Genomic DNA, 144,179 nt, shown 5'->3' with positions numbered 1-144,179 from the left:
AATATTTTGTACACAATGAGTGGGTGAATGACTTATATCCGTGGCAGTGGTGCATATCCATGGCAGTGGTGCCTGTGGGTAGGCAGAACAACTGGGAAATTCAGTTCTTATAAATCTATTAAAATAGCTAAGAGGCGTAATGTACTGTAAAGCTGCCACATTAACATCCACTGGGCTATCTTTTCATTGTTTTGATATGCAGCAATGGTTTTATGGCTGTCTCAGAAGGTGTTATAAAGCTTTGTTTCAACATGGATAATATTCCAAATCCACATTTTGCTTCATTTTTATGTGGTTTCAGAAAACTAAAATTAACCACAGTGCATTTATATTTACCCTGCTTGTCACAATTACAAGGCAGGTGCAGAAATAATGAGAGTTGGTTTCATTTAATAGCAAAGATTCAACAGTGTTTGTCCTATCCGACTGTCTAATTTTTTTTCCTTGTTGATGAATTGTGAACCAGAGCTGGAGATGCACAGTCACTAGCTTTAGTTGCTCAGCCTTTTTTTGCCTCTCTTTCACCATGCCTCCGTGGGGTCACTCAGGAGAGCTGTTACAAGTCAGCTAACTAAAAGTGTGTCAGTCCCCAAAGCAAATGTGAGAGAAGTGGCCTGGTACTTGTAAGGTGACAAGCGCCAACGCTGCTGTACTCCTGACAGCATCCCAAGAGATGTTTTAATAGTCAGCAACATCTGTGCTCTGACTCTTCCCTTTAGTTTGCCTTCGTTCATCTGCAAACTCAGGGGAACAAAGTCTCAAAACAAACTCACGAACTGCTGCTTCCACACCCAAGCTGTCTTCCCCTTCCTTCTTCTTCATCCCTTTTAGTGGAAAGGGACTAGTTTGTTGACTTCATGACACACGTTTGTTATTCTCTTCCTCGTGCTTTCTACCCTATCTTCAGTCTACCTTCCTGATGAGAAGGCAAGGAAGAGGAAAAACCCTGAAGGGAACCGAAGCCATGATAAACTTAGGTCCAATGTCAAGTCCTGTGGCTTTTCCCCTGCTGATGGCCATAGTAGGACAGCTAATGGGACCTTTCTTGTGTTACTCCCCTATCTCTTTTTACAGCAACAAACATTTATTTGAAACGGTTTCCAGGGAAGAGCTCAGGCCCCAGTGGAAAAACCCTGTGGTGTGGCAGGCTCTTACTTGGACATGCTGCTGATCTGCACAGTTCCTGGACTAGAGGGAAAAGCAGTCTAAAAGGGGGCCATGAGCAGAACAGCACCCAGGCTAATACTGACTTACTCTACCGTGTTTGCTGTCTGAAAGGTGGAATGCCTTTGAGAGATAAACTTCCACCATAGTGCTCCCCTGAGAAGGCATCTTGACTTTCTTTGACTATCTCTGCTTTATGTTGGTACAATATATGTAGTATAACACATAGCTGATAATTATGCTCTTACATCGTACCAGCAGACTGTAACTCTGGCTGAGAAATATATGATGTTGCAAAACTGCATTGATGTGGAGAAGAGGAATGAGTTCTGAACAGAGATTTTAAGTGATGAGCATTAGTAATCAGTCTCTTTTTTTTTCTTTTTTTTTTTTTTTTTTTAACGGTATAGGTTGTCCCACTTAATAACTGTGTTTCAGTTTTAGTGGAAATAACAAATGACACAAAATGAAATACCCTGATTATCTTGAGTGCTAATACAAAAATGAGCATTTTGCCAGAACTCTGGAACTGGGACCACAAATAACTATTTGTAGATGAACTGAGTTGGAGCCTGCATGCTGGGTTCTGCCCATTACGAAGCTTTGTGCTGTGAGGATGGGGGGAGAAGGGCTGACCCGTTCCTCTCTTCTGGCTGCCTGTTCCACAGACTCGGGATAACATCAGTAGGAGAGGCAAAGGGGACCCCCCCAGAAGTGAGCTAAGGTCAGTGCTTTGCTCTGTTAGACAGCCTGCATTCTTTTAATGTGCCCTTCCAAGGATGTTTTTAAAACAAACAAACAAAAACACATTTGCCTCAGGCAGGCCTATTTCTATTTCATTTTAGTGTGAAGCAGTGGTTTAATTGTTGATAATGCAACTGAATGGAGACTACCTGCTTCCTGTTGGGGTAATAAAGTATTCTTCCTATAGTGTTGTAAAAGTTACACAGACCTTCAGCTCACTTGGTTTGCTTGAATTTCTCAGTTACTGTGGATCATGTACTAATGAAGTTATTTTTTATTCGCTTGTTAGTAGTAGCATCTGTGAAGGAAAGTTCAGAATGTAAAAATGTTTTAAATGCTAGAAGGTAAAGAATCTGTTGGTGAATGTAGACTTGAATGGAGCCGTAATTACAAAGAATTTTGAAGTATTTTTAAAAACAAACAAACAAACAAAAACAACACAAAACTGGATGTGATTAACTTGAAACTGTTTTGAAACCAACAAACACCAGTTAAGGATCTGATTCAGTAAGCGGTGGTTAATGCCATGGATGCTGGCATTAAACTCAGGATATCTTTGGAGGACTGGGCACCAAATGTGATTCTTTGGTTTCATCTTGAGCTGTGGGTGAGTAGGTGTATGCTGTATGACAGTGAGGTTGCTGTAGTAATTATTCATTAGCTTTAAATAACAGGGTAATTATGAAGGTAAAATTCATATACCCTGACACACCCTTTTTTTTCTAGCTTTTCAATTTCTGAAGAATGCCTACAGCCCTCTGCTTTGTGTTGTAAAACAGGGCACTGCCCCTAGTTGTGTGTGGTTGTTTCTTTGCTTTTTGCATGCTCTTTGCAAGAACGTGAACTGGGGTGAAAAGGTAACATGAATCAGGGAGGCAGGCACCTGAAGAGAATCAAAACTCAGTTTCTCCTGTGCCTCCAAGGATAATGAAGGTCACCCTGGTGCCCATAAATGCAGGTATACTGCATGTAGGTTGGTTCTCTCTGAAAATTCTTGAATTCTGTTTTCTTGTTTTCTGTTTGTTTCTCTTCTGGGACGAAAAGCAGCTAGCAGAGCAGAAGGGAAGAAGCAATGTTTGTTAGGACAGAAGCCCAGTCTGGTGATTTACACCCTGGATATTTAAGTCTTTTGGGTGCCATGACATGAGTGGTGAGCTTGCATTACATAGGCAGAATCAGCAGAGTTGGAATGATTCTGGATAAAAGTCCAGATACTGGAATCATTTTTTCTTGGGTGGATTGAACCTTATTCACTATATTCAGAATCTCAGAGTTAGTCCACAAAAATGACTCCTTTGACCTGTAATCAGGGACAGCTGCACATGATACAGTGTGGATGTGCTCCAAATGCTTTGTGTCAGCTGCTCTGATTTCCTGCAGACATGAAGGGCTGCCACACTGCTGGTACCATGAGCCTGCTATGCAATGTGTGCTGTAGAACACTGTGACCTGTATGTAGCATACATACAGGTCCTCCTGTGCATAACCAGAGGCTAACTCAGCTTCGTTCTGTCCTCCTTCCTGTGCTGCGAAACCCGTACCTCTGTGTTAGGCAGCATGGCCTTCACGCAGTGAATGGAGGGGATGATTTGCAAGGGCAATGTGCTCAGCAGGGCTCTCCCAGCCAGCTTGTCAAGGACAGTTTCTTTCATTGGCAGTTCCTTGAACTGAAGTTTGGTTTTGCATGGAGCCACTTGTGCTCATTGGAAGAGACACCTTGCTGTCCTTCACCCACTGAGTGCTACAAACACTTGCTAAAGATTAATTCCCTGTTTCTTGCACCATGAACATTGTATTGTGACTGCACAGTGGAACATAATAGAGCTCAGGTCTAGAAAGGTGACACGCAGGAGTTCTGTGTGTTCTGAACTCAAGAGTTGAAGTAGTTCTAGCACAGTAATGAGCTGGTGCAATTTCTGTAGCAGATGAAAGGCTGAGAAGACTGGAGAGATGGCCAGACTTGTGGTAAGGGAAGAAATAAATTGTCAGAAATGGAAGTAGCTCTAAGGTTTTTGGAAGAAAACTCTCCTTCTCTTGAAGGGGTCTGTGGGTGCAGATCTGTGAGACTGAGAGTGGAAAACCGTTTGAAAATGAAATGGTTATTAGAGAGCTAATTCTTGAAGACTAGCAGTGGCTCTTCAGTGGTGAGCTATTTTGTAGGTGTAGTGTCTGGGTGCTCTATTCCTGCACTAGAGGCCTCTTGTATTGGTTTGAGACATCCTGTAATGTTGTAAAACCTGATTTTAAGAAAAAGCTGAAAGAGTTATATGTAAACTGTTGGATAACATTACAGGCAACTATTGGTCTTCATACAAAAACAAACAAAACCCCTAAACAAACAAAACCCAAAACAACAACAAGAAGTCCCTTTGCATGGTCACTGAATTAAGAAATGAACAGTAAGAATCTAGGCATGTAGGAGAAAAGCAAGCTCCTGTCCAGGCAACCTGGACAGGGTGATAACGCCTCAAATCCTCAGCAACTTGTTAGTGGGGCCCTACCTTTGCCTGTTTCTGTGCCTCCTCTTGCTCTTTGTCCTCAAAGCAAGCACTCTTATTTTTATACACCCCAGCAGCTTTGAAAGAAAATGCTTCATCAGGCTTTTCCAATAGCTCTTTCTCTGTTGATCTTCAGATAAATCCTGACAGCCCACCTGCTCCACTGTGCACTCCAGCAGAAATGGAGATGACAGACACAACTGTAACACAGTCTGCCATGCAGCATGACACGTAGCTGGGTGGAAGACTGGACAACTCAGTGCTTGACATCACAAGAATATTTGAGACCTTATAGAAATAAGGTTGGAATCTCCATAAGTAATACACCAAATAAACAATCCTTTACACACAGAAAAATGAAAGATGGTACAGAAGTCATTTGTAACAGATAATCTGTGGTGGTGCAGTTTTTTGCATTAAACCAAATGTAGTAGGTAAGCTACACACAAAAGTTATGGGGAAAAATAAAAGGTTGAAAACACATACATCCTTTTATTGCAAAATACTATAAGCTGCATACATGTGTGAGGTATATAAATATACATTGTTCACTTCTGTGTATTCCTGTAACCTCACAGCTGTATCATTTCATAAATAGAATCTGTAAGTGCCTATTCTGTTGAGCCTTTGGTTATTTTTATTTCATAATACTAACATGTTGTTTTTCAGTAGTATTAATCTAAGAACATCTGAGAGCTGAGCAACTCTTTAAAAGAAGTGTTTACCTGTATTAGTGGATTACTTAGCCAATGCCTCTGGTCTCATCACAAATTTTGGATCCTACTATTACAGAAACACTAACCCATTTTGAGAAGCACGTAAACACTTCAGTTACCAAACACAGTGTTTGCATCCTAGAGACTGGGCCTCTACCTTTGCAAAGAAAATCTTCAAAATTTGAATGCCTAGCTTTGGATGCTGATGACTTGACCATGTCGGACAATCATAAATGCAGTTGTCTTCAGAGGAACCATTGGTGCTCAGCGCTTCTGAAAAGCTGAGCGAGGAGGTCAGGTGTCTCAGGCAGGATTCTGTGAACTAACACTCCTGTGAATCTCAGCCTTGACTCACAATGATCAAATTTAGCCCTGATTCCTACAGATTGCTGATGTATCAGGCAGGAACAGGACCCTTTCTTGTTGCCTTTCCGTGCTCTGTGTTAACCACAGAGTCATTCTTCTCGTGTCGCTCTAATGAAATGGTTGACATGTCAATCCTCTACTTTAAAGGTGAATGGCTGCATTGAAAGTAATATTGGAGGCCCTTGTGGCAAAGCAGAAACCCTATAACACTTTTTTCTTTCTGATTCCTCTAGTTCTGACAAGTGGCATGGGGGTTGGAGGTGGAAAAAAAAAGCTTTTTGTATCCTGATTTCTGTCAGTGACATTGGTCAGTGAACCCAGGATTTTTTAATTGGAGTTAATCCAGTCTTTTTATTCTTTTTCAATTTTCCCCTTTGCAGAGCAGCAGTGGAGAAGAGTGAATTTTTAATTGAAGTGTTTGGGACTGATTTCTTCATTCTTTAAAAAGTATCATTTTGTGGAAATCTGAAGTATTTTGTAGATGGAAGTGAATAAAAACTGCATTATAGACTCTCAGAAAACCAGGATTGTAAAAGCATTAAATGAATGTCTGCTTATTAAGTAGGATTATCTGTCATAGTTGTATTCAGGTGTAGCAAGCACAAGCAGAAATCAAGGAATTTTCTCACCTTTAGAGCATGGTATCCTGTCCTTTTCCTTACGGTGTCCTGTACTGACATAACATCATGGTTTCAGTTAAAAGCTCTGTCTTAAGAACAAACAAAACAGCACAACCCTTCCCCCTACAGTGCAGAGAATGGACAGAATTGCAAAATATTTTAAACAGGAAAAGCTGCTGGGAGAGTTAAAAAAAAAAGGAAAAAAAAAGAGGAAGTTGGTATTGCTAAATTAGGAAGTGGAAGTTAATATGAAAGACGTTTTCCTCAGGAAAAGATTGGTAAATGTGAGGCAAGGTGATCTGCTATTGCAATATAGCAGCCTTCAGCTCTTTCTCAGCCCAAGTTCTTCCAGTATCACATTTTGTCTGTGTTCATCATGTATCTGGTACCCAAACGATGATAGTATAGAATGAGGCTCTACCTGGTGGTTTGGGCAGTGAACAAAGATTCTGTAATAGGAATGTATTTGGCATTAGTGATGGCTAATGTTTATCACCTCTTTTTAGCTGTGTTTTTTGGTGTCAAACTTCCCTCCCTCCCCCTGCCATCAATGTGGACCAGGAGCAATATACACAAATCTGTATCACATTTTGTGGTCAGGATGAGTTCTATGCAGATAATTAACTATAAGTACATCAATGTTCATTCCAAAAGTTCTTCTGGAGTGCTTTAGGGGGAAAACAGCAACAGTATAAAACCGTATGATTTCCCATTCTGATTCTTTATCATATTACAATGTGACTTCAAGTTATTAAAGCATGTTTCCCCAAATCAAGACTTCTGTACTTATCAAAAAGCGTAAGGGCTACAGCGTATTGTTACAGTCCTTTTTTTTTTTTTTTTTTGTATTAGTTTACTTGTTCATTCTGGTATGTATGCTAAGGTTTTTCTGTTGATGATTCCAGTTAACCAGTTTAATTAATTACAGTTTGTTCAAAACCCACATGAAATAGCTGGTCTCCAACCCCAAAAAATCTTAGGTAGAAAAAGAAAAACAAACATCTTTATGCTTGTGGGTTATATGGGTGAGATCCAGGAATTCAGATAGCAAATGTTAAAAAAGAAAAAGACATTCTCTATGGAAAAGGAGGCTCAGCAAGGAATTATTTAATGTTTCCATTCTTTCTTCTCAGAGGCATGCAACAAAAGGAGAAGCTCAATGGTCACAAGCTGTAACAAGAGATATTTCAACTAGGTGGGAGGAAAAACTGTCACTGTGTGGGTAGTCCAGCACTGGAACAGGTTGCCCAAGGAGGTTGTGAGTCTCCAATCTTGGAGACATTCAAAAGCTGAGCCCTGAGCAAAGTGCTTTAGTTGGCCCTGTGCTGAGCTTGGCAGCTGGACTGGAGGTCTCCAAACATCTCTTCCAACCTCAGCTACCCTGTGATCTGTGTGGTTCTGTATAGTTTAGTGTTATAAATGCTTTATAGGCCAGGTTTTTCAATATTGTAGCACAAATGTAACTCATGAGGTTAATCATTTCTCTATGAGAAATGGGTGAATTCAGCATACATTTAAATAGACTTAACCGTATGTTTATTATGCATTTCAATTATTTTAAGCAAAATAACTTGTCCTGTCTGTCTTTTACCTCATCCTTTGATCTTGTCCTTTAATGGAAGGTCACAATTAGATTTATAGTTTTCTGGCCTGTTTCCCTTCATACAGGAAGGACCAACAGTATAACAAACTGCATTTAAACACTGTCAGTTTTGCAGTCATTTGGCCAGTGGGACTTATGTGTGCTACAGGACTATGAAATTTGAATTTCCCTTGTGAATAATAACAGTTATATCCCCACTCTCCAAACGTCCACATGTATGTGCCAAATTCTTTGTGAAAATTAATTATGTTTTGAATGACATTGAAACCAGGGTATCTGTATTCATAGTGGTTGGTTCTTGTAGATGATGTCTTTTGCCTGATGACCTGCAAATAATTGCTGTGATCATTATGTTTGCTAATTATTTTCAAATAATAAATCTGAGGCACTTTTAACAAGTTTCACTGGTTGGAAAAGGCTTTGTCTTATGCTATAATTATTTAATAAGCTAAGAAAAAGGCTGGAAAAAAATGTTGTTCTTTTGCAGATGTTACACCTCTTTTAATGTGAAATGTTATTCTAATGCTTTAGAAAGTGTTTATCTTTGGTCTGAGCAATTATCTGATTGGCACCTTTTTACTTTCTCATCCCCCACTATCTTTTCCCTTGTCTGGCTTCTTCAGTTTCCCTCCTTTCCTGAGCACTGAATAATTAAAAATGTCTCATTAAAATACAGTTAGTTAAATATGTATGTTTTAACAATTATTTCTAATGGAAAACTCCACTTGTGATGGCTGTGCTATTATACGTATTTTGAAATCATTCTAGATTTGGAAAATTCATCTTGTGTGGACAGAAAAAACCTTTCCCTTCCAGAGGTAATTTCTGTCCTGACGGTGCTTGATTCAACATGCTTAGACTCTATATGAGATGAAAAAGTGGGGAATGGAGACGCATATGTAGAGCCTGAAGAAAATAGTCAGTTATTAAAACAATTTAGCTTGCCATTAAATCTCACAATTTTTGAATATAAATAGCTTTCTCTTCCCTTTGTCTCATCTGTCTTTCTATTATAGCAGAAAAACTCGTGCTGAGCAAAATAGGCAGGGTAGCCCAGCAGTGAAAACGGAACTAGAATCCAGGATCTTGATTTTTTGTCTGACTCCATGAATGACAAGCTGTATCATAGCTGTATCATCCTGTGCAACTTACCTAACCCCTGAGTCTCACTTACCACTCTGTAAATGGCATATAACAACATAGGATGCTGAGAGGTTTAATTAGAATTAATTTTAGTCTTTCAAGTACTGTGTGTTTCTCAGATGAAACGTGCTGTGCAAGTGTGAAGGATAATTATTATGTTGCGTCTGTGTTTTTCTGATACATTATTACTACTCTTTTATTAACCATGTTTTGAAAAAAACCCCACGGTACTTACTGGTTTGCAGTTTTGTTTGTATGGTTTAAAGTTAGTCCCTATGAGCGCAGTAAGTAATTAAACTAATGTTGGCATTGAGATGTGGGTTTTTTCATTTAAGAATGTTAATGGCTATTAGTAGATTGGCACAAAATGTCTGTCTTGATACTTTGAGCACCTTGAATTATGCGCTTAAGTGTCAGATGGGCCTTATTGCTTTTAAATATAGTTAAGTAGCCAAGCAATAAAAACCTACAAAGTCTCTGTTGATAGTTTCCTTGTAGCTGGTCAGACTTGACCCAGGTGGCATTGCAGAGCAAACACCCAGAGAATTGCCCTAGTAATCGGTGCCTGGTGCCTCCTTAACCGTTTGCCAGTCTTGTCAGGAGCTGAGCATACCTTATGCAACAAGCCACCGCCTGTTTCTCCTTTTTTTTTTTTGTTCAACTGAAACCCTGAAGTCCGGGAAAGCCGAGATACCAGGGGATGTGACACGTAGCACATGGAAGCACACTGTCTTGTTGGATAGGAGATAACTGTGTTGTTTCCAGATGGAATCACTGCTACACGAGAAATAAAAATAACTGATTGTAGCAGAAACTGTGTGTCCCAAGGACATAATATTTCAGAAAGTGTTGAGTTATAAACTGTGCTTGTACTTTAACATGGATTTGAGCATGTGATTGGGCTTTTCTTGTAGCTGAGTGTTCGTGAGCCTTAAATAGAAAGGCAGTATTAACAAATAAGATCAGATCACTTCAGGATAATGAACTTCTTTCAATAAGGTTATTGTTTTATAGGCAGGTCACACTCTTTTTGTCCTTACTTGCCACATACTATGAAGTGTTACTCTGACACACAGGACTCCTGTGTTAATTGCCATGAGATGAACATGTCCAGAGAGACCATCTCCTCCAGACAAGGCCACAGATGCGATGAAGCAGATTTACCTTGCTGGACATGCTGCCTGGAAAACTGCTTGAGCTGCTTTGGTGCCCTTGCTTTCCAAAGTAATTAGTGTATAAAAATGAAAAGGAGATGAATACATTTATACCATTCTCACAGGTTATGAGAGCAACATGCAGATGACTTTGGCTGTCCCGCAATGCTACCCAGACAAAACGTAGACCCAGCTCATCTACAAAAGCTGCATTTTTGTCTGACTCTAGTACAACCACTCTTAAGCAATGTCCTTAGCAGTGGCAGTCTTAGGAGTATACCTGTGTCTCCTCTGTCTTCATCCTAAGTATTAAGTACCATTTCATGATCTGGACAGACACAGGATAGGGGTGGCCTGAAACTGTAAGTATATGTCTGGCCAGTGTAAGCTCTGCCAGCTTAATGCAACACTCTTCTTCTCACGCATAGAGCAGATATTAACTTCAGGATTCCAAACTTTCAAAAAAAGAGCTTCTTAAATGCTAATGCAGCCCTGACTGAGGTTCATTAGCATGGGAACTCCAGGCTGATAGCAAAGTGCCACGTGCTAGTTGGCTTTTCTTTTGCAGGTAGGAGTCTTTGGCTCACCTGGCAACTTGTAGAATGAAGCTGGCAAATAAAGACACGTGAATTTTTTGAGGCTCATTAAGTCAAAAATGTTCTTTTATGTACTTTACTGTTATCAAAAAGAATGGTATGGTACTGGAATGTTCTTAGAGCAGGGATAGGCACATACATTTCATGACCCCGTTTGTTTCTCCCTTGCCATCTGTGTCAGCCAGTGATGCCTGCATTAACACACAGGATCTGAGATGTGAAATAATTGTGAAATGTGAAATGTCACAAACTAAACACCAATTGTGCTGTAATGATGACCACTCAGATGCCCGGGGTCTGATGATTCTGGCACCATACTGGGCAGACAGCAGTTCACTGTCCAGCACATCTCTGTTATCCTTTGAGAAATAACTGATCATGGCTACAAATCTAGCTGAGCCAACGACAAAGAGACTACCAGGTCTACGAAGAGACTGACAGACAGCAAGGGAATGCAGATGGATGCTACACATTTGCAAGTGTTTATTTTTTAAAGTCTGTGACTGGGAAATATATAGAATGAAAAGGTCAGGGAAAGACGGTACGCCTTGCTGGCTTTGCCTTTCAGATTTTAGGATCAAAAAGAAAGAAGGAGGAATATGTCACATTGCAGGTAATTAAGGATTCATCAGGAAATAAGGAACACTTGGTTCTTTCATAGCTTTGAGGACAAAAGGTGAAGGGTATCTGGTATATTTTCCATATGTGGCATGCTAATTGGAGGGATAGACATGAGGTATTTGGAAATCTGAATCTAAGCTCTTATAAATGGAAATTGGTTTTGCTTAATGAGTTTGCTGGTAGGCTCAGTGATTTACATTTGGAAACATAAAAGATTTTTGATGATATATTTGGAAATTAGGGCTAGCCTACTTGCCAAGTGAGCTCTACAGATTTAATAATCTATCAGTGAAGAATTATTTTTTCCTTCCCTATAAATGTTTGGGATTTGAATGATGATTCCTAAGCACTGCAGTATTTTCTTGTTACTAATGCCCAGGAGTTGTTGTAGTTTAGGCTGTTGGCATTTTATTCCGAATCTTTCCAGAGTTTTGAAAACTTCACTTTGGAAATAACATACAGAAATATTTTTTTTTCTCAGACCTTACAAAAGTATGGGGCTTATTCCAGTCAGGTATAGCTTTGTTTTTGAGCATGAAAAAGAATCACCATCGTTTGTTTTTTATAGACATTCCCTGGCCCAGAGAAAATGAATCACTGCATTCAGCTGAGCTGAGCCAAAACAAACACCTTCTGGATAGTTATGTCCTCCAAACTTTCAAGTTTGTTTGTGATGGAGTGGACACGATTTATCTATTAAGGGCTGTAACGTGAGAAACATCAAGAGGAGGAGTTATGCAATATTACCACTAGATGGCAATTAAGACACATCAGATGAAACTGGTTGGTGAAGCTAGCCAAAAGCTTTCAAACTCATGTAGCTTACTTCAAAGTGTTAAAAGCTGGGCTTTTGAGTAAGACCTTGGGATATCTGTATTTTCCTTGGAGTGGAGTGTGCAATAATTTCCATATGACAAAGGAAAGATTGTTAAAGCTGAACCGAATTTTGGATTGCACATTTGGATTCATACATGTCTTGGCAGTTTTGGAAAGGATGTATTTGGTTTCTGTGCTGTAGAACCCCCACCTCCTTGGGGAGGGGGAGTAGTAGAGTCAGCAGCAAGTAGGAGAGGTCTTGGCAGGGTGGCCTTTTCAAACTTCGCTGCCAGGAAGCTAGGAGAACCCTAATTAGGCAGGCAAGTAGAGTCTGATCCAAAGCCTGCTGAAGTTAATGGGAGTATCTTGGTTTTGTGCATTTTTTTTTCCCTATTTCAGGTAAACCTACCAAATGAGACTGTCCTCTTTAGCATTCTGCTTTATATGCGTTACATCATCTACTGCAATTGCTCGCATATTAGCTATAAATGCATGCCTTTATTATTTGTAATGAAGATATGACATTTGCATGCTCTGTATGAATAACTTAAAAGAATACATGTGATGTAACTGGATTGTTTTTCTATTTTTTCCTAATTAGGGTTTGAAACAGTATAATTTTCTCATGTGTGTGTTGGAGAGTATAATTTCTTTGAATGAAGGGGAGGGGCACCTTTTATCCTTTTGCCTCAATATATTTCAGTTAAAGTTCTAATTAAATGCAGAATGTCACATGTTGGGCTGCCCTAGCATACACCCAGGGACCTTAATCACAGCTGGTCCTGGACTTACAAAATGTCATAGCTAGCAGAATTCAGGCAAAAGCTGCAATGGAGTTAATCCTACTTCTCTATTTAAAGTTACTCCAGTACTGGCAATACTCATCTTAGAGATAACTAATTTAAAATACTGGAAATGATTCTGTACTCCATAATCAAGAAAAATTCCCCACAGATTCAGTGGGAATTCTGCCTGGGTAAACCCGCAGGTATTGTGTGCTTTGTGAGATTGCATGCAAAGGAAGATCGTCGCTACAAACTAACTTTATGGCCTGATTAAAAAAAAAAAAATCTAAATAAAGATTAATGGAAACAGCTTCTCTGATTACACCATTACTTTATGCTTATTTGAGCAACTTTAAATAGATAAGGAAATATGAGTTTCAATCTGTGCCTGGTGCCCCAGAGTAATTGAAACTCCCCTCTGTTGCAGAAGTGCTGGCTAGAACCACTGTAAAGCAGTAAAATGTCTGTCAGATATTCTTGCAGAATTCTGTTTTTGTCTGTCAAAGTTTATTCTCCCAATTCACACAATATTAATGCATTTTTTATACTTATTTTAAAAGATATACTTAATCCTTTCATTACAGAAGCACAACATATGAAAAATGGCTGATTGGCACTTTCAGGGTTTTCATACTGGTAAGTCAGATTTGGATTCAGATAGCTTTATGTTGTTTTGTACAGAGTTGAGACATTTGAGATTGCACAAGGACTTTGGTTTCCTAATGGCAGACCATGACTGCTACATGTTGCACAGAGAAGGTGTCTGTATTTTTCAGTTTAGCTGAGTTAATGTAGCATCCCTGAAAGGCTCAGTTCACTTCTGCAAGATTTTGAGCTGCCAGTCTCAAGGAGTAATGAAGTTCCCTGTTTGTGTGAATGGGTGACGTAGCTGCCTTTTGCAATAACGACAGATGAGTTTGATCCTGTCACCTTGCAGTCAACTCTTGATTTGTTCTGGGTAGAATACTTTCATATTCTAGGCTTGGGCTCCCCCCTTACCCTTTCAGTGCTCTCATCCTCTGATTGAATTTTCTTTTATCTTACTTTTTTCAGCATAGTAGACAGTTTGCATTGAGCAGTTTGCAAGGGAACAGAGCTGGATTAATCTGGGAGGGAAACTCAAGGCAGTGGTCATGGGGTACTCAGTGAGATGAGGGAAACTCCTTCTGTGTGTAGTTTGACCAGATTTTCAGACTTGGAGGACAGATTCAGGTAAGAACTTAGTTCTTGGGCAGTGTTGGCTTAACATCCTAATGGAGTACTGGGGAGGCTGCGCAGTGGTACCAAGGTGACTGCCAAATGAGCTGGTTTGAATACGAGAAATGGTGTAATTGGGTTACAGTATTGTTCCTATGGGACAGCCTGCCATCCTTCTGATGAGGGTAAACCAGCATAGGCAGAGCATGAAGTTAATGTATTTGTATCGATAATCTCTGGTACCTGAGCTCACTCAGGTCTCATTCCAGTCTGTAAAAGTGGTTGCATACCATGTCCTGTAGGGCTCTCTTCCAGCACCTGGCCTGTGGAGAGAGTGGAGCCCTACATTGGCTCGGCGTGGGGGCACTGGCTCTCCCATGGGAATACATAGCCATGCAGGCGGATCTGTGGGCCCACAAAGCAGGAGCTGTGGATTCATAGCTCAAACCACCTTCCTGAGGATGTGCAGTGGCTCCTGTTCTATGAAAGAATTACGTAGAAATCACTCTTTTTTAAAAGGTGATTTTACCCACTTTTGTGTATAACTTTCCAGCAGTTTAATGAGGAAGCCGATGTTCAGAGCCTCCTCAGGTAGAAGAGGCTCCAGCTTGTATCTTCTTCCTCCCAGGAGAGCTTGCTTTCACCCCTCTTGTGGTACCTGCTGCCTGTGAGAGGGAAGACGAGACTGTGTGAGACAGGACGAGTGCAAGGGAGGGAATGAATCCATCAGTGACTAAGGACTCAGGGTCTAGTCCCAGTTTCAGACAGTTCCGAGGTGAACTCTCTGAGCACCTGGTGAGGGAGATAAGTTCATGTTGGCTTCTCCTTTTTATCTTCTGGTCCACTGAGTCCTGAATTACTTTCAGCACATGAGCATGTCTTCAACACAGTGTGCATTGCTCTCTGTGTTTTTGAAAGAGCGAGGCCTTCTGATTGCTGTCAGGCATAGCTGAGACTGTCTGGCAAGTCAAGAGGCCTTGGTGGGCGATTGCTGCTGAATTGCTTCATCCTGATCCAGGTTAGCTGTTGTGTAGGTGCTGAGCAGAACTCAGGGAATAAGAATATGAGGCAAACATCAAGGGTTCCTTGGAAGTTAGGGCATATCCAGATTAGGTGTCAGGTTTTTACATCAGTTTGTTGCTAAGCCACCTACCTTCCTCCTACATTATGGTTCAAAATGCCTGCATCTTTCAGTAGAGTTAATCCTTGGACACCTATGCATTTTGTAAATAAACATGGCCTGTTATTCAGAATGCTTGTATCTACTGCTTTGATTTAGTTCAATTGTATTAGAATATGTACAGGACACAAAATACTTATACTTTCAAATGGGTTATTGTTAAGCCTTGAGTGGCAGGATATTGGTAGGGTTGTCCCACGTCAAAAAGCGAGTGTGGAAAAAATGCAAGAAGATGACAGTGCAGTCACTGAATGTTGGCTGTTAGATGCCTGAGAGAAGCAGATATTCAATTACTGTACATGACAGCATGTAAATGTTGTTCTACTGGTGCTTAAGGATAAATTTTAACATATTTCTTGTAGTGTCTGAACTGATTTGAGCCTCTACAGAACTGAAATGTGCAAAGTAAGTTAGTGTGAGACTGCTTTACCCTGAATGAGGTGCTATGACAGATCTCAAAAATCAAACACGGGAGGTTTCATTTTGTTGGCAAGAGGAGATCTGACTAGAGCAAAGGCCTTGCAGAATAGTGTGATAACCACTGGAGAATCCTTGGTCAGAGAGGACCAATGTGCTGATTCATGCTTTGGCACTCAGAACGATTGTGCTGTTTGTTGGGAATCACTTCATTGTATCAGTGGAACTGAGGTGGAAAAAGCCTAGGAATTCATTCTGGCTCTTCATTAGACTTCATGACTCCTGGCTGTATTTTACATTGCAGTATCTTTCTGCTGCCAGAGAAGGTTTGAAAGAACCATGTGGCAATGTTCCCTGCCAGGAGTGAGCCTGCTATTAGATTGCTGGTGGGCTTCTATCCCATCTCCTCAAATACTCAGATGACCTTCAGTTCCCCTTTCTTTAGTAATTCCAGGCAAGTTAATGGTTGCTACTGGAGGTTAATTAAAAGGTGGAAAGATGCCCAGAGAATGGGAGGAATGTAGTCCCGGTGAATAAGTCATGGAACAGGAAATGCGAGAGGACCCGGGTTCCAGCACCACCTCTTCTGCAGAGCTGGTGTGTCTTTGCTGTGTCTTTTTGCTTGTCTGTGTACTAAAGCTAAACAATTTGCCTCTGCTTTAGAGTATCTGAGGTTTGTGGGTGAAAATGTCTATGTAACTGCTAAGCAAATCTTATAAATTGCTTTTTATATTGTGGGACCATCTCATTTCAGATATAAGCTCTGTAAATCCATAAAGAAATCTTCAGCGTTCAGGAGAAATTATTTGGAACTATTTGGGAATGAGTAGCAGGATTTCAGATGCAGTGAAACTATAACAATATTACAGTGCTGTAGCATTTCAGTTCCTCAATCACTATGTGAAAAGAGGACTTAATTTTGAAAATTGCCAGGGGTTGCCAGACAGCAGAAACAAATGAAAACATTATTACAATTAGTGGAGGTAACTTTATTAAAAGTAATGGGCAATATGATTGTACAGCTAGTATTTATGTATTTATCCCAAGTTGTCTGTCTTTTTTTTTTTTCTTTTTTTTTTTTTTTTCTGAGGGGTGGTAAGGGAAGGTATAATGGCTCAGCAGCTAGTTAAAAAGGTGCTTTTCTGAGAATTTTGTCTTGTAGTGGAAGCAAAATCCATGTGTAACACCCAGTGTGCCAGAGGATGAGTTCCAACCCAGCCTGCTGTATTGCTGTGTTCCAGCAGCAGTTTTAATAGACATCTGCTAAAGGTCTGCTAGGAAAGGGTTCCAACTTTGCTCAAGTATATATATAGCATGAAGTTACATTTTAGTAAGCTCGTCTTCTGTTTATTTAACCACAAAGATAGTGGTTTTTTTTTGTTTTGTTTTGTTTTTTTTACTTGACAGTCAGCTGTTAGCCATTTTTGCTGACATGGGCAATTCAGTTGGAGATGTATTTTTTTTTTCATTGTTTACTTTCAGTTATCTCTGAAATCTTTTATGCTCCAGTTGCCGTAAGGAAAGCTGCAAAACAGCAAGTAAATAAATCTCAAATGGTATGAATTCTGTGACATGTTCTCCAAATCCCAGATGGGAATGTGTCAGGAGGAAGGGGTCAGTCATGAGTATATGAGCAATCAAACAAAAAAAAATAATGTGTCTCTCCAGTTGACCTTGTTGTGTTCCAGTTAAAGGTTTTTTGCTTGGTATACTGCAGCAGATAAAGGGCTAGGTATGACAAGGAGAGCAGGAACTTTGTTTTTGTGGAAGCTAAGAGGATGGTGGTTCTGCAGGGCGCAACTCATGGGAAAGTTGAAACAAACAAGAAACTCCTAAGCAGGCTGGGATCTTGAAACATGCTCATTCTGCTGTACAACAGAAGAGCTATCACTGATGATGGCAATACATGATATTCTAGGACAAGTTTAAGCCTCACTGTTTAATGTTCCCATTCATGGAGCCCCACTGTTGCTGTGGGGGTGAATTAGTGATGTTGCTAAGGCAGCAGAGCTTCTCAGGCTCCTTGCTGCCAGCATTCAAAGCTGCCGTGTCAAGGCACTCCTGTGACTGCTGGTGTCAAAAAGCAGGTTCTTGAGCTCTGGTTCTAGCATGTCCCATACTGTCTAAGCAGTGCTTTTTCTTTTGCAAAGAAGGTTTCCCATCACTTCTGACAGTGCATAAACCTTTCGAGAGTGAAACTGAGGGCCAAAGTAAGACGACATTGTCTGAGAATCACACCACTGCATCTCTGTTGATCCTAACCCATACTGCTGATTTTTCCTTTGCCCCAGCATAAAGAATCTACACTGTTAGTCTGGTTTGTCCTGAACTAGGTTTCCTAGGGCAGCTGCAGTTTAGTATTACTTCTTGGCATCTTACACCTCCAACCTGAAAAGAGTATGCGTCAGTGGTTTTTTATTATTTTATTATTTTTTATTTTTAGCTTTTGAGACTTGTCTAGATTGAAAGGTGATAATAACTTAAGTGTTGCTAAGGCAATTTCCCTTGTTTTAAATACTCACTTTAATCTTTCACAGTAAATCCCTGGAAGTTCAGTTTGAGATTAGAGTGAAGAAACACATTAAAAATTCAGTAGTTAAATAGAACGTGCAATAAACTGGTGCAGATATACCTCTGAATTTAATAGGCAAACATTAGGTGACAGCATGCAAATTGGGCAGTGCATATACCTTTGCGTACCTGTCTATGCAAGTACCCCTATGGTACCTGTCCATGCAAGTAGCCTTATCAATATGCAGTATTTGCATATGCATATTTCTTTTTTGCACAGAAAACATTCTTCACTGTCTGGAATTTTTGCCCAAATTGTACTTTCACTTGTAATGCTTTCATTAGACATTGTAGAAGAATGAAAGGTAAAGAATTGCTCCAGGAATTCACATTCTGAAAATGCATTATTAAGATACAGACAAAACTTGAATGTCTGTGGATGTGTCACGGGAGAAAAGAAAATCTCAACTGTGAGAGTCCCTAGGCAAGAAGCATGGGTATTCAGGAGGGTAATGCTGGTCTGCTGTGGAAGATACACATCTAGCCAGCTGGAGAATGAAACTGTAGCCAGTGCCAGTAGTGTGAGGACAGGGGACAGATCTCAGCTAGCAGAGCTGTACTGTTCCAACATGTTCAGCTTGTCTGCACCTCCTCCAGTAACACAGCACTTGCTTTCTCTGGCTTCCTTCTCAGCTTGTACGATACCCTCCAGGCCAGTCCCTGACAAACATAAAGCTGGACTGAGCTGGACTGTCAGCTGCAGAAAGTGTCAACAAGAAGGTTCTGATTCTGTGGAGCAGATGACAGCAATTATAATGTTGCAGAAGGTGCCCCAAATGTGTTTCATGACTTCTTTGCTCATGAGATTTATCTGCCCTTATTTACAAATCACTAGCAATAAAATCCCAAAAGACAGGATGACAAAAATCAGATGGCTGGTGTTTTTGCAGAAGTGATGTATAGGCTGACCTACTTGTGTATCATGTATTGCTTACGCCAGCATGATGACTGATTTCAGTGGTACAGGCAAGAAGGGTTAATGTCACCCTTTGGCAATGGTATTGTTCTTAAATCCCACATAAGGCCCATTTAGAGAGTTTCAGTGAGACTTCAGCACTGCATAAGACCTGCCAAGAGTTTTTGTGCTGGAGGAGTACGGGTTGGCAGGATCAGCCCTAACACGTTAAGTGCTGTTTATGATATTATTATTGCTTTGTGAATTCATTTCCCACAGAGACAGACTGGAGATGCAATGTTCAGATTCAAACTTCCTCTGTGCTCTGGGGTGTCAGCTCCATGGTTTAGTTTTGGGCCCATTTCAAACGTCTAGTTATTAACAGCTATACTCAGTATTGTGTTTATAGACTATACTGTAAACTGTATGAAGAATGCAAACAATTGATTTTCGTGAAAAGCCTAGGAAGATGTTATTTTCAAGAATAAAGGGAACATAATCACCCTTCATAGGTAAGATATGTTATTTACACTATGGGGATTCATGTCAGTACATTTTAAGTAAGTTGCTTGGCTGAACTTGTTATCTAGCTGCCAAGAACGGAAGTGAGAGAGAAGAGCCAGTGAGAATTATTGGACTCTACACTCCAAACTTACATCATGTAAACATTTATAACATGACTTTTATTTTCAGCATTGACCATTCTGGTGGGGGCCTCTTTGTTGCTTTATTGCTGGCAGACTGCTTTTGATGGCACTTTTTGGCTTATCTGTGAGGAAGCAGCAGTCCAACAGACCTGGAACTACATGATATTTGCAACATGTACAATTAAGATTTCTAGTCATCCCTTTCTCTTTCCAGGTTCCCAGCAACAGCCAGCTGCTTGGGTTTAAGCACTTCCTTATGCCCCTACTGTTAACGTTGACTTGCAGTGACCGATGGTCCCACCCTGCTTTCTCAGCATATAGTGGTGAAATCAGTAATCATAGATGAGAGAAAGAGGCTGACTTTTCCATTTCTCCTTAGTCTCACAGTTAAAAAAAAAAAAGGACATCGATTCCAAGTATGTAACTTTCCATCTCAGAATACCTACAGATAACAATTCGCAGTATACCTGGCAACATTTATGTTAGATCAAGAAGCAGTCTTTCAGCAAAGTCCATCCTTCCTACTGGCATCAGTAGTGCTTTGGTCTTTCATGATATCAAGATATGTTCCTCCAAAATCACATCAGTTCACATTAAGGATGAAATGCGTAATTCAGAAAATTTGTTTCTTTTAGATGTATGCTGTCTGTGAAACTACACAGAGCAAAGCAGAGCAGTGGGGAAGAGAGGAATAACTGAGGTTTCTTCCTTTGTGCAGTTTTCAGATTTCTGATGATGCTACAAGTATCTGACCCAGTTCAATTACGTGGGTGAACTCCATAAGTTTTTCTTACCGTTTGTTGCAGTTCATCAGCTTTGTAGCATTTAGGCTGTAGACACAGCTCAGTTTGTACACAAGTTTTGTTTGTTGTTGTTGTTTTCAGAGCCCCTTAATGCTCCTCACTGACCCTTTTATAAGCTATAACTTTTGCTCACACTCCATAAGTCAGGCAGTCTTTAGTAAAAGAGCCTATCAAGAAAAAAAATCTGGGATCCTTTCCAGGGAAAGGCATGTATAATAGAGAATTCTGGCAGTTTTTCATCTGGCACTAATTTATTATTTCAAGCTGGCTTGCTCTTTAGACTATAATAAACAGTATTTTACATCTAACAAATCACTTTTAATATCCCTGACCTTGACAATGTGTATCTACTATGGGTTTAAAAGAAAAACTCTAACCAGAAAAACAGTGGGTCACAAACTGATGTAATCATAGTTTTTTAAGTTTCAGCATTCCTAGTGAAATGAAAGGTGCATGGAAGAATAGGTGGTTTTAACAGAGATATCTACTATCTCGAGCTATGCTGTACATGCTAGGTTTTGAAGAGCACAGTCTTTATGTTTAGTCTAAAAGAATTTAAATGATATAATAATGGAAGATGATGATAGATTCAATGAAGTGACAGCAGTGTTTTGTTGAACTCAGGAGGCTGCTGTTCCTGCACCCTTAAGAATTCAAACAAATATTGTATCAACACATTTAAGCTGTGTTTAAATGAGAGTTACATTCATTTTTATGTTACTTTTTATCTCAGGTTAAAAAAGATTGTTCCTATTAAAAAGCACTTGTAAGCCCCCAAAAGACAACAATGTCAGAAGGTTGTCCCTGGCACTGTGCTCTTCACGTCCCTGAATGGGAGAAAGGATGAGAAGCTGAAATATGTCTTGGTTTCATAGCAGCAGAAGACTACTTGCTTCATGATTCAAGCAACAGGCTGACTCTTTCCAGTTCTTTACTGCCATTTCTAAGCATACACATAGAACATTTCAGACTTGCTGAAATGTGATACTGGTCAGTAGGCAGAAGTTTTTCGTCTTTTTACAGCTACATTATCTGTATTTTAAAACTATAAACAAATTAGGGGAAAGGTAACATGGGTAGTCGTTTTGCATAATTTAGAAGCAGTTGCTCTACATGTGTGCACACACCTACACAGAGCCATGTAACAGACACAGTAAAGTGTGTCCATTTCCAATATGTTTTGCATTATCTTAGGAGAGTTACTGATAAAAGAAAGCTCTAAGTACTAGTTTGTTATGACCATCCAAGTAGTAAAGAAATAGCTGCTTATTTATGAAGAAATGGCTTCTTATTTGAGTAATACTATTAGTAGATGTGCTCCCAGGACTGCTAACCCACTGTTTCTCTTAATAGCCTGCACCTGACTTCAAAGCTTGCTGAAATTAAGCTTATTAGTTCTACTCATGTTGTCATTATGCAGACACCTGTTCAGTGTAGTCCTTGTAGTCTTTTTTTTTTCTTTTTTTTTTTTTTTTTTTCCCCCTCCTCTCGGTTCTCCTTCTCCAACCCTTATTTAAGGTGAGGCTTGGCTCCCCTGTACTTTCTTTTTGTTTCAGAAGTTAGAAATTTTGTTTCAAGCCTGCGGTGCTGGTATTTTTCAAGGGCATGAAGATGGGAAGTGTTTCCTAAAATAAATGATAAATGCTTGTTGCAGAATATTACAAAGCTTTTGTGATTTTAATGCTTTAGTGATTAGATTAGCTTGGTATTGCCTTTCTTTAGCATTTCCTTCCAACATCGTAAGTGTGTATGTGTGTGTACACATTTGTAAAATGTACATTTTCAAGGACGTTTTTGATATAAAACTTGAATAACATAAGAAGATATTCTTCATTTATTATTATGGAGATTATACAGGGCTTTTTAACAGTGTAAATATAAGGTTGTCTGGATGTACTGTTCTGATTTTATTTAAGAAGACAGGAAAAGAGAAGTTGTGAGGGTTTGTAATAGCTTTCCAACTCTTAACATCTTGTACTTATCCTGTGTAACAGAGGGGAACTATAGCTGACCTTTCCAAGCTCTGATCATTGGGGCACCCAAAAGTTTTGTTTCAGAAACTCTGCAGTCAGGGATGTGAGCACAACGTGAACACACTCAAAGAATTTAAAGCACAATCCATTATGTTTTTTTTTTTTAATGGGAATGTTGGATAAGTCCTGCATCTCATTCATGCACGTGTTTGCTTTGAAACCAAGAGATTGATTGTATGACCAGACACTGGTTGAATGTATATAAAATATCATGTAAATTTACAGTGCTAAATAGAGGAATTTGAATAATTGTAAAACATGTAGACATCCAGTCATGTTGGGTAGCCCTGGTCTGGTTACCACAGCAAAGAAATTAGCTTTCTGTCTTGGCTGTTGAACTAAAGTTAGTGAAACATTTGTTGTATGTGAATGCAAAACACCACCAAAAAAAATAGCTTTTGAAGGAAACGGTTTAGCTAAAAATGCGCCAGATGCTCAGACTAAAATACCAGTTATCCAATTTTCTTGTGAAAAGTTAATCTCCTCTTACATTTCAACCATGCTGTGTTATGTGAGGTTATACTGGAGTATAATGTGAAGGGATGGATCATGCCATATTGTCAGCAATACAATGGAATAGCTTATATTTGAATGGAGAAACACATTTTCAGATTTGTTGCCAGGAAGATCTGCACATTTTATGTTTCAATGGTAAGTCAACAAGCCATGCTGTTGAAGAACAAATTAACATTGACTGAGGCCAATGCTATAATATCTTCCCTTAAAGTACAGCCTACATATTAATTAACATTTGTAAAGCACTTTGAGGTGCTGGATGAAAGGCAGTGTAGAGTACAAAGTTGTTGCTATGATTAATTAGTTATCACATTGAACATGTGGAGCTCTGTATGAGAGTGTTGCAGACCATTATTTATTAATTGTTGCTTTTGCCTGTGGCCTTCTGTGTTCTGTCCCTTACCTACTGTGTTACTGCCCTTATTAATTATGTTCTTTGGGCTGGAAGGGAATGCTTTGACCTGTGTGGCAAAGGCCATAAATTTTCATCAAGTGATACCTGCAGGAACCATTATCTTCTAGTAAGGTACCAAGACATCTGACCTTGATGTAAAGGCTTCAATCCCACAATCCTAATAACTTGCACTATTAAAAATACATGACATGTATTTTGCCTGTCTAAAACTTCTGCTTCCTTTGTGTCCTGTTATGCTTTTGTCTGTAAATCAAAGGCTATCATTTTTTTCCCCTAACATGGGACACTGAGCAGGCCAACTGTCTATCTTTACAGTGGACACACCGAAGCGGTGCGCTGGTAGTACTGACATCCTGCGCCTCTTGGGTCCTGGCAGCAGCCTGGCTACAGCAGCGGTGGAGCCCAGGTGAGCTACTGCTGCTTGAGGTTGGGGGGAAAATTATCCTGGTGAATCTGTGTGCTAATTCAGCTAGACTATTTCCCCTGCTCAAACCACATTCTTGAAAACTATCACTTTATTTTGCTATCCACTGTGACTGCAAATTTCTGTGTAGACATTCCCCACGGACAGATCCCTTCCTAATCTTTTCTTCTGTAAATAGATTGAGCTCCTGAAGAGTCTGATTAAAAGGTGGATTTTCCGGAGCTCAAATTATTTTTCTTGTTTTCTTCGGAACTCTGTCAAATCCCCTTTGAAGATTGGGTATAAAACTCATGGCACTACGTTTTGCCACAGTGCTAATGTCATCTTTCTGCCGTACTGACGTTCTTCTGTTTATATGTGCAAGGAGTACTCATGCTTTTTTTTTACTGTTGCATTACAACAGCATTCCAAGTTCACTTCATGTGAAAAATGGAGCCATGGATTTTCTTGTCTAGTAGACTCTGTATCATATTTACAGTGATTAGAACAATGTTATAATAATTAGCGCTACATAAAGGGAGAAGCTGAAAAACACACTGGGCTTTGAGAGCTGAGGCCTCAAATTCGTGGTTGTGATAATTCCTTTAGAGAAAATGCAGTGGTTGTCAGTGCTGTGGTATGTCTGTATATCCTGCTGAGTATGTGCCAGTGCTGAAATGGGAAAAGCCCCAGATATAGGCTGGAGCAGTAGTCGTGGACTAAACTACTGTGGAGAAGAGGGTAAGAGAGTCCACAGAAGTGATGAACCAGCGTGAAACAGTAAAGTGAGAAATATTTTTTTTTTTTGTAACTGTATTATCTAGTTTAAATATAAGAAGCAGATTTTTCACTTTTCCAAGTGACTCTGCATGTGAATGCAACTGGACACCAAGGCGGTAATAATCTACTTGGTGCACATGAGATTGGATCTCACTATTAGGAAGAGGGAGCATATTCATTGAAATACGGCCCATTCCCATGACCCTTGATCTTTGTGCTAGAAAACTTCTCAGTAGCTCAGTTCAGCATGGGTTTTTGGCTTTTCAGGATACTAGATTATGGATAGGAAAGCCCAGTCTGTGCTCCCATTAGGCCTATAGCTTTTCTGAAATGAGCTTTGGCAGAAACCAAATCCAGAGCGTGGCTTGCTCTTTTCAGGGCTATGAAGCAAATCCTGCTACTGGTTTTGTACAGGGTCACTGGAAGCTGAGTTTGGGCACTTGCTTCCCTTTCTCTCTTATTTCTGTGGTTTCAAGGAAAAAGTAGAAAACCTGTACCCACCGCTCAGGATGATAAATATATAAATAAATAGATAGGGTGCAAAGGTCATTTTGTCACTATTCCTCCTCCAAGATATAATCAACTCTTCCTAGAGCTTTCAGCCAGAGACTTCTGCAGCTGATCTCTAAAGACATTCAGTGCCCAGAAGTCGCTCTGTTCCCCAGCCATTGTCAGTGGTGGAGAGCTCTTCCTAACAGGGAGTTGCAACATCCCTTGATAACTGTTCATGTCCTAGAAGAAACCTTTTACAGAGCTGAAAACTCTTTACCTAGTATTTGTTTTTCTGTTGTTTGCACAGCTTTAGTTTTTTGGTTTGTTTTGTTTCCTTCTCTTCCGTCCACCACTGGGCAGCAGTGCCACTTGCCAATTGTCAAAGGCGAATTGCAGCTGACAGTCAGAGGAGTCCAGGTGCCTGCGCTGGCACTTTATCCGTGCCAGCCATTAAGTATGGGGGCTGTGGCACACCTTACCTTGTCTGGCATCTCTCAAACCTCTGCCACACTGAGGGTGGGTTTCCATTGCCTAGTCCTTCCTTAACCAGTCCTATCCACTCTTTGGCCCACAAAAGAGACCTTGAGAGAGCTTGATTTAACTGAGAAATGTAGTTAGTATCAGACAGACCTCTTCCTTTGGTGTGTCCCTTGTTTTGTGTCATATGTGTGTACCCAAGAATGGCAAGCTTTTAAGACCACTGAGACCCTTGTACACAGACCCCACAATGTATGCTTCTCTTTATAAATGTACTGAAAGTCATTTTTTTTTCTGCTCTGATTTGAAGGTTTTTCCGAAGTCTGATTGCTCTGATAATTAGAAATGTTCTTTTGATTATCAGCTGACATTATTCCAGGCCAGCTTATATTAATTTGTCAATGAGCAAACACTGTTTATGAGTTTAAATGGGTTTTCCTTCTTTAGTGCTTATTCCTGCAGCTGTACTCATAAACAATGATCTCGTCTCTTCTTGGCATTTGCTAACCAAGCCAGCTCTTTGAGCTCTCTGGATTTCCTTTTCATGAAGCTTTCTCTTTGCCACTCTTATCCTATGACCTTCTTTGCACAGACATACCAATTTCAAAGGATGTATCGAAAAGGAAGGACTGGAAATTTCTTTTTTTTTTTTTTCTTGTCCTTTTTTACATGGCACTGCTGTTTCCCTAACTGCTGGAAAAGGCTTTTTCAGTCCGTTGTGGAACTGCAGTTGACTTTGGTTTCGGTGTTGTGTCATTGCTTCATAACCATTCCATGGGCCAGGTCCTAATCTGTGTTATTTCAAAGTGACAAAACTCCTAATTTATTGCAGTGTTTTTGTCATTAACCCAGCACTATATGGCTGGGCCGTTTATGACTTTCAGATGCAAATTTTTTAGCATAACTATTCTGTGATTGTTGAGGAAGTAAAACAGAAAAATAGAATATACCAATGCTCAAAGAAGACTTATTTGAGACATGAATACTACGTCACTGATTCTGCTATGTGTTCCTAGAAATGACCAGAATACATTCTGATGATGTTTCACATGTACCAAGCAATTAACACACTATATTCAGTATTTTAAAAATATTCTTTACAAATTTTTTTGTGTTTGGAAATTACCGTGGACTTTTGATTATGGTGCTCTTTGTAGGTGAAAAGTACTTACCTTACCTGTACATTTCAGACATGCAGTGCCTGTGCCCTGTGTGTGTATAAATCAACAGAAGGAGCGAGTCGGTACAGAATACAGACTTATAAACAGAGTATCATTAGACCGAATACGAGATATGAGATGGAGGGGAGTAGTACAAAGATTTTACTGGCACTTACTTGAGACTGTTAGTATTACTCCCTTGACTTCACCATTTATGAGACTGTGTTGCTCTCCCAAGCTCATGCTGATAAAGCAGTCACCATCCCATAGTATCTGGTAATTACTGTGTCTACACCAGGTATTATAAATACAGACAGAGAAAGGAAGACAAAAAACAATGCTGTGCTAAAAGATTAAACAATGGCAGAATTAATTAGTTGCAATTGATGAATTTGATCATGCCTACAAACACCTTTAATTCCTTAAAAGCTGTTAGACAGATGTAAAAGCTCAACCTGTGGCAATGGAGAAAATTCTTGGATTGCCTCACCCTTGCATCTATCTTCAAAAGCTATTTCTAATCGTGCACAGGCTGTTAATGTGGAGATAGTAGCAGTTATGAAACCTGGGCTAGATTCCAGATATGTTGTATCAAAGTGTAGAATGAAAAGGAAATCAATAGTCACTCCTCGAGGAAAGTTATGCCAGAATTGTCCAGTATGGTCTAGATTAATCAAAGCCATAACAGCTTTTTTTCATTAGTAGAACATTAACAAGTAAACAACATTCCTGTTTTGTTATTTAGCTATACTAACCTTTTTCAACAGCTAGGCCCAGTGATAAGTCTGGATTTTCTCTGTTTATAGAAAACTGGTACGTCAGCAGATAATAGTACAACTCAATATTTATGGAGTGCTGGCTTTCTGGAAATGGGGAAACTGGAAGTTATTACTAGAGTAGTTCATTAAAATGTAAACAGGAGTGAGGAGACAGCACTGACAATGTTTGTTTATTTATTTTTGCTATTGTCTGATTATACAGCAATGTCATGGCTATGGTGTGAAAGTGGGAGTTGATCTGGGCAGAAGTTTTTCTGCTGACCCCCTGAAAGGAGGTAAATAGCAGTGTGTAACACTGCTTCAGTGACACCTTGGTGTATGGATGTGGTGTGACACATCCCAGCGTCTGTGTGAGCAGGACCTGTTTTCTGACTCTGATAGTCTGTATTTAAACCAGAACTGTTCTATTCTTGGGGTATCTGCAACGATCTTTTAAAGAACCTGTGACAATGGAGAGGCCACACAATGTTGCTGTGATTTAATTGACCAACATGCATTGCTTTATGAATACCAAGTAGAGAGGCGTATTTTAGCTATTACGTAAGCCTAGCAATAAATTTATTAGAAGATGACAAACTACTTGGCCTATAAGAGTGAAAAAAAAAAAGGAACAATACTTGTTCTACAGAGTTTATTATCTGTATGAGTGAGAGAGATCTCATGCATAATTAGATAGTGAGCCATATATATTTTAACTATTGTTTTTAAAATTAACTTCCTCCTTGAGTTGTGTTGCTCAAGCTTCTGTGAGGAAGGATTTGAACGAGCAGAAGATGGCTGAACAGCACAGATAAGCAAGAAGAGGGAAAATAAAAGTGTTCATAGCATAAATGGGCAGCATGGAAGTGACAAGGTAAAGACTGGGAAATGTGATTGATTTGGTCGATTCAGCAGTTTGTGGGTTCTTCAGCAGCACTGAAGCATGAACTGTCATGTCTAGCATTTTGTACTGAAATGCTTGTAAGATATCTCAAGATTGCTTTCTTCCAAATAAGACAAATGCAAAAGTTTCAGCTCCCTGTATATCAAAGCAGAGTTCCTTTCTGCATTTATAAGAATTTCAGAAGTCCTGTGGTACTTTCCATTTGTGGCAGGGTTTGTCTTGGTGTGAGGGGCCAAGGACTTTTATCCCCACTTACTGAATGCTCCCCGGGACAGGGGAGTGTTGCTCCAGGATTCCAGAGCTTGCAGCATTTCTTTGGTATTCTTTGTACACAGCTTTCAGAGTGTTTTTGGATGAAAAGTACTATGCAAATACAAAAGATTAATAATTAAGATTGTGCTGATTTGCAGTAATTGTGTGTAATGTAGTGCACCACAGGAATTCCTCTTTTGGGCTGACTGGTCTGTTGCTTGCCTTTTTTTTTTTTTTTTTTTTTTAAGATAGGTTAATTATAAGGTTCATAACCATAACTATGCAATTATCACAGGATAGGCAATCCTATTGATATGCATAAAAATGATTTCATGAATCACAATGACTTTTGGCTCATTTAACCATTCATGAAAACTCAACAGCAATCTCGTGTTTTGTAAGGTTGCCCTTTCCATGGGTCACCACAGAAGTAACAGGGATATGGTGTACTGCAGCAGAGGGCTCAAACCACTCCACAGCTGTGTGGTTGTTCCTGATCGTGCTCCTGAAGTGCTGTTAGACCACTCTGTGCTATATTTCAAGAGAGGACATTAAAACACAGTAAGGATAAACAATTGGAAAAATCCCATTTTTCTACTGGTGGCATAAAAGAAGCCAAGAGATGGTTTAAAGCAACATGTGAGCTGTATTTTATGCTTTCTGTAGTCTCTAGCATGGGTAACTTGAAGTCCTGAAGATTTGTGTTTACTGTACACGCAGGAGCTCCTCACTATTAAAGATACAAAGATCCACACTCTCACACAGCCAGTCCCCTTGAACTACCTAGGCTGCTCATGTGCATCAGGCTGAATGGGGTTGGGGCTCAGCACGTTCCTCTGTCCCTCAGTTGAAGTGCTCTTAATTACTAGGTAGAGAACTACACTTTGACACCAAGAGCCGTGACTGGCTCTGTGTAACCTTTGAGTACTGTTCAGATAAGCTAAAGTGCATCAAAAAAATCAAAAAACCTTCTCCTGTAAGCCAGTGTGGCTCAGGATTGAACTATGGTTAGGAATATTAGCTGTGCTATTTTTAATCCACATTAGGAACTGAAAAAGTGGGCCACAAATGCAGGCAAGATCATGAAGTTAGCCAACTGCACTCTTTTCTGAGTGATACTTCACAGCAGTCTCTGAACAGCTTCACTATTACATTTACTTATATTGAATGATTTTGAACATGTCTGTGGATGAAGAATGAGGTGAATGAATGAAATCATTGCTTGCTGTAGCCTAACTAGATTTTTCTTTCTTTCTTTCCTTCTTTCTTTCTTTCTTTCTTTCTTTCTTTTTAGGACAACAACATTTTTATACACAGTTGTGAGGGAATAAGAGAGCGGTGCTGAAGAACCTGCTTAACCTAAGGGTGTGCTCACAGCTTGAGCGGGGCTTGTGCAGGTATCTTCAGATCTGGTTCAGGATCAAAGCAAACCTTGGTAACCCCAGCACATTCAGACTGAAATGAGGGAGGGACAAGAGAATATTGCCAAGAGAGAAAATCTGAATTCTGGCAAATCTTAAATGTAGGTGGAAGATGGTAGATAAGAAGGCGTGGTAGAAATCAAGCGAGTCCTCCTACTCCCGTAATACAGTGGAAGAAATCATGTGTCATGTACTCTGGATGCCTGTGGTGCCAGAAAGAATAGGGTGGGGTTAGCTCTTCCTCTTTGTATCTGATTTTTCCCTTTTCAGTTTTCTTGCCTTTGATTTTGGCTTCTCTTTGCATCTTCCCCACTGTTGATGCCTGAATTCTCCTGAAACTTCCTGTGCCTGACAGCCAAAAGACCACTGTTTCTGTTCCTGTCTCTTTTTCAGATCTGCACAAGAAATCAATTTTTGAGTTGATCTCCAAGATAAAAAAAAAAAAAAAAAAATTAATCTGCAAATCACTATGTTACAGTTTCTCTTCACCAAATTTAAAAACAAATTGCTGCTGCTTGTCAGGTGAAATTCTCCTTTTGTTCCAAACATTTCAAACAGTTTTTTGGTAAGTTTGTTTTTATCCAGTTGCCCAGCAGTTAAAGCAATTGCTCTGGGTTACAGATGTTTTGTTCCTATTCTGCCTGCCATGATTGGAGGCAGCATCTTCTAAGAGAGCACACAGCTGCGCTCACTGGCATGCAGTCTGGGCTCCCTTGGTTGCTCTCAGTCTATCCTTCTGTTGTTTCACTTCGCAGAAAATCTTAAATACCCACTCTTCAGCAACTTCAACCTTTCCGTCCCATCTTGTCAACAATCAGGTAATGGAGTAATTTTCTCCTTGCTCCCTCATCCTTCACACATGCTGAGTAAAAGTCTTTCATACAGAGTGAAATAGTGTTAACATGAGGGACTGCTCCTTCCCTCCCTCTCTGCACAGTGCAGCCTTCTAAATGCCCAAGGGCAAGGCACTTCCAGAAATGGTTCAGATGCCATCAGCCAGAAAATGCAACTGATCCCACACAACCTGAATGAGCGTGCTGACAGCTGAGCTTCTGGCTATGGGGGGTTGACACTACCACTTCCTCAGGCAGTTTTCTGAGTCTGCTCCCCCTCTGCCCCTGATAATTCTCTCCAGACGAAACTAGTTGACCACTTAACAGTTTCAGGATGACTAAAGCAGCATTTGCCAGTAAATTCACCCTCCTCCACTCTACTGCTGACCATGCTCCTTCATTGGAATTCTTGGTTCTTTAACATGTCTCTCAATTTTTTTCTTCCTCCTTTTTATATTTCCTTTTCCTGGTTACCTTCTTCCCCATTTATGAGCTCTTCTGAGTTGTCCATCCACCTTGTTCAATGTGACTCTGCTCTTTTCTTTGAAGTTCCCACTTTCAAGGCTGAAGTCACTAGGACACAAATTCTTCAGGGTTGGGCCAAAATACCTGACGTCTCCAAATAAACTCCTTTAGTGATAGGAAGCATTCTAAGTAGGCTAGTTAGCCCAAAATAGTTCTAAAAGGTATGATTCCTCTTTTCTCTGCTCATCCTCTGCACACTCAGAGAAACGTGCAGATCACAGCAGTCACTCTGCATTTCAGTGTTCTCAGGTGCTGCCTCGTGAACAACGAGTTACTTAACACCAGTTGCCAAAACAAAGCTGGCATAAAACCCCTGTGAGACTTTCCAATTGTTCTCTGAGTTGTCTTTAAAATGTTCTTTTAAAATTGGGTCTAGATTTGGGCTTTGGAGATCAGGGAAAAAACATCTCTGTTTTAAGCTCACAGCTACTATGTGTTTTTGGAAAACAAAACAAAACCAGAGAATCTCTTTGAAAGTGTTTTCCTTTAATCTGTGCCAGCAGTAAGGGTTCAATACTAAGTTGTACCAGGCAAAGCACAACAAGCATCAGGCAACTGATGTGTAAACTGATCTTGCAGTGATACCCTCCCACCTGCAGCGCGTGTTGGAGATGTTAAAGGTGAACAAGCAGAGCTCCAGTCTGCTAGAATTATTCTATCCATTTCATTACTTAACTCCTGTAGGTTGGGATTATTTTTCTTTTGTATTTGAACAGAGCCTGAAACAATAGGGTCTGTTTCATAATATGTGCTATCAGAATACAAACATGAATGAATGGAATTAAGAACTTGATTGACTTTCTTAGCTTTCTAGGTACCCCCACAACCAATCTATTTTAAAGGGGATTACCAGGCTTGAGATGAGAATTTTACTGAATAATACAGCTTTCCATTTTCTGCTTGGTGTTATCTTCATAAGTTTCCAATCTTTTTCTCGTACAGATTTGAAAGCTTAAATTTTACTGGCTGTCAGAATGCTGTTAGATTTGATGCATTTTACGTGGCCTCACTCCTATATGGCGATGAGAGGAGTGGAATCTTAAAACCCATATATAAACAAACAGTTTCTGGGGAAGACGGATTTGGGATGCGCTTTTGTTCTGGCAAAAGCATGACAATCCTTTTTGTATTTTTCAGGTATATGATGCACAAATCATAGTTTTGACTTTAACAGGTTTTAAAAAAAGTCAGATTTTAAATACCAGAACAAAACCAAAGAAGGAATTTTAGACTTCATTTGCTGTTTCCCTTATTTGTTGCACAACTGAAATAACGACATGAAATTATTTAGCAGCCTGTGATTACTACAAACAATGGAAGGAGATTGTTTATCCGCTTGCTTCTACAATGAAATGTGAATGCTATGCAGCTGACTACTCTGATGTTAATAGCCATGAAATCAATTCTCCCTTGGTCTGTTCAAGTGTTTTACTGACTAAGTGAAATTTTTCTAGTTTAAAATTCCAGCTTTTTTTTTTCCAGTTTAAAAATTGTAAATCTCTCTGAGATTTATGACCAGTTAATAGTTTTTAATTCAATATGAACAAAAATACAGAAGGAATTTGTGTGATTTTTAGTCACTACTACAATCCCTGAAGATTCTGCCTCACACCCTTTCCTTACATCTAAGATGCTAAGTCTCCAAAAGCCCTGGACTCCTTCTCTTGGTCACTCTCTGTTGGTGCAAGTGCAGGAACCTCCTGTCAGGAGTAAGGTTTTGGTGTAGGGGCTTTGGTAGTATTGTGCTGCAAGGGCCAAATGCTCATGGGAAATCAGCGGGCAAAGAAAGTCTCCCTGTTCACACCCTCAGCATATCTCACTTCCTTCTTGAAGTGGAACAGGAGCAGAGCAGTAACCACACTTGTGTTGATGTCCCTCATGAACAGGGCCATGACAGGAGCCATTCTGAGTGGGACCAAAGCTTCCTCTTCACTGTGCTTGTCTCTGTCAATGGCCAGAGGCAGATGCTGAGGGGAGAGAGAAAATGCAGACAAACACGTGTATTACCCATGGATCCCATCCCACCTCCAGCTGTTTGCAGCTCAGCAGCTTCCACCATTTCCCCCTTGAGAACACTCCCACAGAATTAAGGCCACAAAATGTAGGCTCTGTCCCTTTCCGTCAAATCTGAGGCACCTGCAAGTTCTGATATGTATAAACTGAAAGCCATAGTTGAGCAATTTTCACATATTAGTGACCCAGAATAAGGAAAGTGTAATTTTAATGAGCTTAATCTGGTTAGCATTCATGGACTCACTCCTGGGATGTTTCTAGTATCCTGGTGTAAACTGATGACTATTAAGAGGAGAGCATGAGGCATGGACAGAGCCATCAGGCATGGAAAAGACAAAGATAGCAGCTAGGTGCTCATTTCTGTGTTAAAACTTTCTCACCCTCTCAATTCTATCACTGAAGGAAAGTGAAAATGTAACAATTCCCTGCAAGCAAATGAAGGCAAACAAATTTCGGGCAGGTTGTGTCTGTAAACCAGTGCTGGCAGCAGATGATATTAGTCTTCTTCCTCTAACCTTTTTTCCTGCTTCTCTATGTTAGTTCCACCTGTCAGTGAAAGAAAATTGAGGGTTTGGGCATTTCAATAGATGCAGGATCGGCCTTGCTGCAGCTGGAAGACAGTCAGCCAATGTTGTGCGTGATACTTTAGAGCAGGAGTTGCAGTCTAGGCAAAGGGTGCATCAGGGTGAAGGGAGCTCTTTGTAAGAGCATCTTTGTTGCACCCAGATTTGAGCTCCTGTAGTTTTCAGTGTGTATAAATATGAGCCACAGTGAATCCCAGAACCTGCACAGAGACTTGTAGCTTTCAGAAACAATCTTCCATTCACTACAATGGGATTTACAAGGGAAGTAGCAGAGGGTGGGTTAGTCTCGTACTAAGTATGTGCTGCCAAGGGAAGAATGGAGGACATCATCTCTCTTTTTAAGCAAGGAGATTGTTTCCTGGCTACCTACGTTTAATGAAAGTTCAGCGTTGCTTGAAATGGGAGAAAAAACACACAAACCAAACCAAAACCAATGAAACAAAAAGCAACACCACCAAATCAAACTCCAGAAACCTTGGTGCCATGGAGATGGTGTCATGTCTTCTGGTATGTATCTAATCCTACTCCTAGGTCCTTTGGTTTTTGTTTCAGATTGTTAATGAAATCAAAGCATATCCTGGGCCTATCCAGGGAGTGGTTTAGTTTGTGTAGCTGAAGAACAATCACAAGACAATTTTCTAAAAACAATAGGAGATGAAAGAGGAAGTTTAAACCACTTCCCAGTTGAGAAAACACAATTCTGCTGATTCACATCTGTGCAGAATGATAGTTTTCTTTCTTTTGCACAGTCGTTCTCAGATTGCCAAGATTATATTAATATGAGTGCAATAGGACACTCCCAGTTGTAAAGCCCAGTAATCAAACAGAAATTCTTTTAACTGTAATTATCTCTTCAAATTTCATCTTAGATTTCAGTTTTTAGCTTCCCTTCCTGTCGTACTCTTTGTACAAATAGACTTGTGTTATTCAAGGATGCTTGTGCAGAAAAAGACATTTACTGATGCACCACAGATTCTGAAAGGGTATATCAACAATAACACTGATACCATTTGTAGGTCAGAAAATCACTCTGTGCAGGATGTGAATGTTTAACTGAAATAACCTATTAGTTAAGTAAATTGAACACCACCACTGTGAGCAGAGGGATGGCATGGCCTTTATAAGTTAGCTCTTGAGTCCTTCAGAAAAGCAATGGCTAGCCAACCTTTGAACTTTTAGCCTAAGGAGATGGGTCACAAAAGGAGACTTCAGGATGTACGGAAGGCAATACTTTCTGTACAAGATATACTCTCCGTAAAAGAGGAACTTAGATATTTTCACTGTCAAGTTTCATAATACTGATGATAGTGAGGAAAAAAATCATATCTGACCTACCTAAAGAAACCAAGATGGTATATGAGCTTTTAAGTAAAATTAATTGACTATTCAATGTGTACAGTTTGGAAGAAAATGCAGTCACATATATTGTGATTTGCCCTAGTTGAAATTAAATGTAAAAATCCTGTTAACTCTTGGTTGTCTCCAAGCAGGACAAAGTACCTGTCAGATTTCCTGGGAGTAAGCCTTCTCTTGTTGTGTAGAGGCTCTCTTGATCAACTTCTGCATTTCACACGCTCATTTAAGTAGTATTTAAGTCATGGAGGTGCTTTGCTGCTCTTCCATAGCTGCCAGAGCATGAGCTCATAATAATAGCTGTTATTTTGCACAGGTCCCATAAATAGAGCCTAGGATTAATGGCACAGTGTGGTTTCCTGAGTCACTGGGTAGTCCTTTGGCTTTTCCACAATGGTTTTGTGAGGTGAGAAAGGCCACAGACCTCGATCCTGGCCCTTATGTGTCTTCTGTCTCTTACACATTTCCACAGCAGGACAGGTGCATGGGACTTTCTGTAGCACAGGGGGAGCGAGGGAAGGGTGACAGGATGGGCTCTCACCGTAGTGCTCCGGAGGACACTAGGGGAGTCTGCTTCCAGCCAAAAAGACCAGAGAAACACGGCTGACATCCAATCAAGCCAAATGAATAAGGCACCAAAGTGATTACTGGCTGTCATTAGTATTCGAGCTTCAGCTCAATGATTCACTACTTTTTCCATGGAAAGTCAGGGCTATTTTCACAAATGGATCATGGCAGTAATCATTAGTTAAAAATCAGTTGCTTAAACTTCTCATTCCTTACTGGAAACACAAGTTCTTAAAAGACATGACTTTTGAAATTTTTTCTGATTTTATTCAAATTTTCTGGTAAGTTAGAAAAAAGTCTTAAAGTCTTTCCATAAGTCTGTTCATCTACTTCTCCCTTATCCTGAAAAAAAATCAGGTTCTATAGCTTACTCCTTTACTGTTTCTGTAGTGGTTAGCATTTAACTAGCCCCACTTGCAGAGTGCTTGACTTACATCTCATTGCGCATGCTGGCCATCTGCATGGATGCTACTGAGAAGAAACACAGACTGTGACCTAGTCACAAAGACCTTCATTTGCATGTGTGTGTAAGCCTGCATTTTTCTAAAAGGATAGTTGTGAATTAGTTGAAATAGATTAAAAATTAAAACTTCTTAATGCAAAACCCAGTATTTTAAGTTATGATCTTCTAAATCTTTTTCATGTCTTACTTTTTTTTTTTTTTCCGTCATGCCACTATTATACCATCAAAAGGGATAAGAGGGTTAAGAAATAAAGCAGTGGAAAAATTGAGAATACCAAAATGATTGGTTGGCTTTAAAATGTTTAATTGTAGATAATTCATATTGTAACTTTAATATAATTAAAAATACTAGATTTAAGTTACCAAAATTTCTAGATATTTTTTTTGGTCGTTTTTTGACAAGTTCTTGCTAATGTGGGTATAGTATTTTAAAACAAGTATTTTAATGTAGCACTGTAATCAAATTTTACACTTATTTGGATAGCCTTGTTGACCATCAGAACATCTCAGCAATTACTAACAATCTCCAGAGGCTGAAGGATGGGACTGGGATCGTCCTTTCTAAGAAACAGATTTGAAAGCCATTGTATTGGTATCCATGGAGACTAGCAGCAAAAATATTGGCAATGAACCTATCGGGGGGAGTTTATTGGAAATGCTTGATATAAGGGAGATGGCTTCCTTTCTTTTTTTTTTTTCTTTTTTTTTTTTTAAGAATTGCAAAAGCTAAACATAAAAAATCACATTCCATGAGTGAAAAATAAAAGAAACAGTTTGTATTTATTTTAAGTTATTTGAATAAAAAGAGCTCAGCAGTCACTGCAGGAACTTGAGAGTTTGTAGAGCTGCTACTTTTTTGTAGGCATTTCTTAATACAGCTGTCACAGCTAATATTAATGTTGAGGGTAAACATGAATCAGATTATGCAGCAGAGAATAAAAGTCTTCACTAACTTGCAACATTTCATTCAGAAAGAATTTTTTTGTTGTTCATATCAATAGGAATTACAGTAAATCTCCAAGATGTGTAATATTACAACTCTGGAACATTATACAAGCTTGTAAATTCTTATACCCAATACTCAGAATAAAAGGCCAGTTGTATTGTTATTTACTACTGTGCACTCAGCACAAACTAGCTGGGTTTAAATCCTGCCAGATTGTACAGTACTGTGACATACATAGGGCCAAATTTAAGGTACAGCTTTTTCAAAACTAAGAATTAGGAATATTAATTCTCATGGAGGTCTGTAGAAGTCAAAGGCGCCAAAATAATTTCTGGCAACTTTGATTCATCCTGACATAGAAATGATGTCATTAGCTTGAGTCCTGGGAGAGGATCTGTGCTCCGTGCTCTCTTATCCCTGAGATTCCTTTACAGATACCAGTTGAGCAGAGAGCCAGGAAAACATGGTTTAGAACAACCCAAGTCCTTTTGTCTCAAAATATATGTCTATCCGGAGACATACAAACATGTCACAGATGTTAATCAAGATTCTTAATGCAAAAGGCTATGAGAAAGATTCTGGAGAGCCACTCAATTGTTACTGGGATGGATGGTATAAAATTGACATAATCCAGAAGAGAAATAAAGCATTACTGCTCATAGCAATTACAAACTCTAGAAGGGTTAAATGTGTTTTCCCTAGAGAATGCCAAAGAACTGCCTCTGTTCTTAGTCTGAATAGTGGTTTAGTTTGCAGGACCCTTTGAACGTTTCCAGTATGTGTATATCTTTTCTGTATCTCTGTACTTCGTAATTCAGGCATTATTCTTCCTTTCTCGACTGAATTCCTATGTAAGGATCAGGGTTGCTGCTCGCCCTTCCCGTCCCTTTTCTCAGGAGGCAGAAAATTCGGCACCTTTTCCTGGGCAAGATGACTGTTGTGTGTGTGATGTGTTGCTGTTTCAGAGAAAGCATATTTTTATAACATCTCATCTAACACTAGCATTAGCTGACTAGCACTAACCTAACTATTAATTTGAGTGGTGTTAGGGCAGAGTGTTTTATAAGAGTCTTTCAATTTGCTGTCCTGAAAACAATATCTGAAGTGTATTGTATGTTTGATTGTTAGGGGCATTTAATGTTGTCTTGCTTAGTGTAAAAGAAGCATTTTTTTTAAACTAAATAGCAAGGCATATTTTTGGCAGTGAAATTCTTTGGTTAGATGCCTTTGTGTAAAATAGGATTGTTATTTACATTTATTAAAATTGTTTGTATATGTCTTGGCTCTCGTGAATGTCTACAGGCTGACAGATCTGGAGAGCAGGGCAATGCAGGCACCGTCCACAATGCTGCCATCCCATGCATACCTCACCCTTGCTGAGAAAGGTTGCCAGTCAGTGAGGGACTCCCACACCCTTGGAAACCTCAGAGTGTACTCAAATTTATTTGAGCTGGCCCCAAAGTCCGTGACTGGACAGTGGCTTTGTAAGAGAGGCGCTCAGGCAGATCGAAGCTCGGAGATGTTCACAGCTTTGTTAAGGAGTCAGTCCTATCTGAGCAATTGAACTAGAGTAACCCTAGCTTGCTCTCTGTTTATATAGCACCAACACCCCTGGAGACAGCTCTGTGTGTATCTATGAATATTTACTTATAATAGTAATATAAAGTCCAAAGCTTTGGAGTTTGGATAACAAGATTGTTTTTCTTACCAGCTAGTGAGATACAGTAGTGGATAATCTCTCCTATTATGGCATGGATTCCCATGCTTGCTCTTAAAGTCCTTTGGCAATACTGCTCTTAAATGGCTCTGACTACCTAACTGAAGTGTCTGATCTGGAGCGCAGTTGACTCCTCGTACAAAGAGCGAGCCTCTTGTGCGGGGTGATTCCGATTTAAGGAGGTTGGACTGTCCTGTAGATGTGTCTCTTTCTTGTCATTGGTTTTTAAACGTCTCCATTTTAGAATGGCTCTTTTTGTAACAAAAGCAGAGATATAGGAGTTGAAAAATCTGGGCTTTAATCCTAATGGTTTCCTGTTTGGACAACTCACTTGCCCTGTGTGCATTTCATTTTGCTTTTTGGTTTTCTGCCTTGTTTTCTCATTTACAAGTAGTGCATGCTTATCTCCAAAGGGTATTGTTCAAAGCCTGAAGAAATTTCAGTTTCTCAGGTGAAAGGCCCTATATAATCTTAAAGGATTATATTTGTGAGTTAATAAAGCCTACAGTTAGACAGGAAAACAAGTTTATTTAAACTTTTGTATGTGCATTTTTATATAGCCATTTTAAGCTCTACTTTTAAAACCAAGGGACATCTTAATTCTTTTGCCACTGATTTTACCTGAATCTCATCAAAGCCCCAGTGGTGTATGAGCTATGGACACTTATATTTTCATTCTTTTCCTAGTTTAATCTCAGCTTTCTGAGTTTCTCTGAACAGCAAACTGAAGTTTTAATTCTCTAAATGGAACTGCTTTGTGTTCCATTGTGGTCTGGAAACTGTGTGAAAACTGTGCGATATCTTAACCTTTTTGCAGAGGACACTTAGTAAACACACTGGAAACCCTAGTAAAATTTCTTGTTATGATCTGCTCTCTGTCTCCATTGCAGCCTTCGTTCTCCAATTCTCGGCTCAGGCAGTAAGTCCTGCTGTCCTTACGTGCACCCTGGCTGGGCCAAATTCCTACTCACAGCAACAGCCCTTTGCTTGCATAAGGCCTGAGGGACAAAGTGTCAAGGCCATGAGAGAGAGCTGCTTTGCAGTGAATTTTTGTGGATCCTGGCATTTTGTGACAGCAGTTTACACCACTCAGCTCTGCAGATATGAGTTCTGTGGGGATCCCCTGCACGTCCTAAAGTTATGCGGCAATTTAGCAGAGGTTTCAGTGTGTTTGGGGTGAGATTATCATCATTGCTTAGGTGATATGCTGTACCTCCATACACACACCCCAGTTCTTCAGGAAGCATAGATTTCCCTTGACTGAGGTTTCAGGATTACGGAGAAAAAAATATAAAAAGGCCAAAGAATGCCCGAGCCGTGGTTTAGACCAGTGCAATGTACATTACATTTCTGGTCTAATCCAGGAGAGGGTGCTAACTTTCTAGCCATCACAACTGGCACACTGCTGGAGGAGGTTTTTTCATAGCTGATATCCCATGTCTGACTGATTATTCACATATGCTGTCCCCAAAGGAGAGTCATTTTGGGAGTGCAAAACCACCCTCTTAAAACATTGGTTACCTCTGTTCAGTGCAGTAAATATAATTACATGACATATCCTTGACAGGGGAGTATTTATTGTTAATGTACTTAATTTAAATGTTATGTATTGTTTGCTCTCTTCCCTCACTCTTCTGCCTTTCGCCTATTAAGGAATATTAACAGGGTCTCAATTTAGGTTTCCCTGCCGCAGTAACCCCTGCTTTCCGTGGCGTTACGGGCAGCAACGCCCCACACACAGCGCAGCAGCGTGCCTGTCAGCAAGCTCCATGCCTGCAGCCTGCTGCCAGCCTCGGTTAGTGACCAGGCGCAGGGTGAAATGTGTGTGAAGCAAAGCGTGCCCATGGCAGCACCCTGCATGTGAAGGGAGTGAGGAAGCAGTGTGTGGAGCCCAGCTAGAAGAGCATGTCCGTGCTGCTGGGCCCTCCTGCCCCGTGCCTCCTCACAAACCCCTCCCTGCAAAGCTTCCACCTCGGTCGTCGCCCGGGCTGGGGTGATGCAGGACAGAAAAATAACCAAACCCTATTTGCTGAAGTAAGTTAATGAGCTAGAGAGGAGCACAAAAGAAAGAAGGGAGATGGGCTGGGGTGTTTTATGGGCCCACGGAGGGGAAATGTGCAGGCAATTGTGCAGAACATCTGCCCGTGGCCTGTCCTGGTGAATTGTTGGCCCTGGGTGCATGTGGTGTGCTCATGCACCTCCCAGAGCCACATGTCCCCAAAAGATGGGAAGACGTGAGGCTGACCTTTGCTGCCTTGGCCTGTCGGAGCGCTCTGCCAGTCACTGGCACAGACCCCATCTCCACCCTGGCACCCCGGTCCCCTCCCAGGCAAGGAATCCCTGCTGAGTCAGTAATCCCAGGGCGGTCTTCTCTCTTTCCCTCTCTTTTTTTTTCTTTCCCCCCTGTTGAACTCTCTCTAATTTTAAGCTGTAATTGTTAAGCAGAAGGCTTTGAAAAACTGCCACGTGTATAACAGAGAAGTGCAGACACTAGCAAGAAAACGGAAAGAAAATTAAAGTTCTGGTTTTGTGTGTGTGTGTTTGGGTTACTTGATGAATTTGATTAATAATAATTAGTTTTAATCTAACCTTGAATTAGTTTTAATTGAACCTTGTGATTTTGGGTGCTTGAGGTTGGAGAAAATTTTACTGTGAAGAGTGGCTCTGAGGCACTCTTAGTCTGCATAGAGCCCAGCATCTCTGAAGGCATAAACAACCAAGGGCAGAGCAGATGGAATCATTTTCTGTGTTAGTTATTTTAATACATAGGAACATAGGAAAATTAATATGGAAAATACAAAATCAATTTGCCACATATTTAAAATGAACAGAACATGAAAGTTCAAGAGAAAGGGAAAGAAATTTTTAAGCCTTTAAACATTTGTCATGTTTCTCAATACTCTGTTGTTAGTAAACAAGTAAAACCAAAGGCAAGAGAAACGCTCCACGGCATGTTATTGAGCAAGAAATTGAGATCCAATTTAACAAGGAGTAAATCAACAATGTGGGTTTGAGTATAGTAGGCTCGTGTATTAGCACAGAGGTGCGTATAAGTTGAGTTGATAATATAACCTTGAGCTATCTGCAATGAGAAAGTCACATGGGGAACCATACGTGCTCTTGGTGTCTTGAAATGGTCTGACTTGGGACAGTCAGCTCGAAAACACATCCATTGCCAGTGGAAAATACTCAGTAATACTTTAATAGTCCTCCTGAAAGTTGTATCCATGAAGAATGGCCCTTTAAAGCGTAGAAGAGTTAATTGTAGCAAACAGTTTATTGGGCTAATTAGCCCACTTTTTCTGTTAATTATCCATGAAGATTGAGCATTTTGCTGAATTATTTATTTGGAATTATTTGATGAATAGGGCGTGCAAGCATATTTCAACCTCGAGAACTATCTGTCATGGCTATTACTTTAGAATTCACTGTTCACACTCTGTAATTAGCTAGATAAGTCATGTGGTTTTGTTTTGCTGTGATTGGATGCCTCCCAAATTTACAGTTTTCAAGAAAGCTAGGCTTATACTGAAGTGAATACATTTTGTCCAAGTGATCATTCAAGTTCAAGAGAGTAATATGCACTTAAACTAAAAGAGCAAAACACAGAAATAAGCCTATCATGTTTATTGTCCTAGTGTTTTTTTTGCCTAGCTATAGATACAGGACATCTGCTGGTCACCACTGTAGGTATCCATTGTTTTACAGACCATAGCGATAGTTCCCTGCACTAGAAAGTTGTACATTGCAATGATTTTTTCGCAAGCAGCTGTTTTGTACAGCCGCCGTTGTTACACCATTTAATGTTTCTCGAGTTCTGCTGGAGGTTGTGAAGGTGTCCTTTGTTCAGAGCTTCTTTCCAAGCAAGGAATAACAAGAACTGTGTGCTGCGCAAGAGTGACTGCAAGAACTGTCGAGTGCTGGAAGTGCTTGGCTACCAGTGTTAGCGTGGGACTGGTGGTGGCACGTCGTACTGACTGGTCTGAGCGGTGTCAGGATCTGGCCCTGATCTGTGTGTCTGTGCAGTTGACAACCCCAGTACCATGGGTACGCTTCCCTACCTGTTTTGAAAATCTGGGCCTTAGCGCTTAGATGTGGGTGCTAACCAGAATTTACCAGATTTCTCTGGCCGTGTCACTACATAGCTATTCTGCCCACTGCATCGCATCTGTGAGGCTGAATGGATATTTTCTCAATTATTCACAGTCACATAACTGGCCCTTTAAATTAGGCAATAAGATTCCAGACACCAGTTATGGCAAAAACGCACGATGTTCATCTCCATTATCTCTGTTATTTAGGGATTTCAGAAAACCACTAACCTTAACTCCTACACTCAAACAAGCACACACTAGCACATAGAGTTAAGCCAACATTTTAACTCCCAGTCATTAAGGATGTCAAAACATTCTGATATATGATATAAACTCATTATGACTGGATTTTGTTTTTATTAATGTAAGGGTTAGGTTGTGAAGAACAGAAGATTTTTTTAAGCCTCTTACTCCTTAGACACAATGTGATTTGGTGGTTTAACATTGTAACATTTTAAAGGGCTTGTTAAGCTCTAATCAGAGCACATTAAGCGCTAACATTTTTAAAGTGCATAATAAGACCTAAACATTTTAATAGCATATTAACTTGTAACATAAACCAAGCACAGTCACAGTGTTGTCTTTTTCCTAGTGTTTTTCCTATAACAAGTTCAGACAAGTAACCGATACTTTTAAGAGCTATTAGAAAGTTGGGTTTTTTTGGGTTGTCCTTCCTGGAAAAAAAAAGTGAGGAAATTTCTGTGTAAGAAATTTTGTTTAAGTGAAATCAGAAAATTATGCAGAAAAATTTGCTTTGAGAGTTCCCACCTCTTAATGTTAGCATAACAAATAGGATATGCTGCTAGAGAAAAGGACTCTTTACAATGAAACGCTGTTTTCTACTGGGAAAATGGTTTTGCTTGACAAGTTTTACTCAGATCTGATAATTTTGGAGTCATTTATAAACAAGAACCATAGGATGGGCTTTTGCCAGTGATAAAAATTCACAGAAAATCTATGGGGGATTTTTTTCCCCAATATAATCTCCAACATATAATTCTGGAAAAGAGGTACGAGTTCATTGGTGCTGTGTCCCAGCAATTTTCTTTGAGGAAAGGAAAAAAAAAAAAAAAAGAAAAGAAAAAGTACAACATAGCCTGTGAGCGTCTCTTCTTAATTGGTTTGGAACCTCTTGATGAGTGATTCCAGGCGCACCTTCCCTCCGGGGAGCTGAGCGCACCACCTCTGCAACTATCCCAGCCCTTCCCAGGTTATGGCAAGGCATCTGAGCTACCTTTAGGACCTTCATCTTCCCCATGATACTGCGAGGGGAAGTTGTGGTTCAGTTGCTTGAGCTCAGGTTTGATTGCAGCTGCTCCTGTTTTCATGTAGTGGCTGTGACCCTGGTGCCTTCCGTGGTGGTGGCGGGAAGGTAATGACAGTGCCTTCGGAGAGCAGTTTGTAAAATGAGTTTGGAGATAGCTGGCTGAAGCTGACTCAGAGCTGTTGATGTAGTAGTACTTGACTGATAGTGGGCTACGTCCTCCCTGGATGTGGACAGTCATGATGATGTGGAAATACACTTGTGGATTTGGTTCATAAGATACTGTAGCCATAAAATTGCCTTTGCATTGCTGCCCTGTTACAGTGGGAGGACAATGCTCCCTAAGTCCAGTGTCCTGAAAATGGTCGCCTCTTCTGAGTTGTACATTGCTGCTGCTGTCCAACGCGGTGCAGCAGGGCTCGCAGGCAGCAAACACAATGCCCATATACTAATATAGTATATATACTAATATATAAATATCCTATATATACTATATAGGATATACTAAAATCTTGCATAGCTTTGGCAACTGCAGATCAGCTCCAGCTGTGGTCTGGATGGGTGAAGAATTAGCTCCATAGACATAGCTCCGTAGACATAGCTGGAGAACAGGTGTATGCTTGCTCTTTATAGGAAATATTCCCCTTACTGTAACTCTGAGGGGACAGCTTCTGGAATAAGACACTTTGTGATGTGAGGAGGGCTGCTGAGGGGATAAAACACCCTCAGAAGCAAGCATGGGGCCCCGGCTGTGTGCACACAGCAGAGCCTTAGTTCCTGTGCAGGATTTTCCTCCAGCAGCTGGGGAAAAACTGCAATGCAACAGTAGCAAGGGGCTTGTCTGTAAAGGAACAATGTTCAGGTGGAAGCTAGAGTGCAAAGAAATCAAGGGAGTGATGCGGCTCTTGTCCCGTGTCTGGGCACTGTTACTTGAATGCCTCTGTCTGTTTATTTATCTCATGCAGTTGGAAATAGTTAAAATAAAAAAAAAAATGAAACCCCATCCTTATTCTGGAATAAGAGTGACCACAGGGAGGAAGAGGTAATTCTGGTATAACTACAGGGGTTTAAGTACTGCAGTGTAATTGTACCATGTAACTGGGAAAGTGTTCCTGTGGAGACAAGCTTCAGTCAAAGAGACAAAATCTTAAAATGCTCTAGACCTCGTCCTATTTCAAATGAATAACTGTCTGTAATCTCATGCTGATGAGTCTTTATTTTTAGTAAATAACTTGAGTCAATAAAAGGAGCAGGCTTTATTTGCAGGAACTGTATTATGGCATTAACATGACCGATATCCTGCACCATGTGGGACATCTGAGGGGGATGAACCACAGCTGGGGATGTGTTGCTGTGATGCTGTTGTGGCCCATGACTTGAGCGTAGAGGTTGTTCTTCAGTAATTTTCCTGATTTCAATTCTAAAACGTGATACAATCTGTACTGTGTGTTCGTCTTCATTATACCTCACTTGATGTTCTGAAGTGGTGTCGGTGGGTAGCAGTGGATGTTATCTTCATGTCCCTGGAAAGCAGCCATGTCGTTACAGAATCACTGAGTGCTTGAGGTCAGGGCTCGTGGAGGTCACCTCTCTGCTCAGGCAGGGTCACCCAGAGCAGATTGCCCAGAGCGGATTGCCCAGGACCATGTCCAGACGTCCTTTGAATATCTCCAAGTAGGGAGACTCCACAGCCTCTCAGGGCAACCTGTTGCCTTTTATGAAAAACATTGGAGTATTCCCTGCCCTGTTATGACAGCTTGGTGCACATTATGTTGTTACCCCTGCAGCCACAGTTCATCTACTTGCTGTGACCTGGTGGCTAGAAGGATGGTACTTTTCCTATCAGCACTAACCAACTGCAGTATTATATTGCTGCTGCTAAGCTTTCCCTGTGCTAGCAGTTTTTTAAAGCAGCTGTGTTTTTCCTGATCACATTTTTTAAAGGAAAAATTCTGATCTGTGCTAGAATGGTATTTGCAGAAACATTAAAATTATCAAGTACTTGTAGATCATCTCGGAGTGACTTCCAGCCTGCTTTGCTGACTTGCTCACTCTGGAGTGAAACCTTAAAGGATAAAGCATGTAGGTTCTAGATTCTCTGGCATCTTAATTTAGTACATTACATATGAGAATGGCAAGGAATTTACCATACTTCATGGTGCCTGAGAAATTGCATTTTCAGTTTAAAGAAAAACTTGGGATAGACTATGCAAAGACTTTAGGACCCAAGGGAATGGTATGAATGGCATGAAGGTGCATCAGGGGAGGTTCAGGCTGGGTATCAGGAAAAGGTTCTTCACCAAGATGGTGGTTGGACACTGGCACAGGCTCCCCAGGGAAGTGGCCACAGCACTCAGCCTGCTGGAGTTCAGGAAGCCTTTGGACAACGCTCTCAGACATATGGTTTAGTTTTTAGGTAGCCCTGTATGAAGCCAGGAGTTGGACTCAATGGTCCTTGTGTGACTCTTCCAACTCAGGATATTCTGTGATTCTGTTACCATAGTCCACACACTGTGTGAGGTGTGTTTCTTTCCAGGTGGGCTGTGTGTCTGCCTGGGATGGGGGAAATTCCGTTGTGCAGCAGTGTTTGGTAGTTCCTGGGAAAGGAGGCTTTGAAAGGGAGAGTGTGAAAGATAAGGAGATCCCTTTTGAAAAACCAGCTGCTTTCTATACATTTTATGCCACACTCAGATCATAACATTTCTGAACTGCAAAGTTGAGTGGAGTACCTGGAGCACTTTCAAAGTCCCTAAAAGCCATCTAAGAAATTGCTTTAACTGAACTCTGTAAGGGCTGTGGAGTAGTGTTGCACATAGTGCATGGATTAACTGTACTTTTGAAGATGAGCCAATCTCATGTGCTCATAGCCCAGCTTATTTCAGGAGGAATATTTGTGGATGCTGAATATTCAGTCTGTGTTTTGACAGGTATTGCTTTTATCTCATTGCATAGTTGCCTGCAGGTTACAGGTACTGTTATTGTAGAATGCAATGGATATGTCTACCAGAGAAGAAAGGCTCACACACTCTTCAGCTTGTACTCTGAGCTGACTGGGTGTGAGTACAAACGCATTAGCACTGTACTAAGCCCAAACTAATATATCTGCCTCATTAGCAAGGCTTATCAACTCAGTTTCAGCGCTGTGCTGAAACCTATGTGGCATCTAAAGTTCAGATAATGGCTGGCCAGCCAGGAGAGCTGGCAGAAAACTCTTGTGCCTGTTAATCTATGAAGACATCTCCTGTGGATAAAGCATATTGAGAGTTTGGAGTGGTGATATTTAGACAATATTTGGGAACCCTTTTTGTTTAAGCTCCAATTATTTTATTTACAATATAAGAATATGTTTTAGGGTATTTGCTAAACTTGGCTGCAAGAACTGATAAAAAGGAAAACATGGAGGTGGAAGACATAGTAACAAAAGATTTGTCAGGTGTTCGTGAATTCTAAACTTTGAAGAGACATATGTAATTGTCTTGCATGGATATCTTCAGGAACCCAGTAATTTTACCTAGCTTAACACAAACCTGAAAATTTTCAGTGGAGGAAATAAAATTGAGATATGGTTACTTTTTAACAAAATATGTGTTTTCAATTTATCTGTATAGACAAAAATCATCCTTGGTTAGTTATTGAATTTAACAAATGAGTCTTTTACAGGCATCGCTTACAGAGATGAGAGCACATGGTCCAAGATAAAAAGTGAGGAGAGTTTGAAATCGTATTAAATGCTGGATTGTAGGCTGTAACTTAGAAGCACATTACGCACCAGGTTAAAGGGCTGGGTTTGAATCTCTTCCAGTACACTTAAACATACAAAACCTTCTGGCAGAAAGAAGAGATGGGTAGAGATGGAGGAGCATCATATCTCCTGACTCATGTCAATAGGTTGCTTCTCTTATAAAAAGTGAGGAGTTTAGGTAAACTACGCTCATTTTCAGGCAGTGTATAGAATTGTAACAGCTTTTAAATAGAGTGCAAGTTCTCTTTTTTTCTTGGAACAAAAATGTTGATGTGAAATCGAAAACTCCTTTCAGATGCCTGCTGGGCTGGCAGGATGTCAAGTTGTTTGGCTTGACTGTCTCTCTCTTTCATTCCCTTCGCATTGTTTACAGACAACATACTCAGCTCCAACTGACTGTATTTAAATATAAACTAATTATGTGCAAGAGGATTTGGAAAAGGGCACCACACTAAAGAGTCTCCATATCTTAGGTTGGTTAGGAATAGACCTTGCTGCAGGCAAATCACAAAGTACTGTCCTAAGCAAAGTGCGTGGGATGGGGAGAGGGAGATAGGGCATGTGTGAGAGAGAGAGAAAGGAGGTAGGAAGAGACAAAAAAATGCTTTCAGCCAGTGCTTTCTGACATCTGATTAGAACTGAGAAAGTGGATGACTCCTGGCTTTTGCCTCAGGTTGTACGTACTGATGTGAAATGTCTTCTCGATGCACCATATTTGCCAAATGTAAGAGGAAGGGTGCACTTCCCACAAGGTGCAGTTTACTCAGAGTACATCAGGACCTCACTGCCTACCCAGGTCTTAGCTGGATTTGTGGCTTAGTCCCTTTGGAATCCCTATAGATTTTTTTGATTTAGATATGGAGGTAGTTTAAGCACAAATTTTGCTGAAATGTGTGGCTACTTTAGCCTGGATTTTCCTGTAACATGGGCTGGAACTGGTGTACCTTACTAAATCATTCAAGGGGCTGTTAGTCCTGCAATGCCTTAGCCACAGTGTTCTTGGAAGACCGGTGGTGAGTTCTCCTGCAGCTGGGCCAGCTGGCTGGGAAGGAATCCTGAGGCATCAGCCCAGAGTGCTCTAAGGCATGAGCTCAGACACAGGTAGCTGTGAAACCAAAAGTGTAAAGTGCATATGGTTTTGGAGAGGAGGGACTCACATCTAGGCTTGGCAGTGTTGTTCGTGTAGGTTAAACACGGAGGTAGGTCTGCTGTGAAAGTGATGGTGCATGGGAGCTCTTGGGAGATTTTTGGCTACTTGCACGTTAAGTGTTATTGTGCCTACTTTGGTGGTGTGGCCACCACTGAGGAGGCTAAGCCAGGCAGAACTTTGGTTTGCTGTTGTCTAACGAACTCTTGATATTCTTGAATTTTAAAAATATATAAAGCTTTCTCTTATTTGTGACAGTGTCTTTCTTTAGGTCATATACCCTTTCTTGTCAAGTTTGGTTAACGTAAGCAATATGATACAAATGGTAAGTAAATGGGAGACTGTTAGGCTTTTATCTTCACTTATCTGTGACTTGCAGTTTTACATGCACAGAGATTATTAGTGACCCAGCGTGACCTGGATTTTAAAGCTTTGTCCAGAAAGTTCACTCATTTTTGTACAGAGTCATAGCAGATTCTTTAATCATTTGGAGAAAAAACCTTTAAAATCTATGTCCAGTAGTTCATCAGCTTCAAAAAATTATGGGGCAGGGAAGGTGAAATACGAGAGTTGGATCCTCTTATGACTAAGGAAATTTTCTTCGGGAGCCTCATCTACCAAACACGCTTATCTGTTCTCAGGAATTACAATGTGGTTAGTTTACAGTCTATTATGCAAAGTTGCATGCAATGTGTTAATGATATTGGTAATTTAGTAACTATGTTCTGCGCTAATTAGTAAGGCTGCATATCATATTGCTCATCCTGGATCACTTTCAATGCTGCTGCATATTTTTTCAGTGTTTTTAGCTCTTGTCATTAAAGCATGTATGTACAAGCCAACATACCTTGTGAACTTTGGAAAGAAACTCAAAGCCCCCAGAGTTTTATATTATGTCTGTCATATTTAGCAAGAAAACAATCTGGTGGTTTGATAAAGAGATTATTGTGGAAGGACAGCTTCTGTGGTTTAGGCAATAGAACTAACTAGAATCCTTTTCCATCACCTGTATTAAATGTAGGGTAAAGGACGATGCTTTGTATTGGGAATATAGGTGAGAGAGAAGGTTGTGACACAGTGAATCTCATTACAATCCCCCAGTTAAATAGTTGGGTCAGAGGTAGGTAAAATGAAGGGGTGCACGTTGTAAGATATCTGCCATGTTTGTTCCTGTCGAATAGTTTTTCTGGTGCTATTGTATGCTGTGCATTTTTAAATAATAGTCATACCTTTCTTCTGTGAAGTGACCGAGTTGAAAGGTATGGAAAAAGGTTGCTATTACAGAAAGAAAAAGTAGCTATTTGGAAGTGGTCTTACCTCAATTTTAGATATACAAATGAGTATCATAGTTGCTATATGCTAGGTTCTCTCAAGACCACTAGGAAATGCGGATGTGCTAGCACTTAAACATCTTTTGGGAGGTGGGTGGCTGCTTCCCACACAACTCCCAAAGAGCTAAGGAAGAGCTAAGGAAGAAGAGACCTGTTGCCTGCTGCAACAGCTTGACTATTAATCTAGATTCCCAAGCCTTTTACAAAATATGTAGGACAATCTTGTGTGAGGGTTGAACAGCCCTCAGGGAGGAACCCTAGAAGCCGAGAGAGGGCTTGAATTAAAGTTTCAGATTAACAAACCAAACTGGATCACACAGAGACTTTGAAATACTTACAATATCTGATGCCAGATCTTCAAGTGATGCATGCTGTACTACACTATGCTAGCAGAGCCTTTTTGACCTCAGCATGTAGCAATATGCATTGGAAAAACACATAAAATTCTTTGCTTCTGAACTAGCTATGAGTACTTGGGTAGAGACTTGAAGGCTTTGTTACCTAGTTCTGTAAAAATGTCATCCTCAGGGTTCAGAAGCAGTTACAAATGAAATTAACCATTCAAATTTAGTGAAGAGGGGTAGAGAACGTATCAGAATGTACTGTTATGTCACTGTGTAAATGCTTGATGCACCTGCATTTTGAACACTGTGCAGTGTTCACTGTTTCCCCAGGAAGGGCAGAAGAGCTGCAGGTGGAACCGTTTCTATTCAGGAGGGAAGGATTTAGCAGCCTGGCAGAGTGAGAGGAGCTGGCGTCCTGAGTGGCAGGGGAGGTGATGCCGAATGTGATATCAGATTAATTACCAAGGGCACATTCAAGGGAAACAGAAAGAGGTTTAACACAATCTGAAAGTCATTGAAATGAGTTGTGGCGAGTGCCAAAAGCTGGCAGGTTTAAAAGGTGATGCGAGGAATCTATGGAGGGAAAATCCATCAAGGACTAGTAAGCAGAAGGACACTGCTTGTGGTTAGAAGTCGGAGGGATTGCTGGAGGCTGAGAGACTTATACTGGGGAAACACCACTGTGTGGCACTGACCACTGCCAGAGCCCAGGTGCAGGGCAGAATGGGCCTTTGGTTTGACCCAGTGATGTTGTTCCTATGTCTCTGATGGAAGGACTGGTTCCAGGTCTACTTCCCATATGTTAGTCCTGAACTAGCCAACAGTACTGCGCAAATAGGGAGCATTGATAAGCCTGTATTGATATTGAAGCTAGGTGGAAGCAGTTACTGCTTAAAAAAAAATCCTATAGAAAGTAAACACCCTTGCTGTCGTCTGCTAGACTACAGTCTTTCTTGTCATATTAAAAACAAATAATGTTTATCTGCTGATAGTGGAGATGAGCTGACTAGAGATGGATTTTTCAAGAGCAAATGTCAGGTGTTAATTTGATATATTGAAAAAAAAAAAGATTGCAGCCAAAAAGGAGGATGATGTGGTCAGCACAAGTTGATATGCTGCCTGGGAGCACTGAATGATTGCTTGCCTGTATTCTTCACTATTCGTGGAATAATCAATTTTATGAATTTCTCCAAATACCTATATGTCAGATTTTTGTTTGTTTGTTTTTGTTTTTCATTTTACATATTTCTCTCTTCAATGAGTGTTAATTTCCATGTCATTTAAAAATATATGTAAATCGGGACTCTGGAAAGACAACAATCTCAGACAAGATTTTTAGTTATTTTATCTTTCATTATATCTATTGCTTTGAGATGATAACATCTGAAAATAGTTCCCTCAAACAATTATTAATGCACACCTGCTGTGTTTCCCATGTTCTTGACATTCACAAAATTGGTATAGGGCTTGAGAACTTCAGTACTGTTAGGATCTGATTCAAGCTCCAGTTGAGCCAGAGAGATGCATCTTGCATTTGAGCATCTTTTTCCTAACTGTAAATACAATGAAACTTTAAAAAAATAAAAATCTAAACCACAAAGATTTCCCCTGGTACAAGAGAACTCAGTGTGAATCTGTGGCACACAAAATGACTATTGCTGGTGAATGGCCCAAGGTTAAACAGTCATTTAATTTTATCTTGTATAATAAGTTACCAGATAGCAGTTAATAATTGAAGAGATTCCCATATTTCATAGCAAAAGGCTTCATTATTAAATAAAAAGAAAGAAGAAGTAGAAACAAATTCTGGGGAAATTAGTGTGTCTTTTTCTTTGACCTGTGAGTGCATGAAACGATGAGCCTATGATTTCATACGTAGACAATCTTTGTAACAGTGAAGAGACCCATCAGGAAAAGGAAATAATGAGCAGAGTAAGAGTATGCTGTGTGGATGAGTCCTAAGCAGAGCAGTTCAGGGGGGTTCCACTGAGGGAAGGCCAGGCAGCCCCTGATGAAATTCAGGGACTTTGTTGGGCAGTTTTGTAATTCCCTCCCTCACAAAACCAGTATAACTCTATTACATTTCACACTTGTTAAACAGAAAAGCAGGCAGCCTTGTTGGAACTGATGCCATTTTTTTACAGCAACCTTTTCATGGCACAGAAATGGGAGTGGGAGCGTACTCAACAGGCCTGAGCTCTGATTTGAAAACAGGAGCTAGCTGCTTTCTGGGGCATGAGGCTTCCAGGCAAATTCACCGGCTGAAGTGCTTGGCATTTTCATCTGAAAAGCCCCAGACCTACCTCACAGTACCCAGTCAGTATTGCATTTCAAGGAGTTGGCAGGAGAGGGAGGAGATTAAATTCACCCTTTACCCCACTCTCCATGCCTCAGGGATGCTCAAGGGAGCCTCCACATGCATTCTCCTTGCTCCTACAGTATGTTTTCCATGACTGGGAGAGTGGTGGGACGATCTATATTCTGTTGAAACCTTTGGCATTATCTCTTCTTTGTCCCCATGCTCTGGCTGCTGCTAAGTCCTGCAGAGCACTCTGAAATGTGCAATGGATGCATTTCCCTCTGTTTCACTCAACAAGTCCCATTCCCCTACTGCTGAACAGGCCTGCCTTGTATTTGCTAACGGGGTCCTTCAGATGGGGAAAGCATCACGTTCTTACCCATTTTCAAAATGGGTGAATAAATCCAGATTCTGACATATTCTGAATATCCAGAAGTGATTTTTTCATATCAGCCTTGTTCCTGAGTTTTGGGCCTTTTTATTTTTTCTCCCACTTATTCACAAATATATCTGTTCCAGTAAAAATGTCATCAGATCCAGGGTGGGGTAAAGCAAGAGGAAGAACTCCACCCAAACTTAGTGGTTAGGACACTCATCCGAGATGTGGGATATCCAGATTCAAGTCAGTGTTTTCCTGGTTCAGAGCAGGGACTTGAACCTTGAGTCTTCCCCAGATCAATGAATGCTCTTACTGCTGACCATGGAGTTGGGCATGAAAGGCTTTGTCTCCCAGGATATTTGAGAGGTTTTGGTTTTATTTTGTACTCTGTTGAAGACAAATTTCAAACACTGACATTATTTTGCATGGAATGGAGTAGCTCTTTTCCAGCCAGCCCAAATTCCCTACATGGTGAACTTGACCAGGGTCTGAGAAGCAGACGTTTGCCGTCGCTTTGGAAATGAACATCTGGAGGCAGAGCCATGTTTGAGCCATTGTACATTAGAAGAATCCACTTTGGACTGCATGGATGGGTGTGCAAGCAAAAGCAATCAGCCTCTTGCCTATTGCACATAGGCATCGCTCCTACCAAATGCAGACATTCGTGGACCAGAGGCTGCCCCCAGAGCACTTAGTGTGCGGACATGAAGAACAACTAGGGCTGTTTGCCTACACTGCAGATAATATGAAGGCACAGTTTCTTGCGAACTCCTGCAATCCTCTTTCTGTGCATTGATTTCATTCATGGAAATAGAAACTATTTGCAGTGCTTTGAGACACAAGCATACTTACTGGCCATTTAAGTAGCTTAGCTTGGAGCTTTCAGGCTAGCCAACAAATAACGTAAGGAGTCGATTGAGAGGTTAGCTGTGTATGGGGGCTAAAAGCAACCTCCTTGAACAAGCCTAGATATTAACACTACTATGAAAATTTGATCTTTGGCTGTCAGTTTAATGTCAGATGATATGGTTCTTTCTTTCTCTTCTTTCTCTCTTCTTTTAAAATCTTGTTTCATCCTGATGTATCCAGGCATCGTGGTGTATTGATCTAGGTAACCTCTCATCACTTCAGACAAGCTTTCTCACAAAATATGATCACTGTTTTGTTTTTTTTTTTCCCCCCACAATGAATGAAAATAATCTACTACACTCTTATTTATTGGAAAACAAACTTGCATGAGCTTGTAATTCCACCTGGATATTTTTAATGAGTATTTTATAAAAAAAAATCTGTTTTGGAACTAAGCTAGTTTTTGCTGAGCCAACACTCCCCAGTTTAATGTACGTATTTGCAGTACTTGGTTAATATTTAGTAACAGAAACTGTTTTGGTTTCTGAAAAATTATAAGTTTCCAGGTAAAGAGAAAAGAAATTATAATGTGATGAGAGACACTGAGAAAGCGTATATAACTTTATGTTTGTAAAGCTGAACTATAGAAACTGAATGACTACTTACGTAATAGATCCCGACTCAGCTGGGGAATGGTAATCCGTGCTTGTTTATCTTGAAGATCTATCACTTTTAATGAAGGATAATAGCACTCACAACAGCCACATACATGCCTGGAAAAAGCCCACGTGTGTAGGTGCAAAAATTTGCCTTGCCTCAGGCAAATATACTTGAAAAATTGAATGCTGTGGTTATAGGTTGGTTTTGGCAGAATCGCGAAGAAAAAAAAATCAAAGAATATGAATGTCTTGTTAATTATAATGCTGTATCTCTTTAACCCTTTGATTCTTTTTTTTTTTTATTGTGCACACCACAGTCATTTTCTGAGTGATATATTGAAATTAGAGTATATGCTGATACTGTTTCACCTTTGAGTATCTCCTGATACTGTTTCACCTTTGTGCCGCCAAAGCTGAGCCCATGCTCACGCCAGAAGCAGTTTGCCATTTGCAGTGCTGGAGGCATCACGGGGAGCCCCTCTGTGCCATGGGCTGGGCAGCGGTTGTGCACATAGGACTGAGTCTGGCAGGATCCTCCCCAGCTGAGTGCACCCACCCCAAGCCTCCCGGTGGCTGGAGCAAACAGCCTTGAGGAAAGAAAAGGAGAGCGAGACACTTGTCATTAGCAACTAATCTAAGCAGTATCTGGTGAGAGGCACCTCCTAGACCGGTTCCACACCACCCAACTAGCATCATAGGATCAGGAGGCTGCTGAGCACAGCTGTGGCTGTTCAGCCCTCAGTCGGGAGCAGGGTGGCTATGAGTGTACCTGCCTGATGGGATGCTAAGTCATGAACAGAGGGGGAGGCGCTGGTGGTGAGAATTGCCAGCAGACAGACTCCAGAAACCTCGAACAGCGAGCTTTTGCAAGGTGATGCAGCTAGGTGATTTTCTTTTTTCTTGGGATCACACTCTTCAAAGTTGCTGCCAGTTTTGTTGGTGGCTTTAACCAGAGCAGTTGCCAGCTCAGTGTTCTACCCTGACTGCCTGTTGCTGGTCAATTCTTACTTCACACCAGAGAGGTGTCCCCCCAGTGAACAAGGTACAGCGAGCACCTAAAGCCCCAAATCAAACCTATGAGTTTTAAGAGCAGGACCTGAGGAGCAGGCTGTGCCAGCCTGCTGGCCTCGGCTGGGTGATGTCTCTAGCTGGGCCATACATCTGATGCGCTGTGGCAGGGTTTTCCTGCGACAAGATTTCCATCCGTGCTGGGAGGACAAACAGGTAAATGATGGGAGATGTAGCTTACCTCAGACAATCTTGCCTACATTTGAGACCTGGTTTAAGCAGTTTCAAAAAAAAATAATAAAAAAAAAATCTCATTTTCATTTGAACATGTGGTGCTTTTCAACCTTACTTCTTTTTGTCTCAATTACTGTGCTTTAGTATGAAAAGGCCAAGTAGAGAGATCACACTTGTTTTCAATGTTTTCAGTTTCTTTTGAGGACTAAAAAAGTGCCCATTTTTCTGAGGATTTATTCTGTTAGAAGTCTGTCTGGAAGCATCCACACTTTTCAGTAAAGACAGCTCTTCTGATAATACTGCCTGTGACAATGGCAGGTGAAAAAGCTAGCTGCATCTTTGGTTTGATTTTTTGCATATCGGTGTTTAAGACAGCTAATAATTAATTATCTGTATTTCAGAAAGCTACTAGATAATATTTTCTTGCAGAGCAATGTGAGAACAAAACACAGCATTTGTTAGTATGTGGTTTAGGGGCAGGATTTTCTCGTGTGCTTTTCCTATAAGCCAGAGCAGTAGAAAGCTTTTTCCACTCAAGAGCCTCTGTAAGTACATTGTATTTAAGAAGGTTTTGTTTTTGTAAGACGGTTAATTATTTTTATTAAAAAAATACATAAACAATTTAGCTGGGTTATTTAAAATCCATTTGCTTTCATTATAGTAGATATTTAGTTCCTTACCATTTACAATGTATTTCTCAAAATTGTTTTCTCCTTTCTATCTCCCTGCCAGCTGGATCTTTATTCTACCACTGCTAGCTGCCTTTCTTTTTCTACCAAAATCTGAAACATTTTTAAATTACATTAAAATGGTTTAAAATTAGACTATATGAGTATAATTTGAAAAATATGTTAGATTGACTCAGCCTAATGAGTCAGGCCCATTTTTTTAGAGACATTGGGTATATTGTAATATTTTCTCTGACTGTCAATAACTCAATAAAATAAAGAAAAGGGAGATGAAAACAAAAAATGCTCCAGCAGAGCAGAAAAAAATAATCAGAATAGTGTAAGTATGGGAGCAATTAGGAGCTGATTCTGCATTATTTTTGCACCTAAATTCACCTTTATTTTATAAAGATTTTTTTTGATACAGCTTTACCCAGGTAACATTCTCCTTTCAAGCTAAAGAAACACAGGTTTGTTCATTAGCATTTCAGGTCACAGTGGAGATTTCCATTCCTTAGCTCACACCAAGGAGCTATGCTCATGCATTCAAAACTGTTTACAAAAATGGACTAATAAGAGAAAACAGCTTTATCATTGTGGTTTTCCTTGTGGTCAGCATCTGCACGAGAGAGGGAAGGGGTACAAAGGAAGGGTAGTCACATTTCAACAAAACAGACAACAGAGCAAACTCTGCTCTGTTAGGTGGGTGTAAGGCCATAGCTAACTGCTGATTTCAAATCAGTAGTCCCAGAAGCACACTGCTGTACACTGAAAAGAGGTTTTGGAGCTGTGTTATTCCAGGGAGAAGCAAGGTGCTGTTTGTGCTTGCAGGTTTAATCTGCTTGTGCAAGGCATGTCCTGCAAGAGACAGTGTTGGGAGTAAATCTTCCTGTATGATTCTCTTTAAGCCCACTGAGGCAAGATTTACACCTCTGTAGCTGATCCAAGGCTTCTGTTCCCAGCACCAAACCCTGAGTAACCTCCTCATTATTTTCCAGTGTGGGTTTATGCACAATTTTGCCATGACTTGGACAGCCATTATGAGACACATACTGTTCTGGATAACCTGAATCACAACACGTATGGATCACAATGGCCTAGGATCGTACAAGTGCTCTGGCCCCTACTCAAATACTGCTTGGGTCAAAAGAACTAAATGTAAGAGTCAGGAAGAAGACAATTCTGTGGCTCTTTCCGTATGAACTACATGAGGTCCCACCTATTTCTAGTAAAGAACCCTGCAGAAAACATCTATCTTGAATACAGTTCTGCACTGAGCCGAAGTTAACTCTGCAAACCAAAAAGCCTGGCTGTTCCTCTGATGCTTGCATGATAGGTATCAGTGAGGCCCTTTGCAAGCTTCTGTTTGAATGAGGCAGTGCATGAGTGAAACTCTGGGTGCTTAGAGGGGCAGCTTCAGGCGCTGCTGCCTCCCATCACCTCTCGTGCTGTGCATTACAGGGTGGGCGTCGGGCATGGCAGCTCCTTCCCGCATCTGGTGGCAGCAGGTTGCACAGGCTGCGCTCTTCCCTGGCATGTGTGTGATCAAATAGAAGTATTGATGTGTGCGAAATGCCTGCCGTTGCAAAACTTTACATTGCAGTATACAAGATCTTCTCTAATCTTTTGGATAAATAATTTTCAATATTCTTTCACCCAAAGGCCCTTTCTTGAGCTCTTTTACCTAGCTTAGATTCCCACTGACATTTAAATAAGAGTTGAGGCAACTGTGTTTGGAAACTTTACAAAGAAAACATATGTATCTCGTTTGCTCAACATCGGTGTCTGAAGAAATGTTAAAAGGTGTCCAAGATGCAAATGTTTGTTTATGAAACACTCCAGAGAGTTTCACAACAGCCTATAAAAGCAACCTAATTTTCCATTTGAACCCATGTACATCAGATATCTGCAGTGCGGATATCCACTCAGCACCTGTCCTGCCATCTCCTTCCCACTGACTTCACGAGGTTAGCGTGACAGCAGAGCCTCATAGCCTGCAGCATCCTGACTGCCTTGTGCTAGCCCAGGTGCGGGCTGCTCCTCAGAAAGCACCTCACTGCCTGCACTGCCCCGGCCGAGTTCCAGCGTGTGTGGAGAACACAGCCTGTCTGATGCGTGAATAGGGTTTTTGTTGGGTTGCTTCTCATGTGCATCAGTCCCCAGGTCTGGTTCCCTGTGCAGTCACACAAGGGTCAGTGCTTTCATAAGGAAAGAGATGACATGGTCAGCCCTGCCCCTCGCAGCAGCAGCCTTCACTTAGAGCAGCTCGGAGCTACCACGATGCTGGCTCAGTGTCTGTGCAGGTAACACTCCGATACAGAGCGTAGAACTGGACTTTAGCACAGCAGCTGCAAGCAGGCTTCCTGAGGTACCAAGAGGTGGCCTCTCCTCTCATGATAAGAACTTCAGCAGCGTAACTTGCTGCAGTGTGTCCAAAGAGGGCATGATGGCTTTCTTACTCCACACTAACTTTTCCCCATTGCTTAGCCCAGGGTAACGCAAAGAGGCAAGGAAGCAGCTGTCTGCAAATTTCATTTAAACTCTTGTAGCTCTTTGCCATATTATAGGAGAACTATTTCTTGGTTTATCTCTGTTCTTTTTTAGAATATGAATCTAATTGCAAAACTATGATACTGCACTTCAGCATGTATTGCAGAGTTTCCGGGATCACGTGTAGCTGCAAACTTTCACTTCATGCCGATGTACTGCACTCTAATGGGTGAACTTTCTAAACTCAGTGTTCTGAAAGTACGGAGGTATTTTGAAATAAAACCCCACTGGATAAAAATAATCCTCTAGTATTTTACTCCCAATTAACCTTTTGATGGAAGAGAGTACGGAGTTGGGCAGTAAGGCTTGAAAGTCCAGTTAGTCTCAGTGGGATTATTTGTGGAATAGCTCCTCTTCTGTGTTAATGAATCAGAATCTGCCCTTGAGTAAATATTCTCTAAATTCAACATCTGTGACCAGGGCATATATATATGGAAAAGAGTCATAAATACTACACAGTCATAGGTCAAGGCAAGTGGACACTTTGTGGTGGTGCACTTCGTAATTATTGAACTGTACCTAACGTCCTAAGCTGGTGGATGCAGCAGGGGCAGGAGTTCACATATTCTGTAGGTCACCTCAGTAGTTTTAGCTTTAGCCTGAGAAATAGTCTCTTTCACTGTCCCTGCCCCTCTTTCTGGCTCAGTCACTGTTTAATGATTCAATGCAAAGTTGAACAGTGGCTCCAGCCAGGGCTGAGAAAGCCCTTCCTCCCTTCCTCCAATACCTGTGGGGTAGCAGCTGTGCCCCTGAATCACAGAAAGGAATTAAACCTGTTTCCCTTCCACACTCCCATTTTATGGGAAACCTCTAGCCACTGAACTGCTGGTGAAGGTGGGGGATGAAGGAAATAGTCTTGTAAGAGGAAGGTGACCACGTTGCATGGGGAACACTCAGCTTGCTCGTTTGCCTGAGTAGTATAGGAAGATGCAGGCAGTTCCTGCATCCAGTGAGTTTGCTGGCCTGAGCTGGGGCTGACATGCTTGTGCCCAGGCCAGGCGTGTTAGCATGGGACATTCAGACCAGCAGCTACTGAGCAGCAGACGGAGCTTTGGAGCTTTAAGGGAGTAAAAATGCATTAAACTCAGCTCTTAAACAGATACACCTTCAACTTACTGCACAAACGAACATCTCAGACAGTGACAAAACACAGTGTAAGCCTGAGAAATTAGTAAAAATGATAGAATTTGAGTTTTAGGTCCTCTTGTAGGCACAAAATTAAGTTCTTTTTGACCTGCTTGATGTTTGCTAATGACAGTTTAGAGGCTTGGTGTTGTTTAAGTATCATTTGAAAATACATTTCTACTTTTAAAACTCTTACACAAGATGTCAGAGACTCTTATCTAGGGGTGTTCTACCATGTCACTGACTTAAGCAGGAGTTTATGCATGAATACGCTTTTGAAGGAGCAGATCCTGAGCTGGGATAAATTTGCAGGAAGATGCTGAACCCCGCTGTCTCATTAAAGCTGTCAATGCTTATCCAGTGTGACCTCTTTGTACAGGCTTACTGAACTGGGAAATGATGTGAGAACCCAAAAGGTTCCCAGGAGCTCTTTTGGTCTTTTGGATTTCAGTGGAGTCTGAAACTGTTAGAAGCACAGCTGACTCTCCTGTCTTGGGACAATCCAGGTTTTGTTTTGGCAAGCTGACAGAAGGAAGTGAAGAAGAAGAGAATTACAAGGAACATGGTGAAAACTTAGTTCTGGTTAGATATGTGGTTCTGTTTTTCCCATCAGTGTCCTGCCCCTTGTATCATTTAATACAAAACATTCCTGAAGTGTTCTGTTTGGTGGGGAAGACAGGATGAATAAAATGCTGTTCTGGATTCCTGATTCCCCTAGTTGTCCTGGTGTTGATACAGCACCTGACGTATCACAGCAGCATGACAGTAAAGATCAGCATTCACCAGCAGAAAATCCTAGCAAAGATGTTATTTTCTATTCCAATCAAAAGTGATATCACTAATATCTGATGACAATTGCTGTCTTTTTAATAATCCCCACTCTGGAAAGCCTTGAATACTCAGTTTTGGTTGCACTCCTGGAATCATTTAGTCTTTGCTTAGAGATGTTTGCTCCACATAAGCCAAGACCGAACGGTGCCTGAGGGAGCCAACCAGCCAGCTACAGAATCTTGATCAAACTGACATGGACAGCACTCATCCCTGGTAGGCAGACTGAACACCCCTCACAGGAACAGGATTTTCTTTCAGCTTTTCAGTGTCACAGTGTAAACTGGAACATGCTTTGGCTTGCTGGCTGGGCATGGAGGGAGGGAAGCCTGCAGTCCATTACCTCTGCCCCCACCAGCTGTGGCAGTAGAACTGTGCTGCAGGTTCCAGGGAGTGTGAGGATGTATTTGGACAGCTGCAGAACATGAGCAAGGGGAAGAAAAAGGGCTGTCTCCAGGCAAACATGTCCTGATTTATAACGGAACTATATTTATGTTAGTCGCAACCACATTATTCAATGTAATTGGGGTCAAGAATTGAACGAGTCTAAAAGAATGCAAAAAATAGTTTCAAAATTCCTATTATAAATAAAGACCTGGTTTAGAGGTTTTGTGAGAACTCGAGAAGTTAAAAGGGTAGCAAAACCCTAGTGTTTTCAAAAAGACAATGCCAGAAAAGCCACATGAAAATTCCCCTCAGTGGAGACTGACTGCTTTCAATTAATTTTATTTTATTTTTTTTTGGTGCTTGTCAGTTTCTCATACTGCCCTCACTGTCATTTTGCTTCACGCTATTTCTGTGCAAGCTGACCAGTTCAGTATCAATGCGCTGTAGTACCAGTCAAGAACAGGGACTTGCTGTTCCTATTTGCCAGGGATGAATTTCCCTCCCCTCATCATCCCCCAGGGTGTTACCAGTTGTCAGCCAAACGAAGCAATGGCAGTACCCTGCAGTCTTATGCTGCTTGTTAGATTTTCAGCTGGAAAAATGTATGTATTTTCCCCCAGCTGCATTTTGGAAGGTTGGCCCCTGGCTGAGGCAGTGTGTTCTGCTCTCCTTTACATGTATGTGCTACCCAAAGGCAACATTTGTTCAAAGAGTTCCTACTATTTGCCTAATTATTTTTTCATCTTGCTTCTTTGCTTATGCTCTGTCTGGTAGGATAATACTGAGCGCACAGTGAAAGCTCTGCCTGGGCACAGCTTTTAAGGCATGAATTTTACTCTGATTTGCTCTGTCTAAAAAGATGTTTCTCCCATCAGAGAGCTCTCCTGACCGTATTGCTTCTCTCTGTGGTTTTCAAGTTAATACAAAGTCTCCTCTCTTCCCCAGGTCTTCTCTTTCCACCTACTTATGTTGTCTTCTTCGATGGCACTCTAAAGAAACATTGCCAAATAATTCTCTGCAATTGCCTTTTTATGGCTCTGTTGCCATCATTAGAGAAGTTGTCTTCATTCTGACAGAAAAAGTCAGAATGTTGCTTTTAAGCTATAGTAATGCCAACATCTATTACAGTTAACCTTTGCTCTTCAGTTAAAGCTGTATCTCAGACCTAAGCCAAGGGTCATAGATAAAACATCCCTGGTTTTTTTTTTTTCTACCTCTTAAACTGAGTTGCATCAGTGAACCATTAACTTAGTAGATTATTTACTGTTACCTTTATGGGAGAAATGCATACTGTACTTTTCCTGCATTGCTCAGGGTTGATTTATGTATGGCCTCGGTTCTATAGGTTCCTCACTGAGGCAGGGCCTTCATACCACAGCAAAGTAAACAGACAGCAGAAACTAGCCTGAACGGTAGTCAAAACTCACAGAAATTCACATACTTTTGTCCCTCTATCTTTTGCATTTCACATGCTGCACTAACAGTCCTGGTTTGTACTGGGGAAAAACTAATTACAGCAACGTAGGACTGAGATAAGTGTTAGCCTCAAGTTAAAATGGGAAGGCTGGAATCTGAGCTGTGCCCAGATCCTACAGGGAGCCATAGCCAATTAATTATAACTCCCTGATCCGAGGACAGGTTGCAAGCTGGCCCCAGCACTGCTGAGAGCAATATTAGAGAAGAGATCGCAGCATCCTGGGGCTGCTCTAATCAGGACCAGCTGCTGGTGGCCATCACGGCCCACCAGAGCAGGGCTCGTGTTGGACTGCACCCCTCTGTGCCCCACTGTGGACTTGCAGGGGACTGCAGGAACTGGTTACACCAACTCTCTGGCATGATAAAATATCTGGGCTGAAAACGAAGGAGTTCTTTCAAAGGACACAGCATGCGGAAGTGGGGGAGCCATGGGCTGACTAAATCTTCATCCTCCCATTGGGCAGCCCAGCAGGAAGTGATAACAAAATGGAAGACATCCGCTGGTAGGGACCGGCGTTTCTGCTCTCTGAGTAGCAAATGGAGTCTTCCTGGGCTGATGATTTTCCACTTCCTCCCAGTCTCACCAGCCTATCTTTGAGAGTCAGATTTTACAGTAATTTCTGGGAGGTGGACTTCCCTATTTCTTCTCCTGCAAGCTCCTCTTTGCTCTTGCCAAACATTATCTCCCCTCCCAGCATGTTGGAGCTCCCCAAAGCAAAGGGAGTGGAGTGTGAGGAAACCAAGGGATTTGTCTGACTCAGCTTCTTTCGGTCTTTCAATCAATTGAGAAACAAATGCGATATCTCCCTCCACTCCCTATCGACTGGGCCCATGAGTGTAGGTCAGGCATCTGGAGCTGGATTTTCCGATGGTTGGGAAAGAGCTTAATCCTTAAGAAGAGATTTATAGGGAGGTGCAGAGAAGAAGGGTTGGGCTCTCTGTTCCCTTATGGTGGGAGCCAGGAGAGAGGTGATTCACTCAACTCTTCTGGTAGCCCTCTACAGATGCCTTTTAAAGGCAGCCAGAGCTGCTAGAGGAGGGCCGTACAAGCCAGCTACAAAAGCTTTTTTGATGCTTACATTGACCTCAGTTGATTTCTTGACAAAGCAGGGCTTACTGCTGCTCTCATTCTGTATTGAGGGAAAGATAGGCTTAATCTATTTTGACAGGCAGGTTTAGTTCTGCATGATGTTGCTGCTTTGCTAACGGGGGTGGCCGGGTCTGTCTGTGGCTTTCAGGGTACAGGGTAGGAGCTTGACTCTGCTGCTCCATGGCACAGGGTCTGATGATGCTGCAGAGGCTGTGCGTGCTCTGAGCACCCCCGAGGGGCTCCAGTCCTGACTGCTTTCAGAAGCAGATTCTCCGTGGCAGTGGCCAAGTCTGGGGACAGCACTGCCAGCTGCCGTCTTGCTACATCTAGCATGCCAAAAGTAGCACAGTTTCTGGGGGCAGAGGGGAAGGAGAGGACAGAGAGAGAAAATGTTTGGATCTCACTGCTTTCCTCCCACATGCAGCTGCCCTAAGCATATGGCTGCTGTGTGTTGTGCAGCACAGTTGAGCTTGAGCCTGGGGTGTCTGACTGTGGCAGGGCTGCCGCTGCTCTGTCTTTAAGCATCAGATTAGACCTCAGAGCCCAGAGGCTGGCGGTGAGCTAGCCTTGGGCTGCTTTCCTCCCAACACCCAAGAGTGCACCACCCTCTTGGATACTGATTCAGGATTTCACATCTCTCAGCTGTGATGTTTTCGTGCCCTCTGGCCTTCGACTAGATGCTGCTGCCCAGACCACTCAGCAGCAGAACAGTGCCTCACGTCCTTGTGCCCTCCAAACATCCCAGTACCCCTTGGGCACTCAGGTTACACAGTACCCCCATGCAGAGCCCACCTCCCTCCTCCTCTACTGTCAGGACGTAGGCATGCACAGGTAGGATGTCCCTTCCTATGCCCTGCAGAGCTCTGAAACCTGGGTCAGTAACCCCAGCCCCCCCACATAGTCTGCCAAATGCAGTGCAGCCCCAAATGCTCCTTCCAGACAGCTTAAGGAAGTTGAGTGCAATTTTATAATATGAGGCTAACTCAGGGAGAACTGCATACATCTCCTTTCCTCCACCCCCTGCAAAGGAGTATGTCAGCATCTGCACCCAGCTATATGGGAGAAGACACTGTACTCCCAAATCCCAGTCCCCCTTTGGCCATCCTGAATTGTGCACAGAGATGCACAACAGGTGAGGCAGAGGAAGATGGCTGAGAGGCGAAAGGTGAGCTCTTCGACTGCATGGGTCCCTCATTCAGTACAGCTTTTTCCTAGTTAAACTTGAAAGTACAGTTCGTTGAAAGGATCTAACACCCTTCTTTTTTCCCTTTCTTTTCCTTCTCTTTTCCCTTTCCCAGCATAGATATTCTGCACGCAATTTAAAACAGCCTGTATCAGTAAATCTTAATCTAGTTGGGTACCACAGTGAAATATGCTAGGTGAATTTCAATTAGGCTAAAAAGCTCTCACTGAATCAGCTTTAAACTCCTTTTAATCAGACCAGTGTATCTTTGTGAGGGGTTGATGTATTTTGGTCCCAGCTGTGCCGTAGTTCTGTGCTTCAGCCCTGACCTTGCTTTAGCCATGCTTGCTTGTCCTTCTCTAAAGATGCATCTAGATGTCACGTCATGAGGCTTATGGGAAGGTTGGAGCGGAAACAGTTCAGTCCTATCCTTCATGCTCACGGTGTTGTTCATACTCAGTGCCAAGATAACAATCTGCTAGTGTTTTTCCAAAGAAATGAAGCTGTAGTTTCCCTCTGCTTGACATTAGCTGTGAAGAGGAGTTTGTTATGCCCCTTATTACAATAGATGATTGCAGGGTTGAGCAAGATGATGAAAACTTCGAGGTTAAGTAAGGTCAGGAAGAGAAAGCCATGTGGCCCTAAGTGTGCTTAGCAGGTGAATTTTAAGTACCTTTTTCCTTCTCTGGAAGAGAAATTCTGCTTCTGTGGAAGTAAATTCTGCTTTCCCCATGGCTTAAAACTTCCCGTTCACAGAACACCTCCATTTTTTTTCTACACCAGCCCAGGTGCATTATTTTCAGCTGCTGGTTGCTCTCTCTTGTGAGCATACAATGGCATGAAAAAAGCACCAGCTGTAGGACAGGCTTCAGGAGGCCTCCGAGGGATGCAGTGAAAGTAACATCTGCATTACTACCTCAATTTGCGGTGATACTGTCCTCTGACAGCTGAATCCCCTGGTGTGTATGTCTAAGAAGTCCTTGAGACTCCAGGTTATCTCTTGGGAGAAAGGCAAACTAGTCCTGGGGGCCATTCTTCCTATGCAGGATTCATGGCACAGCCCAGATTTTTTTCAGAAATTTTCTTCCAGAATTTTAGAGGGAGAACATTGTTTTTCAGGAAATTATTTTCAGGTTTCAATGGTAACCTGATTTTTCAGGTTTTGTGGTGACCCTCAGCTCCCACAGAGAACTGTGCTGATGGTATTCATTGCTCAGACACTGCAGGAAGCAAACTTTGGCTATGTACCACATATGAGCAAACTCCTGCTCTTTAAAGCTGTTCCTTATTATGTCCAGTGGCATTCAGAAGAGTGAGGATTTAAATCTGTATTGAAAAGGCAGAGACAAAAATTCTGAACACCACATTTCTTTTTGTTGGGTTTAGACCTACTCATATTCATAACACAGCATTTCTGATGAAATCGGTAGATTTTACCCCACAGGAAAAAGTGCACAGAGATTTGGGATTTGTGCAGAATTCCATTCAGTACCTACAGTATGGTAACGCTTAACATGCTTAACATTAACGCTTAATATTAGGGACCACAGTGATTTCTCTCCATGTCAAATTCAAGAGGAACTCACATCACCCTTCAGATAGCTTTTGCCGTAGAAGAAATGTCCTTCTTCCTCTTGGAGGCCAGTGCGTATACCTGTACTTCTAAGCTTTCCTCTTCCACTGCAATTTCTGTACATTTTCCTCTGTGAAACCTTCACCATTTCTAAGCTCAGAATTTCTCTCACAGTTGATATCTGTCTTGAAAAATAGTTTCGCTTATGCATTGCTCAATCAATGCTATTCTTACTTCTATTTTTGGAGCTGGAGTGTTAGACCTGTAAGATGGCTCCAAGTGGTGACCATTGCTAAGAGCCAGTGACCTCCAGGCTCCTTGGAAATGGGGAGTGGATGGGCTGACTGCTTTTCTGGTGGCTCTGCCTGCCAGACCTTGCAGTTGCTAGGCTCACTCGTGGCCCAAAAGCAGGCTTAGGTCAGGTGTTAAAGGCTGAGCACCGGCACTGCAGTAATCAACTGGAAGCGCCGGCCTGGATTTTCCGCTGTGTAGGTATGTTTTTCTATTAGCTTCCATTTTTCCTAGACTTGGAACTGGAAATACTGCAGAAAGAGTAATTGAACATAAACAGGATGGTGGGAAGCCTCAGACTGCCTGTGCAAAGGGCACATAGCCTGTCTGTGCCTGCTGGGGGAGACGTGCAGGTTGAGGACGTGAACACAAAAGTCCTTTAGTCTGTTTGTGCAATGCCTGGCTAGCGTGCAGGATGGGCATGAATGAAGTGCATGTACTTGTATGAATGTCTGCTGGTGTCCTGGCGCCAGGGGTCGCGTCATTTAAAGTTTAAAATGGTTAATAATGTTTTCTATTTAATTTTGGTACAAATAAGGAAGTGCAGTGTGCAGCCATCTTTACAGTCAGCCATTTTCAGTTCTCCTTTTTGTCTGATCCACCCTGGACACGAGAACTCCTGTGAGCGCATGCAGCCCAGAAGCAATCCATGGTCACTTCAGAAGTCATATGAGTCATTTAGTTGACCAGATTTTACTGGAAGACACTCTCCTGTTTTCAGTAACAGAAGTATGCAAATAATGGAAGTCATACACATTGGAAATGTTCCTGTTTTACTTTGCTTAACAGCAGAATCCATTTTTTGTTATTACTTTCACACAGTACTTTCAAGTAATTCTTTGCAGTTCCTTAATTTTCACATTTCGCTGCAGATTTGTTGCTATAGGTTGGATATGATTACATTTGAAATCAGTGTGTTAGACAATGGTAGGATTGCAACAATTAAAGCAGAGAAAGTCCTGACTCTAACAGCAGAGCTGATAGGTAGAGGAGGAAATAGTGCTGAAAGATAAGCTGCTCCGCAGCTGGGGCAGCAAGACAACTGCTTATTACAGAACAGTCAAAAATAATGGTTAAAAAAGATTTATTCAGCAATTTAATCTCTCTCACTGAATGTGTGATTTTAGAGCTAATGTGATGGACCCCTGGATGTGGAAGGCTTTTGCACAGGACAGGGTGTGTTCTGATCTGTGACTGATCCATGTGATGGATGTTTGTCCTGTACCGCCAATACTGAAGAGCAGCCTCCCTTTAGGCTGCAGGCCAGTGACCCTTCATTTAAAGTCAAAGGTCTCAGGCAGGAGAAGGGGAAGTGAGGTCATGAAAAAATGACCAATGCTTGGCTTGAATTCACTGAATTCAGCTGCATTAGGATGTTTCCTTTGAGGGAAAGTATGTGACATCTTTGCAATGTGTTGGACTTTCCTATGGCATCCAGTTGCAGAAGACAAGATGTACTGCTTACCTCCCAGTAGCATTACTGTGTTGCTAACAGCATGACTCCTTCAGCTAATTTCAGAGGGGCAGATTTCTTAAGCTAAAAAGCAGAGGTTCAAACCCAGGAAATAAACCATCTGGTCTTTCCTCAGGTGATCGCATGAATAATCAGTGATGTTAATCATGTGAACAGATGCTGAAGGATTACTTTTCTTTTGCTCCAGCAGTGTAACGATTCCTTATTAGCATGGCAAATCGGTGTTATAATGCCTTTATCAGCTCTCAGAGTGATACAAATTGTTCTTCCCATGCACAGTGAAAGTACCTGCCTATGGGGGCTGTCTCAGTATCGTGCCTATTGAACATCCCATTGACTTTTGCCTGTTAAAATATATGCACCATAATTGTGCTGTCTCTCAGCTCCTGGTAATTCTGGGCTAGCTTTGCTAGATTTAAGCTAAATCGAATCCTGGCCATATTTTCTCTCTGTATTGTAATGATCCCTTCCTACTCCCCTTGTTTTCGGGTCTCCCCACAGTCTGACACCGCTGGCCTCAGCTGCTCTCCAGCCCATTTACTGCAGTTTCGCAGCTCACTGACAGCTCGGGTGCAGCAGCAGACTGAGAAAATGAGGCAGAACTCAGAAGAGAGGAACCAGGTTTATTTGCTGTGTTTCTTTCTTTAATAACATTAATATGTCTAAGAAAACCCAAGCCACTGGCAGGACAGTCCATGCAGAAGATACGATTGTCACCACAATATTTTGCAAGGTTTTGGTCATTTTTGCCAACAAACCGGTATCTATCAGCTTCTGACTAACCTGACAATAGTCAGTAAGTGACACAAGTGCTGAACATGGACAGCACACACATATAGTGTCTTTCACAAGGATGGAAAGTACAGTTTTTCTTAAAAATGTTTTAGTAACTAAATATATAGGTGGGTCTTTTTTTTTTTTTTTTTGACACTTTACACATTTTACATTATATTGATCTTGGCCCAGAATTCTCTGTTAAGTGTTCCACATGAGTGATGCATCTGAAAAAGGCACTTGCTAACTTTTACATGCTATTAATAATTTTATCAAAGAAGTAGCCACAGGACCTACACGAATGAGGTGTGTTTAAAGCTGCATTGGCTGCATTTCCACTGATTGTGCAGCCCATTCAAATCTGTAGAAGATCAGTGCTCACTAGCAATTGTCATCTGAAGCCAAACAACCACCGTAGCTCGAACTTTAGACACCAGAAGTCAAACCACAGTCAGGCTAGAGAACAGAAAGTACAATACATGGAGAGGGATTTTGAAATGCTGTTTTAGTGAACTTTTTGTAGCAGCGAAAATGATGTAACCATTTAAGGAGTTTGAGGTACAGTATGTCAGTTGCTGAAGTGCTTAAAAATAAACCACAGCACACTCGTTTTCACAGACTGGGAAATCGAAGTGCAGAAAAGTGAAATGACTTGGTTCATAGAAGCACAGTAGCCTCTAGCAGATCAGGACCATATCCCAGTTGTCCAAGACCCAGTGTTGGTGGTAATCAGTAAGGCCTGCTGCTTTGCGTACAGCATAATATGCATAATATGTCTTGTATAGCAATTGCAGTCTGTTGTCATCTTTTTGCTTTTTCTCCAGTGCGAGGGCTGTAAGAAATAGCTGTCTCACTTGCTAGGTGACAGTTTTCCTTACTTCTCAGTAGGAGAGATGAGTTACCAGAAGTGCCCTACAGAGAGAACAGGACTTGTTGCTGGGAAGTTACACATTCAAGTGTCCAAGCCCAAAACCACAATGTACTATTTGCTTTAGACAGTCATGCGATAACGCATTTCTTTCTGTTGTAAGCTGTTAAAAATAAAACAAGGATGCAGAAAATAAATGTTAGAACAGAAGGAGCACCCTGACTTTCCACATAGCTAAGGCAGCAGGGTGGCAGCCCTTGGAGCAGAACAAAAATATGTTCCAGAGAGTTATTTCTTTTTGCTCAGAGTTAATGAAAACTGCACGCAGTTTCCCTACCTGTTTTTTAAAATTATTTTTAAAATAAGCCCCATTCTGAACATTGTTTTGGATGCTGACATCTGACTAGGAAGCAGCTATACAAAACTACATCTGCTTGGCTCCTGTGTCCTGTTTACCACCTGAATTTTGAAATACCCTGCCCTAACATTAAGCTCTCCAGGGTATTCACTTACACATCTACTTGTTTCACCCATTAAAAGAAGAAGAACGAAGAAGTCTCATATCTTATCCACTTTGTGATGTAACTCAGTGTACCCCCAGCCTTCCCCACTTTGCTCTGGTCATGCTCAAGTCGGTCAGGCTGTGGGCAGAGCTCCCAGTGGGCGCTGTGTCACTGGGCATCATCTGTCACAGGGCAGGGGTACCGAGCTCACCGTGATTCAAGGGATGCAGAGTGGTTAAGGGCAACTGGTGATGAGGCGTGTCTTTATCTGTATTATGGCATGCTTTATGTGACAATTGCCATCCTGGACAATTGCATCCTAAAAGCACAGATCTCATCAGCTAGAGTTAGGTGGTCCGAGCAGCTGCTGTGAAAGGCTTCTGCCAGCCGTGTGCTGGAAGTAGGGGAAGGAGAAATGGGCGGTGGGGAGGGACATAAAAGGTACATTTTTCCCAGGACTAAACCAGCTCCTCTTTGGGTGCTGTGAAATAAATCATGTTTCTAGTGCTGTAATAAGAAAGTAGTGCAGCGAATGGTTGTCACTAATCTGAAATAGGAATGATTGTCACTAATTAGCTCCTGGCCCCACCACAGAACCTGTCTCCACAGGATGATATCTTACACTGCGGGCACAGTTACTTTTGCCTGTTGAAAGTACACTTCCAGAAACGGGCAGGTTATCTCCGCCTTGGGGGATTTATAAGAACACTGTTCCAAGGCAAGGGACTGAAAAGCACCTAGCTCCAAAGCAGGCTCTCGTAGACTTTTCACCCTGTTTGAGCAGATGGAAACCGCCACTGCCACCACTTCTGCTCTGTGGGACGGAGCGTGTTGATCTGCACAGGGACAGAAATGACTATCTGTTATCACCATGACTTACATGTGACCAAGGGGGCGGATGCTGCCGCCCAGCAGGTGCAGAAGATTCCACGATGTGTTATCTCTAGCCACGGACTGTCCTGTTTCCAGGAACACTCTTCTGATGGAGGAGATAAGAGCCTGCCAGTAACTTTTCTTATGTGAAGGAGTCAGCAAAAGTGTCTCCATCAAAATGGCTTTGTAATTGCATTAGTTCCTCAGAAGCACAGGAGGAAATGTAGATACAGCTGCATGTCGTATCCTACTTTTTTACATGTTTTGTCAGGTAATTGTATCATATTTGCGGTGTAGCAGATAAATTAAGTGGACTATGAAATGGCAAACAAATAAATCAAAGTCCTGCAAACATGTATGAGCAAATGTACTGAATCCAGTGAGCTACTGCAGGTGTGAATATAGTCACTTTTTCTCAGGGCTGAAAGGATCAGCTGCCAGCTTTTCTGTGTGTGCATGATTTGAATCTTTTTTTAGAACAGGGTAGATGGAAGGTGCCTCACAGTGTCTAGTGACTAGCATGCATCAGGAATTCCCCCATAATCCAACCCAAATGAGCACGGATGTACAGTAAGATCCATCAATACATCATTCTTTACAATAATTGGAAATAAAGAAGTTTGTCAAAATTTCTGTCCTGAATTTCATGCCCTACTCCTTTATGGTTGGCTCTAGGTCTCTGGAATCTTTCCAGTCTGGAGATGAATTAATGTTTTGGGGTTTTGCAAGCAGGCAAGTGTGGCAACTTAAGGGATAAGGGCTTGATCCAAAGGCCATTTTCTCCAGTTGGCCTGGGCTTTAGCTCATTAGTCCAAAATAATTAAGGACACTGTACCACCCTGCAACGTCCAGGCAATGCTGAGATCTTACACTGTGCAACTCAGTGTAAGCAGCAGTTCACAGCAACACATTTTGCCCTGTGTTAGCCACCTGGCAAACACTTCCAGTGCTTTTGTTGTTACCTAAAGCATCCTTCTGGTGAGCACAGAGGAGGCAGGAGTAAAATGATAAAAAGAGAAGAAATTTGATTTGCTGTGATCTGTACAAGTGGGATGAAGGTCCGTTGTTTCTGGACCATATCCATGAGTTCCTTTTAAGCAGACTGTGTTTGGGGTTTATGGGATTTGGTGGCGAATGAGTCAGGTGATGTGCTAGTATGTGAGGACAGGCATTATAGCTCTCAAACGAAAATGCTATCAAGCAATTACTGTTGCAAATTGGTGTTTGGGCTGCCTCAACTCTGCTCTTCATTCTCCTGCTTTATCCCCCTCTTCCTCTCCCAGATTTAGCTTCTGGTATTCCCTCTGGAGCACATCTCCTAGGGACAGAGCCTGCCCATCAGTTTGGCTCCTGGCTGGAGGGGGAGTTTGCTATCCTCATCTGTGCTCAACTCTAACACCGTGAGTTAGGCTATGCGCTGCTTCTGCTGCTCTTGTAAGCAGAAATTCGTCTTGATCCTGGCAATATTGCACTCGTGGGCTAGCTCTTACAGAGGGTTCTTGCTGTCATGTGCAGTGATGGGAAGGGTTGGATGAACAGCCAAGGGTCTGAAATACACAGCTGTGAGACTCGCCCAAAAGCCCGACTGCTCTAGAGGGGCAGTCTGGTCCAGGCTTTCAATGGCTGACAGATCCGGAGTGCCCAGACGTTCACCCCATCCCAGAGCCACTGGAGGAGACCCTACAGTTGCTACAGCCTTGACAATCAGCTGGTTCTGTGGAGGACAGCCACAACTCCCAGATCCTTTTCAGGCCACATACAAAAGCTCTGTGTGTTGCAAGAGGACTACAGACCACCCTTGGGAACCCTTGATGGACAGCTTCCCAGCCTCCTGGCCCCACAGCGTCACCCTGCACTCATCATTTCTGCTGGGCCAGAGGCCTTCTGTGAGTTAGCCTGAAGTGTGTATGCTTGTTTTCCTCTTGCACTGAATAAGAGACTGACAATATCTAATTGTCAATACCCCTCCCTTGAGAGACATGCAACAGAGTTGCTCCTCAGGGCATATTCCCCACTGCTGTATTTAGAACAGTTTGAAAAGACCAAATTTTAAAAATAATAGTCTTTCCAAAAACTCCCCACCCACAAGCACTCCTCTGCCAAATTTCAGTTTGAAGAAAATGAAAAAGGACAAGTTTATACACTCTGATGAACAGGAGTTCAAAATGGAACCTGAACATTCTTGTTAATGTACACTGATAATGGAAAGCAGAGGTGATGATGGCATAGTGCCCAGAGGGGCCCTTCGTTGTAGATGCTTGTGTTGTTGCTTCTTTTCTTGGTTTATATTAAAGGTGAAAACCTCTCTTTTCTTCAGTGTTTAAGACTTCTTTCCCCCTTTTAAATAAAGCTACACATCGGTACTTCTGCAATGTTGTTAACTGCAAATCACTTGCACAGTGAGTTTAGCTGTTTTCCTGTTCATGACTCCCCATTTCTGCAGATATTGCGTGTTTAGGTTATTTGTGAACATTTGCCACAAAACACCCAGTGGACAGTTGTCAGACTTTCGCTTCTTCTGGTAAGTATTTGTAAAGGAAGGGTCACCTAAGTAGATGGCATTGTTTCTGTTCCCTGTTTTGATAAACAGTATTTGTCCTGTGTGTGCATACTAAGTCTAAAGTGAATGGTAACATCAAGTAATTTTATTGGCCTGCAGACACTGCTTTAGAAAATCAAGGGAGGCAAAAATATCATGGTTAGGTGGTTCTCCAAAACTTAGGTGAACAGAACTCTTGTGCAAGTTGTGTCAAACTCCATGCAGGAGTCTTGAAACTGGATGGAAGAAGAATGGCTTTGGATTAGTAAATACAGCTGCGGATGCTGGGTTCCACACTACTTGCACTGATCAAAGTTAGTGATGTGAATTCTGCAACTTGGTTGTCTTTGTGCAAACTCTGCTGCTGTGCACTCATACTTATCCAGCTCAGATGTAGGCAGTCATTTCTAAAGGTTGTAGAACACATTTCTGCCACTATGATTCCACATCAAGTAATAGGTATTTTGCCAGTCTCATGGCTAACCCATCATTGTAGATGAATTCCGACCTCACTGAACCCTCTGTGGCACCAGTGAAATGTATGTAGTTAAAGGCGGAATTTAATCTTTAGATTTTATAAGGGTATGACAATTACCTTTTACCCATGCACATGAAATACTGCATCAGGCAAATCTATAATTAGTTAAAACTAAAACAAAGTGCATTTCTATTATTAACAACATTGCATAAAAGTCTCAGTGCCATAGCTGAAAAATCAAAGCCAAGTAACAGTTCAGAGACAGTTGCTGCTATAAAACTTTTGACCTTAGTTACCGAATGTACACACAAACAAATAAACTAACCAGACAGAGATATCCCCCTAGGAACAATCATGATTTGCAAAATTCTGGGGGCTTTCAGCCAACCTGTAAAGTTGATGGAATGAAAAGTGTGCCTGTGTATGCCAGCTCATTAATCAGTGCCCTTTTTCATGAGCTGAAAGGATGGTTTGTCGATTTGCTTCTACCCAAGGCATCCGTTTTTGCATCCTTTCCAATAAATACTGCTGACTCGAAGGCTTCAGGAGTCAGGAAGCGTTTTGCTGAAGCATCATGGACAGCACTGTGTATCTTGTAGTGGGAGCTCTGTGGAAGGCTGTATCTTCAGTCTTGCCAGTTGTATTCTTCAGATGCAGCTATCCTCTTGGATGCATATTGCTTCATGTTGGCTTAAAATACTGCTGTGTTATGTTGTTATCTCTGGGACCTCTTCGACAACTGGTTCCAAATACATTTCTTCAGTAATGTTTGAGGTCTCTGATGGTCAGCATTGCTTGTTCAATGGGTCTCAAATATGCCAAGTTAGTTCTCAATATTCCTGTGTCAATTCTGCTTATTGTTAGCCTCTGGCCTTGGCACATCTCACCCAGAGTGCTGAGGATTATCTCACTGAGGAATTGTGCTGGTCTCCATCATTCAAGTCTTCTTGCAGTCAGCTGCAATCATTTTCCAGTGAGCAGAAGTGGTCATTATTGAACCTTACATGTTTTTTTATTTTTCAGTGTAAATTCTGTGTTGACAGCATGCTCATCCCCAAAGCCCCTTAAAGTCCACTTTAAATCACATATTAGAGGCTTAAATCTATCATTCACATACCAGTGAACTTGTACATAGTGGGTATGGTTCAGGGTAGCATTTTAGAAAGTAACAACTCCTTTTTAGCATCCGTGAGTACTCCTGGAACATGCTGAGCTTGTTTTCCAAAGCTCTGCTCCTGGCTGGCATTGCCTACCAACTCTGAAAACAGGGCTTTGTATCTCTTACCCTGAGTCCCCTAAGATAGGGGAGAATCATAAATATGAGCCTTAGGTATCTGCCATGCAGCAACTGTGTGGTGCAGCTGGGAGCAGAGCTGCTGTGACTCTGACATCCCTCTTCAGGATGCCTCACAGAGTATGTGTTCAAATAGCTATATAACACGCTAATCTTACCCCGTTACAACATACTCCTACTCAAAGAATATTGCAGCTGGCTTACATAAGAACTAGACAAAACATTGCCATTTGAAGCTCATGCCCACTGTTAAATCATGAAGAGAATGGTCCCTTCATTCATATGTTGTTTCCCATGCTGTGCCACACCGAGGCACCAGAATAAAAAAGACAAGTAGATGTTAGGAAACCAGCCCAGCAAAACCTCTTTAAAAGTTTACAGAAGGCCTTGACTTGCTCTTGGGTGCATGGAGGATGGAGTGAGGATACGCAGTGAGAGGCTGCGTCTGGTCACTGGGAGTGGAGAGAGGAAATGTAGTGTGAAGTGGGGGGACTGTGGGAACCTGCTGTGAGCCACGGGAATGTGCTGGGTTATAGCTAAGTGAGGTGCCGTCAGCACACAGGTAACACAATGGGAGACAACATAATATAGCTTTTTTTTTTTTTTTTTTAAGTACAAGGGTAGTATTTCTCTGCATTTAGAGGCAAATCCTGTCTTTCTTTTTGCCCGGCCCCTGGGCCTACTCTTGGGCAGCTAAAGGGCTCAGAAGGCTTGGGAAAGTAGTCTCATGTCCTTGCAGCTGGTTCCTTACTCCTGTAGGCAAAGCTGGAGAAACATTGTCCCTGTTCTGGAGCAAGAACAAAGGGCCATCTTCTGCCCTTTACCCAATAATGTTTATTTCCTGAGTGCTAATCTGAATTAAACTTTTCCATAAACTATTTTTGAAGCAAATCAGCTCACCAGGCTTGGATATGGGAGTCCAGCGAGCCAGGCCTTGAAACAGCAGGTTCCTATAACAAAAGGTTAAAGTGTCATGCATAGAAATGACCCTTTCCCTTACAGGAACAGCCGCACAAAGCAACCTACAATTTGTCCAGCTAACAAGATACACATGGAACTTACATTTATAAGCCTTTAATCGTATGTGTGTCTTCACTAGCTGTGCTGCGACATGTTTGGGCTGTATAAACTCTTCAGAGCCCTGTCCTTGTATATTTGTGTGAAATGTCTTACACACCTACAGAGCTGTATATAAAAAATAAATCCTAATCCTCATCAATAATCAAAGAAGGGAGCAGCTGCAGGCTGTACTTTGGCTGACCCTGGCCCAAGTGAGCTAAAGAGAAGGAAATAAAAACCCAGCATATGGCACTGAGAAGCAATAGACAGTGTCTCAGCTCCTGTCTGAAATGATCCTCGTTCCTGTAGTGCTGGAAAAACACGGAGGATTTTTCTTCCCATCAATAGCAGGGTTGCACCAAGGGGCTCCTGGTTCTGCAGATCCCTATGGCCCACATACCCTGCCGAGGTCTGAGGGGAGAGGGTAAATGCCAGGAGGAGAGGCACCGGGACTGTCCCTGGCCTGGAGGGAATGAGGCAGGGTGACTCTGGGAGCACACCCACAGCCTGACCCAGGTGTAGGGACGTGAGTGATACTTCTTTCATATGGGCATCACTTTGCTGAAGCCAAACTTCCTCTGTGGCCTTTTCCACAGGCTGCTCTGTGCGATGCTGGGGTCCTCAGGATGACACAAGGTGTGAATTTGCTCCACTTTGTCTTCACTGCCTGCCAATCTTCAGCTGCTTTCAGTCCTCACAGGGATAGTAGACATGCACAATTTCACATGTTCCACCACAGCTGAATTTTCAGTACAAATCCCCACTTTACAGCTCTCCTGTGCTCTCAAAGATGAGAAATTATGTTCTTGCCAGTTTAACCCATGTAAACTTCATTGTAATCTGAGTTTGGGGGAGAATTAATAAATCCCAGTGCAAGTTTCCTGGGAAGGAATTCTGGTCTGTTTTCAAGATGATGATGCAATCTCACTGATGGAGTGAGAATAGCTTTTCCTTCAGTCCACACCTTGGGATACACATTAGTTACATAGAGTAAGTGAAGTATTCCCAGGAACACCAACAGAATGGCAGTAATTTTCTTTCTTTCCTTTTCCCACCATTCTGAAGTCTTCACTGTTCTCCTTTCAGCTTTTAAAACAGCATGGATTGCTTTATTTTAAAATCAAAATCCTTCCATCAGATCTCTTCTGCTGGCTACACGCCTGTCCTCCTTCCGCATGCTGCCCTGAAATAATACTGTGCTCATGCCAGCAGCAGTTGGTGGGAGACCAGTTTACAGGACTGAATGGGTGGTATGGGGAGCACCAAGGTAGCATCGTTACACTGCTACCTGAGAAGTGATGCAAATGTCTCGCTCTGTTCTTTTAAAAACTTTAAATTTTGCTTTATCTCTTAACAAGTGTGCAGTTAACTTCTGTCCTGCAGAATAGCCTTACTAGCAAGGAGTAGTTACACCTGTAGCGAGTTTCAAAGTTTACCAAATTTTCTTTTCCCCACTCTTTACTGTATCTTTCCAAGTGCCCTTGGTTTCCTTTTTCCCTAGATAGGAAGTAGTTCACCATTGATCTCTTAAGGTTGCATCCAAAATGTCAGAGGTCTCTCAGGATCCATGGACAATGCATTTTCAGCCAAACTGGTTGGTTTTGATGGAAATATTTATTCTCCTGCAGCTGTTTCTCAAAGGCTTAAGGCAGTGTTATATGAGAAAGTAGGTAATTTTAAGTCACTTTGAGGAAAGAAGCAGTTCACCAGTAGCATTCTGCACTTCTTTGGAGATCATCTCATGCTCGTTGAAGTCTATATTGACTATATCATTTCTGTAATTCACTAGTCAAGCTGGAAAAGCATTTCATTCCATAAATACTACACAACATTCCTTCCAATATTCTGTGGGTTGTTATTAGTCCCTTTGTTGGTTGCTTTTTTTCTCTTTTCTTTCTCAGTCTGATCCATGGACTTGCTCTCACTTTGAGATAAATCTGAATTGCAGTTTTAAAATACAGAAACAAATTCTGTGTTTTATTTGTTTGGCCTATTTCTTTGTTGTGAAGCAACTAGTACCTCACCCATGCTGTAAACATTGTATGTTATTACAATCTATACTGACTTAACTGCTTGGAGCTCAGTGTTCACCCACTGCTCTGTCCCCAGTCCCTGGTGGTCTTCAGTCACTGTTCACCGACTAAAGCCCATTAGGTCTGTCTTGCTCATTTGCTTTTCTTATGTCATGTCCTGGGGATGCAGGTGGTCAGTGAAGGACAGCATAAAGCCAAGTCTAGCAGAAGACTTTGTCCCCAAGACAATCTTCAAATCTTTGCTGTCATTTTTCTAGAGTGGCCAAGGCTATATGGCGCATTTATGATTTAGGTTTTGCGGAGGCATGGAAACAGACTCCTGTCCTGCAGAGCTTACTTTATCTAGAAAATGATGAAACTTTGTGAAAATAAGTGGAAAATAAAGAATATACAATTGAAACTGAATTGGAAATGAAATGTAACTTTATCGTTAACCTTGTATAAAAGGCTGCCTGCAGCATCTTTTGAAGCAGACTCTTCTGGGGCTAGTCTAAATCAGTTCGGAATGGGCCTTAGCTAAGGCACAAATTCCACTTTTAAATAAAACTTGTCACTTCTTTAACTGACCTGGTACAAGTTCGTGTGTACCTGAACACAATGTACAAGTACAAGACAGGATGTCTGCTACTGCCACACATGCTGTCACTGGGAGTTTAGATTGCATGAGAGTAGATTTTAAAAAGCATGTCTGAATTTTACTTCCAGTCCTCATGTATATTGCTTTTTCCCTTTATATGCTCATCCAAGCTAATAACCGTATGAAAAAGAGTAGAAGGCCTTTGCATGAAGTAACAAAGCTGGACAGCCAGCATGCCTTGGAGAAGCCACTGGGTTGCACTCAATAACTCATTAGAGTTCAAATAAGAAGAAATGAATTGAAATGGGAAATACATTCCAAAATGCTGAGAAAGGAGCAGTAATTTAGACTGAGTTATGGGGACAGCTTCATCTGGTGGGCGAGCACTGCTGATAAAAATGTTCACAGCATATAGTTCTACTTGGAAGAAATTCATTTTGTTGATGGTGCCCTTTCTGTCACTGCATGTATGATTAGGCTAGTGAATAAGTGTATTTTCTTGGCATCGGAGCTCATGAAAACTGTAACTGAATGTTTGGTGATTTCTAGAAGTAGGTTTCAAAGAGAGCAAAATTAAACTTTGGGTGACAATGGGACTTTGAATTTAAGATTGTGTGTCACTTTTGATAGGGCCCTGGGAATGTATGGTGCAAAATGCATCAGTGACAGATCAGCACTACATAATCAAATTAATTTGCCCAACCTCTAAAAGCTGAAATCTGCAAGTCTAATTTCCTGTAGAGGCTCTTACTATTGTTTACAGCTGTACTGTAAAGCATATATGGATGTACAACAGGAGAGTCATCTGGCCTTAAATGCAGTTGATTGTTTGGCTCAGGAGTATAATAAAACTGTCAGCCAAACTCTGCCATTGAACGCTGAGTTATCTATACTTGTGACAGGAGCCTGTCAGTGATTTCCAGTAAAAACTCCTGGAGGCCTAATAATTGTAAAAATGCTGAAAGAGAATTTTCACCCTCATTAAGAGTCAGAAATGGGTTGTATATTTGTGGGCTATAGTCAAACTACACATATTTCAGCTGTGCAAAGCTGCCCCTCCAGCTGTGCATACTCCTTGCCTTGCCTTTCTATCCCATCCCATCCCATCCCATCCCATCCCATCCCATCCCATCCCATCCCATCCCATCCATCTCTCAGTGTGAGTGATCCGCCCATGCCACCACCATCTTGCTGCTGTTTCAGCCAGGGGGTGTACTGGGAGCTGTAAGTATCCTTATTTTAGCTAGCAGAGGTGAGAGCGATAAGCAGGCCCTCAGTGCAGCCATCTCATCTGGCACAGGCACGCTGACACGAAGATTACGAAGCTCTCAGCTGAAGGGGCACCCCAGAAGAAAGACAGAGAGTGAGCTGGCTGTGCTGGCTCCCCATAGGTCTTGAACTACCTCTGGCAGCATCTCTTCTGGGGCACATACACTCTCCTGCACCCCAAGACCACCCTGCTTTGCTCCTAAGCTTCCAGCAAGCTCTCCTGTGCTCCTTCACCTACCTGAGAGGTGGGTGATGGAGCACCCACAGGACAAGTCCCACAAGGCAGAGGAAGGAAGCGCCTCCATCTCCCACATCTCAGACACTGAGCAAGTGAAGGGACAAACAAATGCTGCCCCTGCCAGGTTTGGAAGAAAGGGCTGGTGTCGCTACAGTAGCAATATGGAGGCTAGGATGTGGGTAGTGGACAAAAGCTCTCTGCAGTCCAGAGGAAAGTGTGTAGCATGATTAGGTTCTTGGCATTTACTATAGGCAAATTTAGATGGTTGTTTTCCCTGCACACACATCCTTCCTTGGTGTCTTTGTCTATGGAAGCATTGTACAGGGAGCTGTACTCAGGGTTACAGTTTCTGTTAGATGGTTGGGCTCTTAAAAGGCAGCCTTACAATGGTCTTTTGTGGATCTAATCCTTGGGAGTGTGAGTCTTGCTTGCAATAGGGATTTAAATGACCATGTGTCTCAGAGTGCTCCAGACCAGCAGAAGAAATATTCCTTGCCCTGAGCCCTGTGAGTACCTGTAGCAAATTTTCATCAGTAGTGGAAAGAGTGTTCTGTATTCATAGAGCTTAGTCCCATCAAAGCAGACAAGAGGTACTCAGGAGATCGGAGAGGGAATCTGACTTTATTTTATTTATTTGTTTGTATTTTGTTTACATCAGCAATCACTAGAGCATCAGAGTGCCTCTCAAAAACATGAAGGCATTATTTAGAAAGATAACGGGGTAGAAGTAGCATTGCCATAGCAGTTGTTGCTGGTTTCATGTGTTTCTTAATTAACTCTCAAAACTCCTTTCAGACAATTCTTTCAGCCTAAGAAAATACAGTTAGTATTATAGTTTATAATAGTTTTGAACTTGACCAAAGAGCTTATGAGGGAAGCAAAAGCCTTCAGAAGAGGCTGAGCCCCGGAAATGTCAGCTGTGATTCATTAGTGTCGTAGAGACACATAATTAAGCTGATGAGGACAGGGAAAGTTTCCATAACAGCAACAGTACTAAAATGAGATTGGAAGAGTCGTCATCATTGTTTGAAACAGACACAACCCTTAAGCAGATCACTATTATTTTCTAGACTCTTTGCAGTGCTTGAGGCATTGTGCGACTCACAAAGCCCTTCAGCCACCTCTTTCCCTTCAATTTCTCCATCATTGTAGAATTTAAATAGCTTGTTCTTCTCAGACAATAGATTTGTCTTTCTTCTACCAATACTGTGCTTATTATAAATGACATTTCTGCTTAAACAGAAAGGTCTTGATTCAAAAAAGGCATCAGTTAGGTTTTCTTTACCAAAGTACAATTCCTTTTCAAAGAATTCAAGTGAGTTGATTTCAGGTATTTGCATAACAGCCAGACTTGTGTTCAGAGGAAATTCAGTAATTTCAGGAACAAGTAGGTTTAGATTTAATTGCTGCTCATCTATCTATCTATCTATCTATCTACCTACCTACCTACCTACATACATACCTACATACATACCTATGTGACTTAATTTTGAAGGGTTTTCTAAACACAGCAGGGTGGCCACAGTCTTTATGATTAGCTTGGCTGCAGGAACAAGCCATGAAGTTTAGTGGCAGACTAATAAAGACCCTGTTCTCTATCTGGAAGTGTTAATCTTACTTGAGATATACTAGTGAGTCTGCTGGTTGCTACTCAATTTTTTTTTTTTATTGTGCTAATTGCATATATTCTCTTGGTGATGTTTCCAGCACGGAAACAGTTGGGAATCTTTTGTTGAGTTGGGCATTGTGTTGAATTGAGTTGAAGTCAAGATAATGTTTCGATACCTCTGTTCTTACGTGTGTTGGCTGCTGCACAGGGATGGAGAAATGGGAGTATGTGCTTTACAGCCAGCAGTCTGTGGTTTACGCCCCATAAGCTCTAGATCACCCACGTTTCTGTCTGAGGCAAGCCTCAGCAAATTCAGGCTTGCAGGATTTCTTTGTGTGGTTTGCAGCTCCAACCTGCTGAGTCCTGTTTGGGTGTTCAGGCTCATGTGAACTAGGAAGTGTCCAACTGATGTCAAAAGGAAACAAAAATAATTCATTTGGAATCCGATCCAAAGTTTACTGAAGCCAGTGCTAAATCCTGCTGACTTCAGACTGCCTTTTGGTCAGACGTGTCTTCTGTAAGGAAACCAGTGACATTTACCTCCCCCGTGTGCCCGGCTCAATAAAATCCCCTCACCTCAGACAATTAGGAAAGATCTTCCCCAGGCAGTCTCCTGAGTTGCGAAGGGCTGCAGCAGAGTTTCCCTTTTATACTAATTTTATGGTGACCAGCATCCTAGAGGAACATGCCAGAAACAACCTGTTAAAGCACAGGCGGAGAAGAGCCTATGAAGGCACTTGGCCACAGTGCTAGCTGGAAGAGCAAGCTGAGAGCGAGACCCCAGCGTCTCCAGGGCTGGTAGCAAAATGCTACCTAGACACAGGACAACGTAATGGGAACTGGCATTTACATTTACAAGCAGCCGGTGGAGGTACTGGCTCAAGCTATTCCTCGTGAACCAGGGCAACTGCTGCGCGTGACAGTGCGTAGGGGTGTTAGAAGAGGGGCTTAACGCTGCTCCAAGGTAGCAGGAGCAAGGGCTTTGGTACTTGTGACTAATCCCTCACTTCTTACCCACGTGTGCTTGTTGGTGACTGCTCTGAATCCCCCGGCAGGTGAGTTGCAGGGGCTGGGTTACTCTTGCAGAGGTCAGTGGCCATCCCACCTCCCCCTCCCACCATGGGGCTCTGTACAGGCACACTGCAGGCCTGTGGTTAAATGCTGCAATCTGGTCCCGCATGAAATACTCTGCTCTTTAGGGCTGTGGTACAGTAACTTGAGCAATCCCAGCTATGTGTGTTTTGTCATATGGCACTATAAAATAGGAACATGCTTTACTACAGTTATTAATTTTCTCCTGCAAAATAAAAAATATGCTAAATCTGCCACTAGAGTTCAGTGTTTTCAGACTCCCTGGTGCTGAGGGGCAACTGATGAGGGGCAAATGCATTTGATGCAGAAAAGCTTTTGTTGCCAGGAATATTTCAAAAAGAAATTTCATGTATTTAACATACTGCCAGGATACATAGGAACATCTGCACTAAATATCAAAATGGAGGAGTCTTCTCTAGAAATTCGATTTTTCTCTACCATCTTCTTTAGTTTGTCTCTAAGCAAAATGGATCTTTTTGTACCTGCGTAACTACTTTTGAGAGACAGTTATAATGGATTGTAGAAGAGATCCAATGAAACTGAGTATATTGGTTTGCTCCCTGATGTTTAAAATTACAGATTAATTCAACCAAATATGAAGAAGAGCAAATATTTCTGTATATTTTTTGTCAGTTGAATACAAAGTGTTAATGTTTGTTGGTTTGCTTCTCTCTGATCTGCAAAGAAGGTTAGGAAATATCTTTGGTCTCATCTTTCCTGTTATGATAAATAACTGATCTGTGGTCAGAGCCGTAAAGTTCATAACCTACCCAGAAAAAACTTAGGAACAAACCACTGCTGCTGCAACATTATGTAAAGTGGAAAACCTATTTTCCTGGGGAGGGGTGCTGCTTAAAGATGATTTCACAAAAGAGGAAGCCCTTGCTGTTTATCCTGCTTGATCCAAATGTGCAACATTTCCTGTGGCCAGATCTGCAGTAAAATCAAAGAAGGTAGCCATTTTCTGTGGTCTATTGCTTCCTATAGCATGCCCATATGAGAGAGGAAGAAATTACCATTTGTTATAAAACTACCCCCTAACCTTCCTTATCTGATTAATCAATTAAAAACAATGATTCATTGGTAATAACCCCACAATGTCCAACTGATAATCTGTTTTTCACATCTGTCTGGGAGAACCACTGTCTATTTTAAGGTGACAGAAAGCCATTTTACATGTTCTGGGAGATGGAATGTATCCTTAAGACTTTGCAAACACAGAGTGTAGACGGATGATAAAATCTTTGCTTGCAGGAGGTCATTAAGTGTTTGATTGTGCAAAATAGCTAAATCTTGGGTTTTAGAAAATCAACACAACTATTTAGAGCAATCTAGAAATGAAGACGCTCGTTAATAATCTACATGTATGACCCTATCTTGCAATCCTGACACAGGTAAAATCACTGTATGATCTTGGGGATTTTGCATGTTCAGGTAATGCATCATTACATTTCTGTGTATTTCAGTTATCACAGAAGGTGCTTAGAATCTCTATGGTAGGCAGCTTTTTAAAAACAGAACACGGACAGAATGACAGCCAGCCAGACTTCAGGCCTTCCGGCAAATGCAGACAGACACAAGTGCCAGCAAGCCACTGGTAGAAGTTGTGTCATTCGAGGCCAAAGGTTAGTGCATTGACTAACACCACGCACACTCGCAGGCCTGACAGTCTGCTCATTCCTCATCCAGACTACAGGAGGGAGTTCACTCAGCTGTACCTGCGTATTTACAGTTACTTACAGCAAGCCTGTGGCAAATGAAGAAGGCTACACGGTCTTTCAGTGGTGCATATAGAGCTACCACACACACATAAGAATTATATTAAGAGAAAATTATTTGGGTTATGTAAAGTCAAACAGAGAACAGTTAGGAAATGCCATAATTTAATTACCTGCATAATCTTGCCTCAAGTAATTGCACCCTGGGCATTTTATCTGTGATGGCTCCTACCTGGGCTAAGCAATAGTCTTCAAGTACGGAAAATGCAGAGCGCTCTCTAAATGGACTTAGTGTAATACCACTTTTTTACCAGGGAAACAAGCCATGCCCAGTGTAGCACGGAGCAGACTTTCTCTTTTGCTTAGGACTGATGCTGTATTCTGGTGAGGAGGAGTTTCTTTAAAAAGTCTGTTTTTGGGCAGGGTTACCGACAGCCATGTGTGGGGAATGCAGTTCTTCCCGTTTTCTTGAGCACTGAGGTAACTGTGCCTCCTGGATCCTGCAGCCTGGTGACTGGCACCCCCTAAATGCTGAAATGATTGATGAAATCAGTTGCCAGCTTGAGTCCTGGGTGGGTAATGCAGGAGACAGAGGTAGGATTCCTGGATTCCACTTGTGTCTGACTCAGTGTGTGTGATCTTAAGCAGTAAATGTAAGTCAAATCAGGGCATGCTCTGATCTGTCATGGAAGGCAGTTATGGGATTAATGAATGTTTGTCAAAGCTAGTTTAGTCAATACTGCAAAACACAGGCACAACTAACTCTTGGGTGTTGGATCCCATTTTATCAGGTACAGGCTGACAGACTCAGATTTAATGAGGATGCTGCAGTGCAAGGCAATGCAAGGCACTGCTCATGTTAGTCTGATGAGAATACATCTTCCTTCTCAGTGCAGGGCGTGCAACAGTGTTTTCTGCCCTCCCTTTCTCTTAATCGGACACCAAGATCCATGGTCTGAATTCATTCGTGAACCCATTTACTATTTCAGCTGCATCTGCAAGAGTTCCCCTACCTTTGCACTGGGTCTGCATCCCTGATCCATGCTTCGCACAGCGAAGGAGGGACCAGATAGCCTATGGACAGAATATATACCCACATGCACCAGCTACTTTGCACTAAGTCCAATTCTTTTGGATTGGGTCAGATTTACTTTCCATGTTCAGAACGGTTTACGGGACTCGTACCACATTTCTAATGTTTCCCTGAGGCATCAGACTAACTGCCGCTGTGCAGAACAATGGGGTAATCAATGCAGGCACAGTGGGGCTGTCTAATTCTCCTGGAATTGAGACAAAATCCATGGGAAGAATCAGGCCAAAATGCACATTCCCAGAGCGAGTGCCTACAGTACACAGTTGCTCTGATTCTTCGGGAGAGCAGCAGACTCACAGAGCAGCCCAGCACAGGGAGCTGCCCCAGCTCCTCCATCAGCCGCCCACAGGACCTGGGGGGCAGGTGGTGGAGCTGTTAGGGCTCCCGGACTGCCAGAACTCCAGACAGGTCCCTGGGGTCCTCAGCACTTCCAAGGAGGAAAAATAGAAGAGAGTGCCCTTTGCTGGACACCTCCTGCTCAGTGGTACTGGGGAGAATCTGAAAGCTAAAATCCAGTAATGAAATGAGTGTGCAGAGCATCCCACATTTGACTTGTGTGCATCATTGGCTCCTAAAGTCCAGGTGCCGACTTCCTGGCCAGAAACCAATATTCTCATTCTGAAAATATCAAAATGCTGGAAGTAAGTGTCCCACATCTGAGACAACCAAAATGTGGACATGTTTTGCAAATCATTAAAGAAAAAGGCATTTGGAGCTTCATTTAAATAGGGATCCTTTATATTTTAAAATATTTCTTGTATCACATTTTTTTTCTTCAGTAAAATGTTATCAAATGAAAATTAAACATTTAATTGCAAAAATGTTAGGTTGGAACTTTTAAGGCTTGAAAAATGTTAGGAATCATGGAAAATGATGTAAAGTATTCCTATAATCAAAACTAGTCCAGAACTTAGTCCCGTATCTGTATGAATCACAGTAAAGCAGAATTATTTCTGCATGCGCTCTCTCCCTCTTTCTCACTCACTGCTTTTGCTGAAAAAGAAGTTCATCAGGTTGGTTTTGTGTTACCTATTTTACTGTAGTTAACTCATCAGTTGGAAGTTAGTCAGAGATTAGGAAACATTATGAAGTTATCAAAAAACTGGCATGTTAGGATGAAATCAGTTAATCTTTAGCCTCACAGGATAGAAAGAGGAAATGTAATTGCAACACTGAACTGTGTTTTACAGTCATTATCACTTAGAAAGCCCTTCAGATAATTCTATAATTAGCATGGGACATGTAACGGAGGAAAAATACCTGACACGAGAGGAACTTAGTGAATGTTTTCATTCTCAAGTGGGATTTAGCTGCCATGCCAGTGCAATCTGCTGAAACAAAGCTCCTTTGAGTAGCAAGTCATAGTTTACGATATCTTAGGGCAGCAGACACCTGGACCTTGACTGAGTGGCATGGCTCAAACAGCTGCTTGTGCTCATCGCTAAATAGCACACACAGTCAGGAGCAAACTGCACTCGCCAAATGGTGAGCGAGGCTTACTCCAGTCAGGCAACTCACTTCATTTATCTGATTCTCAAATACCTTTCAGCACAATCATTGCTTCAGTCAGATCATTGAATTAAAACCAGCTCCGTTTATCACACATTTTGATGTTTATACAGTACCTGTCATCACTCACTTAAATGGATAAGAATATGGATAGAGATTAATTTCTGCTCTGTATTTAGTCTTGAAATATAAACTGTGTTTTTAACTACTAATTCCTGAAGTGCGACATTTTGTGAAAGATCTACCTAAATCTTAACAATAGTTACTGGCACTTAGTTCAGGAATGATTTGCAACAGTGTTATTTATATACTGAACAGAGTGTTTGAGTGATTTCATTTCTGCTGAGGAAAATCTAGTAAGTTTTCAGGTAATCAGAATCCGGGTTCTAATGTTGAATTGTTAGATAAAAGGTGACAAAATAAAAGATTGATGTGTGGTTCTTTTAGCGAGGTAAGAGAACCACCTTGACTTTCTTTTGTCATTCCAGATGAGCTCTTCAGAAGTTGCCTACCTACAATTCTTGAATGGAAAACTGCTGTTTGGTTCCACTGTTGTGGAAAAAAAATGTGTAGAAAATGTAGCTTTTATTGAAAAAAGGAAAATCTATAAATGGTATTCTGTTTAATGTATGATAACATTAATTTTCACTACTACTACTACTACAATATGAACTTGGGCTAAAGGACATGCAACAGATGTGGGCTGAAGACTGAGCAGCTCTGGGAAGGGGAGTCAGGTGTTTCCAGAGTCAGATACCTGAATAAAGCCTTCTGATCCTTTGACTGTGAGGAACTTGTACAAGTGCTCAGTTCAGACTCCAGATTGTCACAAAAAAAAAGTCACAGAGCAGGGATTCAGAGCTGCAGTTGTAATCAGGCAGCCAGAGAGCTAGAACCATCCTTCTGAGCCATGTCTGGGAAGTGCCTCTGTTTTCCATCAATTATAGGACATACGTAGGGGTGAGGAAACTTTTCAAGTCTGGTTTCCAGCTTCTGCAGGTAACTGTATTTTGTAACTCCACTTACATCTGAGTTGAGCTGCTTCTTCCCATTTTTCTTACTACATTCCTGTTCTGGCACTTTCCTTCTGTTTCTAGCCCAAATATACCCATGGCTATTTTATACCTCTTTTTCTCTAGTTTCAATAGCTCTTGCATTGTCTCTTCAGAGTACCTAAGGGTAGCAATAGTTTTAATTTAGCTGAAAAAAGTGAGCCAAGCACTGCTCAGTGAAGAAAAGATCATTCAAAACCAGGCCATTTTCTGCTCCTCGCCACCACACCCCAGCCATTTTGCGAAGTGCAGCCATTTCTGCCAGCTGCACCATCTCCTGTGCTGTGGCAGTGCCAGGGATCCACGTTGGCTGAGGAGGTGATACTTCTTGCTTGTGAAATATTCCTGGGGAAGGAGAGGGCACTCTCACACAGTCTGCTCTTTAGCGAGTTATATCAGTAAATACCAACCAAAAAATACCAACTGCATACCATTACAACCATAATCGCTCCAGCTAGAATGCTTCACATGCTGCCAGAGCTATCAGTGGAAAGCTGATGCTCTCTGCTGCTGCGTGAGGAGTCCTTCCAGAGCTGTTCACCAGCACATCCTCTCATTCAACCGCTGATGAGACGTGTTTCAAGCGTAACAAAAACCAGATGTTCTGTGTTCATTGTATAATTGCATAGCTGAAAAGAGGTTACAAAGTGGCCAGATAGCACTAAGCAGCAACCACGGGAAAGGGTTCTGTGAAATCCCTGCAGACCAGTTTGAACGTGGCCATTCAGCACTGTGCATTCAGACGGCTGGGAGAGGTTAACCCTCATTTTGAGTCACCTGTTACTCTCCTGAGTAATCCGTAGAATATGCCCCTACCAGACGTGACATGCCCAAGATCCAACTTTCCCGGCTGGCTGCATAGGCTCCACACCTACTTACTCAACTGTCCATGGGTGGCATAGTGCCAGTGCAGCACATGAGCATCTGCAGTGCACCGAGTGCACGTTGTGTGGCACGCAAAGGTGCGAGCTTTGGGCATTACTGGTTTGCAGAACAAACCTCTCTAAGTGTTCTGCTCGCATCTAACCTTTATATTTGTGTTTTGTAGTCATGCATTTGTGTACATATTCAGTGGGCCAAATTTGGAAAATGTGCAAATGGTTGCAGCAGTTTTATCAGATCTGCATTTGGATGTGTATGACTACCATGCCAAAATAATAGTTTGTCACCATTAACAATTGCTGACAGTATCATTAGTAATCTAGCATTATTGGGTAAACAGGATTTTTGATTACAAGATATTTTTTCCCAAAGATTAGAATTTCAAGAATAGAAATAGTTATTCAGCATTTGATATTCAGCCAGACCAGTTGAATTTTCACTAAAAGAAATAAATCCAGCTAACACTAAGCAGGGGTACTTTGTAAACTTAGCCAGATAACTCAAAACCTTGACCAGTCCCAAAGTGCAGATAATTTATGATTTGAAACCTCATGCTATCACCACAAGACCCAGGGAAGAAGTTCAAGGGATACAACATATTTCTTGTTAGAAGCAGTATAAAATTACTCTCTCAGCTGATGATGTTCTGATGTTTGTTACCCATCCAGATAATTCCATGAAATCTTTGCTCGAACTTGTTGACAAAGTTGCTTCAATATTTTACTGTAATACCAATTGGACAAAGTCAGGGCTTATGCTAGTGAATGGTCTTTGTTCACTGCTAGCAATTAACTCTTTAACTCTTAACTGGAAGCCTTAGGGTTTCACACCCTTAAGGTATAAGCTCAGTGCAACTGCTAAGTTTTATGGTGGGAATCACCAAAATTATCAGGGAAGTGTCAGCAGATTGATTTCCTTCAAATTTATCTTGGTGGGGGAGACTGGCAAATAATAAGATTATGATTGTTCCAAAAAAACAATTATGTATTGAATATGCTGCCAGTTGCTATAAATCCTGGAGCTTTTCAAGAGATGGCTCCATTATTAGCAATGTTTTTGTGGAAAAATGAGAACCACAACATTGGCATTAGGAAAATCCTGGAAATTGATAAAAGCAAGCTTTTGTTTGGAGGCAGAGTGTAGTTTTGGTTCTCACCTCCTGAAACTGAAAGAGGCCCTGTGTGGTTTTACCCAGAGGAAGCTCAAGCCCAGCCTTGTTTATTAAAAATTCAAGCTACAATGTTATCTCCCCTAAAGAATCAGGTTCCACGCTGGCATGATTCACCCCAGCTGGAGCCAAAGGGCTTGCTGCTGGCCTGACTGGGTGTAGCTCCATTTTTGATGACATAGGCAGGGAGTAAATCTGCCCCAGTCTTCCAGAGTTTCACATCCATAAGGACATAATGTGTGTAAAACGTGCCCTGATCGCAGCACAGTCTTGGCTGCCGGTGGCAGCTCTGGGAGGAGACCTGAATGACAGAGGACTCCTGTGGGCACGGGGAGGCTGAGCAAAGGGCAGAGACTGGCGCTGGGTGCTGCATCTCCCTCCCCCTGCTCCTCTGTTGTTGAGAAGCCCCTCTTCATGCCTGTGATAGCTGCCAAAATGCTTTCTAGAAAGGTATTTTGGGGAACGTTCAGTAATAGTAATGAGAGAAAAATGAACTGCATTCCCAGTCTCTGAAAGTGCCCTTGATACAACAGTCTTTGAAACTGGCAATCTAGGGGAAGGTGCTGCAATATACTGCATTTTCCCGTTTTATCGTATGCACAATATTGACTCTGAGCATGTTCTCCTTCAAGTGAAAATTGTCATTTACTTCAACATGTATAAGAATGTTCAGAACGTAGGAAAACAGTATCCAGTAAATCTCCTAACAAACCTGTTAGAACCGTACAAAAAATATCTAAAATAGCAGTTATTCTGTATAATTCCTGGCATCTTGGGGATGACTTCATGCTTTTGCTGTGTTGGAGCAACTTGCATAATTCACTTCTGCTCATGTCTCTTAGGATCACCTGGTTTCATCAAAAACCAGCTTCAAATCACAGAATAATCTTGGCTTCATTGAAGTGAATGGGAATTTTGCTACACGCAAAATCTTATCCCCAGATTTTCAAACATGAGGAGATGAAATTTTGGCTCTTAACTTACCCTCGGGATTGTTGAATTAGTGGTCCAACTTCCAAAAGCTCTGACACCCACTGATTTCAATAGGAGCTGCTGGAGCTCTTTGAAAAAAGGTTGCTCATTTCCAACACTAAATATGGATGGTGGAATCTTAAAATTAGGCTCCTATTTTTGAAAATCTTGGCCCAAACCTTTATTAATACCACACTACCATGTGTCCTGCATCTATTAGCAAGCATAACAGCATTCAGACTCACATCTGCTGTATTCTCTAAACGTGGGAAACAGAAATGGTCTTTTAATCAAATTTAGATTAAACACTCTCTCTGAAATAATGATAGCCAGTTATGGATGTTCCATAATTTGCTATTAGTTAAAATATTCCCAAACAGCACAGAAGACAAGTGGTATGTGTATATACTGTTCCCGGAGAGCTCTGGTAATTGGAGTAATTTCAGCAATTTCCAATTTTAGAGGAAGTAACTGATCCCAAGTTGTTACCTAAAGTAATTCTTACTGACAGTATTATAGGCTTGAAACATTTTCTGCTATGCCAATACCACAAACTAGCTGTGCAATTACAAATGTATTTGTCACTTCTGTATTTATGTTATTAACACTGGTAGTTTAAAAAAATGTATTACTTAGAACGGTCTCTGCCTCTGTCCAAAAAAGAGAGGCTTTGATATGTTATTAAAATCAGCATTAAGTCAGATCTCCTCTGATATAATCTCACCAGAATTAACCAGCTAAATAGGGCTGGCTCTGATCTGAATTTGAATGGGAAACCTCTTGGTGTGGTGTAAACGCTGAAGGAAGCAGTATTACTAGTTCTGTAGGTGGCTTGAGTCAATAGCCCCAGATTGCTTTTATTTTGCATCGGGCTGCTGAGGGCACTGACTGTGTGCTTAATAAAAATTGTATGGGCATTTTGCAGAAGAATTAGTCCAGATGTTTTAGCTGGACTTCAGTTTGGCCATCCTCTGCTTATCTCTCTAGAAACAGCAAGAGTTAGGCTTGCAAAATATTTTCCATTACCATCCTTGCTTTCCACAGGCTCCTAATTTCCTGAACTGTGTACTTCTGTTTGCTGAAACTTTATGAGTTCAGCTTCTGTTTTGCAGTGGGTAGAGCACTCTCTCTCAGTTGAGCAAGATCTCTTCAGCCACTTCTGGGTAGGGGGGGAGAGGTGTTTTTTACACATTCCCCAGTGTAAATTGGGCTACCTTGTCGTGAACAGAGCTCTGATATAAATCTCCCTCCCCCCAGAATGGCTGAAGGGTGATGCTTAAAACCTGGCACAGAAAGTGGCATCTAAGACAGTTGTGGCTAAGCGATGATTAGAGCCAGATCTTTGTGCCTCTCATTTTATATGTGCATGAACAGCAACACCATGGACATCACGGGACCCTTTGGTAATACTGGGAACTGCTGAATGTGACAGGGCTGGTAGGATCTGTGTCTCTCCAAAGGAGGCAGGCGCTGGTTTCTGCTCCCTTGAAAATAGGTCCCCTTATTGCTAATATTGCAAAGCAGTACCAGGACTCTGTCTCCTACATCCCCTAGGAAGCAAGAGACAGGGGCAGTGAGAAGGAAACCACACAAAAGCCTTGTTGCATTGCTACATCAGCTTTCTGCATTTTATGACTGGAGGCAGGGTCTGACTCCCCATCTGCTTTTCATCAAGGCTGAACCCTGTGGTACCCTTGTTTGCTTGGGCCATTTGAGGCTACCGTAATAAAAACAATAATAAATAACAAATAAGCAACTGGAGGCTAAAGCCATAGGATGAACTCGTTCTAAGTTCTACAGGACTGAGTCGCAAAGTCCTGGTGGACCAGGAGGCCCTGGGTTACCAGCCCAAAAGGCTGGAGGTGTCTGCAGGAACCTCTTTGCCATGGGATACATTGAAGCACACTGTACTTCCGTGTGGTTTGTGCTCAGAAACAGCGGCTCAAAGCAGGTTCAGACCATTGCTCAACACCAGCTGCCCCACCACATCATGTGCCCATAGCTACGTGCACCCATAGCTTGGGCCCACACATTTCGGGAGATCTTATCTCCTTGAGCTTTCTTTCATAAGATTCTGTTCTCTTTTGTCTTCTGCCTTGTCTCTGGCTTTGCAGGGAACTCCCAGTGTTGCTGAGGGCATCCTTTTGTATAAATAATGTATATACCTCAGTGGCTCTTAAATAGTTCTGACGTTTTATTGTTGTGGTGTGATGCAGAGGGGAAGCATTTGCAGCTCAACCCATACTTCATTTCAGGGCACTGAATTTCCCTTCTGTTTTGTAGTGAAATGCATTTCAGAGCGCAGTGTGGCACTTTGAAGATGAAAGTGTATTTGTATTTCTTCCAGCACCGAAGATCACTTCAGCTCAAAGGCTATTTTCACCAGCACTGTGGCAGGGAGCACACGAGTGCAGTCCAGCTCTTGCCCTGGTGCTGTGTTAGCGTGCCCAGCTCTGCTAGCCAGAGCTGCAAGGAACCCAAACGAAAACCAAACATAACACTTGAAAACTTATCTTTTCCCTTGCTGCTCAACAGTGGTCAACAGTGCGTAGCCTCCAAAATCCTGAAGATACATGGCAGGTTGGAAAACTGAAAACCAGAGGCCACACCTTTAATGCCAGTTTAGAAACATGTATAAAGCATCTGGTTACCCCCGTCTGGGAAGCTAATCCACAGAGAGCTGAAAGAATCTGGCAAAGAAACACTTTTTGCCTCAGGCTTGATTTGGGGAGAAGAAAAAAAAAAGTAATATTTCCAGTTTTTAAATTGGTCTTTGGCAACCATGGAGCACTGCCTTACAGGATTACTATGATTATAGGCTACAGTATGCACTATAAATGAGGACTTTTGAATACCCGCTCAATTCCTGGTCAATGTGGGGCTTACCTCAGCCCCAGCACTCCTCACGGCTGCCATGGCTGCCCCTGTGCTGAGCCTGGGCAGAAGTGAGGGTCACATATGTCTCCCAGTTTTTTCATCTATGTAACATAGACATGTTCATATGACATTATTATGTTCCATATGGCATGCTATCCATAACATAACATCGTATTTTAGATTGCCAAATTCCTCATTGGTAATAGCAAGAGTGAATGAAGAAGATTACAGGTTTTTAATATATCCAGGAGATAGATAGGTATGGCCTGTGTGAAATACGGCTTTTCAGTTTCTTCCTCCTTTACCAAGGCTGATTCCCTCTCTTAGCTTTCTCCATGTTAAAAGTCCATTACTGCCAAGGTTTTGCTTGTAGAGTAGCAATGTATTAGAAGGTAATTCTATTATGATTCATTTGCTTATGATAAGTTTCACACAAACACTTTTAAGATTAAATATTTAGTACTGTAAAAAGATTATCTTATTTTTAAGGTTCCTGGAAAGCCAAAGGCAGGACCTTAGCACTCAGCTACTGGCTTTCAGCAGGAGCCTGCTCTTGACGCAACCCGAGCTGGTTTGTATATTGTGCCTGTAAATCCCTATAAAGAAATCTGGGAGGCTGGGCAGGCGTTCTCACCAGGCTTTGAACTGATTCCCTGTTGAAAAGAAGTTGGGCACCCAGCTCCCGTCAGTGCCTGAACATTGTCCCCTTCTCATGTGCCCAATGAGCAGTCAATATTAATGAAGGGCCCATTTTTCTGCAGCCCACATCAGTATGTCCTGCGGAGTCCCAAGGGGAACTTGTGCAGGGAAAGATGCAAGTGAGTAAGATGAGTCTGACATGTAAAACCAGAATATGTTATGAAACATGGTTTAGGGCCTCTGAAAGGTTTCCTCACAGAGGAATGCAAAAGCAGCTCGTCACGGTAGCGTAATCGTAACAGTTGATTGGCCGTAAGCCACAGCTCCGTGCTGTTGCAATGTGCATTTTCTGCTGTTGAGACACGCCATGATAGGAAGCTCTGACATAGCCACCAAGTAACAGCAGCGGACCTCTATCAGGGTTCTTCCTATTTTTGAATGTGGTGTAAAAATGGCTGGAGACAGAATTGGGAAACAGAATTGCCATAAAATACAGAAGATCAGGGGCCTGGGTTGTGAAGGACCATGGATTAAAAGAAGAGGTTTTGCACTGCAAAGAATAATAATGGACTATGTGCAAGATTCGCCTCAGAGATCCACAGAGTATCCACAAGGCACTTGCTGATGAAGCGCACATTCGTGTGCCACATGCACAATTCATCATTATTTCAAAGCCATTTCATCATTGTTTTTATTATAGCCTATTGTAATAGGCTTAGCTGAGAATTATATATGGCATATTCATTCTTAAAATGATCTGAGTAAAGGAGGGCACCAGCATATTACAGTGAGAGTATAACGAGTGCTATGAACTCCAGGTGAGGTGGGGGTAGTATGGATTCCTATGGCAATTGCTAAGACCAACAAAGGGAGAAGCAGTGCCAAAACTTAGATTCAGTTAATTTTTAATGGTTCAATGATTGCTAAAGGCTAAAGTTAGTATCTCATTGAGGTAGCCAGCATTTGACCTTTAGATCAGCCCATTCTGCCTGCATGCTTTAGCACTCAGGAATTACTACTTTCTCCTGTTTGTAGGCTGTAGTACCATGCATTGATGGTTGCACCCAGCCTTTGAAAAAGATGTCAAAATTTTCTATAAAATACAGTCAACTTCTTGCTTACCCACACTCTCATTCAACTTTGTGGAAAAGCCGAATTAAATACCATTAGCTCATATCAGAAAAGGTATGAGGGCTCCAATTTTCAACCTAGACTAAGCCAGACTTCCATTTTGTAGTCATCCTAAATTTTGGGTCCAAAAGCTTTGCAGCTAAAATGGAGATAGTGTCAGTAAAGTTGCTATAAAGATGCAGAAATGAATAATCTCATATCTAGAAATAATGACTGAAGCATATTTAGGAACAATGTCTCTGTATGCCTTCTACATATTTGGCGAATGCTGGGCTACCAGACTGTTAGTCAGGGATGGTTCTGGAGCAATTCCTTTACTTAAAGCATCATAACACTTGCTAATGCATTGCAGATCTCTTTTAAGACGTGTGATGTTTTCCAGAGCTGTTGAGCTGCTGTAATTTCTCAATGAAATCAGAGAGGTGCAGGGACCTAGTATTAATTTTCAGCAGTATATAGAAGTATCTTACTACAGGGTTTAATTAATGCTCAAATTAATCACCAAGCACTTCTTTTTTCATTAACCCATATGTATTACATTTTGATACTCCAATGGGAAGTGTTCTACTTTGTTTCTCTGCAATACTGTGTATTCAATTTTTATTGTCTGCGATAAAAGCAGCTCAGCCTCATTATTATCCCAGGATTTGGGTGACAGTATGGAATGCATCACAGCAAAGCTAAAGCCTAGCTGAGAGCAATTTTACTATTACATGCACAATTACTGTCCATTACAAATTCCAGAAATGAGCACAACTATAACTATTAATAGGTGACTACGTTGCAGGAGCATAAAAGGAAAAATAACATCCTTCCCTCAGTTCAGAAGAACAAAGAAATAAATAAAAGACTCTTGGTTGCATTCTCTGTATTAAACCCAGGCAGTCCTGAAGGCATTTGGCTCTTCAGTGGAGAGCAGCCCTGGCTTCTCCATCTATTGCAGTTTCACTTGATTTCGAAGACTATTTAAGGCCCTTGCCCTGCATGTTTAGAAAGAGACACCTGCACAGAATGCTGTCAGCTTAAGTAAATCTGCTTGGGACCTCTGGGACCTGCTCCCAACAGAAGTGCTCAAGTGCTGGGCAGGGGTAGGGTCTGAAGGACTTTGCTTTGCAGCTTCTCTTCTTGTCCCAAAGACAGGACGGGTGCTTTTGTGAGGGCTTAGAAAGTGTTAGGCTCAGAATGGAACTGAAGTTGAAAGGGATTTTCTTTTGTTGCTATTTAAAAAGCAACACTGAAGCTTAACTAAAGTTGTTTGCATTTACTTTCTTTGCACAGTTCAATTATTAGTGCTTTAAAAGCTTTTTTTTTTTTAATTTTAAAAATGTTTTAAAAGCATTTTTTTTTTCACTAGAAGTGAAACTCGAACCAAGACCCCATTTCAGGAAAGCACTTCCGTATCCAGGTAGCAGTAGAAGTAAATTCCCAATGTAAGCAGTTGCCCAAGTGCCATAGACTTTCCATCTCTTAAGAGAGTTGCTTTGGCAAGTGGATGAAACAGGTCAGAAACAAGTACAAAGCTGAAAAAACAAAAACAAAAACAAAAAACAGTTTGCATAGCCTATAACCAGAGGACAGCACAAATGCTAAGAAAGAGAACAAAAGCTGAAAATTAAACTGATTTAAAAACTCTTGAATTCTGATAATCCCAAAGTTAGAATTAGTGTGAGAAGTATGGACATGATATTGTTCACGTTCCTTTGTGAGGATCTTTTCACAACACACTTGTGCATGTGAAGAGCTCTGAGAGCAAGTTACTCAGAGGAGACTCTTGATGTCTCTATTACCTTACTTGACGAGGGTTCTCATTTTCTTGCAACTTCAGTAATTAATCCAGCTATTGTATGAAAAGGGAAACTGTCTATACAGGTTCTAGACAATGTGAATTTCCATGCCTGCATTTTGTAACTTTTTAATTAATTTGTGTTCTTGAGGTAGCAATATTAACATAATTTGTGCCGAGAGTTAATCACATATGACACCTTAGCTACCCAGACATTTGTATTTGAATAACTGTATAGGGTTACTCATTAGAGCAGGATCTCCAAATATAACAGACTTGTTTGCCTTCCCAGACGTCTGTCCTCCTGTCCTTAACTAGCCTTTTGTGATTGTTCAGCAGTGGGCTGAATTTATGGAATTATGCCTCTATGAAATACAACAGCATTTCTGAAGGAATAATGGAGAAATTGCCTTCTGTGCCTGATTTTCCAATAGGGGACTGGGAGCTCAAACATGTCTTTTTTTCCCCACGGCATTGTGGCTGTGAGTGACCCTGGGCAGGGTTTGAGTGTGCAGCCCGGATGGGCTCAGACAAGCTGTGCCAGGGCATGGCATGGGCATCAGTGCTTAGTGCTTCACACAGGGCTGTGCCCTGGCTGGGTGTTCCTGCAGACCTCTGGCCTCAGGAGCCAACTCTGTGGCCACCCAGTACCCTTCCTGAACAAGAAGAGGGCAGGGAGCTGGTGGCCTAGATCCTTATCACTGCCCCTGGCAGGCAGGGCTCTGGCCAAGTTACCTAGTCTTTCTCCAGCCCGTTTGTAAAGCAGGGGTAACCGCAGCCTGTAGTGTTTTACTGAGTTTGGCTGGAGGACAATGATGTGCTAACGTTAGAGAATGTGGTGGATAATGCAATGAATAAAAACTGTGCAAGTGCCTGGGATGATTACGATAAGCTTTCTCTGAGTAAATTGCACAGAGACATAAGTGGTGATTTTTTATTTGTTTTTAATTTAAAGTACTCCTACTAAATGCATTTTATACAAATGCATTTGCAGACACTGGCTGTTGTCAGCATTTACATGTGTAAATGTGAAAGTCCAAGGCATAATTCAGTGGCGTTAATTTTTATTTCACTTCATGGGAAAAAGAAACAGAACAAGGAGTTAAGTGCCTTTTTTTTTTCCTGTGTCAATAATCCAGCCAGTTTAAATGTATATTTATTCTATGTTTGAAATAATGCAAACTATTCAGAATGCTATGAGAGCTATGAAAAACACAGGGCTTGGAAAACTGGCAGTTTTTGTGGTTTTGGGGTTTTGAGTAAAGTTTCACAACCAATCAGCCCAGAATAATGTCCGGTAAAGGCATTTCTTCTGCTTGTTGGTCTATTTATTTATTTACTTTGGCATGGTAAGCAAGGCAAGGCATATTTGGAGGAAGGTCAGTGAAAATGCTCCAGATCTGTCAAAGGGTCTGATCCTGCGAAGTGCTGAGGACCTGCTGTCATCAGGGAGGTGCCCAGCGCCCTTGGGGGCAGCAGTGCTCGCTCGGGGGCAGCCTGAAGCACGACCTGCGTGCTCAGGCAGCGTGGGCACTCGCAGCTTTCCCAAGGAATTTGCACAGAAAGTAAAACCAATATTGGATCCATTTGATGCTTTACTTTGGCGCCCACTGGTTTCTGTGTGTCTCCTTCTCTGCTGGTGGCCCTGATCTCATCTGCCTCGCTGGAGATCTACCCTTTGCTTGATATTGTGTGTCTTCCAGCAGCCTTCCCACCCCAGCGCCCAGCCTGCCCCAGTGGCGATGCCTGAACTATTAACCTAATGCTGGCAGAGATGTCGATGCAGTCTGTTGTTCATTGTTCCCCCTCCCCAAAATGTGCTAACATGTTTCATACAATATTTTTCTCTTGGGTTTAGGTCCCCAGGATATTAGGAAGACTTGAGTTCGGGAGGGGAGATCTGCCCAGGGGAATATGTCTGCTTGTAGGTTTGCTCAGCTCATTCAGGGCATTACCATGGGTGTGGGCTCCCCTTTCTCAGCCCATGCTGGGGGCTTCCCAGGGGCTGGCCAGTGGGTGGCTCCCAAAGGACTGAGATGCTCCCTGGGGAGCAGGGGCAGGGGGCCTTGCACCCAAGGTCTGAATCAGGTGTGTTTCATGCCACAGCTTTTGTTTGTGTCTCTATGCAATGGACATTTTGCAAATATCCACCACCAGGAGGTCTCTGGAGAGGAACAAAGTGCTGGAAAGTGAAGGTTGCTGCCCCATCATGTGCAGCCCTCAGCCCTAGCAGGCATCCCCACAGGCTTGGGCCCCAGGAATGGTCACACCCAGTGAAGGTCCATCACTTTCTGGCGACAGCCATCAGCCTTTCCAGCTGGCCTTGCGGGGCACATGTGCACCAAGAGGGACACGTGGGCATGGTGGCTGGCTGTGCTGTGGCCATGTATGGCCGTGCCATGGTGGTGGTGAGGTGGCAGCCATCAACAACCAGCCTGGCTCTGGGACATCCCAGAGGAGAAGCCGAGGCAATTTTCTGAGGGTACTGCCACCTTGTGTCAGACCATCCCTGCACCGTGATAGTGCCACGTCCTGGCACAGACCGGTGGCTGTGCTGAGAGATCAAGAGATCATTTTATGGCCAGAGGTAGCTGTTTGACACCGCTGGCTGTCCTCCTCAGTCACACTGTGCTCGCAGCTGCAGCAGCAGAGCCCCTCCGTGCAGCTGTGCACCGTGCTCCCACGCAGCAGCCAAGGGTGACTGGGAGAAGCAACAGCTTCCCTCTGGATCCTGGATGTCTGTAGCACAGACTGGACGTCCAGGCAAAAAAGGAGCCTGGAATCCCATCAGCAGTCACATCTAATAGCTGATCGCTCTGTGCGAGATAGGAAGAGAGGCCAGGGGAATTTTTTGTTGGTTTGTTTTTCTTGTTTAACCTGAAAGGTCAATTCCAGTTCTTCCCATCCTTTCCTCTGTGCCCAGACAGATTGTTCAGAGCTGCATGCCTCCATCGCGCACATTCTGTACTACATTAGTTTAATGGCACTGTCACTATGAATTGCAAACTTTCTCAGCTCCCCCCTGTGCTGGTGAAACATGGCAACATAAGGAACATCTGTTCTCTTACCCTTTGCTGGAAATGGGAAACATCATATTGCATTTTTGTTATTAGCCTTATTTGGATGCCAGTGGTTTTGTTTCTAAACACATCAAGGCAGCTGAATAACCTTAATTGAGTACTACAGAAAAAGCATGGTTTCATGCAAATACAGCTGCCAGCGTAATTATTAGGACAATACTGAACTTCTATTCCTGAGATCGGTTCCAGTTCCTTGGTTTTTATATTGCTCCCTTGCTGCTGAATTTCATTATAAACATCTCCACACAATCCGATCTATAGTTAGGCAGTAAACAAGTTAGGTCCTTAATTTTTGACGTTAAAAAGCCAAACAAACCTAATGATTACAATGTGCATATGAGCCTTTATTCATGCACAAAATTAATTACCTAATCTACATTAGGAATATTGGCGCACTGCAAGCAATTCTGGAAATTACCTACCGCAGGTAAATCTCTGTTTTATATGACTTCAGACAGTCCCCAAGATTTCTAGCTCAAGTTCATTAAAGACAGATTCCTGCAGCTCCTATGGAAGATGACAATATGTGTAAATGGAATCAATTAATAATCCCCAGATTTAATTATAATGGATTCATTGTTGTTGCATGAGGGACCACAGCATGCAACAGGCAATTAAGCAAAGCACATATATGCAGCTCTGTAGTCCACCCATTATATGGAGTTGCTTCATTATTGAGCTTGAAGGCAAGTCAAAGGCCAAGAATAAAGCAAGGGCACAACATGACAGCATCTATTCCAGCAAGTTTGTCGGTGTCTCTCAGGGCTGTGAGATACACACGTTCTTCACGAAAGGCACAATTTTAATGAGCCTTAATGAAAATATTTTAATTGTATAATATCTGTGAGACTCTTTGGCCAGCTAACTGGAGCATTCCAGAAAACTGTTAGCAAGGTGAGGCTTGCTCAGTTTTCCATGAGTTTGCCTTGATTTGGAGAGGTCTTTGGTGAAGCCTGAAAATCTTGCTTCTGGTGGGAATGATGGGGGGATTTTTCCCCCTGCAGATTTAATTGTTTTATTTTCTTTTAGACCCACAGCAGAATTCAAGGCTGCTTTGGATCGCCCATGAAGTATGTTTGGTCGAATTCCTAGGAGAGATGTGCTCATTGTCACAGAACAATTGGATCTAGTGTCACATTAGTAACAGTTTCTCTTTAAGAAATCCAGACTGTAAGAACAGCAGAGGTTTTGCAGGTCAGGATTGTGTTGTATCAGCAGAACTTTTGTGGGGAAGCTTGCACAGCACGTGCCTGCCCTGTCTGGCTCAGTCCATCGTCTTCACAACTATTAACATTTACTCCAAATTTAAAGAGGCACAAAGGTCAGCAAGCCAAATTTAGTCTGGGGGTATCTCTACTGAAGTCAGTAGAGCTGATAAATTTGGCCTGGTATTTGCTGTTGGAAGGGCGAATATGAGAACAATTCTTAAAGTGTTTATTTTCATTTTTACAATCACAGAACAAGCAATTTGCAGCAAAACATTGCATGCTACTTTGCTCTCAGAGCCTAAGTCACAAAAGATGCCAGACCCTGTTTTTGATCTAATTGATACTGCAAGTTTCTACCAGGTTTGTGTTCATTTCTGTCTCTGCCAGTGCTTCCTCTCAGAAATAGACTCACTGGATAACACAGTTAGTCTGCTTATTTGAAGTGGGAAATCTGAACTATGTACCATGGTGGTATATACCAGTGGTGGTATATACTTAGTTCTTGCTTTGTAGAACTCACACCCACCTAAAACTTCCTCATATCCCCTTGTTTTGCAGAGGTCTCCCACTTAGTGTGGTGTAATTCCCAACTAATCAATTAAGCACACGCGTGCACCCCAGTGTGGTCTTGTCTATGCCTCTAGCAACTAAAACAAAGGCAAAACTGCATGTGAATTTTTGGATGAGTTGATATGATCCAGGATAAAAGAACAGTGCAGGCAAATGAAATAAGCCAAAGGCTGGCAAAATGAAGAATGAGCACCATCCTGTTGAGGAATGATTGGTATGGCAGGGTTTTTTCAGTGCTTTGCTCAATATATTTTATTCTATTATAACAAATTTGCATGAGTAATTTTGCAGTGGTTTGTAGTTTGAGTACAGCATGTGATATGCTACATTTGTGATTTGCTATTAGTAAACAGTCCTGAATGCACTGTTCGTGGACCCAGAGTCAAGCGTTTTCCATGCAGTTGAGTTCAATAAGTTGCTCATCACCACATTTGGAGCTCTGATGAAGAGCACACGGCCCCAAGTCCTGTTGGCATTAAAGGCTGTGGCATTCTGTTTTACAAATCAAAGAGGGAAGCTTCAATGCGAGCAAAGCACCCCAGTGTCCTGAGACATCAAACTGTTGTAGAATCCCATTTTTAATATCTTTCTAAGCAGATTCATGTCCTGGGGGTGGATCCAAGACCCTTCATCTCCTCTGACCAAGACAAGTTCTGGGAGTTTGCCTTGGCTGTGACTCATGTGCTTCCAGACCAGCGTCACTTGCTGTATGTGACACCCGGGGCACCCCTGATTTCCCCATGCCGAGCAGGGGTGACTGGTGTCTCATGGAGCGGCTCCCCCGCACTGTGCCAGGGCAGTACCCCGGCACCACATGGCCCCCTTCTGCTGTCACAGCCCGGAGCAGGGGTGCCCAGGCGAGCAGCCCAGTGCCCTGGCGAGGGGAGCTGGCACGGCAAACACGAGTTGCTCCATCACGGAGCGGGGAGAGAGCAGGAAACGAGCAATGACTCACAGTCAGCGCTCGCCCCACTCTGCTTTTGAGGCAGCCCAGCCACGCACAGCGCCTCGCTTGGGGCAGACTGTTCAGGCACAGTCTAGTCCTTGGTGAAATTCATTACATCTGGCGGTGTTCGTTTCCTTTCAGTTTTTATCTAGTCTTTCTGGGCTTCCTGTTAGCACCTAACGCCAGTCGGGACAGCGCAGTGCCTGCTGCATGCTGTGAGTTTGCTGTGCAGAAAGCAGTAGGAGCCAGTGGTTACAGCAAGAGGCTGTAATTCAGCTAGCAGAAGTTTTGGGGCATCCTCCCTGCACTTTTCCATGTCCCGGCTCTCCTGTGCTTGCTCTTCCATGAAGTGTAATGCTCAGAAGAAGAAGAGCTGGGGTACTGAGGGACCTCGGCAAAGCCTGTACAATAGATCCTGTATTTCTGCCAGAAAGAGCTGTGGGAAGCAAGCAGTGAAGACAAGAAAGTAATCTTTAGAATGTGGATTCTGGTTTTTCTTCTACATATCTCCCCCTTTGATTATCTTTTACTCTCACTGATTTTATAACTTTCCCCATTCTCAGTTTACTCACTTGAATATTTTCAGCTTTCCTCTGGCCTCTGAACTTCTGTTTTCATAGGGTGAGCTTGTTTGCCAGGCAGGTTTTCCTCAAACTCTCCCAGTGCCAGTAATTAAGGGATTATCATAATTACCTCACTGGTAGAGATATTGGGTATTAGTGCTTAGGCTGAATGTGCCCACTTTGAGTTCTCTACAGTGACGCTCGGTAGGCTGTGGCTGACCTCTGCTCCAAATGAGTGCAGTGTCATTAATGACAGCACTCCTACAATGGGCACCTTTGTGTTTAAAAAACTTTCTGTACCTTAATCCAATCTGATGCAAGCTACACATACAAATATATTACAGGTACAATTTACTTCATGGCATTAACAAAACTTAAAGAAAAGATTCAGACTGCACTGTGAAGTGTTTAATGAGCTGTGGGTCGGATACTTGGAGCTGGCCAAACTCCACTGGCTGCAAGTCAGGGTGCAGCGCTTTCCTCTCGCTGCCCTGTGCCTGGCACTAGCCTGAGTGCTCTGCTTCTCCCCGGCTTGAGAGCTCTCCTTGCTTACATTGGCCTCACAGGTCCACAAGGTGGTGAAACATATTGTAGACTCTTTGTGGTCCCTTTTCTTCATGCAGCTGCTGCAGAGATGGCTTTGGCTTGCTGGTACCACCACTGCGCCATGGTCTATGTGCAGGGGAGGCCGCAGGTAAATCCTGCCAACCTGCCGCCATGAGCAGACACAACGCACCAGCAAATGCACTCCTGTGGATCCTGAGCAGAGCCCTCACCTTGGGCTGAGTGCTGGGAGGGAGCAAAGCATCTCTGCCCAAACTGCTGCTCTTGTGGTTCAGAGTACCCAGCACGCCCTCCTTTCCAGGCTGGCTCTCAGGGACTGCTGTGCCTTCCCACATCTGGCTCTTTCATGGTTGGCCTGAAATGGCCTTTCTCCTAATGGCAGCTTTTCCATTGCACGCAGGATCCTGAGGTGATGATAACGTTATTTTCCCTGCAAGCTATGTATGAGCAGCCTTGTCTTGTTTTGTATTTCATCTGCTGTAATTAAACTGGCGATGAAAACATTCAGGACCTGAATGCCCTTCCACCATGGTCCATACAAAGCTCTGACACTCATGGAAATTAATCCAATCCTCAGTTTCCCTTGCAGTTTGTTACACTCCATTTCACACATTGCCCTTCTCCCTTTATAAACTGGCTATGAAAGCATTTGTGCTGTCAGCTAAACTGTATATGGGCTGCACCAGGCTCTAAGTGTGTGCTTCTCATTCACAGATGACCAGCCCAGAGCAGTAGTTACTCAGAAATAACCTCTACCATTTCTACAGCTTTTAATTTTTGTTTGTCTTTCTGCCATAGAGGCTGTATGTTATGTATGCCATCTCCGCTTGCTTCCTGTTCCCGGCCAGCTGTGGATTGATGATAGCATCTTCAAGTTGTTGGACTTCCTCTTCTTGTCTTTAATCTCTTTTGGTTTCAAAATGGCCCCCCACATTTACAGTTACCAACCACAGCAGTCAGATAGCAGCAGCTGGTAGCCAAGCAGACAACACAGTAAATGTTAAAAACAAAAAGAGATCTGTTCTTTAGGTGATATAAGAGATTTTAGTGCTAAGATTTAGTGAAACGGAGTCATTTCTGAAATGCTTGGCAGTTAGTATCTTAAGTGTTTTAATTCTTGACATTTTCAAGTTCACGTAAGTTACGGTATTATTCAGCTGTACCTGTAGGAATAATGATGGCCAATAACATGTTTATGCTGCATAACAGTGTATAAATTCAAAATGTAGTAACTAAAAGGGAATTGCATACTGCATGGACTTACTTGACTTGCTTGTAATAGACTCCTTCCTATCAGGCCATGCATTCCTTGCCCTAAATCTCCAGGCTACAGCTCAGAAAAGCAACACGTTTTCTTTAGTTAACACCTGTGTTCAAAGCCAGGCTGAACCAAGCCTAATGCAACCATCCAGTTCTTCAGAAGCAAAGCCACAGGTGATTTTACTTCCTCTTCCTTTCCTTCTTCATTAAAGTCTGGTTTCATAGGGCACAGAGCCTGACTGAGCTGCAGAGCAGATGTTTTGAGGGAAGTCCTGGCCAGAAGCCACTTTGTGTCTGCTTCTGGTTGGTTTTGTTTTAAGATAGAGCGGGAAATGCTCCTTATTATGGAGAGGTGTTTTTCCAAGATGTATGGAAAGAACAAGTCAGGAAGTGCAGAATTTCTTCAGCCAGGTGCTACAGGCCTCCCCAGCTGGGAGCACAGCCAACGCCTTGCATGGCTGGAGCATTCGCATGTGTCAGATTTTGAAGATAAGAGGAATCGATCAGGGACTCACTGCAGCAGTCATTCACTGAAACAGACTGCTCAGAAACAGCATGGTTTTACCTGAGAAAGACAATTAAGGGTTTAGAATATTAAAAATCCAGCCAAGTGAGGAAAGCAAGGAGATGTTTATGTAGTTTGAGATGATCGGGTGGCCTATGAAAATAATGGAGAATGTCTTCCCTGGGAAGTAGGTAAGAATGCAGAGGTCAGAGGTTATATGGAGAGCCTCCAATTTTAAACTGATGAGACACTTTGTCATTTGTAGATGTGATTGTTAGAGAACCTAGATGGGATTCAAAGGGACATGACAAGGGAGAAAAGGCAGGTTGTAGCAGTGAAGGTCAGGTCTCCACTTCCCTCAGCTGCTATAGCTGTTTCTGCACTGCAGACTGCCGAGCCAGGTGGCTCAGCCTGCTGTGCCCTTGCTGTCATTACCGTCGAGGGCTGATGTGCGAGAGAGGTGTACCCCAATTGTCATCCCGGATGCCTGAGCCCAGCCATAAGTCCCCAGGAAGTTGTACTCCTTGCTTCCTCAGAGCATACTGAGGGAAATAGCTATGTCTGGATGATAGGAGAGGAGCAGATCATGAACTTCTAGTGTCTGGAACTCCTGCTTATCTCTCAACTGCACTGTAAACATGAGAAAATCTTGTTTACTGAAGTCCTGAGCACCACAGACCTTGATTACAGATTGCAGCAATGATATGTGCTCTCCTACCACTGCCTGAGCCCTGCTGTCAGCCCATTGCAGGGGGAGTCATGCAGCAATTCTGCACTTGAGGGGGAAGACTCATTTCCAGGTTGCTAGCATATACAGGGAATGCAGTTATAATGCTACATCATTGGCATCAGAGTCTAAGCGTGGGGTGGTGGTAGCAATTTTTGCTTCTTAGTCTGCATGTGAGATTCCTTCAGCCATTACCTATTGGTGTGCCTTCAGGATGCTGCGAGTCGTTGCTTTCCTTTCTCCAGTCACAATCCCAGATTGCAAGCTGTTTTATTTAACAGTGTTTTATTGTAACAGTTTTATTTAAGGCTGTTATTATGTGCTCAGTGTTTCATTGGGAGGGAAGTTGTGTTTATCATTCAGGAATTGTGGCCACAACCAGGAGATCTATATTCAGTTCATGATGTTTCCCCACACACTTTATCTTAGGCTTCAACCCTGCAGTGTCTGAGTGCCTTAAGCTAAAGCCTTGAGCTTGGTATGATCAGTATCATGGACTGATGGAGAACAGCAGAAGGCTTATCTTCTTTAATCTGCTATCTCCTCATATCTCTTGCTTCATTTGTAAAATGGGGACTGTGTTGTAAAAGTTTCTTTATCAACTTGGCTTTAGGGTTGTTCAAGAAACTCTGGTCCCAACCATCTTGTGCTGAAACCTTCATACCTTCTGGGTTTCGTCCAAAACCAAATCAAGATGAATCAGGCCAAACCTTCTCAGGCTCTGGGGAGAGGCTGGGAAAGATTATTCCATGCAAGTCTGATGGCTAAGCTGTCCTTAGGCTGCCTCAGAGCGACACAGGAGCTGTAGCTGCATGTCCAGTCCTAGTGTGCTTCCAGCATAGCCAGGCTCCTGGGCTGATGATACGAGATTCATCCTTTGCAGCTCTTACCTGTCTTCTCTTTTTGACTCTATGGGCCAGGATGCAGATTTCACATCCTACACCACATTTTGCACCTAGTCTGACACTGACTTCTGGCAAAATAGCTCCAGCATCCATTTCAGCTGGCGTTTGCAGAGCCGCCCGCCTGGCAGAGAGGTCTTTCACCCAGGCCAGCATGCGAGGTGAGCCCACACCACTCCCCCAAAGCAAGGCCGACTGCTCCTCTGCAGGGCACCCCAGTGGCACACACCTCCCCGGGGACTGTCGAGCAGCCTTTACTGCAGTGCCATCCGTCCTTAGACCCCTGTGCATCAGGACAGCAATCCAGGAGGCAAGAGGCCAGATCCTGCGCTGCTGTGCCCCGCAGTGGCAGCAAGGAGATCAATGCTGTATTGTTAGCACAGGTATCACAGACACTATCTCATCAGTCTAGCCTTTAGTAAACAACCTGTGTGTTACACAGTCTTTTTGTCTCCTGACTTTACAGAACCACCCAACTGTCCAGGAAGCATCACGGCTGCCAGCCAGGAGTGGTGTCCAGGCCTTTGAGCGTATCTGAGTTTTGTTTTTCAAAGGGTAACTTCCCTCCCACCCCCAAACTCGGAACAGGGAGACGCCAACCAAAGGGGAAGGAGATAGTGGGCAGAGCTCAGCCTTGTCTCATTGGGCTGATACAAGCACTCCCTCTGCCCCTACCTGATCTCTGTGACCTGCTGATGCAGAAATCAAATTGTCATTGGCAACAAACCTTGTTGGCCTGAAAGCCACAGATTAGCTTCTGAGAAAGACTGATGTAACTTCTCATTCTCATTGCTGAGTCTAGAGGGAAGACACCCCCCATACACCTCCTCCCTCCCCTTGTTTCAAGGATTTCAATTTCCACGTAGTAGGTGGTGGCAGTGGACATGATACACGTGCTTGAACAGACACGTTTAGACTTCAGCCAGGTCTCATCTCCAGGATGCTGCTTCTTTATGTCCCCATTGAGAATGTGCGTATGACTTTTCAGAGATGCTGAACCAATGGGAGCTGTAAAACCTCAGCTTGGTTTTCAGCCCATATGTAGTTCGGTTGCCACTGAATATTGCATCAGAAAAATATTTAATGGTGGGGAAAGAATACCCCTTCTCTGATATGAGCAATGTATTCTCAAGAGCCCAAATCTGCTACCTTTGCTTAAGCTAAGCAATACTGTCTTATGTTATCAAAGGCTGAATACCGATTTTTGCCAAACTGGTTTAAGTCCAACCTTTCCCTGCTGGCTTCAGGAAAGGCGATCTGGATTTGTCCCATTGATTGAGGGTTTCAAAGCAGTCATGACTTCACACTTCCAAAGTCATTACATTTAATCTCATCAATATGGACTGAACACGCAAGTAATGCAGGAACAGTAACAAATGGGGAAAGTCTGCCCTGAAAGCCCAGCAAGACCTGCCCTTATCAGCCCAGGACATATAAATCACTTTCTTTTCCAGCTCATTTAACCTTGGCCAGTGGCTTTATGCCTCAGTTTGCTCCATTTCCAAAAATGTGTCCAGTTCCTCTCTTGATGCATGGCTAAGGCTCTCTTCTATCGCTGACTCTGTCAACTGGGTAGTATCCCAGTCCCTCCTAATTGTGTAATTCTGCCTCAGTTTAAACATATTATTCCCCTTTTGCTTTCAAATGAGTTATCTCAGAAACTGCACTGGCACAGTGAGGTCCCTTTGGTTTTCTGGTTTCTGTGTACTTCCTAGAGGAACTCTAACTTTTCACTACTTTACATCTCCTTTACCCTCCCCACCATCTCATGTGGGGCTGCCATTTAGGTCCACAAGACACACATGCGAGAAGGAAGGAGACACCCTGTTTCTCCTTAATGTGAAATGCTCAGAGCTCAGTTCAGTATGAGTGGTGCCAAAGCAGAGCAAGGCTGTGGAGGTGCCCGTTAAATAGCCCCACAGGGTGGCACGTGCTGTGAGAGTGGGGCACCCATGGGCTCCTTTAGCTCACGCCTTGCTGTGCTCAAGCTTTGCAATCAAAATGTGGCAGAGGCACTTCCATTGCTGTCACATTTGTTCTTCAGTGGCAGCTGAGAGCTCTAAGATGGAGCTCAGGAGTGTCCAAAGTACATTTTATTGGAACAGCAGTAGAGTGAGCAACTGTAAAAAAGGGTCTGTGAGCAAAGGAGATTTTGAGACAGGTTTCTGGCATAAGTGCACTGAAACAACAGCTCATCTGAGCTAGGCTGGTTCAGGGGTGGGAATGTTTCTATATAAAGCTCTTGCATGGACCCATTACCATTAAACCAGCCACATTCTTGATAATGAAACCCAGACACTGTGTATAATGACGTTACCCCATAAGGACATAACCTGTGTCATGCTGAGTCTCAGGTCTGCTGTGAGCAGGACGCGTGTGCATGGGGGGATGGCAGAGCACTTGTATGTTCCTCCTGGTGCTTAATCCTGCATCAAAGTGGGAGAAGAAGCAGCGATTAGTGCTAATGTGGTTTAAATGGAGCCCAGCATACCGGAGGTGATCAGTGCACATATTCCAGCACAGTGGGCTGTACGAAGTAGATGGCATCATGTAGAGTGCAATTATGCAGATGCGCAGTGTTCTCATAATGTATCGTTGTTCCTGAAGACGTTGTATAAATCTCTGGGTTTGCTGCAGAAATGTCCATTTCTGCTGTCACTGCCAGCTTGCCAGGCTGTTTTGTCATCTGCTCAAAGCTTGTTAGGGCTTTGGAGTGTTGTGCAGGAAAATCTCTTGGTGAGATGTGTGTTGTGAATTATGGCCCTGACAACTATCAGAGGGTGCATGCTGAGGTATAGCATTAATATTTATATGGGAACAGATGTCCTGGCTATTAGCCAGGATACAACCTTGTTGTGTTAGATGTTGTAGAAAAAAATATGGGCCCTGCCCCTAAGAACTCCCAGTCTTTACAGAGCAAGTATTAAAAATCCTGCATTTCATTTTGAACACGAATGATTTAAAAGGATAGGTAGAAGAAAGTTTATGTGAAAGTAAATATAGTAATAACATTTCGAACTCAGTGAAACTTTTTCAACCAATGGCTGATTTGCATGTTCATTAGCTGGACTTCAAGTATTCTTTTTTCTTCCATTTTTTTACACAGGTAAACCTTAGCTATAAAATCATCTCCTTTTGTTTATACACTGATAGTGATGTTAAATAAGCATCCTAAAACACTGTCCTGTTCTGTAGATACATGGGGATGTAGCAACGTGATATTTTAAAATATTCTTTTCTCTTCCTGGCAACACTTCTAATTCCAGTGGAGCATGACAACATCTCCTTCTGCTTTGATAATGTCATGCATGCAATGTGCCTGCTGTTAGTTGCAGGACAATGACTTCACAGCAGACACAAATGGGCAACAACTGGCAAAGCCAAAAATAAGACACTTGTTTATGTTGATAATAGCTTTCCTCTGTGCTTTGTGTGCTCCTTCTGGTGGAGGAGCTCATTCCAGCCTTGGATGAGTTTTCAGCTGGTCATCTGCTTGGGATAGCTTATGAAGTTGTGGTGAGCTGTGTCGTTAGAATACGTGCAGATTCTCCCAGTGCCATTTGCAGAGGTGAGCAGACGTTTGACACTGCAGAAGGGCTGTGATGGATGCTGTGCCAAGTCATCACGACAAGCATCCAGTGGTTAAGCTACACTCTTTTCTGCATCCTTTCTTTTCTTTGCACGTGAAGCAAGATGAAGCTTGCCTCCCTGTTTGCTTTCCTAAATGAAGATATCTTCTGGCAGGGCAGCACCCAGGAGCTTATGAGACTGCCACTTGAAACACACACACTTAGTGGCTGTGAGAAGCCGGCGGTTGATGGGCATTGAAACACGCTCCCCACAGATGTGTAGACATGATCTCTATTCCTTAGGATCAGCACAGGGGAATATAGAGGTGCTTACAAGAACGCTGCCCAGAGTGTACCATTTCTACGAGAAAAGGACTTTAATCTTTAGAATTAGTAGCCAGACAAGGAATTAACTTTGTATAACGAATATCTGTGCAGAATGTAGAGAACAAAAATTTTTGCCCAGACTACATAAGGCTCTGTCCTTGACTCTGATTACTGGTAAGGAGAAAATAAGAAAAACAGTATTCCCTGACTTCCTCGTTTTCCACCATGAATGAGACGTGGGAGGAATAGCTTTCCTTTGATTTGGTAAGGAAGCTCCACTGCTTTTGTTCCCCTGTCAGAGCAGCAGTGGGGTCTGCTTGTCCGCGTTGAGGACAATCCAACAGAAAGCATAGCGAGCAGAGACTTGACTCATTGCCATGGGTGCAAGAGCTGTTCTTTGAACCCACTGCACTCATGGGAACAGCTTTCTTGGAGATGTGATTCATCACTGGGGAAGTCCAGGATGAAGTATGGACACCGCCTTCCCAAAAGGGACAGCTGTGATCTCTTACACGGACTCCTCCCCTGACTGTCGTAGCACTGAGAATGACTTGCTGCTTCTGGGAATGAGCCACATGGTGCAGATCTCAGGGACTTGTCTCTGCACCGTCAGTGCTGAATTACTAAAACTGGGCCTCTCCTTGCAGCGTCCTCTCAGATCGAGGTCTTTGCCAATGAGGGCTCACAGACAGTTTAATGAGTCCTTCTCAGGAGCCAAAAAAGATTGCATGGGGATTTCCGGAAAGACCTAAGGTTTTTGTCTTTTGCACACTTTCCAGAAATCAGATGGGCATTTGGTCCACGTAGTTCAGTAGTGTCACACACTTCATGGCCTAACGTTGGTTACACAAGGTGACAGCACCAAAAATTAGTTTATCACTTCTCATAAAATTCTGAGAGATTTTGGAGGAACCACTGGTAAACCTCAAAGAAGGGCACCAGTCCTGGACAGAGAACTGCAAAAACGAAGGGTCAGAAAGAACTGGCGCAGGTGAGGAGACCCGGGACAATACGTGTAGTGTAGTGTGGGACTGAAAGGTCTAGCAAAATTTTGTAGCATGAAAGAGCCAACTTTCAAGTGACGGGCAGGCCCAGTAGGTGGCTTGAGGTTTAGGCAGGTGGAGTGAAGTTTGAGGGATGGGGAAGAGAGGAGCACATAAGACCAAGAGTGGAAAATTCAGATGAATGGTGTAGACAGGCATACGTCCAGCTATCGGGAGGGCAAATAAATAAGCTACCAGAAAGAATAAGTCTTAAGAGAGAACGACAACTTGGCGAAATGCAAGGACTGTTGAAGGATGCAACTCAGAGCAGTTTACAGGGCTCTAAGTACAACAAAACCATACTTGGTTCCAGAAATTCCTAAGCTGGAGATGGCTGGGGGCTGGAGAGCTCTCAGGGGAAATGCTGTATGTGCTTACCCTGTGCTCATACTTTTCCCCAGGCATTTTGCTTTTGCCACTATTGGAGACAGGAGCTAGCTGGACCTTTGGCCTGGCCCAGTGTGGCTGCTGTCATGTTCTTGTGCCTCTTGTGTTGTGAAAGAGTTGGAGTCCTTGTGGTAAATCCCGCGGTCTTTAGCACAAGCTGCAGGGCAAACCGCGCTTATCGCGGCGCCATTGCTGAGTCAGGCACAGAAGGGACCTTGCTGACATTCCTCAATTCTTTGCACACTGCATACTGAACATATTGTGAGGAGAAGACTCCGTGTTTCCCAAAAACAGCTGGGCTCTTCACCAAGATGACTCTTAGCAGCAGATCGCTGCTAGTGTTCCCGTCTCCTGCCCCAGGCTCCAGAAGGGTGGCAGTGGCAACTTGCTGTCCAACAGCTTTTGTTGCTGTCCCGGCTTAACGACAGGGCTGTCGGGCTGCTGGGCTGCCTGGAGAGCCTCTCCTGGGGCAATCCCTTCACCTCCAGCCCACTGCAGCCTGGTAGCCTCCACGCTTCGGGCTGTCAAACGCAATGTACTTGTGAGGCTGCCTTTATTCTCAGGGGGCGAGGAGGGGTCGGTGGATCTGGTCGTTCCTCTCTGTAGCATCTTGGCGGCTGGTGACAGGAGAGCTTGCCGAGCTCCAGCTCTGGATGTTCTGGCTGCCTCACTCCTCCCCTGCTTCTTTGGGTTTGGTCTTCATGACTCTCTTGAGGCTGTAATTATCTCCCATAAATAGTGCCAGAGCTATGCTGTTTTGTCTATCAGGGCTGCCATTACCCCAGGAGGGGTCTCATTTGTCCAAGAATACAGTGGCACATTTAAAAATAAATATCTCCTGAGGAGGTGATGGCACTTGGTAGATCTCCCATTTTTTTCCTGGTAGCTGCACTCACCCTCTTTCTGCTTTTTCCCAGAGGAAGACTCTATTTCTACCTATTAACAGGTAGGAAAAAGAGGAACCTGCTTCCAGAGTAAGTGGGAGGACAAAGAGGCCCTGAGCAATATTTATACACATATACAGTAATTTCTTGCCTGGTGTGTGCATACATACGCACGTGAACTACATATATCAACAGTACATTTTTTCTAAGGTCAGTATTTTTTTCTGCTTGGGAGAAACAAGCCATGCCAATAACTGGATTCAATTTATAAGAAACTAGGTGGAAATAATGATGAGGAAATGAGAAAAATAAGCTTTTGATGAAATAATTAATGACTAGTTGTGACACAATCTCACAGCAGCAATCCAAGGCTCAGGGAGATCAGAGGAGCCCATCCGCTGCCAGACAATGCTTACCATGCAAAGCCAAGTAGCCTCCTGTTTGCAATTTAAAATCATAACCATATACATGAACTGCAGTTTGTGGCGGCTTGTTTGTTTTAAGTTCTCTCCTAACAAAGCAATGGGACTCCCTTTGCCTTGTACCTGAAGGAGGAATGGACTGCTGGGTTGCAAGCAGCTAAGTGCAGTGGAAGACAGGTCCGGCTCCAAAGCAGCTAAAGGCAGGAAATGAAGGTTTCAACATGTGTGAATTATTCTAGTGCCACCAAACCAAACAGAGCTCTGCCACTCACAGATCTGGTCCAAAAGACTGAAAGCAGTGATCCTCAGCTATGGATGTCTGGGGAAGGGAAGGACTTCTGGAGAGCCTGCAAAAGGTGCAAAGGAAAAGCAAACCCTGTGTCAGCAGGCTTGCGTTTGCTTTAAAGGAGTCCTCACCCCCTTAGCAATATTTTTTGGACCCACAAATGGATACAGTTGAAAACACTTGGCCTAAAATATATTTTTCAGAAGTCTCAGTTCCGCCCTCAGACCCAGCGTTCCCTACATCTGTTACACGGAGCGGTGGGTGAGCCTGCGGCAGTGGGTTAGTTCGGCTCAGGAGTCACTTCTGAAGTAAATCTCGCCATTGCTCCCCCTCCCCTGATTCTGCTGCACAGCAAGATGGCCTCAACTGGATTGCTCTGCCTGAAACCAGGCGGGCAGAGGCGCTCCAGGAGTGCATCAGGCAGACTTGTGCTAGTTATTCCACACCGCCAGGCTAGAGCTGGTTGGAAGCCCCTGGAATCATTGTGATGTAGACACAAGGACTTCTACACTACAGCACGATCTGCTTTTTTCATGGCGTTACCTGCCAGAGCCAGCAGAGCTGTGTCACCACCCTTTGCCCTGCTCTGGGGTCACAGGCAGGCAGTGGGGCACAGAGCCGCGGTCTCCCTGCTCGGCTCTGGGCTTGCTCCTCTCCCTGGGCTGCTGCGCCCATCTACCAGCCCAAGAAGAAGATGAGGTGGGGAGGCGTGATGGGAGACAGTCCACTCCTAATCACTTCCAGAGGTCCTGTTTTCAGCTTGGTCAAGGCACTGCTGAGTCATTTTCATGCAGAATGAGTTATGGCTGTGTTTAAAACCTCTTTATTACCCTTCAGTAATCCGGAGCTCAATCTTGCGTTTTTAATGTTGCCCTTCTAAAGGGCAGATTTATATGTAAAACACTTTACACTTTGGTTTCCTCCTAAATAATAACTAACGTTTTTCTTCTGAGTGCTTTATAACATTAGCTAACTAGTCCTGACAACACCCTGGTTTCCATATGCACAGCAGAAATCTTGGATGAGCTTCTTAAGTCTGGTGTTTTCAATTCTCATGATTTTATTGTGAGTCTGGGGTGGGCTTTTTCTTCAAGTCTCGGCTCCTGGAAGCACACGATCACATGACTCAATTTTCTTTCTTTCTTTTTTTTTTTTTTTTAACAATAAATTTCTAATTCTTCCAGTTGCAGGGAAAAGCCTGAAAATGTTATCCAAATGCACTGCAAAGCTCAGAAACCAGATGCCAAACTGTGTTGCCATTTTTAAATCTCTGAAGTTTTAAGGCAATCTAAGCCTTCTCTGGGTCTTCACCCATGTTTTCTGAGTGCAGAGGGTCTTGGCATTAAATAAAACTTCACAGTACAAAGAGGCAAAGGAAAATAAAGTCTTCAGGGATGCTAATATTCTGCTTCTCCCCTCTCTTTCTTGCTTGTTTCTGATTCTCATCCTGCATGTGCTTTGCTTTCCACATTGTGACTAGTCACGTTCCTCACAGTGGTAAAGAAAGCACACAAATAAATCTTTGCTGGAACAGAACAAATTTTAAATCAAATCAAAATTTTACAAACAAATAAGATCAAAGTTTTAAACTCTTCCTTCTGTTACTGTGTACTTGTAGGATGCAGAGTGCAGTGGGCCCAGGCATACAGTTTGTGACTCTCAATGCTACTGTAACACAACAACCATTGCTGCTGCTGCTGCTACTACTAATAAAATAGACTTGTTAATGCTTCTAATTGTCTTCATCTGCTTAGAAAGGTGCAAAAAAGTTTGCAGTAGGCTTTTCTTTCACTGTACCTATATGCTGTATAGTGTAGCTATCACACTGTAAAAGGAACTGGACAACAGAAAGCGATGAACTTTCTGCCTCTGTTTCTTTCACTTCCTTATTGTTTTTATACTGACCCACTTAACTTCTCCCATTATTTCCCACTGACGGGGGATGGATCAGAGACTGACTGTCTATGGGACAGCAGTTTAGATTTTTCTCACTGGAGTTTTAGTCCTGTATAACTCTTGCTGCTGTAAAAGTGCTGTTGTTATTTCATTTATACCTTCTGCATGGGAATCTAATACTGTTTTCATTACTCTATGCATGTATTCTTTAGCTTTTAGAAAATCTCTGCTAGATTTTAAAGTCCAGAGCTTCCCTGAAGGAAATATTTCCCAGCTAGATCTTAGTGATACAAGATTGTCTTGATATTAATTATAGAGCATACTTTTCTTCATTTTCTTCTGTGGCTTCTAGACAAATATTTTTGTGGCTCCCTGAACAAATCCCTTGTCCCTCCGAGTTGGATAGCTGCCTCCCTCTCACTTCTGCTCAGCCGAACAATATTTTCTTCTCCTTTAAGCATTTGAATCATGCTTGCCGCTTTTTAAACCATTCTGCCCATTTGCTAGCATGTTTATATACTGAGTTGAAAAAAAGGTATTTGAGGTAAAATCCAAAGCAGCAGTGGTTTCTATCTCACGGTGCGCAGTTAATGCGTTACCGCACCTTCACATGTCAGGCTGCCAGCAGAAGCCGCGGAGGAGATTTCCGTGCCAGCCACATGGAGCTCTGCCATAATCGGTCTGTTGTAAGAGCTGATGGGAGGGCCAATTGCTTGTTTCAAGTGTTGACCACAAACTCATTTAGACAGGTTTTGTCTAGGAATCTAGGGATTCCTGTATTGCAGTCTTCCTGGGACCAATTCTCTGCCCACTTCCCTTAGAATAAATCTGCGTGATTGCATTCATTTTGTAAATCTTTATTGTTGTTTCAGTTTGGTGTGTTCAAGGGTAGATGACCCTGGTTTACATTTGCTCTTGTCAAAGGCAGTACATGCTACAGACAGAGCAGAGCGAGACCACAGCGTGCTGCTGCCAGTCCCCCTCAGAAATACTGATGGAGAGCAAAACTATAAAAGAGAATTGATAACATCTAAAGGGAAATTTTCCAAACACATGAGCAGAGGCATACTGGAAAGAGAAGAGCCTTAAAAAGTGCGTAAAAATTTAAAGACTGATTCTAAAATGGCTGTACTGAAATTTTTCACTGAGGAAAGTGACCAAGACTCTAGTTAATGAATTTGCTGATAAAAAACAAGTGAATTACTATAAATTACATGAGAACCACATTAGGTTCCTTCCCAGCAGGGAGCTGACTTCTTGAGAGACTCTTGCCTCTCCATGTCCAACAGTAACAGTGCTTTCTCCTTTCTAAAGTGAAAGAGTTGGACCAAGCCGTGGCATTGGCACATCTGCCCAGTGGTGGTGTGATGGGGCACTGTGACAGTGGCATCACAAAGTCAGCCTCTGAGCAGGAAACACGCTAACACATTTCTTGGACAATACAAGGCAAAGAGGGAATATATTTATATTGGGATTGTTTAAAATTAGAATTAGGTGTCTAATCAGATGGGCAGGTTTTTTACATGCTTTCTAGCACAGAAGGAAAGAGGGGGTATTATGTCAAAAGGCTGTGGTTACATCATAGTGGCTGATAACAAATTTATGAACTTCTGTGCATCCTAATGAATTTATGTGCATCAGATGACTGATTGCTCATGTTGATATGTGTATGTTCAGTAAGGGATATGCAGGATTTTGGAAGATGAGTGGCTGGAAATGTTCTCTGGATCTAGACAAGCATTCAGTCTTTCAAGAAGAAAATTCAGAGGGAAGTCTCAACTAGAGACAGAGCTGCTTGCATTTTAGCAATCTGTTAGCCTTTCTAACTTTGGGCCTCAATTGCCTATATAAAATGGGGAATGGCACTTCTGCACCTCACAGGGTTTCTAAAGAGAACTGCTTTAAGGGTATGAGAGGCATGGGCAGTTCAGCAAAGGAGAGGGTTTGTATATACAAGATAAACAGCCAACACAATAGGGTGAAATGCCAGAAAATGCCTTGTCGAACAGAGGCATGGGAAAGGGACAGCTATGGTACCGATCCAACCAGTTGGGCTCCTCTGTGTCATTCCTTGATAGATTTACCATGCAATTTTGGTTTGTTTTCCCCTCTCTGGCCCTTCAGAGGATGAATCCTGTTGTGGTGATTTAACACACACCTTACAATATAGCAGCTCGAGACAGTGGATTGAAAGATTTATGTTGCTGATTCTGCAACAAATGCGTCAAGTGCCAAATGTGCTCTCAAAAGCTTCCTGTGTTATGCTGAGACAGTTGGTCAAAGGCATCGTAGTGAAAGGCCAGCCCAGAGCCATACCTGGGTGTGAGTTTGATCTACCACCTTTCGTGCACTTTTATTTATCGCAGAGACGATGTGTTTCACTTGCAACTTTACTCCTCTGACAACTATTCTTGCAATTTAAATAAGCTGCCCTCCAGTATTTGGACATTGACCTGCTTTCTACTTGTTTGTTTAGTGAAACTGCCGCATAACTGACCCAGCAGAGTCAGGAGTTATAAACAAACTTTGACTGCAGAGTGTGTGTTTAGTTCAGCTTTCACCTTGACACAAAGCCTTTGCTTTCTGGAGGAGCAGAGACACTCTCCAGAATACTGCAGGATGGCGTGTCATGCACACACCAAGAGCAGTGCACACAAACTCCCCAGCAGTAAAACACAACTAGAAAAAGGCAGCAAACAAAAACATCATACGCAGGGGTTTGTTTGTTTGTTTAATAGAGTGCATGATTAACTTTTTATTTTAATTAATTTATTTGGTTTCTTCTTACCTTTGTGATACATAAAGCTGCTGTAAACAGGCTGGCCAAAAATCTCTTTTATGTCACTGTAAATCCAAAGTAATTCCCATGACAATAGCACTTGCAGTAGATCTCCATCAGCGTCCCTAATAATTAATTTGTCCTACGGTGGGTTTTTGGTCTTTGCACATCCAGGTGCAAGTCTGATTGTTTGTAATGTTTGATTTTTTATTTTATTTTGGGGCAGAAGTATTTGCTAAGACTGTAAATATTTAAATCCATCTAGATATCCCAGAGGAAAAATTCTGTTCTATTGAATATTTTAATCTGAACAGATAGCACCTACCTTGAAAATGTAATATAAAGCTATTCAAAGCAGTCCAGCCTTTGTTGGACAAGAAAATAGCTGTGAGATTAGTTCTGTGGTCTATGGGAAATAAATGACAACTATAACTGAATGACTAATATCACCACCAGGAAATGGCCTCCATCAATACGGCAAAGTTAGCAATGCCTTTCAGAAGTAAGTTTTTCAGGAACTTGTGGAGGCTTCTTCTGTAGTGACTTGGAGAAGTTTTCAGAGCGCCGTTGTGTACTTGGAAAAATAGATAAATCCTAAAAACTATATGTTTGCACCAGTAAATTCATTCAGAGACTTTTTTCCCCTAAGGGGGTTCCCTGCAGGGGACCTATTATACATGTTCTAGCCTGAAACTTGAGCTGGCCAGAGAATGGAAATTGTGTTTCACAGACAATTTTGAGATTTTGAAATTTGTTTTCATTCCAATTCAGAACAAAACCTCAAAATGTTGAAATTCTCCACAAAGGAAAATTCCACAAAAATAAATAGTTTTGGCTTATTTAAATCATTATAACTTTTAAAAATGCAAATATTATATAAAATCAAAAATCTGTTTTTTCCCAAAAATTGTTGGCATTTTTTCCTCCAAAAATCTTGGTAAAAGTAATGTTTCACAAAGCATTTTGATTCTGACAGAAAGACAATTTTGAAGGAAAACTACTCCATTAAATAATTTTACATCTGAACTTCATTAGAGTTTCTATTGCCACGTTATCCAGATGTTTTGCTCCACAACAGCTGTAACGCAAAAACTCTACAAATAGTCTAGCACCAGAACCGTGGTCTACAGTGCTTCTCATTACGTGTTTGTGCTATGGCGAGGACCAGGGATTCCCCACAGAGGTCTTTCTCCTTGTCAAGGTGTGAGCAGGAAGAAGAGAGGAGAAAACACTTTCTGAGGAGGGCTTTCCAGGTGTGGGACAACTGACATGAAGTTGCTCTTACTGCCACCAAGCCCCCTGACACAAGAAATCTTCTCCCTGGCAGCAGAGCAAGCAAATGAGCTACTAATCAGCATCAACACTGACTCCTTCCATTGAAAGGAAATGACCCACGTGAAGAATCGTGCTCCTACTCAGTCACTAGTGGGGCAAAGTCCATGGTGAACAGATTCTAGGATCCTTTGACAAACAGCAGTGTCAATAGTTTGTATTCCAGGGCTCAAAAGAGATGTTAGTGATGTGCTTTCAATGCCTGTGCTGAATTTTGGAAGACCTGTGCTGTTCCGGGGTTATCTGAACAGAACCAAGTTTCATTTTTCATCCATTTCCAAGTATAAACTGCTTCCTGAATTTTCATTCCATGCTGTCTTTCTTTGTGATTTATTTTCATGCTTTAATTGGTAACTGCAGGCTTGGTGCTGCAAGGTGCTGGGCACTCATAGCATAAGAAGGATGTGCTTCTTGATGGGGGTGATCTCAGGGACTGCAGTCTCTTGTCCTACTCAGGGAAACCAGGTTGCAAGTACATTCCTGTGAATAACAACTGTGATGTTTGTCATCCCACCTCAATTATCCAGTATCTTGCCTCATCTTGCTGTCTTTCATTTGGTCAGGGAACCCCACAACCCATGCATTAACTCGTATCTGGGCCAGGTATCCAGCCTGCTTCCAGGAGCCTATGCCAAACAATCTTTTATGGTTACTCCTGTAAAGTATTATGTCCATTACAGCAAACTTGCAGTACATGTTTGGAAAGGATCAGGATGAGACCCCATTTATCTTTGTCTGGGTCAATAGTGCAGATCAGCAGGAGATTCGCACCATGAACAGAGAGAAGATGTGTGTCTAACTGAAGATTTCCCAAGGAGCAGCTTCAGATAATACGATAAGCATCGGCCAGAGTGTGATGCATCAGTACAGCAAGCAAGGGAGAGAGAAGCAATGAGGATCAAACTGTATCCAGTGCAAAGGCAGCGAAGGCAGGTACCCACCCATACTGACTGCATTCCCATCCCTCACTGGGGGCTCAGGCAAAACGAATGGAGCTAAAAGACTTTACGGGTGCTGCTGCCTCTTCACTTCTGATAAGCGAAACATATTTGGTGTGTGTCACAGGCAATGACAGTGGCAGGTGATGAAGTTATTGGATGACAAACCTGGTCGCACAGGTCTAGTGAGATTCTTGCCCTGTGTGCTGCGAATGCTGAGGAGGAACAGTGTTTGGGTTGCTATTATATGTACACAAAGCCAGAATGTTGTCTACAAGTGGGACATTTGGGCTCGGAGTATAATTCTGGAATATGTTTTTCTCCTTGGGATATTTCTGAACTGAAGTCAGCATGCTCCCCACTAGAAAGTGACATGTAGGAGCCACCCTCTCTTGTTGAAAACTTGGTAGAATGTCTGTACAATATTATGGTCACCAAACTATGTCTAAACCTAATTGGTTGCATGTGGGATTGATTGCTCTAATATAAAGAACTGAATGCACTGAAGACCTGCCAGAGGTTGTGGAAAAGATCAAAGAAGGTCAGATAAAAGGCCAAATGTAGCTTTAGTAGAGTAGTTGCAATTGTAGCACTTCAGTGGAAGGGCTCCTGCCAATGCTGAGCTGGGATCTTCCGTCGGGAGCACAGTGATAGGCCTTGGAAGGGTCCGCACGTGGCAGCCATGTCCATCCTCGCATAGAAGAATTCTGGTCCAGGCAGCTGCATGGTTTTGTCTTCAGCTGGAGCCAGTAACTCCTTGTGAGATCTCAAAATGTTTCAGTCCTCTAGAAAGTAAAAGTCTCTCTTGAGAAACATATACATTCAATGTCTTAATCAACTGTCAGAAACTCTATAAATGCATCCAGAGAGAGGCACCAACCCTCCTGGTAACACTGCCAGCCTCCCATTTCCCCAAAGACTAACCACCACACAGAGCTGGGACCATTGCTTTGTGCCCTCACACAACAGTCTCACTTCAAGGTCAGAAATTCACTGTATTGCAAAGAGGATCCATTACAGTGCTTGTTCAAAAACAAGCCCCCTGGGTACTGAGTCCCTGGCACCTTGCACAGGCTCTCGGTTACCCCCAGAGCCTGCTAACTTGTAATTGCACGGTGCGGGTCCACAGTCCTGCTCCATCAGGTGCAGGTCTGTCCGGAGAACAGGCTCAGAGCGATTCTATCAGAATGTTTCATTACTGTGAGATACATTTCTAGTCCAAAAAAATGCCACACACTGCTTTTTCCATCAGTGAATTGTGTCAGCTGTTCTTTGTTGGTTTGCTGGCATCTCAAAGCATGTAAACCAGCTCTGATGATCAGTGTTTAAAAGCAGAGTGGCACTGAGTCTGGAGCAAGGACAGTTTCAGTGCAGAACTGCAGCAGATGTCATTTAGGGAGAGCAAAGAGCCTGGAGAAGCTGCCCACTCTGCATTACCTGGCCAGGGGTTTATATGACACCCAAGAAGCATTTCCAAGGCTCAACCTGTGCGCTGAGAGATGCGAGATAGAGCTTATTAGACAACACAAGATGTTGCCATTGGGCACGCACAAGGCAAAGGATCAAGTCCCACACCTGGGCTTGGTCTCTATTTAGATTTTTGCAGACATAGTTACTCTGATCAGGAAAAAGAAAGGTAGTGCACCTCTAAGCAACGTAGTTATGCTGGCAAAAAGCCTTGAGTAAGCAGCCAGGGCTCCTTCCTTGCATCGTGCACCCACTGGCAGACTGGCGACTGTCTCCCTGGAGCACCCTCTGGCCTGGCGGCTGAGCCCATCTGTTCCAGGCTGGGGCCTTCAAGCTTGCCAAGGTGTCCCTAGATGGGGCAAGCAAGGAAGAGGGGGGCTGGAGTGACACTGGGCACCCTTGTGAGGGAGCTTGCCTGTGTCCCTGCTTCCAACTTGTCAGCAGGCACCCATAAGGGATGCCGGGAAGCAAGTGTAAGGTGCAAAAGCAGAACCTTGCCAGACGTCAAGTTGGATTCGCAACAGATCTCCCATGGCTTTCAAGGTTCTTCCCACCTGTGCAACAGCCTCTGTATGGGTTGGCCCTGGATAGTGTAGGGCTTTTATTCCCTGATGGGCTCCAGATGAATTAGCCTCTCCTATTACATGTACGAGGAACTCTTCAGATATGCCTAAACACAAGCCCTGTAATTACGGTGTGTGTGCTAGCAAATTAGACCAAACTGAGCCAAAGGGCCTTACCGAGGTATTAGGTGATGCTGTGCTACATGCTTGCTTGCTGAAGCTGCCTCGTTGGAGAGGACACTGCCACAAAGTGGAAAGCTTGGCAGTGAGCAGGGAGGGCAGCTGGCTGCCCACACTGTCCTCAGCCCTGCCCAAAGCCACCCAATGTCCAAGGGGATAAAGTGTTGATGGACTGAGGGCCCTTAGGCACAGGCACCCCTGACTAAATTCATGAGCACATTTTAAAGCCTCTTTTTCCCCCTCAAACTGCAGTGTGTGTTTAGACACCTGCAAAAAGGCTTTGCCCACTTGGCACTCACCAGCCTGCAGCAGCTCATTAAGGGCAGCCTGGGCTCCTGGCACAGGCCAGGCCTAGTGCTGAGCACTCCAGAAATTCCTCTCGAGCTCCAGTTCTGTTTGCTTTATTGCCTTTGCAGAGCAAGCCACCTAAAAGCTACCTTCTGAAGGGCCCCGTGCTAAAAACCACCAAACATACCTTGGCTGTAAGAGGGGACTCAAAGCGGTGTTTCCCTCCCATGTGAGGCTCAGGGCAGCTGAGGCGGCGTGGCTGGAGCATCCCGGTGACCTGTGCCCGTGCCTTTGATTTGCTCCGACCTCCTCAGTGCGAGGCAGAGACACCAGTGCCTCCTGAGTGCTGAGAGAGAAGTCCATGATGAGCAGAAGCCATGAATTACAGTCAGCCCTTTTTTCAATTAGCATTTCATTAATTAGTACTAATTTAGCAAAGGAGTGCCCTGATTAGCTCGATTAGGCCTAGAATAGAGGGGAAGGTGTGGGATACCCGGGGTCTGGTGCTGGTTTAAATGGGGCTGGGGAGCTGATGCCCTGCAGGGAGGGGGTGTGCAGCTTGGTGGCTCCTGTGGGGCCAGGACAGGCTGCTGCTGTCCCTGTGGAAAGCGGCCGCTGTCACCAAATCCCCAAAGGCAGTGTGTTTCAGGCTGCCAGCCCTTCCCTGCAAGCCAGATCATGATCTTTGGGTGCTCATGTAATGCACATTGAAGAGGCTAGCAGGAGCTGGGGAGCCTGTGCCACTCTCATGGAGCAGCCCCTTGCAAACGAGCAGTGCATGAGAGACAACTTCAGAGGCAATCATGGCAGCTGCCAAGTGTCCCAGTGCCATTCCTCTTTTCCCAGCTTCTCCCTGCTGCCATCAAATACCTGCACCCTTGACACAAATACCAGGATCCCCCCTGCTCCCATGGAAGAAACCTAAGTACAACAAGTGATTTTCCAACGGCCTTTTCCCTCTGCAGTACTTCCTTGCTTATCATTGAGAGGGTAAAATCTGTGCACAGGCGCTGGGCCACCTGCCCTCCCTGGAGACCTGCCCGGGGTGCTCTGGGCACCAAGTGCGGGAGCTGAGCGCTGAGACGGCCGCTGGTACTGCTGCCCCTCGTGTGGCCCAGGCCCCTCCAACAGATACAGCTCCTCCAGTGCCCCTGGAGCACGGCACTTCCCCTTGGGCCCTTCAGCTCTCACCTGGCCCCTTTTCCCCCTTTCATCAGACAGCAGTATCGCAACTAAGAGCAGTTGAGTTGGCGCTATGTGTATCTCGAGGACTGCTCCAAAGTACGGTTGAACCAAGAAATTTCTAGCTGACCTAGTGGTCCGAAGGAAGCAGCAATTATGTATCTATTGTCTGACTGCTGCTTTTTTGCAGCAGGGATGACTCCTTGACATTAGGCCTATGGAGTCTGCCCGTTAATAGTAGTTTAAAATGGTCAAGAGGTTACAGCAGTAAGGAATGTTAGTAAAAAATGTCTCTGTGGAGTTTAAACAACCAGTATTTTAGGCAGGGCTTGGTGGGTTACTGTCCCTGCACAAACAACTAGAATGTGAGAGTCTGGGCTGGGAAATACTTAAACTGTTTGGAAAAACTTGTTTTGTGCAGCTTGAGAGTGTCCCTGGAGGCTGTGGCCCAATGCCATGACTCCTGGTAAAGGCTGGGCTGCAGTAACAATGAAGCTTTTATGGGGAAGCTGGAGTACAATCAGAAACTTTTCGGTCCCGAGGGATTATGGGGAGGGGAGTTCCTGGGTTCAAGATGTCTGGCACATTATGCACATTTCCACCAGGATTTGGGGGTGTTCTATGGCATGCAAGGTATGCAAATTGCTAAATGTGTTTTCAGTTTTGCTGTGTTGTGCTGTCTTTGTTGGGTGATCATTTTTTCACCAGTGTAGCCAGAAGACAGGATGGGTTCATAGCACAAGAGGAAAAGTGTAGTCATCTCACAAGCAGTATTGACCTATGAAAAGCCAACTATATTTCCAATTCTCCAGCAGGCTCCTAACTGGGTGGCTCCAGATTATTCACTGATTAAAATTCCTCTAGAAAGAAGTGTCCTTGAACTGAAAGGCATCTTTGATCGACCACTCCTTACCGAAGTGATCAGAAGTGTGTGTATGGAAACGTCTCATTCCTTGTTGCTATTACCGAACCTTAATGATTTGCATGCTCGATAGAGCAGATGTCAGCAAGAGGTCTAGCAACCTGCTGAACTGAAGTATCCACTCAGCATTATAGCGTCGGTTCAGATTTTCTTCAAAGGCATCACACTGCTGCTATTTAATTTGAGGGGATTTTTACAGGAAGGAAGGCGTTTCCTACTAGAAAGAGGCTTCCTTTACTCGTGGTGTTAACTGCTAGAAGAAACAAGGCAGGATCAGCCCAGCAAACAAAGGAGGATATAAGATAACACTGCCGTCTGTTCAGGTATCTGGTCTGGGAGTATTAAACCTGACCCAATGCCTGTTGAAATCAATGAAAAGATTCCTACAGACTGTGGAAGGGACCATCCAGAGGCTGAGGAGCAGCTAACCCAGCATTTCATGAGCAGTTTGTTCTTCATCAGCTTGTGGTATCCTGAGCCACACACGTGCCACACACACTGGGGCAGCTCTGGGCTGGCCAGAGCCTGAACTCTGTTTGTCTGGCTAAGGGAAATGGGCCTCACACGAACAGGGCCTGGGGATTGAGAGGCTGGAGGTAAATCTATTTTTTTTTTTAGATAACAAGAATGTAGTTACCAAGCCGAGACTGCCCAAAGATGCTCAGACATGATGGTTGTTATTGCTGTTGTATTTTATTTTCTGGACCCTCAAGGAAGTGATCCAGTGACAAGGGGGATGGCTTCCTGATGGGGTCCCCCTGCCAAGGACTCCTTTATCCCTCGTTTTGCATGTCTTCCCACTTTGCTTGCTGGGGTTTTACCTCAGGCCTGCCTTCAGTTTGGAAACACTGAATAGCCCTTAATGACAGCAGCACAAACAAAACCCTATAAAGGCAGGATTTGTGATTTACATGGGGTTAATTACCACAACAAGTATGTTTATTCACTTCTCCAATAAATCCTTAGGACAGGAACAAGTACTAGCTTGACCAGATTCATCCTGTGCATACATCTCTCTTGTAACCATTTTTGCAAATCTGTGTATGAAGGATAGAGAAAAAGACAAAATTTTATCTCCCATCACTTAGGCAGTAACTCATAGCTCATGAGCTGTGCGCTCCTCAGCCTGCTAACAGCATCAACATTTACTTCAGATCTGCTAGAGTAAAATAGACTACCATGAATTTGCTGTATTTTTTAAAAAAGTGAGTGGATCATAAATGAATATTAACTATAGCAGTGTGACCTATTGCTCTGACACCTACTTGCCACAGGAGAAATGTGAAGTCTCCGTTTGTCTCTTGTAAACTAATCAGATCTGATTGTTATATTCATGAGGTTAAAAACGCACAGTGGCAGGTGCTGGTCCTGTTCGGGCCCTGCGGTGTGAAGTTGTGCTTCTGCAAGGGTACTCCAAAGTCCATCACTTGCTCAGATATTATAGATGACAGCAAATTAAAAATTCATACCATCTAATAGAATAACTTGGTTTCATCAGTCTAATTTGCAGGGGAGGGAACTGATGTAGAGAAGTGACCAGCGACTTTGGGAGCTTCTATTTTTAGGTGATAGACCTAAAAAAAAGTGACGTTATGGGGACCAATACTATTAAACACTGTCCCCGATTCAATTGCATTCTGATACATGCAGGTTGCAAAAAGGTTTTCTTCAGCTGTTGATTCAGCTTAGCTTTAGCCATCTTGTAGGTTTCCAGTGGCCACGTATACATAGGGTTGGCTGCAGTGTCCCTGATTTGCTAGGAAGGCGTTTGCAGTGGCTCAGTGCTGTACCAGGCGGGCCCCCCCGCCATTCCTGAGGAATTTGTGTCAGATAGAACATATCGTACAATGCAGAAGATTTTGTCACCTTGATTTGAAGGAAGTTGTTTGTGTTAATGCTTAAAGGTAATGTGAGACAAGGCAAGCTCTTTACTTTAGAACATGCACCGTGCCATTGATGTACGCAGTACATTAAATATAACAAACAAAGGGTCCACTGTGGTATTTACACCCACCGCAAATACATTTGCAAAATAGGATTATTTGCAATCCAATAAAATAGTACTGCTTTTAAGGCAGAAACCCTGTGTGTTCAGTGAAGTGTGCTCCTCGACTTTTCTTACCATTTATCGACCCAACACATTCCTCCCCATTTTTTTAATGCCTTTCATTAATAGCTAAGAAAAACCTAGGGAAAACAAACACTCTTTTCCTGATTGTTTATTCACCAGTCTCTTAGGAACCATAATTACGTCTCCCAGGAATTGTGTGTTTTATCATACTGTATATCTTAAAGAGCCACTTTAGGTAAAATAACAAGGAGTGCCTTATGAAGGAAAATTGGATTCATTTTAAGACTTTTTTAACCCTCCAAAGAATGGCTCTTTGTTTACTTCTTTAGTGCATGTGGCAACTTGCCCAAGTAAATACTATGCTGCATAAATACCAGAGATTGGTATTTATGATATTACATAAACATACTCTGAATAATGACTCATTGTTGCAGTGAAGAAGAACACGAGCAATATACATTGCAGTCGATGCGTTATTTCTCGTCACAGTATTAAGTGGCACTAGAGTGCTGTAGTACAAAATGGCACTAAGACTGGAGAGGAAAAGTCCTATAGCATTGTTTAACAGGTCTGAGCGTACAAAACAAGAGAGAAAACAGCCAAAACAGGAACATGATGAGGATAAGAAGCACAACAGATCAGTCATCAATATGCAAGGGTAAGGAGTCAGTGGTTAGGTATATTTTGGGGTTGACTGGCAAAAGGTTTATTGCTCTTTAAATTGAAAACTCATCCAGTACATTTATATTGCTGTTACAACAGGGAGCTGAGCCCTCAGGTTCATAATCCTGGCCTGTGGTGATGCTCAGGTCCACTTACGGCAATGGTATTTCACTCATGGAGCCACACTTTCCAGTGGCTTTATTTCTCAGAATCTTAGTCCATCCAGCTACAGTTTTGTTAAACCTTTACCTGCGCTTCAGAAAAAATGTGCATTTGCAAGGATTTGCTTGAACAGAAAATGTCACAGTGCCACACTTTGTCTTACTGCCAAATGATGGCTCCCCTGCTACTTGGGTTTCAGATCTCAGAAATCAAAATCCCAAAGGGAAGATGCATATGCCAAAATGTCTCTTTTAAAGCCAGCAGGGTATTAACAAGTTATTTATTTTTCAAATGCATGGTTGTAGTCTGTCTAGTCCAAACAGCAAAAACAAGATATACTCAAATTCTCAAAGGGCCACTGGCCCTTTAAAAAGAATGATGGAAATTATCACCTATAATAATTCACTGGCCTAAAAGATGATTTTTTGAAATTCTACTCTTTCCCAGAAGCAGCCACAGACCTTCAGGAACAGCAGAGATATCCTGAATGCAGAGCTTGTCTACAAAGTGGGTGGCTGATCCCCCTAAAATACAGAGGTCTGAGGGTGTCCTGTTATGGGAGCACCCTACTTCATGCCTGTAGGCTTGCACGTTATGGCAGAGAGGAGGCTTCTTGTGTTTGCTGGGATTTATTGTCAACAGAAGATATTTTCTCCCTGGGTGTGAATAAAAGAGTGAATAAAGGAGTACTTCTATTTTCCTACTGAAGCGAACATCCCTCCCACTTGCTTACCTTAGAAAATAGCACTGGATGTGCCCTGCATGTTTTTTGCCAGCCACTTTGCCAGCCTCTGCAAAGTTTCTGTGTTTATGTAAACCTCTGCACTACTGCATGGTCAGAAACTGTCTGTTGTGGTTATTAAACTCTACCTTATTCGTCTAATTTTAACTAGTTCCTGATTTTACTTCTTTAGTCAAAACCCACCATCTTTAAGCAGAGCTGTGTTTTGATGTACTCCTGGGTGGGTGCCACATGTTATTCTATCTCATGTGCAAGCCCTTACTGAATAAATGGAGCATTCATTGACCTTTCCTCCCTTGTGCTTTACATATTTTGTACAGGCTAGGAGGGAACACAGGTGACAGAACAGAAGGTTGCTGGTCCACAAAGAGCACTGGTTAAAGGATGTGTCCTGAGCCAGGACCTGAACACATGGCATTAGTTTTCTGACGTTCTGCTAGCAAGCCTGGGAATGACAGAGATGCTCTCTGTGCCATTCTGGATGACAGAAGATTTATGCCTGAGTCACTTGTAGACAGCTGCTCAAAAGGCTGCAGGTCCTAGCAGAAAGCTACAGCTTCTAGGTACGTCCCTATTTTCCTAGAAAAAATGCCACAGTAGTGTATGTTGGCAAAGTTGAGAGGACAAGAACTGTAGGCAAGCATCAAATTCAGTCACAATTCTATTTTTTATTATTATTAAATCATTGACACTGTCAAAGCCTTCAGTTTTTATTCCTCCTATAATGCAGAGGTTTGGGGGTGCCCTATAATGGGAGCACCCTGTAGTGTGCTCCAGTGAGCTTGGTGCTCTTCAAACACATGGGATATCATGCTGAGACATCACTCCTTCATTTGGATTTTGAAGCCATGCCTCGCCATCAGTTATGTCTCAAGGCAATTAGTGAAACCTGTGCCAGGCAGGCTTTACCCAATGTCTTCCCTCACATTGTTTGGGGTCTGCTCTTCTCTCTTCCTGGGAGCCTGGGAGATGAGATGACAAGCTAAGGTCAGCACCAAAGCCAGATAACACGCAAGCCCCACAGAAGTCAGTGGGAAAGCTTGGGTGGACAGCTGTGGTTTTGACTCAGGCCCAGAGATACTAGAAAATAACAAAGGGGACAGAAGGAAATAGCTTGGTCAGCTTTGGGGGTTATTCCTCATGTCTTTTAAAAGGAATAAATACATGGTTTTTGTTATGGATTTCTGTGAGAATAAGTTTGTGCTTCCAGTCAGCCATGTCTCAGTAATGTGCTTGTGTGATGATGGCACAGCAATTCTGAGCTTACAGGCTTAAACATCCTTTTTCAGTATAGTTCATTGCAAGGAAATGTGAGTAACCTATCTCCTCTCTAAAATGCTTGTCTGCTCTCATACATTCATACACTTTGCATAAGCCTGAGGATCACACTGACAAAGAATCACAGCACCGCTTACATAGTTAATTTGGTTATTTATTCATGTAAATGTATGTGGATTGAGACATTTTCCTGTGATCTAAAGCGACTGCCAAACCTCTGTTTTGTTAGTTTGTAACTCATATTTTGTCTTGTCTCATTCTTTTGTTTCATACAAAAGGATGCAGACATAATTTCACTAACAATTGCTTTGAAAACGCAGCCGTCTGTAGCACCTCCCAAAGAAGAAAAGACAAGAGACCGCATGTCATTACTTTAGTTCTGCATAAGTAAACTGCATGCCCATATCAGCGCTCATTGTTCCCATAGAATTGCACAAGAACAACACAATTCTAGGCAAAAATGCAATGCACATATGTAAGCCTAGTCCACATGCAGCGCTTACAAGACAAGTTAGGGTTTATGCTTTTCAGAGGTTCAACTATCTAAATAAAGCAATTAGGTTTTAGTTCATTTCCCTAACTGTATTGCTGCACAAGGGGATATCCACATGATTGCAGAAGGCAGATAAAGATAGGACAAACTCAGCATATAACTTTTGTTGTAATGGCTTAGAAAGGGGTCTGACAACTTGAAGATGATATTGCAGCCATCCAGTGGTACAGCTTCCTTCTGCCACATATGCAGACATTGCCAATCCTATCTCACAATTTCATCCATTACTGTTTGTATAATGCATTCTGCACACAGCTTTTTATGATTTTTTTTCAAATATCTTTTCTATTATTTTGTTGATCAGAAAGCAAAAGGATAAATAAATCTGCAAACCAGACATGAACAAGTGTTATTTTAACTTGTCTGACAAACAAGGAGTTGACATTTAGTTACCAAAGCAAGAGGCCCATCTCTCTCCTTGGCCAGCTCAATGTCAGAATTTTTGGGGTCCCTACCCAATATACCTTCTGTGCAGAAGACGATATGTCTTCCCTGCATCTTAGCTCTCCTGAGGATTAAGAATGGTTCAGAATAAAGTTTCTATATTCCATAGTTAATATTTGAGAAGCGTTTTAAGATTCTCAAATTAAGGCAATATATGGGCCACATCTACAAATGCATTATTAGACAAGACACACGTAGCTATAGGTGTATATAGACAGAAAAAAATGCAAATTGACTTAATTGAACTTTGTACAGTTCTGAACAATGCTAAACCTCATTAAAATTCAAAATCACAATTTAATTCTGTAGTTCAGTAAATCACCAGCACTAGAGTATCCCCAGAAGAGCTGAGAATTACCCCAAAGGAAGCGTTGGTAAGGGAGATAGCACTGAGACTGGAAAGCATGCACATATGACAACAAGCCCAAATGTTCTCCTTACCCAAACACACAGGAACTACGTCCTTCTTGCCTCCTGCCTCAAGAGGCAGAGGACAGGAGTGTCACCTTCCTGCCACCCACTGCCTGAGAGCAAGGGGGGCCAGGTAGCACCAGCAAACATTCAGGTTTTGTACAGGCTTCATCTGGTTGTCACCTGTCCTATTCCAGCTGGGACAGGAGCCACTGAACCACAGTTCTGTGCTCCTCACAACCCTGTTCTAGCTGGTCCTCTCTGCCCAGCAGTGCAGGGTGCCCCATCCATCTCATTCCCCACAGTTTGATGAATACATTTAGCATCTCTGTGGTCTCTTTTCTCTTTGACACATCAGTTTCAGATGTGACTTCTTTTTATTTCAGCCAGATATCTACTTGGATATAGGGCTCAAAGTGTCTTTGAGTGACTGCATGGAAGAAAATCTGCAAGAGAAGCTGCCCGGGAAAGGGCAGACTCATGACCATCTTGTCTGTGGTATGTAAATATATAACTTTTCCTGACATTGCTTCTAACTGCTGGGTTGTGGTAGGATTGTGCTTTTGAATTTCTAAACAGAAATAAGCTGAAAAATATTGCTTTTTCACCTGATGCTCTGCACCTGATACAGATGTCTGTGAAATGACTTAAGTGTGTATTAATGTAAGACCAGATAAAGGTATGTGATTATATACCTTCACTCTCCACAGAAGCTTCTGCTGCTCTGCACCATTCAGGACTTGGCCAGTCTCTATGTTGCAGTTCACCCGTCCAACTTAAGTCTTTGATAAGCAATTTAGTAGAGAGTATCTGAAGAAAAGCTTAGTACACCTGGAAAAGGTGCTCAATAGCTCCATGAGAGATTTTGTGTCAGAAATGCCTGAGAGCAGTCACAGCTGGATAATAAAGTACAGAAGTGGCTTGGATTCCCCTGTAGTAAAGTACAGTTGCTACTGGTAAAAATAGCAGAACCTACAGCCTTTCAACAGCTGTACTCAGTAGTTAGATGCCATATCATGCAATATCACAAGTATCAGTGGATCTAGAGGTAACGTATTTAGCATACTTACACGCTACCCAGAGCATTTTCTGTAAAATCTATATTATAGAAGTGTGTCTTAGGAAAAAAAAAAAAAAAGATCCCAATGATCCTGTCAGATACCTCTGAGTGAATCACTGATTGTTTCTGCTCACTGATTTTTTTGTTCTCTGCAAATACACTAAATTCAACCTGTGAAGAAAACATGCAGTGTTTTTTCATTCATTTGCATCAGTGTGCTAATTCAGATTCTGCAATCGGATTTTATCAGACAGGATGATTTATTGCATTGCTGCATGAGGGCAAGTGGAATTCAGGTCCATCTCTCATCCCTCTGCTTGAATCTCCATGTAGTAAAATATTTGTTTGTTTTTAAAAAAAAGGTTGGCTTTTGTCAAGCTTGCAGTTCTGTCTTGAAACTGTGTCTATTGACTGAGTTCTATTTATCAACCACTTTATTCTTGTAACTTTAACTATCTTTTTATAAGAAAACTGAGATCAGCCTCATTGATTATATTATATGAGTCAGAGACATGTAAGAGACTAGAAGTGTGATAGCTGTTCTCCTACAACCACAAGCATCCAGCTGGTATTATTTATGTACCATCGACAATGGGGCATGCTCAGACTTGAAGGACTAGTGCTGACCTTCCCTTGCTAATCATTTATACACTCCTTGTTTTGAGTGCTCCACCTTAAGGTTTCTCATGACTCACTTTCTCTCTGGAGTGAACAAATAAATCCTGAAGGACTCTGTACGCTTCCAAGTGTGTAACCTGTCCCCTCGTACTGGCCTTGTTCTCAGCAACAGAAGCTCTCCAAGCAGTAGTGCTGTTTATTAAGGTGTGACTTCAGAGCCATAGGCCTTTAAGAACTGAGAGGATGGTGGTGTTCAGATTGATTTAGGCTTCTCCTAAGTGAATGCCAATCCAACGCTCCCAGTCATGGGTGCTCTGAGGGAGGGATAAGCTCCTCTGCAGTCTCTGGAGACAGGGAAGTTGGACATTTGTAGTTCCCCTGCCAAAAAAGGAACCTCAGATGTTCTAACAGATACTTTGACAAGATTCAAAGGCTTATTGAAGCAAAATCAAACCTGATTCTATCTCATGGAGATGTATATATATAATATATATATTATTGCATATAGATACATATTCATTATATATCTACATTTATGTGTGGGGCTTTGAGCAACCTGGTCTGGTGGGAGGTGTCCCTGCCCATGGCAGGGGGGTTGGACAAGATGAGCTTTAAAAGTCCCTTCCAACCCAAACTATTCTAAGTTGACTCAGTGCTGGGCACTTTCAGACATTTGTTAATTGAAGGGAATGGTAAATTGAGGAGACCTATTTCTGTTCTGTTGCTCAGAACAAAAGACCTCATACTGGACATCAAATGCTGAGGGTGCTGCTGGTAATCCTTATCCCTCTGTATCGACTGGTCCACCTGCTAGGTGGGGGTGCTAGTACTGACATCCCCACTTACCTTGCACAGCTTTGGGGAGAAATAAGCACTAAACGGTTGCAAATGCTTTGAATCTTCAAAGAGTGCAGAAGGATGAATATTATGAATGGTATGGCTATATTATGGAATATTGGAATAATGGAAAAAAATGTCAATATTGTCATTAATTAGCCATCCATAAGCAGGGAGTTGAGCTGAGAGGAGAGGACAATAGGCACAAGAAGCTGCAAGGAAATTCTGTCCTGCCTTTTTCCCTTCCTCACAGACCTCTTCCCCAGGAGGAGTTGCAGGGAAGTGGGGCGGGTGGGTTGTAAAGATGTCCTGACTGGAAGCTCTGCAGAGAGCTTTGGAGGGAGCTGGGCTCAGGGTTGGCTTGGTCAGAGATGGATGGGAGGGAGGAACGTGTTTTGGCTTATGTTACAAATTGTTGCACTTGAGCTTAGGTGCAGGGGCTTGGGATAGGCTAGTGAGAGTAGCGGGACATGCCAAAATGTCATCATAAAGGAGGGAGGTCTGATCTGCCATGCTAAGAGCATTGGTGGCCTCATGGTCCCTAGTCGAGACACATCTGATGGGACAGAGCTTTACCACAGCAGTCACAGGGGAGCAATGTTAGGCGCTACGGGTTGGTCCAGCATGAGGGAGTAACTTAAACTGCAGGGGTGTGATGCAGAGAAGGATGTGGTTCTTTTAATTCCTTCCCCTTGTCCCATTGTTTCCTTCCCAGGCGCACACAAAATCTTCCTCTGCCCCTCCCTCCCAGCTCAGCTTTTCTCCTCTCTTTGGCTGTCCCTTTGTCCTTTTCCCTCTTGTAGAGCCAAGCTCACCAGTATATACCCACACCCAGTGCAGTAGGGACTTCCCCATATTGAGTTAAACTGGCCTTCTCTTAGCTCTTCCTCACTATCTGGGACCCATATGTCAAGCAAAACAATTGTAAATGAGGTTAGTTCATTACTTTGGCACGGGGTGGCAGAAAGCATGGGCAGGAGTGGGTTCTTCAGAAAAGGTGGTATTTCACTGCTGTGCCCATTAGCTGTGCTGGAGGACTCATTTCCATGGCCTCACAGAGCCCGGTCACACCACAAAGCTGTTCGTGGGAGCCCAGGTTATGACTCCTCCATCACAGCAGACAGAATGAGGCTGGGAAGGTCTGGGACTGTGGGCATGCAGGCAGATCTCCTGTGCCCGGGACATAAAGGACATGACCTGTCCTGCCATTAGCTTGTAGAGCCAAATTCTCCCTGGCTCCAGAGGATTCTTTATGTGTGTGTGAAGAACCTCACAAGGTCAGTGCTAGATCACATCCCCAAACTACGAATTCATATATTCATGCCAAAGCAAGGCTGGTGCAACAGGACAGAATGGAATAATAAAAGCTGGGAGCCACAGCGTGCTGCAATGTCAAGGGAGAAAATACCTCAGCGTCCCATGGGAAAGCCCTGGTGAACTCTGCTGTCAGATTCATCAGGGTGTTTCCTCTTTACCACAAGCATGGTCTTAAAGCTTTTCTTTGCATGCTGAAGATGCCACTTCTGACACTGAGAGGTGCAGCGCAGTAGAGCTACATCTTTTAATGGAAGTTCCCAGGCTACAGGCCAGTACTCTGCAAACAGATCAATTTATGGTCCTTCAGGTACAAACAAACATGATTTGTGATCTAGAGGAGGATGTGGTTCTTTCTCCTCCTTCTCCCTGTCCCCCTCTGAGCCGTCCAAAGCACACAAGAACATGGCCCAGCAGTGTAATCTTCCCAGGGCTGGTAAACAATATTCCTATTCTATATTGCTTGAGTATCTTTACCAAAAACTAGTAAAAGCCCAGCAAGCACAGACTATTAATCATCCCATAAAATACTAGTCTAGCTTCACTGGTGTAACTCAAAAAGTCCAGCGACTGTAAGGCTTATCTCAAAACTCTCCTGCTGAACCTGCGCTCCTTTGTCACTGACTCCAGTTTAGAACTTTGTTAACATCAAATAGTTTGTAAATTGTGCAAAATTCCTCTCTCAAAATTTGAAATATTTTTTTTCCTTGCTGGTCTTGTGCCAAGATCACTACCTTGTGACAGACTTCACACTGGAAAAGGACCTGATTCTAAGTCCACGTACTGTGCTGAAAAAATACATCTCTCCAGACAGGTGCAGACAGCCCTGAACTTGCTTTGCCCATGCTCTGCGATGTTTGGATGGGTGCCGGCTGCACAGCCGTGTTACGCAGTGCCTGAGCCTTGCCATGTGTGCTCAGTCAGACCAGGCAACTGCAGAACCACATTTTTCAGAAACCTCCTTGGGTTTGACAGTGAAGAGCATGACTGCTCTGTGGTCTTGTGGTGCATGTGACAATATGGCCATGTTCACATGTACAAAGCCAGCTGCCATCTGTGTTTAAAAATTAAAATAAAAAATTAAAATAAAATAAAAAAAAATAAAGGCACGTTATGTCCAGCAACAGCCCCAAGGTGTGCTGGAACAGGTGTTCCAAATGCAGTGATTATAATGAAGCAGCAATTTATAGCTCTGTACTTCTGACTGTTTTCTGTCAGCCAGCTCAGAGAGAAGTATTTACGGCATTCTCGTTGGTCCCATAGTTCACGGCATTATTTCTCTGGGACTGTAAACAGCAGAGCCCTTGTCATGTGAGTGTGGGCACTGTCTGACTTTTTCCCCTCTAATAATAACGCCTATATGTATTAGTGAGGGGGGAGCGGGAGATGCAGAAACTGCTCTGTATGCAATATTATTTATGAAGTCTTGTGCTCAGCTATTTCTCTACCCACCTGATAATATACTGTATGGTTTTGTTCACCTCCTCCATCCAAGGATCTTAAAAATGCCTTGTAGACCAAACTTGTGCGGACCAGTAATATTTTTATTAGGCCAACTGATTGTTTATTTGGAGGGTGAGAGGACTGTCCCTCCAGGAGGTCCTTTTCCATTCTAAAAAATGATCTTCAACAGGATCAGCAGTCCTCAGTGGTAAATACAGGCCAAGAAGTGCCATGAGTCTGGGTAACCAGTGCGATGTCCTCTTGTTCTCCCAGGTCAGCGGGGAGGCAGCCAGTGCCGCATCGCTGCTGCGGTGAGGCAGACTGCAGCACTGAGAGCTGGACTGGCTTTCTCAAGGCTATGCACCAGTTTTGTGGGATCAAGGCAGCCCTGGTCCAGGACACCCAGACTTTACCAAAAGCCTGTAAAAACACATTTTCTCCTGTTGTGGCCAGTATCGTCTCAGCAATATTTTCGATTGCTCTCATATAAAAGATATTTTTTTTTTTTCCTCTGGGCTGTTAATGTTGGCACATAGATGTTTTCTATCAACCTTCTCCAGAAAATTTAAGTTACTCTGAAGAGGGAATTAAGTAAGGAAGATTTACTACAGTTTATAAAAGCCAGCACTTGCAATACACATCCCCAAAGGAATGCTTTGTGATCCAAAGTATCATTTCATATCATTCCATTGGCAATAATTCCTTAGTCAAAGCCTTTCCATGTTTCTTCCCGGGATATTAACATGGATTTATTCATCAGTTAAAACATCTAGCAAGATAAAACTTGTTTCTAAAAGTGGGCTGACTGGAAGTAACATCAAGTAATTTATTTTCTATTTTTAGTGGTATTTTTGAAGCATTGATTATCATGCAGACTATTGGTTTTGCCTCCCTTCCAATAACAAGGGCTAAATTTGGAAGTGTTTCACACTGACCTTAGTAGAGCAAAACCAGGATGGTTTATTCCTCATGTAGGATTTCTTCTAAGTTCATTGTTATTGCCAGGTAACTTCAACTGTTTGTCCTGCTGTCTCCCTGGCTGTGTGTTGTTAACCTAAAGGTGATTAGAGATAGTTGCGAGGTGGCTCAGACTTTACCATCTAAACCTGAGTTATTGAAGGTAAATAACACTTGCTCTGATTCTCTCAACAGGAGTGCTGCTTGCCTTTACGATGGTTGGCTGTGTCCTTGAACCACAAACCAAACCATTTCCAGAGGCTGGCATTCTTCTCTGAGATCTCCAGACAGAGCTGTGGCTGTGATGACCAGGGCTGTTGCTTGGCGGTGCCAAGACAAAGGAAAGCTACCAGTTGTTGTCGTGCTGTACAGATGCAGCAGGAGTCAGCCATGAACACAGGTGAGACCTGGCCTGTGTTCAGGAGCCCAGCAAGAAACGTGCCTGAGCCTTGTGCAGGTGTGTGCCTTGGAGACAGCCACACATCAGCCACCTGAGGTCCCCTTCCTGGCATGGCATGGGGTGCCCTCTAAATTCAGGAGGCTCTAACAAGTTCCAGGCAGGATGAGGATTTAGAGTGGCAGGTGCATTTTAGAAACATAGGGTTCAAATTACCGGTTTTTCCAAGCTCACTGCCTACTACAGACTGCCCTAATAGGTAAAGTCTCCTCTGTCACTGCCCTCTGTAAGGACACAGAGCGTTGACCTGGCAGCAGCAAGCCTGGGTCACGCAAGGATCTGCCACTGTCACAGTGTCCCGAGCTCTCCCAGGCAGAGGAGCAGGGCTCCTCTGCCCAAGCATGCACTGAGGTCATGGAGCAAGGTGAGCCCAAATGCCATGCCAAGGGACATTTCTATTTCTAAGCGACTTGCTGTGGCAGGAGCTGTGTTACTTGCAAAGGAAGCTTTTTCGGATTTTTACGGATTTTTTTCCCTTTCTTTCTAGTTTAGTTAAAATAAAGTAGTTGTGGATATTAGTGCACGGCTGGCTTCTGCAAAGAAAAAAATACACAACATTTACTGCAAGCAGGAGGCTGCTGCTCAGCTCTGCTACCTGGCACAGCCAGGGCTGACTTACTGCAGACCGGCACATCCCCATCCTCAGTCCTCAGCCTCGCAGTGGTGGAGCTGGCTAGGATGCTCTGCGCCAACCCCAACTCCTCCAGCCACTGCCCTCGCAGGCCCTGCGTTGTCCTGGTATCTCGGGGAGGTGGTCCTGCAGCTCCCGGCGAGCGTCCCCGCTGAGGCAGGCATCACCTCGCCACCCGCCTTGGCCGCTGGGCGATTCCTGGCAGAGGTGACTCACAGGCAGGGAACCCTGCGAGGGCCCTGGCACATGCCTGCACTGAAACACTGCCTACAGCCTCCTGCCTCTGCCCAGCTCGCCCTTCCTGCCGCCTTTCCCCCGGGGTCCTAACTCCCGACTTTGTTGCTCTATAAACATAATAACAATAATTATTCTCTCATTGGACACATAGCCATCTTCTTTGTTTGCAGGCTTAGATAAATATCATTCAAATCATGGAGTCTGATTCATGAGTCAGGATGATGGCAGCCCTCCAAAACCTCCTTGCCCATGGAGAGTGTGTTTGTGTGAGAGAGAGAGAGAGAGTTTCACTGTATGAAGAGTAAGAAACTGGAAGCCAAGTGAATTAAATACAAAGCAGATAATTATGTGTAATTCATTTACTGACTAATGATTGCACCTGGTACAGAGGTTTATGAATTCATTTCACTCTGCATATGTTCTCAAAAACAATCTCTCTGCTACAAGATAAAAACTAGGCTGACAATTTTTAATAGAACAGTGTTTACATTAGTGTTAATGTAAGGTTCTGTCTTTCTGGTTTATTCTTCATTTTTTCGCATGATGTTTCACTTTTCCTGGGTTCACCTGGTGTCTCTTTGACAGTGACAACTGATCCGTGGTGGTAGAGGCTGGGTGTCACTGCAGAATGAAGCCTTCACTCTGCTCCTGAAAGCTGTGCAGTGCAATTACACACACTGCTTATCTCCCATCTGCTGCAGCCAAACCTTGCCACCAAGGCTGTGCCTTCGGCAGGGGAGTGGCAGGTCACGGCCCCCCCTTCCCTCTCTACTGGGATTGCCAACAACTTGCCGCTCTTTTTATGGTGTCACCCAGTTGTCACTGCACCCTGATGCCATCAGCTCCTTCCAGCTGAATGCCAGCAGACAGTGCCAACTTTCACCTGCTAACACCTGGGTTGATTACAGGTTGAAGACCAAAAGACAAAGCCTTTAACAGGGTGAAAAAGCTTGTGCTAATTCAGCGAAGCACAGCGGTGATGTCTCAGTGTTGATGTCACCCTGAAGACTGCAGCCTGTGTGACACGACACCACTCGTGCCGTGAGCAGGTCAAGTGTGGAGATCTGAGCCATGCTGGGCAAAGCCATGGGTCCGAGGCCTCGCTGGGTGCTTGCGGCAACTACCCAAGGTGATGCTGTTGCCATGTGGTGGAAACAAAAGAGCTTTTCCAGTTGTGTTCCCAGTGCAATCCTTGGGGGCACAGTAGAGCCCCTCTCCCCGCCCCTCAGTGTGCCACAGGCAGCTCACCTTGGTAATTCCCCCCACCATGCAAACAAATCTATACACTCAATTAATTGCTCAGGTTCCCTGTGATAGCTGTTGCTCAAACCAACAGGCATTTGGCTGTTTCCTGCCAAGCGTATCAGGATCATCATATACCTGGGATCTATTTATTAATCAGCTCAAGCACAAGGTGCACGAGAGCTAAATGTATGTTTGTGCAAGTGGGGGAGGGCTACATCTGCAGACATGGCTGAATGCAGATTTCTGTGGGATGCCCCTTAAGACTGCCTTTGGAAAGGAACAAGCTTGGAATGACAAAAGGGAAGGGGGAAGTTATTTGGCAGTTTGATTACAGACTGTTTAATAAATCATGAACTACTCATACTGAAAGAATATGCTGATTTCACTTATATGCACTTTCTAGTGTTATTTGCCATTGAGGTTTTACCAAAGTGCAGTGAAGCTGAGCTCGTGGCTGCCAATAAAATAGCTGTAGTGTCTGATGTAACTCCCACTGCTGCAAGAACACACTTGGAGGTGTCTCCTTGGAGCTGTCACCAACATCAGAGTGTGGTGACAGGAGAGAGTCACTGCCTCTTGCTGTCAGAGCGTCACTGAGCTCACTGCACACCCAGCAACTCCTCTGGCTGGTGCAGAGGCTGCACGCCCCATCCCCAGAAGGGAGCTGGCCCTACAACTTGCAGCCTGCTTGGAAAAGTGGTGGAGGTGCTGCTTTCTCCATCCGTGGCAGCCGCAGGTAATGAAAACATCAGCAATTAAAAAAAAAGAAAAAAAGTAACTGTATGCTCTGATATTTTTCATTGGAGTGATCTGTCATTAGAAAAGCCAAAACCAGCTCATCTTGTTCACGAGTATTCCCATTGACTAAAACAACATTCAGCGTGTGCTTTAATTTTGAACATATGCAATCCTTTACCGATGAAGATCTGACAAGCCAGAACAGATTGCAGTCTGTGAGATACTTGCAATATGATAGTATTTTACCTGTAGGTGGATCCTCATTTTAGATAGCAAGATGAAGAGCCAATGAGCCTGATTCACTGCTGCGTTACTCCAGTTTTGCACTGGAATAACACCACTGAATCATCAGCAA

At 42.7% G+C, this 144,179-nt stretch overlaps 1 long non-coding RNA gene across 1 annotated transcript; it reads left to right on the top strand.

Annotated features, from left to right (window-relative positions):
- Positions 1 to 67,666: 67,666 nt before the first annotated feature.
- Positions 67,667 to 143,836, top strand: LOC118246390 (uncharacterized). Its single transcript, XR_004778151.2, has 5 exons — positions 67,667 to 67,870; positions 131,922 to 132,164; positions 134,674 to 134,785; positions 140,712 to 140,916; positions 142,427 to 143,836. It is a non-coding gene; the product is annotated as an uncharacterized LOC118246390 (long non-coding RNA).
- The last annotated feature ends 343 nt before the right edge of the window (positions 143,837 to 144,179 follow it).

Source organism: Cygnus atratus, chromosome 12 (genome assembly GCF_013377495.2).
Source record: "Cygnus atratus isolate AKBS03 ecotype Queensland, Australia chromosome 12, CAtr_DNAZoo_HiC_assembly, whole genome shotgun sequence".
NCBI classification, from domain to species: Eukaryota; Metazoa; Chordata; class Aves; order Anseriformes; family Anatidae; genus Cygnus; species Cygnus atratus.
Note: the sequence above shows the minus strand (reverse complement) of the source record. Positions and strands in the feature narration are given on the sequence as shown.